At 38.2% G+C, this 144179-nt stretch overlaps 2 protein-coding genes across 3 annotated transcripts; both read right to left on the reverse strand.

Annotated features, from left to right (window-relative positions):
* Nucleotides 1–300: 300 nt before the first annotated feature.
* LOC118773458 (nuclease EXOG, mitochondrial-like) lies at nucleotides 301–7553 on the reverse strand. Of its 2 annotated transcripts, none has more exons than XM_036522396.1 (6): nucleotides 7355–7553; nucleotides 6533–6679; nucleotides 6244–6383; nucleotides 5864–5940; nucleotides 5336–5450; nucleotides 301–1163 (listed from the first exon to the last, which is right to left on the reverse strand). In XM_036522396.1, exons 1-6 carry the CDS (start codon nucleotides 7482–7484, stop codon nucleotides 708–710), a joined length of 1065 nt encoding a protein of 354 aa, XP_036378289.1. In that variant the 5' UTR covers nucleotides 7485–7553; the 3' UTR covers nucleotides 301–707. The 2 variants fall into 2 exon arrangements, with proteins under 2 accessions (XP_036378289.1, XP_036378288.1); XM_036522395.1 differs by having other exon boundaries at nucleotides 6533–6682.
* An 8757-nt stretch (nucleotides 7554–16310) lies between these two features.
* Nucleotides 16311–69416, reverse strand: LOC118772602 (activin receptor type-2B-like). The gene is made up of 11 exons (XM_036521089.1): nucleotides 68996–69416; nucleotides 25518–25731; nucleotides 22795–22901; nucleotides 21897–22033; nucleotides 21317–21460; nucleotides 20733–20876; nucleotides 20171–20319; nucleotides 18849–18963; nucleotides 18620–18758; nucleotides 17774–17904; nucleotides 16311–16871 (listed from the first exon to the last, which is right to left on the reverse strand). Exons 1-11 carry the CDS (start codon nucleotides 69045–69047, stop codon nucleotides 16677–16679), a joined length of 1527 nt encoding a protein of 508 aa, XP_036376982.1. The 5' UTR covers nucleotides 69048–69416; the 3' UTR covers nucleotides 16311–16676.
* Between the last annotated feature and the right edge of the window lie 74763 nt (nucleotides 69417–144179).

Raw genomic sequence — 144179 nt, forward strand, 5'->3', positions numbered from 1 at the left:
GTCCCAGTCAATACTCCGCACGAATGCAGAACCATAATGCGCACCACAACCTCGGGAAAAGTGCACGAGGCCTACAGGCTTTAATGGAAGTGACACACAGAGGGGCCCACGCCGTTTTGGAGACGGGGGTGTGCCGCGGCAGCGGTCTGTAATCATTCACACTAATTGCTTGCTGACGTGAAAGAAAAAAAAACACGTCGAGATACAAATCTATTATTCGTATCATGAATGGAATGACACAACACTCGAAATTGAGGGGGGGGGAATGCAAATTAAGAGTGACGACCAGAGTCAGTTCCTTCGTGTTCATAAAAAAACTTTAAATGGTGTAAAAATGCAGGGAAAACATACAGAATTGCATTACTGTTAAAACTGAATTAAAACCTGGAAATGGTAGACATATTTTCCAGCAATACACTTCTCCATGTGCCCCAAAGTCTGGTCCTAAATGGCAAGCAAAACTGTCCGGTTGGTTGCTAGACGCAAATATGCAATCACTTAACATTTCTCCTCCTTAACACCAATTAATACAGCTTCATACAGTGTCCTGATTCATTGAAAAAAAAAACTGTCTAACTAAGACCATTTATCTAGTAAAGCCCTCTTCTTGAACAGGCTAACACAACGCAACAACAAGATGGTACAATCTCTATATATTAAGAGATGAGTCTTCTTTATCAAGGTAAACAATGTGTTTACATTTGACATTAACGCCCTGTCTTGTCCACTTGACTCTCTTTGGCCGCAAGTTCGTTCTTCTTCTCCGCGTAGAGTTTGAGCAGGTAGCTATCTGGGGAAATGCTGGCCTCCTTCAGTTCCGCCATTGCCTTCTCCAGGCTAGCAGTAGTCCTGGCACTACCCACCTTGCGGCTCGTTATGTAAAGGGTGAACTCCTTAAAGTTCATTAGACTGCAGGAGTCCAGCTCGCAGAGGTTCCTGACACTCTGAACACGGTCCACTTTGGGGAAGAAGGTGAGCCCTGACATCCTCTCCAGGTCCGTCAAGCTGACCTGGAACTCGGTCAGGGGGTGATCGAAACTGATGGGCTGGTTTGGGACCACAAAGGCGCCTAAAGCCAGCGTTGGTGACTGGAAACCCCTCCTCTGGGCCAGGATGACTTTAAAGAGGTGGGTGGGGACAGCCACATCGTCTTTCCCTATAACCTGACCAGAGGAAAACACATACCATTAACAAAGGAGGAAGTACAATATACCTGTCAATCAAGTACAAACTACGACATTTTTCTCCTTTTGAGCTTCAATGGAATTGTACAATGATTTATTTCTGAATGTAAACTCACTTGCTGTTTATCACTTTAATGTCAACAAACGGTAAACAATCTGAATGCCCTTGTTCTTTGAAGGGCAATTAATTAAGCCTAATTAAAAATGGGGCTCATTACATCTGTTCTACATCCACTACTATTCTTTGCAAAAAAGAAGAAACTAAGAACATGTGTATACACAAGCGGCATTGTTAGTTTACCAACTGAAAAGACTGGCATTTTGACATCAACTGAAAATATATATTTCATGAATATTTATGGTGAGCATGCAGATGACTGTTCCATCTACAGGCAACAGGTTCACATACTCAACTAAAAATGTTTCTTATCTTATAATTCTTGGGGTACTCTCTTCCAAGCCTAGAAATTCCAGGTTAAATTGTTTTACTTATCATATTTTTGTATCCAGATTTACTACATATTTGCTACATCTCCTAGCTAACATGTAAATTGTGTAAATGAGTCTTTGCTTTAATATCAATAGCACTACACAATTATTAACCTTGCATAGACAACAAGTTGCATATTAGAACTCCTGTATTCTTGGGGTGCAAAAAAGAAATAAAAATGCCTGCCTTTAGGGTGTTTAGGGTTTTTTCTCCATGGACAAATAAACACAACTTTTACTGTAGAAGCTAAACTAAAACTGGATATTCTGAAATAGTGCACTCATTTTCCAGTGATATATCCCTCCGTGTATCCCAAATTCTGGTCCTAAGTTCTGAGTACAGTGCTCAGAGTTTTCTGAATACTGGAAATGCTTACTGACCAGGGCACAAGAGAGGAAATGGTACCTACACACACATACCCAAATGCTTTTGTCACTAATAACAACTTAAACGAGAGATTTACTTAGTGATAGTGGGCAAACACTGTCCAGATGGCCCTGCTTGGCACTATCTAATTACATTTCGAGCAGTTCATGGTTTTCTGTGTGAAGTGAGCTGGCACCTCACACACCGTGCTCTAACACAGCAAGACTAGACTCTGTGTGTGTGTGTGTGTGTGTGTGTGTGTGTGTGGGTTGGGGCAATTACGACACGCTCCATGTGGCTGTCGCTCACAAGCCTCGCCAGATGAGTTCACACACTAATTGTTCAGTGAACAGCTTTAAAAACAGCTCAGGCTATGGGCCAGAGCACCACAGCTCAAGAAATGCGCTCTCTGGTAATTGTGGGGGCCATGTGTAACAGGCCATGACAATCTCCTACTGGTTATGAATATCATAAATGCACGCACTCTGGCAAACATATTGTGTTGCAATGAATAAAAATGAAAATAAAAACACGAACGTTCCTATTAAATGTGATTCTTCCACTGAGGTGCATCTGCAGCTGGATTCTGTTCTGGTACCTTAAGAGGGTACACACCAGAAAAATACCTTGCTTTCATCAATCATCTATAGTAACTATAGTAAACTCTGCTTCATTTAATGATATATAAAAATTCCATATTACTCTACTAAGTTGTTTGCCTCTTTTCCATAAGTCTACAATGACTTAAAATATAATAAAATGGATGTCCTTTATAATCCAAATGTAGGGCTATTAAATCCCATTTCATAAAATACATATTAAATTGAACTGATTTTTTTTTAGTTTGAAGGTCCTCAGGCTCCAGAAAGGTTGGGAACCCCAGCTTGAAAGTATAACTACTGATAAAAATAACCACTACCAGTTAATTTACTAGAGAACACAATTCCAACAGCAAAAGCTCCCTGTTTTTTAGACACTTCAATCCTGTAAAAAAAAATGTGAACTTTTACAGTGGCTAAATCTTACCACCCACTTATTCCTAAAGGGTACGTTCACACTTGTATGCACTTCAGCCATCACATTTAAACCAAAAAGTGTCTCTCTCTGGCTCCTTGAGCAGTGCAGATTTAGGCCCACTGATCCCAGAACAGCATGTCTGGCCACGATTAAACAGCAAAACAGGCTGTCATCTGAAGTGATCTGCAGGCTGGAGATACTGTTCGGTAGTGCAGTGCTCATTTGTGAGTGGCTGGCTCTGCCAAGGCAGTGGCAACGGCGTCCACGGGGTTCCCCCTCAAACCAAATCCCTCAAAGGCGACGGGCCTGGCACATACCATTGCAGGGATTATCATGTAAAACCGGGGGTGGGGGTGGATCAGGAGGTGCAATACTCAGTGACTGCTAGGCCACATGTGCCCAAATAAAGGTACGCGGCCTGTACCGTGGCCTCACTGTGACAGGTAAACCCCCCAGGTAGCTGCCTATGTCAATCATTATAGGCACACCGGAGAAACAAAAGCTCTTCCTGGGAAAGGAGTTGCATAAACCGCTCCCAGCTTCAGGGCACAGATGCATTTACACTGTCTTGGTTGTGTTAAGAGATAAACAAATGTATCTGCTTACAAGAATACAATGGGAGTCAAGCCAAATCAAAACAAATTCTGTCGGCAGCACAGAATATCTCACTCTGACCCAAAGACAACTGTCTCGGGTGTTGGCAGGAAAAAGGTTAAATACGAGCAATGCTGCATGTCAATTACGCCCGTTTCTTTTGAATTTTGGCCAAGAATCTTCCTTTGCCTGCAACTCTACCGTGTCAGCTACACGCAGCAGACTAAAGGAAAAAGTTGTAATAATATAACTGATGGCTTTAAACACAAAAACTATGGCATAAAATATACTGCAACATACAAATGCAATGTATGAAAATACAAAAAGAACCATGCCACAAACATTTTATGTTGATCAATCTTTCAAAAAGTGAAAATCTGATTTAACACACAACTCTGTATGTACATATCTGCCGAATGAAAATACTGAACAGCCATGTCACAACTTGCAATGTCTATAATAACCAGCATTCCCATAATAACAATTACAGAGAAGACTACTGTGTACACTGTGTGTGTGCGCATTTTAAAGTAAGGGACAAGCAAATGCTGGATGGCTATTGGATACCGTGTGCTACCTCATTCAAAGGATGCTTGGGAATTTTAGGATGTCTTTCCACATATCCCAAGGTTGTTATCACACTATACTGTATTAATTAGTAATAGTTAGTTAATTACTAACATTTACTGAGACCTGACAGTGCCACATAAGCACTGTAAATAAATGTTCTTACAAGGAGGTGAAAAAGCTATACAGTTTCTGAAAATTAGCACTGATATTTTCCCAGAAAAAGGATTACGTTTTCTGATCAGCGTGCAGCTTACATGCTAAGATGTATGATCTGGGGCTGGTACTGTCCACAAGGATGTTTCAGGCCCAACACTGCCATCTAGTGTGCACTGGACAAAATAACCAGATACCTTCCCTGCCAGAAATAACTTTTATGGAGATTAGAGGCCCTTCTAACAGCCCTTGGAATTTTTGATTTCTCTTTGAATTTCTCAATTTGAAGTCTTGGACAACTGGAGGAAACTTCCAAGCACAAGAGGCTAAATTCATAAGACCTTCTTCAAAATATTTTCCAGCCCTAGGTGGTGTGATACTGACAAATCTCCATCACAACTTTGTCTAGCTGGACAGAAACAAAAACAGTACATGTATCAAGTCAAGCTACTCAAACAACTTAAGAATATGTCAGGAAAGTCACAGAAAGCAGAATGAATGTGCTTCTGTGTTTGTTTAATAAGTCTTGGAAAAGAGTTATGAATCCCCAGTGGTACACTAGTATAAAACGAAGATTTCCATGCTTTCTAAAAATATCGTGATTGGTTCTTCGGACACAGTAGTCAGTAAGCTTTCTGGCAACGAGATCCACACACCTCTGTCCTAAGTTAAAATGGGTGTAGTTGTTGAACCACAGTAACAGATCTGCAGAGCAATGCCCTCTGTTAGTTGATCTGTGGGATCATAAGGGTGACAAAGTGAAGTACACATATGTACCTCAGCTGGAAGCACTCCACTATTAGAAAAATAATTACTTTGTATGATACTGATGTTCATCACATGATTTTGCGTTACAGTTTCACATTGAACTGAAAGCTAACCTGGGGTGTCAGCATCTGCGAAATGCTTTTGGAATGGTTGTGTGAGGGTGCTATCATAATCACAATTTAACTCTGGATACCTTGTAGGAGACATTCTTCTTCCCATCAGCCCCCACTACAGGCAGTACCAGCGGTCCTGTAATGATCCACACATCTTCAAATCTTTTTGTCAGCTCTCTGCAGTACATTTCCAGCCTAAAAATACAAAATTGTGCTTTGAAATCAGAAACAAACTTTGGGCATTAATAATTCTCAGAATATGCATATCTTGAGATTCTTTTTTTTACTGTTAACGTATGTCAAATCATTTTAACAAGGCATATGGGTGGGTGGGTATATATGCACAAGTAATACATATACACAAACTCTTCTTTTCGCAGACGGTCTCCTCAACAGGGATTTACAAGGATAATATATCACATCATATCAAATTAAATACATTATATTAAGGGCTAAAATCTAAAATTTTAGGTAATTTACAAAAAAATGCTGCAATAAAATATAATTAGAATGCAATATGATTAACATTGTAGTTATGAACCTTCAAATAATTACACACTTCACTAGTAATGTCAACAAATGTAACTGTTGTTCATTAAGGGTTCTACCTGTTCCAGAAACCAGCATTGTTTTCATAATTCTGTGGCACAATGTTCGACAGGTAAAACGTCTCCGCCATTGCTTGCTGTTGAAAGAAATGCTGTTCAGTGAAGCTTAAATGACAAACCTTCAAACAACACGTACCAAACTCACAAATCAGTTACAAAAGAGAAAGATGTAAAAAACTATCCACGTTACCCTAAAATTTCCAAAACTGACTGACATGAACAAAGGGGACAACTCTGAGCATGAACCAGCACATGGATCAGCAAAGTTTGTCACTTCAAGAGACAAGCACAGACAAACCTCCAAAACTCCATATACACAGACAATGGTACACAGGTGTCGCAGCTGCAGATGTGGCCACGAGGACAGCATGGTGGGATACCTCAGAGAATTTGTTATCCCCCGCAGGGGCCATGTGGCCTCTGGACCAGCCGCTCCCAAGGTAATCCTCATTGTGCGCTGTGAAGAGCTGAGGGACACTAGGATCTGGCCTGAATTTGCAATGTTTTCTTTCCGCTTTACCTGAAATAGCAAGGTGAGGTCCCCATTTACACAAGACACTTGCACAGGCCGGCGACCCAAGATCCCGGCCACAATGGCTCTTTTGCGCTGTCTTGCCATACAGACTACATGATGTCATCATTGAGAATTTTAGCAGTCTTCTCACTTACCCAACAGTTTTTGACTGGAGATATGCTCTGCAACCCATCTTGGTGTTTTTTTGGCCTGGTCATATGACAGTGTATGGTTGGCGTAGCGTCTTATTTCAGCACCTGTCAAGGGGAAGCCATACCGTCCTATAGCTCCCCCAGATGGATCTTCTGGAACAAGAATATTTACATGCAATGGTGACAACGATTTACACAGCTGGATATTTACTGGATCATGCAGATGAGTACGTTAGCCAGCTCGCTAGCGAATCTTTAAGCTAGCTAAAAACGTAGCAACACTGCCCCATTCTTACAGGGCCAACACTTTACGTAGCTTGCTAGTGTGCTGATAAGGGACGTAACATTGGAACTGCTGTCAGCACAGCTGCCTGTTAGAGGTCAAAAGAGCTAGTATAACAGCTTATAAATAGCCAGCATAAGCTAACTAGCTAGCTATCTAGACTTACAAGCAAATATTTGGCCAAATACGCTTCAACAGTTCGCCAATACAGCTAGTGGCGAAACAGCATGCTAGGTAGCAGCGCCATCAATTTAACTCGTCTTACTAAAATGCCAACCACGTAAGCTATCACAGTAAGTAAATAACACATACAGCTAGCTTGCTAGCTCGGTAGCCAACAGGGATAAATCTAGCTAACGTAGCTAGACAGATCACAATACCATTATCACTAGCTAGTAACTTCGAAGCGATGTCATTGTTATGATTCTTTCTGTCTTGGTGTTACCTCTCCAACTAGCCAGTAGGCAAACTAGTTATTTCATTTATAAATAGTATACCCAGCTAACGAGAACAGTAGCTAACGTTAGCTACCGCATCGATACCTTTTTCATCAGTGTTATCCGGAATATCCTGCTTGTAAAGATTTATCACTGCGACACATGATGCAGTGCTTACAGCTGCCCCACAAACAAAACCACCAAGGAAGCGAAGTGTTTTAAGCTTTACCCTCATTTTATACAAAAAGTTTTCAGCAGCACAAGAATCTACTCAACACTGGTTTCGATTCATTGAATATACGCGTGCCGTGGGGCACATGGTTGAACTGTCAACAAAAGCACTGCACTGCAGAGGACATCTGTTATTCGATGCCCTGGAAACATTAACAGTGCCCTCTGGCGACTGGAATATGCAGTCGCGTACCATCAAGTTGTCCCCCCCCGGGAAGATAGCACTCGCGCTACCATTTTGCTCTTTTAATTGCCCTATTAATTTGTCATAATTTCGGCATCTTCAGTATGTGCACGTTGAAATCTACCTCAAACTCACATCTGGGTCACATGGGTCAAGTTTCACACATGGTGGCAGTTGTCCTTTTGTGGCACCTTACATCTTGTGCATATTTTAAGATTCTTAAGATTACATTACATTACATTACACCATCATTACCAAACGCTAAACAAATATTACCCATTTACACACTGATCACCCTCACTGATGTGCAACATTGCCACAATTCACCTGTCACAGTAAATTCCCCGATATGCATAGTATAATTGTAAGTAGGCCTACTAAAGAAGAAAGCTGAATTAGAAGAAAATAAGTAATATTTCCAGGCCAAGATGTGCAGCAGCATTCAGTAAACAATACAGACACAGGAGGCAGAAAAAATAAACGAAACGCAAAATGAAACAGGGCTTGTATTTTGAAGTAACTAAATCACAAGTAAAAATGAATCTACATGTTTCATATTTATATCAACATTAGTTAAAAACAGGTTTCTGCTATAACCAACACTCAAGTCAACACTTTAATACGTGAGTTATAATGCAATTTGATGGATCTAAAAGATTTTGAAATAGATCAAATAGCTGTTGCCCAAACTGTAGGTGCATCAGTCACAGACATGGCAAAATTATTTAATGTGTCAAAGGGAGCAGTGTCAAAAATCACGGCAGCATACATCAAACGAAGAAAACTGCATCAAAGCTCACTTACAGGCATAAACAGACATTTAAGAGTATAGCTCATAAAAACCACAAAACAATGGTCTCAAAAATTACCACAGAACTGATCTACACCTCTGTGACCGAGTCTCTACAAAAATTGTACATTTTGAGCCTCACAAAGCTGATATTTGTGGTAGGGCTGCCATTTCAAAACCACCTGTAATCAAGGCCAGTGCACAACAATGCATACTCTGGGTTAGTGAGCACAAAATATGGGCTGGAACCCATATTGGCTGTTCCCACCTGTATGAGATGGTGGTGGATCTATTATGGCATAGGTAGCCATGTTGTGGGAGACATTGGGTTTGATTATTACACTTCAGTGTAAAATTATGGCCAAGGGATACATACCCATTTTCGCTGAGCAGATGCACCCTATGTTACAAACACTGTTTCCTCAAGATGTTCTCATATTCCAAGATGATAATGCCCCCATACACACTGCTAAATAGTCAAAAGTGGTTTCATGGACACCAGAACTCAAACATGAACTCTAACAATTTTCTGGCACCCACCCACACACACATTCACAAGATCTGAACGTGACTGAACCTTTATGGAAAGTTCTGGAATGTAGAGTGTAGAGTAGATTTCCACATCCATCTCTCAGAGAACTGGAGGCTTTCCTTCTTGAAGAATGTTCCAAATATCACAAAGTTCAACACATATAACAACATTCCAAGAATGACTGAAGCTGAAGGCAAAGGGTGGCCCATCTCCTTATTAGTTAATAAATAGGACTCATATATGCGGTTTCAACATCTGCAAGACAACAAGATATGGTTGAAGGCTTATGATATAATCATAGTACTTACATTAACTCAAATTTACTTTCCACAACTCCCATAGAAAGCTACAAAAAGCAAATTACACTACTTATTCCAAAATACACAATATATAAAAACATCTCTCCATCTCCGCAAGGGAGTGCTGGAAAACAATAAAGAAAGAAATACAGACAGCCATTTGTATGGTTTATCAGTATTTTATTGTTTATTTTCATATACAAAAAGATAAACTTGAAATAATCATTTCTATTTTTTTTCCTCTAACAGTTAGGGTGTAATTGTTTCACAATGGGCAAATACTACATTCATACTGGTTTATTCTGGCACCAAGTGCAGAAAAGAAACAAACACACCCCAACAACTAGGCAAATCTAATTCAAACTCTTGATACTCAGTTCTAAAATTACCACAGTAAAAATGAACAATAATTCACTGCAAATTAATGAACTATGTTTCAATGATTGTTCAAAAATGTCCTCATTTCATTACGACAATACAATGGATGTTGGATTTCCAGGGCATTTCATAGATATAAAACCTTTTAACATACTCTTCAATCCAAAAATGTGTTTACAGCAACAAGCTCAACTCTTTATACATTTTCGTCTTTTACAGGATACTTTTTTTTAAGTATATTTATGTTAAAATCAGTAGTACAAGCCATCTCTGTTCTACATTTTAGCTACAATAGTGAAACATAACCTACACCATTTACATTTCACATATCCTGGTATAGAAACAGCACTTAAACATGACCTCTTGACAAAAAAAGAAAGAAAACCACTTTTACCCCTTGTCTTGTTCCCTCACTCTCAGTTACTTTACAATGGAATGAAAACTAAGTCTGTGCTTGCAGGCAGTTTTCTCTTTTTTCTCTCTTCAAATCAAAGCAAAATACAACTTTTTGGCAAAGAGCCGCCTGGAATTGAGACCATCTGCTGATGATAGATCTCCCTTCCGAAAAAAGCAATAAAATGGTACTGTGTGGAACAGTAGCGCATTTTTGTGTAGAGTAGCAGGTTAAGTACAGGCAGGAATCCAATAATCACATTCCTCAAAGGGATGAGGAAGTTTTGAAATTTCTGTAGCCATTGGCATGAGTCAACACTTGTCCCCTGGAAGAGAGGATTTTAATACTTCAGGAGCAAGGTGAGAGCCCCAGTAGCCATCTCACTACAATTTGACACTTATAACCTGAACACTGAACCTTTTGGGAAAACATGAGGTAACAAGTCACACTAAATTCAAGTTTAGCAAGATACTTTTAGTAAATGAATACCATTACCATCTGGAAGGTGACTATTGGCTCAAGAACAATAATTAAGGCAAAGCTAATGCTAATAACCACAGTAATGCAAAGAACAAAGATAATTTATATTAATGCAGTCAATAATAGCAAAGTGCTGAAAGGAATCTGGTTAAAACATTTTAACAGAAAACGGACACAGTAATAAAACAGGTTGATCTTTTCAAGGGAAGATTGCAATATCTGTTGCCAATCTTAACATGTGAACATTCTTCGTGAATTAGATTTTGTGTTTTATAAGTGTATTGTATATTAGTCTGTTTTTTGTTTTGTATCAACAAATTGAGATTATTCAATGACTCATCAATTCACTACAGTTCAGGCTGTAATGAAACTGCACTTACAGCTGATTTTTTAAATTGTTTGTAATGACCACTTTCCAGGCCTAAGTGATTCTTCCTGAAACACCATTATTCTGTCTCAATTTCATCCAATTTCCAAATTAGTGGATTGGGGGGGGGGGGGGGGGGTGCATGATCATAGAAAATTATCAAACATTACAGGAAACAATGACAGTAAAGGGCATGTTTCTAAGGTAAACTCCACCATGTAGGAAAATAAAGAATGGAACAGAAAGAAACACTCAAATATCTGTCACACAGTACCACTCCTTTGCTTTGAAAGAGAGGAGAGAGTCATGAAAAGAGAGAGGTTTTCATTGTCAAGGGGTGCATTTATACATGGTACACCAGCACAAAGAGGTTTTTTGTTTGTGTTTATAATGTACATCGTTTTGTAGTGTCAAGGAGTATCCAGCTAGCAACACTGTCTCATGAGGTCTGAGGTAATTAGTTCCTGAAATACCTGCCTGGATCTAAGACTGCATCCAGAATTACAGCTGGTCACTTTTTAATATTTTTTTTAAATTATATGTATTATATATATATATATATTTATATAAGCATTTTTGACAAGTACTATAACATAAACAAAAAACACTCAGCGCAGTTGGTTCAACAATACAGGAGGAAAATAAAGGCACAGCATCAGAACACCCATTAATGTCAATCAAAAGGACAGATTTTCTTTGACAATGTACTGATGTAATATGCACGCCGTTCTCTGGGGCATAATGTTTGTCATCATGAATGGACGACCTGGATTTTTCAATTTATGGAAAAAATACCCTAAAGCTAAATAAATTATACTATTAAATTATGGTATTATTTTAAAAAAGTAAATGATTCCAGAAATAAGAGTGATGGCGTTATGTTATCTGGCCTCTCCCTTCCCCTATACGCTCTACAGACCCATCTCATAACCGTTTTCCTAACATGGCACCTGAAATTAAAACAGAACCTCTTAAGATGCAAGGAAAAGAAAAAAATCACCCTGCTCATTTCTATGCAAACACATCTGCTCAATTTAACACACATAGTCTATTTTAGCAGATGTGCACAACTATTAGGCTACTCATAATACTGTTTAAAACTCAAATGAACAGTGCATGCAGCACTTTACCCATGACAAGCATACTATAATCTGTTTAAACCTCTGAACATAAAGAAAACTGAATTACTCTGCACTACAATAACTGTTTTGACTTGAAAAAAGTGAAATTTCAGTGAATAGTGAAAGGGTCAAATACAGATTTGACCTAACTGTATTTGTGAAGGGGGTACAGCCAATTCAGCTTTGCATTTCAAACTTTTCAAATTCAGCTCTTTGCAGCTGGTGTGGTTTGGTGGATTTACTGATTATTATTTTTTTTTACCTATGACAGCCTGCTCCAAAAAGATACAAAGTCATATCCAGTCATATCCATTTATTATGCCATTTATTTATTTAAATTATATTATATTATATTATATTATACTGGGTACCCCAGCTACATTTTAAAAATGTGAGGTTTTATAATTTGGCTGAGTAATAGATACAGGTTGTCTATGTTTTCATGTTGTGCTGGTTTTAGTTAAAGCCAGGAAGGAAATGGAATAAAGATGCAATCAAACCCTGACAGAGAGCATGGACAACAGAAAACCTCCTACCCTACATCCTAATATAAGAGAGAATAAAACAAAACTTTGGTAACCTGTTTTCAGGACATTCATTGGCCAGCTATAAATGAAAACCACTGGGCTGCTGCACGTCAGTGCAGTCCGCTGAAAAGCGCATCTAAATGGCCAATTCAGAATTGTGTCAATACTGACAGATCCGCATGACAGTTCTCAAAATGTGGAGAATGAACTTATGCCAGGAATTCTATCATTTACTTGCCTTGCAGACACCTTTATCCAGGGTAACTTCAAATGTCTCTTCACATGTTAATGGCAGATGGATAGTTACAGGAGAAATTAAAATTAAGCATCTCGCTCAAAGGCACAAAACAGCAGTGCTACACATGGGATTTGAACTTGCAATCTGCACGCTGGATTCTGTAACAATCATGCTGTACTGCCGCTTTAACCACTAACCTTACATCTGACACAACACAGTACATCTTGAGTGTTTTCAGTAAATTGATTTGGTAGGTTGCTCTAGGGCCACCAGTTACAGTACCTAAGTGTTAATGTTACACCTGAAAGACAGAACTATTGCTGTTGATATTGCTTGCTACATCATTTTCCACTGCCTTTTTGTAGACAATGTGTCTGTGTTGTAACATCAGATGTTAGTGGTTCCTAAAATGATTTTGCAGGAGACTAACAGATGGTAAAATACTCCTGAGTTGACCTGCTGGTCAGATCAGCATTACTTAACAGGATGGGCCAGTGTGTATATTCTTGACATGCATTCCAGTCCCTGGTAGCATTCCTCATGAATCTGTCATGGAATAATGAGTCAGTAAAGCTAATCAGACATCATTTGGAAAGTAGCTAGTACCAGAGTACCACTGCATTACAACTAGGTTGATTTTTTTCATCTTTCTAGTAACTGGCAAATTAAGTTCAGTGTAAGAAAGAGATTCTGACACCGACCAGTTTAAATGCTACTGACCTGCCAGAATAGCCTCATCTAACAAAACCATAGAGATAAGGGGAATTGTGATGACCTGGTCTCACTGTTCACCTACAACAGTATGGAACATATAATGCATGATTCATGATGACAAGAACAGATAGCCCAGAGTCAGCCATGCACCTACTTTGTCAAAGCTATCAGCAAACAACTCCTCATTTCAGTTCATATGGTTCCAATTATGCACAAGTCCAACACTGCAAAGAACAAAACAGAAATCTTCAGATACTATATGGCACCGTGAAAAAATAACTTAAAGCTCTCTGGAGGGAGTCGTGTCTTGTGAGAAAGAATTCAACTGCTGTGACGTCTTCTTTAGTCATTGTGTGGAGAGAACAGATGAAAGAATACAAATATCATGGACAGCAAACCTTTTTTTCCCCCTCAAACTACCAATCAAATCACTACATAACCACCACATGTGCAAGTGTAACTTTCTGCCTTGGCAGTTAAATTGTAAATGGCTCCAATTTCTTTTTTTGCATTTTCCCCCTTTTTTCACCCCTTACTTTTGGAATCACGAATTGTGCATTAGGCTTATTTCCTCTCACAAGAGCATGAAAGCACAGCAAATGCAGTACTCTAATACACACATTTGGCTACCATGATTATTTTTCACACAACAAATCACAGCGTATGCCAGGAGAGAAAATGCCAAACCAAGGACTGGTACATCTCCTTGATGACATCTGAGCAACTCATATGGGTCTGGCACACTGCAAGGTGCTGCAAGCAGAGTAACGAGGTAACCATGACCGACTGAAGCCAATTACTTTGAAGCCACCAATAAGATTTCCTGGTCATTGTTGGCAAATTGCAGTTCAGAACTGACCCCAAAATGCGAGGGTGTCTCTGTTTCCGCTCATCTTATTTCAACAGTTCCTTTCCTTATGAAAGCATTCTGGAAGAATGCAAGAAGACAACAGCAACATATTTCAACCATCAACAAAAGCCAAATGTCTCATAGTTGTGCAATGAACAGTGAGCAACAATTAAATTTTATAGCTGTGAAAAATAGATCAAAACATCTGCCCCATGCATTCATTTTAGTCACTGATGAAAAGGCTTTTACACTAATCAGAAAAAAAGGTTCACTGTCCCTTTAAGTAACAGACATGAAAAGAAAAGGAAACAGCCAGCACAAATAATGAATAATGCCCAGGTACCATATAGCCTACAGGCAGAATTCTACAACTGTATACAGTTATTTACATGATTTTTTTATACAACATAACATGGTAGCACTTCCTTAGAAATTCGGGACTCTTTCTTTTTTCCCCAATCCCTAGTCATAAAAACAAACTTACATCAAAATATATTTACTACAAGACAACACAACTAACAAAATATATTACAGAGCTGATACATGTAGAAAAATCTGAGGTATTTCTGGTTTGAGGTGGTCTGTGGTCATGAAATATCTTTTTTTTAAATTTTGTATTCTGTGTTTTTTTTCTTGATTTTATTTATTTTTTTGTTTGATTTTACCTCGGAAGCCTTGTATCTCTGCATGTATGTTTGCATCTGTATGCTTAATCTGCTGAAATTGCATGCTTTACACGCAAAAAAGAATATATATACAAATATATATTCACCTTTGAGCTGAAACAGCAGCATTACGAACATTCACGGTTAGTTTATGGCATACTGAAACGTTATTTTTCCTGTATCACTACTAAGACATAATCAGTCCTAAGCTTATCTATGTATCAAGAGGGTTACCGCTCAAGAATCTGAAGTCAAAAAGTTTCTGGTCTACTGGTCATCCAGCCTATTGTTGATGTGAATGCTTCATAGCAATACAAGAAAAACAGGTCAAAACCCGTGTTTGGTCCCTGCGAGAAGAGGTAAATATGAAGGGACCTGACCAAGGTGCATGAACTGTTCTCTCTGTTCACCAATGTGGCTGGATATATAGGCTTTTTCTGAGGACCGAGGCTGGTCTCTGCTTTAAGAATGTGTCTAGGTCCTTAGCTCCTGTAATCTGAAATGCACATCAATTAAATAAAAGGAAACAGAACAAAAACAAAATCTTAGACATCAATCAAACAGCTGTTTGAGCCCACTGAAACATACATACATCATGGTCTTAACCAAACACACACACATACATATATACAACAGTACACGTATGCACACAAACATATTCCTTCAGAATCATCTTCTACCTACCGTTGCTGTTGCCATCATTTAGTGACTGTAATCATTTGGGCACCTTCCATGTTAGACTCCTTTTTAACCTCAGCTCCACTGGGCTAAAGTGAATCAGAATGTCACTGGACTTACAAATGCCCCATTACTCACCCTGCCCCACCACAGGTGGGTGCTCCTGGCTCTCTCCTCACATAATCGGCCATTACTGACAACACCCTACCTCAAAAGCTCTGCCCCTTTAGACCAGTTACCTGAGAAGTAGTTCTGTACCAAACTGAAAGTACTGTCCAATTTCAAAATGCAAACCATTTCTCCTTTTTGAGTTGTCTTTTATATCATTTGCAGAAATGCTTAATCAACCCCTGACAATACCAATCCGACAACAAAACAAAACTCGAAGAAAGGAGTCCCATTGCCTTCCACTTTTCTGACGTGTTCCAGAGACACCCGTTAGTTCCGTAAAAGACACGTTTATCGTTATTTTGTTAAGCACTCACTTTAAACAAAAGGAAAAAAAAAGAACCAAGAAAATAATAATCCCTTGAGGAAGCTAAATTGTGTAACAGTCTTCATGTTCCCCCAGGGATTTGCAGCATTGTTATACTCTCCAAGATAGTAGGTGGTTGCTTGGTTTTGTCACAGGCAGTTCTGTCCAGAAGACAGAAAAACAGGAATAATAAAATCAAACAAATGACTGAAATGAACAAGTTGAGGTACCTGCACCTTTGTCAGCATTCATTAGTCGGCACCTGAATGCATTTTGAGATGTCCGTTTAGCTTTTTTCTTTTTTTTTTCCCTCTCCCAGAAAAAATACAGTAGAGAAGTGTGCTGGTAATCTTGATCCGATCAAAAAAATAATAATTAATAAAAAACGTCAGGTTAAAATAGCAGCTGCATTCATGTTGTTTTCTGAGATCCGCTGAGTCTGGAAAGACAAAGGTTGTTTTTTCTCTTGTTTGCGCAATTTCGTTTTCTGCTTTCGGGACAGACTCAGATACTGGACTCTTTGGGTGGCATGTCCACATTGGTGACCGAGGTCACCATGGAGACGAGGCAGTCCGAGGTAGTGCCGCTCGTTAGCCTGCGAATCTGGGAGATGCGCTCCTCCACGCAACCTGCAGACAGACGTGCCTCCGCGTCATGGTCCCAGCACTCCTCTATTGTCTCGCACATTTGCTCCAGGCCCTACGCAGCCACAAGAAAGGGCACGCTCATTATAACAGCCACTTACAAGAAAACAGACAAAAATGAAAATCTCACAAGCTTTACGATATGTATCCAGCACTTGCATGAACCCAACTGTCCTCTACCAGAGGATTCATTAGAACGAATGAGGACACAGAATGCCCAGTCAAAGTGCCACTTTTTCTGTGGGTAGCTCTCGAATCACTTAAAGCAGTGTTTCTCAATCCTGCTTCTGGAGGCCCACTGTCCTGCATATCCTCTATCTATCCTTGCTCCAAACACACCTGATTGAAATTAGTGATTAAATCAGGTGTGCTCAGCTAATCAAAAGCGCCACTGATGAGTTCAGTCAGGGAGGTAGAGCAGGGAAAGATGGTAAACGTGCGGAGCAGGGGGGCCCCAGGAGCAGGATTGAGAACCAGTGACTTAAAGAGATCAGGAATCACAAAGAAAAGCTACTTCTGAGTGCATTAGCTGGGCAGTTTGCACAAAGTGATTACTGGAGGAGAGCCATGGCTTGGAACTTAGTAGCTACTTATTTTCTAACAAAAGTTTCTTCTACTGATCTATACGTCTTATTACAATAAAATACATTCAATACAAAAGTAAACCTACTCTGAAATTTGACATTATAATGTCACCTAATAAAAGCTGAAAGTAAAATTAAGAAAAATAAACTAACAGTAAGCAGTATTAAAGAACCAATCTCCTGAACCAAAGGCAATTTGGAACAGATGTTTTATAGGGTGCCATAAAGCATTTATCTTTACAGACTTCAAGCTGTGTTAAACAAAACTGGAACTGCATGCATAAACAGATTATTTTTTCACCCTTTTGCAACAATCCCATACATACACCTTGCTCTATGTGCTACTGAGGTCTTAAGTAAGAGGCACACTCACAGGATGTTTTAACCAGCAATCCTTGAAAGCTGGTCGCATCTTTTTGTGGACAACAACTTCCTGTAAATCCTCCAGGGACGGATGCTGCCCAATCTCTTCTTCGAATGGCAACATGTATTCACTGACAGGACCTGTAACAGGCAGGACAGTTGACAGCTGAATCATTCCCTTACATGAATAAAAATGCCACAATGCCAGATGGTAGTAAAAAAGTTCTTGATTCCCTGCTAATCAGTGCGCTGTCTGAAGTTCTCCTACTGCCCTACTCAGTCACTATACTAAAGCAGACATCCCCATTTCCTAAGTTACTGTTACTTGTTCTACGTATTTCATCTGAAATTTTACCATATAATTATCACTTAACTAGAACTCCCGGTTACAATTCAAAATTCATTCATTCGGGAAAAGACTTTTAAATAACAATTTAAAAATTAACACGGAGAAAGTGTTTAGGCAGACATACAAAATCACACAAAATAGACTACAAATTCTAAGGATATCCAAATAAGCACTTGCATGAATTTTACTTTCTTACATAAAATACCTAGGCAATTTTCAAACAAGGAAAACATGAATAAGTCCTGTTTCTTGCTCCATTTCATGCAGACAAAAAATTTAGAAAACTGAGCACATTTTGTAATAACCTACTTTGTTTCACATGACAACAGAGAGTTTGAAAAGACTGAATATCAGGAACGGAATGTAAAACAGATTTCTATATACTGTGTAGACCGCACAAAAGGTGAAATGGTAAGACATTGGACACTGAGGTCAGAAACCCTGTCAAAACGCTACACAGAGGTGTGTAAGGATGGTGGTCCAAAAGTGGGATCAGCCGCAACTCACCATCAGCAGCTTTGCAGCGAGACACTAGCTCCCACAGCACCAAGCCCATGGCGTACATGTCTATCCTCAGGAAGGCGTCCCGCTGGAAGTTGATTGCCCCCTCCAAGACCTCAGGGGCCATGTATCTCCTCGTCCCCACCTGTCGGTCAAGAGGGGCAAGGGAGGTTATGCCCTCCCTACACGTGCAGTGAATGAATCAGATCCAGGCCACGCCGCAAAAAGGCCGTACCTGACCGTGCGTGTCCCCTGGTGGCTTCCCTGGTTCGAACTTCACAGCGAGCCCGAAGTCTCCGATGACAGCTGTCAGGTCACCCTTGAGCATCACGTTCTTACTCTTGAAGTCCCTGATGCACCAAGGACAGGAAAATGAATATGGAAAAGCAGCTGAAGTGTCATTAAGGCCACCAAAGGGCCTGACATCAACAAGGCCATTACTTGGTATCAGGTTAACACTGTAAAGTTCGTCTGCTCGTTTGTTTGTTGGTCTTTCTCCATCGTCATATCAACCTCCAGCATGGAAATGAGGAGGACAGTTGGTTTCGTCTGAATCGGAAATATCTATGATAGGTGTCCCCACCAGATGGCAGCAGCCCTCCATAAACAATGTTGTGTAAACAGTTGTGTAACTATCCACCAGCACATTCTTTGCACATTATTTCTAGAGGGAATTATTTAACGACAATATAATGCTTTGGTATCTAAAAAGCCATTGGACTTTTTAAACTAAATCTGTCAAAAATGAGGAGAGTAACGTACTTGAAACCTATAACCACTAACAGAACACATCTGTGCAAATCTTTGTACCTGTGTCATTCAGTCAATGGACTCATGTTTGTTGCTGGCGGGCTGTCTGTCAGAAAGGGTTTAGTTTTTTTATTTATCAATTGGCTGGCATTACAGTTCTCTGCCAGGCTTTCCATGAAAGGCCCCCAGACAATTAAACCAAGAGTATCTCTCTGTGGAAGGTACAATGAGGGCTGAGAATTGCTTAAATTTTAGAATTGCCTAAAATTGCTTCAGTATATAACTTGATTATGGTGTCATATGTAATACTTTATGATCAAATTAATATCAATCATTTATTTTTTTTTCATTTTCAACAGTTTGCTTCCTCTAACCTCAAGTGCTATACCTCATTTGAATCAAAGACCCTTCTTTAGTGATAAATAAATCCATACCACCAGTTTATTTTAAAAACAAATAAAACAAAAAACTACAGGAACAAAGAAAGAATATATGAAACTAATTACTCCAAAGGAATCTTTTTGGTTGAGTCCAAAACATTGGGTATTGCATTTTGACCACTCTGGTATGACTCAGCTCGTTATTTGGAACAAAATCGCTCCAGGGTCAAAGCAGACAATCTACCCCATTAGGCTACTGAAACGGTTCACCCGAGTTGCACTGATTCATGCTATGTGCAAGGTATGTTGACAACACAACTATTTTCAGTTCGTACACTTTCTCATACATACACCTCCTCCCTGCTGATCCTTGGAGTACTAAAAAGAATCCCTAACCTGCCTGTGGATTCCTGGGCCTGAGAGTTACCTGTGTGCGATGGCTGGCTTAGGTCCCTCTCCCTTGTAACGGGGCACGTCCTCATGCAGGTAGGCCAGCCCACAGGCCATCGTCTCTGCAATGTGACACAACTCGTTCCAGCTGATTGCGTTGCCCTTCAGGTAATCCGTCAAGGAGCCCTGGACACAGAAAAAGGAGGCATAGAGCTTTTAGTGTTCCGCTATTCCATGGCCAAAAGGGGGAAAGAACAGCTAGCAAAACAGATTACAAATGAGTGAATCAGAAAGAGGGACAAAAAATGCACTAATTTTCTGTAAAGAGCTGTATCAGCGCTCCAGCTAAGAACAAAAAACAGCCTCAGACATGCTTTTTTGCAGGCATATGCTCTGACAATGTATCGTAAATAAAACAATAAAATGGCAAAGAAAGGTCTTCTTTTTGAGATCAAGCACTGATCAAATTTACTAGACCTACTATGAAATCTACCAGAACACGTGCACAGCAATGTGTGAGACAACAGGCCCGGAACACTGAGCCTTGTCCAGGAACATGGCACTGGATTGTGAGTGAGGCTGGCGATACACTCCCTCACCTTCTCGTGGAACTCAGTAATGAGCCACAGTTCCATCTCCAGACTGGTTCCTCGCTTCTCGGCCGCGATGTATCGCAGCAGGTTTTCATGTTTCATCCCTGGCGTGGTGAAGACATCCCGCTCGTTCTGCCACGACTGCTTGTCCTGCTTGCAGAAAACACACACCCGCCTTTAGAACCCTCAACTCTCATATACCAAAAGGTAATGCAGTGACTTCAAAGCTATGAAATATGTTTTGCCTTTTATGCTCCAATATGATGTCTTGTTTTTTTGTGGATTCAAAGAGATGGCTGTTGCTCCAAGCTGACTATTCAAACATCAAAAGGAATCACGCCATTGTAATTTCACTTTTTCAGTTTGAAGTGAAGCACCATATTATATCGTACTTAAGGCATAAAGATCTTGGAAAAAGTCAGAAATACTGTCTCCGTACTGTAGAAGGTGGAGGCAGCTTGTCTGGTTCTACAAGGAGCTCTTCCTATGTACATTCACTGTCATCGAACAAAAAAGACTATTTATAAGAAGTTGTGAAAATTCTTGGAGCCCATCTATAAATCTTTAGGGACAAAAAGAGAAACACTGACCTGAATGGGGAAAATCTTCACAGCAACATATTCATTCAACAGTTGGGCCTTCCAAACACAGCCAAAGCGCCCCCTAGCTTTGATTTCCAGTAACTGCAGAGGTTTAAGGCCAACCAGAGGGGAAGGTGGGGATGGGCCAGGGTCCTAAAGCAGTGGGGGCAGACATTAAGAAAGATGTAAAACCAAGTGTTTTAAAGCCAAAGTTTTAAGACACTAATATATAACATACAAAAATTGACTCACTGTCGATAATCACATTCGTCAATAATATCAATGTCACAAGTCACATTATATGCAGTGTTCCGCTTCATAAGCTTGACTGATTGGAACTAGCACATTTAATAACACCAGGCTTGTGACTGTAGTGATAAGAGATTTCAGGGAAGCAACCAAGGGAACTGCAATAATGTTGAAGCAACACTGGGGGGAAGCTTTAGTGGGAAAAAATACACAGTGTGCCCCAGAGGGCAGCTGTGGAACTGACAACAAAATGGCAGCCAATGGCAGAAGGAATAAGAAGAGTGCTGAAGAGATGAGGCAGAGTAGGAGGAGAGAGAAAGAGAGAGAGAGAAGCACTGACTTCATTGATGTCCACGTGGCCATATGGAGGTTTGCGATGTCGGTACATCCAGAATGCCAGCAGCAAGGCCATGGAGAGCACGGTGATGGGGAGCAGTGTGTAGACTAGGATGTTGAGCAGGGGGGTCCTGACCACAGCTGTGAAGAACAGTAATGTTACAGACCATAACAGGGACAGAGTAGGGGAGCGAGTTCCATAAAGCTAAGAAATGAATGTCCTTTTCATTCTGTCTTTTCTCTGGCACAAAAAAACAAAAAATGCTAATATAGTTCCTGTTTGCAACACATACTACTATGTCTTCGCAAAAAGAAAATGTGAATAATAATAAAAAAAAAAGCTTTAAGGAATTCCATTCACATACCAGAAACACTGACTGACTCAGTAAACAGGGAGTTATCTGATACTGATACAAGCATGCCAGTATTTAAACTCCAGACAGTTAAATAATACTGCTTGCTGATAGGTGTTTTGACAAAAAAAGGAGAAATACTTGTAAACATACTGACAAAAAGAATTCAAGGAATTCTTAATCCCCGGAAGCCCACTTATAACAAAAAATCTTGCCATTTCATACACAGGTGATCAATATCAAGGCTCCAGAGACGCCAGCTCAGACTGTCAATAAGATTGCTCTGGTCTGTGGAGAAGGAGGTTATCTTTTTTTGTCATACATAAATCTGGAGGAAATGTACATAGTATGTTGATATAACTTCAATGAATGTGACCACAAGACATTTTTTCCCATTCTAACCATGTACAGAGTTATTATGTAATTCAGAGACAATGAAACACTTTTCTGTGTTCTAATGACCTCTGATTGCTCCACACAGGCAGTCTTACTGTGGTTCATGTGTAAAAGCAGCATCGTAAGGACCACCGTAAAGCAGCTAAGTCTCACCTGGTCTGGTGACATCAGGCAGGTGGGTGAACCTCTCATTGCAGAAGTTGCCCTCACAGCAGCAGAAAAAGACCAGGGGGTTCTCTTCAGTAGCCACGCACTCTTGTCTGTTTCCATGAAAAGAACATTAGGTAAAATTGGGCTGTCTGACATACTCTAACCTCTTAGCCATGAGTAATATGGCCACGCAAGTGTAAAATTCAGCCTTCAGGTTTATGCTGCTGCTGCAGCTAGTTAGCTATCTATTTTCAATCATGTAGAGCTGTTTCTGTTCCACCACTCAGAAAACAAGTACCGGTATTTAAGTCTCACCTTTTCAGGGAGAGGCCAACATATACCACAAATGAAAGTTTTGTTTTGAGACATGTTCAATATTAATGAAAGGCTGTGTCTCAATCTGTGAGTGAGGGCAGTTAACAAGCGAGTCTCTACTTCATGTGAAGTAGTGGATACTTGAGGAGGAAGTGGACGAGTGTTATTTGGAAGCATATTTGAAATACACTTCACTGCCATTATTTCAGCGCCATGGCTCATGACGAAACAAGAGTGAATCCAAAACAAAAAATTAAAAAAATTACGTGACTACACTAAAGCAGCTAACAATATTGAACAACATTACTAATCTGAAAGCGAGCTTTACCTCTACACCTCTACAAGTGTTACCCTCTCCCACAGTGATCTACCCCATTATTTGCAAGCATGGCTTTAAAACTGAGATACAGTATGGTGGTAAAATTAAACCAATCTGCAGGACACACAAAACAGAATCCTGAACTGATTAATCTTTGAGTTTTGGCAGTTTGCAGACTAGCAATATAACAATATTATACAAATGTTATCAACCCCAGTGGGCTATCTTCACTGTAGGGAAATCACTCTGGATAAGAGTGTCTGGCAAGTGAATAAATGTAAAAACAAAGTTGTTGTTCAAGGTTTTCTGCTCACTTGTAACTAATAAGCACTGGAGTCATTCAGACCACATTCATACATACAGTAGAATTAAAGACTTTTTAGCAATGTTAAAAAGGTTTTCGCTGTTCCTGCAGCTGAATATAAGTCTCATTAAATTCATAAAAAAGCAGTCTGTGCAAACGCACAACCTGGGATGCCGAGCCAAAGGGATGCTGGGAAGCCATACCAAACATGAGAGGTAGGGGCCTGTGCGCTCGCTCCAAGAGAGCAACTGAGGGCGAGTTAAAGTTCATTCTGAGGACTGTGATACCCTCAACCACATGACTTGGTGCCACTTTGAGGGGAAGCGCTTCGGGCAAGTCAGCAGAAGCACAGATTATGATGCAGGCTTTGAGTGAAACAGTGAAAAACATCTTCCAATGTTGATATCTTAAATGAACAGACACTGTTTATCATCAAACCTGACTGACAGACCAGCAAGATGATGAAAATTCACTTGACAAGTGTGAATCTCCTGATTGACTCATATTATGTAGTGAAGGAAATCTTTACACGACATTTCAAAATGTTGAAGAAAAAAGGCTTGAAGGGCTACACAATCGCATGTCCAAGTCCTTGTAAGTTTTTTTTTTTTTTTTTTTTTAACTTGAAAAGGAATGTCATTCATATTCAGCATTTGACTAAAATACAGGACATTGGCTGCAGTGGCCAATGCCAGTCACATGCCCCCAGACAGCATGTAGGGTCAAATGTATTTTGTGAATCTTAGCAAAATGCCACAGAAAAGTGTAAAAATAATGTGAAATATTTCATATTTGCAGTTAATCATGGGAAAAGGAACACTTGTGCCTTAAGGACTGTTACAAGTACATCTCTCTTGCAAATTAATTACAATGGGTGAATTAAAATAACAAAATGAAATGAAATATAACGAAACCATTATTTGCAAAAGTCAAAAAGAAAAAAACCTGCAGCTAAAATGCTACTCACAATGGATTAGATTACCTAGGCTTCCTGGAGGTTTTCAATGAAACCAGTTATTTTTACTGACCTACTTTCATTTTAGTACGTTTCATACGGGGCTTCTTGGTAAATTTCCACTCATATTCACAGAATGCTTTGACCAGTGAGCATTACTGTGATTCATAACAATATCCAACATTTCACAGCAATAATTCTGGGTGTTTTAACCACATTACCCTATCCACATATGTAGCTTTTATTTCTTAAATGTACAGTAAATTCTCTCTGCATTGAAACAGACAGTGTACATACCGGTAATGTTTAATTACCTCCATTTAATGTAAGATGTAATCATTAAAATAGCAGTGAAGAATGAAACAACTGCACTGTTGGACACCGTTTCTATTCTGCAGAATTCTAACAAGCAATGTTGAGAATTTTTGGTTGACAATAACTCATTGCAACTGTCTACTTTAGTTGATGAGGTACACACCAACTTTTTTGTCCCTTCAGAATACATAACACATTGTAGGCAGTGTCCCTTGAGAATACCTTGCCAGTTTTCAGCATTAATTTGATATTTTATGTGGCTGCCATTTCTGAAATTATTTTGTCACTGGCTTTTTCTTTGCACCCAGATGACAGGTAAGAAGTTAGTAAAATAGGCAGTGGTGTCTGTCCACTTGCTATGAATTCTGAGGGAACTAATCCATGTTGTCTATGTAATGAGAACTGTAATGCAGTGTAATCATCAACACTCATAACGAAATGAGGGGTGCCAGTAAAACCTGAACATAACTGGTTCAGTAGTTTATTACGTCAGTGAAAGAGCTTTGTGCACGACTGACCTGTCATAGCAGTTGAAGTCGTCCAGCCAGCAGCCCTTCCTCACCAGCTTGATGATGCCTGTGGTGGAGTTCTTGAGCCAGGAGGCATAGCAGTGTAGCCGCTTGTCCTTCTCAGCTTCACAGCGCTCCACCCCGCTCTGATTGGTCTTCTCACTCTCCCAGTTGACATTGTAGTATAAGCACTCTCTGGTCTCCACCTCTCCATGGCTTGGTCCTGAAAAAGTGTGGGGAGAAGTTAATAAATCTAGTCTCATACTAATACTAAAGTAAGAAATCAAAGGATATGAACATTGAGGAAGATTTCAAAGCAAACCTTCTTAACATGAAACCGTTGAGTTTCTTTGCAAGCAGTGCCATGAATGCATGAATACTGAGCTTACAACTTAGTGAAGTGAAGATGAATCACAACCTTTTCAGGCTTCTTACAAATCAAATCATAATACCTAGCATGTTGGATTGATCATAACTGAATGTAAGAGGCCAAAGATGTACAAGAATAGGTCCCTGCATTTGAGAAGTAATCAGAAAGCATAGAAAGTGTCTTCAACAGACTTCATTCTTGGTTGTACCACATATATAAAAGGAAAATCTGAAAAAAAGGCAAGCTTTCAAACCAAACAGAAGCAAGCTTAACTGTCCAAGAGGAGTCACAGCTCATTGGCTATCAACAGATCCAATATAAATGAGTCATTTTTTTCCTGTTATTGTGTCACATTGTCTTGGGTCCTGGCACAATGTCTTCATTGAATGTATGTGCTCAGAACCATCAGTCCATTTTTCATTCTTGTGCAAAGGAAGAATCCTTGTCCTTGTATATCTCACTGATATGGGTGAAACTACAACCTAATATTACAGAATGGAGATGATATTTTTGTGTGCATTATATTTTTATAGTATATATTTTTATGGTGTTCCTTGGGACTAGGAGGATCGCAGCACATGCATTTGATGAGGACAGTGTGCCACGAAAATGCAGGTAGATGCCTTGAAATGCCATTGGATATACTTTGAGCATATAATACCTAACAAATCAAACCAACTGCAGTGTAACTCATAATGGCCATTTGGATGCAGTGTGAGGGTTACACTACTCTCACTTTCTAACTGAAATGTTGTAAGTCTTTAATGACTGGGTAGCCTTGATTGAAAAATGATGGTGTTTTTGACTCAAGTCTCCCAACAAACTTCAAGAATCAGGCAGCATTCTCTTCAAAAGCATCCACAAGCAAATATCAAGCAGCTTTTAAATTTACGCTTCAAACATTATGAACGAAAGTCAGGTTTGATATTGTGAAATAGTGAAAATCTGTTATTTTAATTTCCAAGGGAGCTGATCACCTTGAAGTCAATGCTTCAGCCTGCTGCTGAAGAGCCATATTGTGTCGTTTTCACATTTTTTGTAAATCACTACATAAAATAATGGTTTTCAACTTGCGCCATTCTTTCTTCCGTGATTATCCACAGCATAACTATAGGGTCACTCCACGTCTAGGCTAGTTTCCTCTGAATTATTATAATCACTGTCTATAAAGTTGGGAAAAGGTCTAATGATGGACATGCAATAGTAGAGACAAAACAATATATAATTGGAGAACCATTAATACAACAAAACAATCAAAAGAACAGTAGAAAAGAGTCTTTCTGTTTCATGGAACAGGAAGTGTGAATCTATGTTTACTATACAACACAAATTTGGCAAGACTGGATGCAGCAGATGTTCTCACAAATCTGTGCATTATAGTTGCTAGGCAACATGAAATGTAGGGAGCATTGCCGTCAGCCAGTCCCACAGACAAAGCCCTTTTCACTCAGTCATTCACTCACTCACACAAACACAATAAACATGCACACACACATGCACAGAAGGCACAAATGTATACAATACAACAACTACTGTAAAAATGCTGTCCACTGTAAAAATAGGGGAAGGATTACCAATTCCCTGTGCATGCTGGCAAACAGTACATGGATACTGAAAAAGCCTGCAGCTTCAGTAAAGAACCCTGATCAACAAAACCAGAATTTACGAGGTTCCATAGTGGATATTAAGGGTAATGGAGACTATAGATGCCTTGAACATGAGATGCAGGCTATGTCATTAAGAGATTACATTGTACACTATACTTGCAAAAATCATGCTGCAACCAGTGTTCCACTTAAAACTAAGCAGGAAAGATACCTGCACAATTACTGCTAACTGTACTTAACTACTAATACTATACACCATGCAGCTTCTGTTAATACACATTATGGAATGGTACAAAATGCATAATTTAAAAGTTTATGTAATAAAACAATCCATCTCATTAAAATGACCTCTTCAGAGAACACTCTCTATAATCCTAACCCACCCCTGCCCATTTACGCAATTACAAAATGCTGTACCTACATGTGTGATTCCTAAGAATCCATGCAATTTCTGTGTAGTAAGGCTTCCCAAAACAATCTGGGCATTCAAGGTTTTGCCCACACCCAACCATCCAAATATTTTAGCAATCATTCCAGCACTTCTCCTGCCACATTTCCACATTCATGTAATGTGACACCTTCTGTCTTTGTCATGTACAAGCATGCAGAGTCTGAGCCATACTCCAGACCGCCTCTCTCCTTCTTACTGTATGTGGCAGCAAGAGTTGCTGTGCATGTATCAGCCGCTACTGAACCATTCAGCAGCTATAATACACAGGCCCCTCGCACCGACATTGAGTTTTAGTCAATTTTATTGCAAATGCAGTAGCTATGCAAGTCAACTCTTGTCGCATCCTGGACACGTTTTATTCTTTTTTACTGTTACTAATGTGTACATTGCTCCTGCATCTCGCCTGCATTTCTGCCACTATGGTGAACAGGAACGCACATGTGACACGCAGATGTGTGACACATGATCCTGTCACAGCTCATCGGTGCCACTTCACACACTGTCACTAAGTTCCACGTGCCACCACCTCTTCTGGCTTTCATGAATGACTAAAAGCGTAAAGTTTCCCTCTTGAGAAAAATATTTTTGGACTGCTATTTATATAGTTCTAAATAACTAACTAGTTAGTTAGAATTTTGTAAAAAGGATAGGTTTTAAAGTTGCACCAGTAACCGAGCGCTCTTTAGAAACAGGCCTACTTTCAAAGTATTCTTACCTACCTTGGCTATTTCCTGTTTAGCATTCATCATTCATAAAACAGGCATTATTCAATTGTGGTGAACAGCAATTGTGGTGAATCAGCAAGATACAAAAGTCTGAGGCTTGATTCAATATTTGTAACAAACCGCTATATGACAAAACGTGCCCTTCAGGCCAGTTCTAATGTGAGCATACAGGGCATTTACTGCCTTAAAAAATAATAAAGTGACCCAGCCATTTAACAGTGACCCCCATTTTAAAAAGAACAGCGTGCAGAATCAAGTCTGACCTCAGCATGCACCTTGTTGATCACCAACCACGGAAAATTATTTGATTGGTCATTGAAAAGCATTATATAGAACACTCAAATAGCATCAGTAAGAAAACACTATGCAATATTTTAAAAATAAAATTGGCAGCAGGTGGTACAGCCTGTGAATTTAATGAGACTCAGTCTATTCTAAAGCAGTATAAAAGAGGAAAATAAATTGTACTCACGTAGAGCACATCACAATGTGAATACAAAATCTCCTTTTTTCCAAGTGGAATGCCCCACTTGCAATTTATATGATAAATGTATGACTGTCAATTTAAACAGTAGCACTTCAGTGAATTTTCATACATGAACTTCATACATGACCAAAGTCTAAATATCCGTTATGTTCAGAACTGCTTCAAAGTGACTATAAAGAAGCAAATAATAAAATCCAGGAACATAGGTGTAACAGACAAATTGTTTCACTCACCAGTCAGTGTCACTAAGAAATTATGTAGCCTAATACAATTTAGCACAGCAAAATAAACCTGTTAAACACTGCAAGAGAGAGCACAGTGACATCAAATACCATCAAATGAATACCATCAAATGATCTCTAAAGAGCAATCCCCTTTCCACCACCACACAGTGGAATTGGGCACCAAAGCATTGTCCTGTAATGGCCTAGTGCCAAATGGTTTTATGCTGAAAACAGAAGAGAATCTTTTTGCCACTGCATTCACTATGTCATGTCAACCGTCAAGCCAAGTGTGTGACCTAAAACATGTATTGTGGATTAAGTACTAATTTGAAGGGGAAAACAGTTTTTTTTTTTAAACCTCTAAGGCACCTGCTCATATGAAGAAAGATAAATAATTATAATACCCCTACAAAAATAATATATTGAAAATATATTTTAGACAATATATTTTTATGTCAAATGATATCGAAAATATGTTAACTATATTGTGGTATACTAAACATATCTCTCAGCATACTACAACATATTTTATTTTCATATAGGAATGATGAAAACGTGCAAGGTCTGGAACAAATTAAGCTTTTCCGTTCACATTCTTTGTATTATTCTTTCTGGCAGCCTCTAATTCACTTTGATACACACATAAAAAGAACAGTAGTTGTACCACATGGGTTATCTTCTTTTGAAATGCCTCGTCAACATTTGAAATCACCTGGAAGCCATGTTTCATTTCACTGTGTGACACTGCTCTGTGCCAACAGAATCTGTGAAGATGTTTCAGTGTCCTTTCCTTGAACTGTCACTGGGACTAAAATGCATACTTGTTTGACACTTGTCAACACACCATGGAACAAATGTCAGATTATATAAACCGGTATTTAGGTATGTTTCCAGGCTTTAGCTACCTGATTGAAGCATCAGCACTCCTAATATTGTGGTATGAACAAGATATCAAAGTAATATACCTTCTGTTCACTAAAAATGACCATCTGTTGGTCCTTTGTTTTCTTTTAATGTAAAAACTGACTGGGATTTATAATGTCCTACAATACTGGCCTTCAGGAAGTAAACTGCAAGTGCTTGTTCATATCACTATGGACAGCTCCCCTGGTTTGATATGAACATTATGATTTGAGCAACTGTATTTCCACAAGAACATCAATATGCCCAGGGTGTTACAGGTGACCTCATCTGAACCATGCTGTAGAAGAGTTTGGGGACGAATGCTATTCAGATGTGATTTATTGTCACATTCAATAATAACAGATGTGTCATGGGTTTCCATGTGGCTAACCAAGTTATGTCAATATCTGATTCAGGTTACATTTATTTATTCAAACCTCCAAATCCCTCCTACTGGAAAGCCAGTAGGAAGTAAGAGAATAAGATAGGCCTGTATGCATTTTTATTCTTAAATGTTGTCTTGAAATTTAAACCAAGGATAATTAACTTGGTAGGACTGGTAATTACACCTTGTGGAGGCTGTCATTTCCTCTGTTTTCTTCAAGGCAAATTTAGCTCAACCAGAAAACATTTAATTAACAATTAAAGTAAAGATTATATCCCTAACTTCTATTAAGATCCTGCACATGTTAATTATATGCCCTTGGGCTCATCATGAGCATCCTGAGTAATCTTTACTCTGGAATGAGAGAGAGATTAACTTGTGTATACAAGCTGTCATCATGTCACTTCAAAGATTTTTGGTTTGGCTTGGCTTAATCAATCCACATCAAAAGCCCTTAGCTTACCACAGTAGGAGTGATTACTTGCTGGCAGCCTAAAGTGAACAGACAACATATGCTCATCACAAGCATTGTTATATTAAATAGGTGGAGCATTGACGTTCCCTAGTTGTTACACTGCATTATGTTTAATATGATCCTAAATCACAGGATGGTATGAAATGATACAACATATCAAACAAGTTCCAGGAATCATGCAATCTTCCTTGACTGAGTCTGATTTGAGTTTTTCACTGGACCTGACATAGAACCAAACTGGACTGAACGAATAAGACAAATCAAAGCTCTTCAACAGTATAAATAATTGTGCTTGCCCATAATTCAGGCGTAAATGGCAGATTTGTCAAATCCCCTGGTGTGTTCTTTTTAATCAGTGAATGTCTGATATCAGTGACTTACAATTTATTCACTGCCAATGGATGTTTCATTGTATCTTTAAAAAGCCCATACCATGGGCTGATACAATGGGCTAAGTGCTTAACTGGACACAATGAAGAATTATCAATCAATGAGGTTGCATCAAACTCTGCACAAAATTTGAAATTAATCCCTGTTTAACTTTAATCTAGCATTAATAAAATTAATATTGACTTGCACTCATATAATGCCTGCATCTAAAGATGCTTAACCATGAGAGGGGAGCTGACTCACCTCAGACAACAATATCATGTAGCCTAAAGGAGACTTAATGGCCACTGGACATTAAAGGACCACAGTGAGGTGTACCATCACACCCAAAAGATAAAGCTCATACAGCAGCACCCCTGGAACAGCACTGGGACTTTTAAACTTGGTCCTGAGGGAATATTGCCCTCTACAGGCCACCTTCACAACTGTTAACAGCATCCTGGTTTATCTGAAAGATGCCCTTGAAGGGAAAACCAAGCTCAGTTCATGTAACTTCCACCATCAGACAGAACAGAAGAAGGCTACATGGCTGTACGGATGCTGGCACAATTTATTGTTACGCCAAACCTTGATTATTATTATTTGTAGTTTAAAACACAAATAATTATAGTCTTTCTGAACCAGTGTTTTCAAAACCAATCTCTTTACACCATTATTTTCAGAATAGTACTAATATTATAATTTTAATTCAAAACTGTCTCTTGAGAGGGTTTAACAAGGGTGATGAAATTATTTTGAATATGCTTGAGGTAGTTAACCTTTTCTCCCTCAATTTGTCAGCCACGACATGCCAATCACATCCTCAACTAACGAAACACCACCTTGATGTGTGCCTGCGGCAGTCTGCAGTGACAAGAAGAGATGTGCTGTTAACAATATATAACAAAAGGCAACATATGACATGCATTACTTGTGACAGTATGATAGGGGCAAGCAGCATAGTGATGACCCTTGCAAATCATTTCATGGGGACGTGGGTAGAAAGCGAATGCTCTTATTTTGACATTAAAATATATAATAACAATTTCATGTTTCATCCCCTCTCCTAATGTGTTACTTCTACATAATATTACCTACCTGAGTTGAAAAAAAATAGAATCCTTAGAATTCAAACAGGGTGCTAAAGATGCTGTCACATTTTCAACATGAGATCCCCAATTTGTGGAGAACTGAGACCAATACACACAATCAGACCACCAGAACCCCAGCCATAATTAAGGGCCTTTCAAACTACAGAGGAAATACCTTGGTCTTTGGTCTGTCCTGGTATTGAGTAATGGTTTATTGCACCAGGTCTTGCATCATTCTCAAAATTCTGTATTGCTGACAACCTCTACAATTATGTAAATAAAGAAAGGATCTGAAAGTTTCGCATGAATTTGATAGATATTTTACAAAGGCAACATGACTTACACCAGTTAGTCCTATCTTATAGAAACTCTTCAGCACAGCAACGCACATTTCAGTGCCTAAACTTACATGCACGTGGATTATTGGATGGTCATTACATCTTTTGTCCTCCATAAATACACTATACGGACAAAAGTATTTGGACGCCTGACCATTACATTGTAATGACATTGTATTCAAATACATATACTTTAATATGGAGTTGGTCCCCCCTTTGCAGCTATAGCAGCTTCCACTCTTCTTGGAAGGCTTTCCACAAGATTTTGGAGTGTTTCTGTGGCAATTTGTGCCCATTCATTCTGTAGAGCATTTATGAGGTCAGGCACTGATGTTGGATGAGAAGGCCTGGCTCGCAATCTCCGTTCCAGTTCATCCCAAAGGTGCTCGATGGGGTTGAGGTCAGGGCTCTGTGCGGGCCAGTCAAGTTCTTCCACACCCAACTCATCAAACCATGTCTTTACAGTCCTTGCTTTGTGCACTGGGGCACAGTCATGTTGGAATAGAAAAGGGCCTTCCCCAAACTGTTGCCACAAAGTTGGAAGCATAGCATTGTCCAAACTGTCTTGGTATGCTGAAGCATTAAGATTGCCCTTCACTGGAGATAAGAGGCCTAGCCCAAACCCTGAAAAACAGGTGTGGCCAAATACTTTTGTCCATATAGTGTAGGTGGAGACCATTTTTGCTTTTTATGGTGCTTCTAACTATATGAAAGAATATTGATAATTAATTACATCAGTACTGACACAGGTGTCACTAACGCACACATGCATGGCTGGAATGCCTATTGACCAATCAGTAAGCAAGACCGGAACTACTCTCATTGAGTTAGGTATTGGTCTTTAGTCTGTCAGTAACAGCAGTGTGCCACTACTAGATAATTCAGTGCACTGCTAAATGGTCATTTTTCTGCCAGTCATGCATTCTCTTCAATTGCTTACTAAAGCACATTTCTGAATATCAATAACAACAAAGCTATTAGTACATTTAATTAAAATAATCTTCACTCAAATGCATAATTCTGCAGAGTCTATTGTTGCTACAGCTTTCCTCATGTCAACCAAAACACTTCGTATTTGCTGAACATTAAAAAAAATCATGAGAGTAATGGTAATGCAGACACAATTCCTACAGGGATAATCCTGCTATGTGTCATCCCTGATACATATCCTTATCAATAGAAGATTACACGTAGTAAATACGTACGTGCAAACGATGCAAGTTCACCCTAAATACTGTTAACACGAAATGCAATGTAAACAGTAGCAGCTTCAGACAATATACTAACAGTCTCCTGGATTCCCTTATAAACCATATGAGAAGTGTTACAACATTAAGCATCTTACCACAGACAGGATATCAAAATTAATGCAATTATTATACTATTTAGTAGAGTTATGCATACCTCTGAAAGACATTCTATTCATATATGTTCATCAAATCAGAATATTCAATAAACAAATAAGGACAATGGGTGAGGACTTACTGCCAATCAAGTGCACAGTGGCACAGTGGATGGTGACAAATAAATATGTATGCAAATTTTCTCACATCAATGAAATCTGCACCTTAGGGGACGAGTGACACAATCATACAGCTCCTTTAGTTTTACAGTCATATTCAATTTTATGTACATAACGTCTGTTAAACCATACTATCTGAACTCTTAAATTCTAACCTTTTGATTTAACAAACCTGTTTGATTACACTTCGAACAACCTCATCCAACCCCACTATCATACACCTTCTGATGTCTGACTGAACTACAGAACTCACCTTTGGAAACAAAAGTTCCACGGCCAAATGAAACTGATTATTTCAAAATAGAATCAAGCATTTCCTAACAGAATAAAGTATTGTGAATGCCCTGGCAGGTTACAGCAAGACAATCAGCAGAATATAACTTTAAAGGGAAGTAAGTAATAAAATAATGGGAAGTTTCATATTGATTGAAATTCACTACCCTTATCAAGAGTAGTCACTTCCACAAAATTATATTTACCTTTCAGGTTTTCGTACCAGTAATCAATGCCATTTTGCCGATGTTTGTGTTCCACATTATTAGTTGTTAGGGAAAAAACTATCTCTTTATTTGTTCATTTTGTATTTATTACCAAAGGTCAGTCCCTGCAAAAGTATTAAACAACAATTCCATATTTCCACCAGCACCTGCCAATTACATGAAATAGGAATCTCTCTCACACTTATGCATTAAATTCTAGGCTATTAACCAAAATTAAATTTTTTTTAAAAAAATTTTAAAATGATCAATTCTACAAATTAATACATATACGCAGAAAAGACCAAGTAAACTCAAATAAAGCTCAAATTCCAATACTTTTTCCCTTTACAAGGCCTGTTAATGATACAAGACATCGGTACCCTTAATCACAAAACAGTGAGAAAAACGTATTAACAATCCCTTGGTAAAAATGTAAGAATTCTTATTGAAATGCAGCATTGCTCAATATAATTACAGATGACCCTGTTACTTGTAAAGTAAAATATCCCAAAATTACTGTTTATGTTGGCACAAATAATGATCAAATGTAAAATACATTCAGGATTGTACAGCATCATCTACACAAAAGTAATTGCAAGAGTAAGCTGTAACTGCACAGAATATACTGTAAAAGTACTGCATAGCATTGCAATAATGTTACAGTTTACTGTAAACAATAACTTCTACCTCTGCTTTTCAGGACATACCATATCCAATTCCACATGTGTGATTTCACTGATACATTGAGCCATGACAATTAATTCTGGCATGTGTAGTGCATGAAGCCAGAGATGTTCATTCAGGTATTCTTAATCTAGTAGCCATAAAACCAGTGCATTTCAAATTTGAACAAATACATATTTTAAAAAGAAAATGTTCAACTATTTGCAGCAAATACTCTACATACAGTAATGACAGGAAAGTAATTCTGTAAGGAATATCTCCACAGGACATACAAATCTCAATGCGAGTCACGGTGAAACAGAACACTGACTGCAGTTACATTCTGAACTAACCTTCTATATATCTTATATGCCTTTGTGAACAGCTTACACCCTTTATGAAATACTGTGTTCAGCTACTGTACAATAGGAGAAAATGACTGAAGTCCAGGTTACATCAAGGGAAAATTCAAAAGCAAGCGACTTTTCTTCAACTGAGCATGTGAAAAATATGTAACTGCATGTTAAAGACGGTCACCTATTATTATAAGCGATCACTTAGTAAGACAAGCCATATTATGAATTAATGTGAATATGAATTAAGATGAATTCAATTGTGAATGTATGAAACAAATTACAATCTATGCACTCATCCTCTGTGTCTTTCAGGACTCAGAACCTCATGCATCATAAGCCATGATTGATGATGGTCCAACAGCATCTCAAAATAAATTAATAAAACACATCATATCCTACAGTTTAGAACTGCTGTCAAAGAGAGGTGGGTTTCAAATTAGAGCAAAAAAAGAAAGAAATTAAATTCTTATTTTTAGAAAATTATGACTTTAACAGTTCCCTAATAGTCTAGATTTCATACACAGGCTGATTAAATGAACAAAAAGTCTTTATCTTAGAGAGTGCTGATATGCAAATTGGGCACTTCACATTAATATGGGCAGATTCATTATTCTTCTCATTTCCTTTTACCCATATTTTCAGGAAATTAACTGATTTGCTTTTCTGAGATGTATATCTACAAATTGCTGCAAAAATGAAAAGATAGACATCATTGCGTGAAGAGCACCAAGAGCATCATGAACACTACTATGTTCTAACAGCGTAGCTCTAATATGCACTATGAAATATGGAAATTATACTTGTGACTGCAACCCCACGCCTGGTGCTATGTGTTCAAAATTACACACTTTATGTTTTCACAGCATATCAATTAAATGTGCCAAGAAGAGGTTGAACCACAAGCAAGTCACTTACTTTTGACCTTAAAAAGACATGTGAATGTTACCATTTTGCTGTGTCATGAGGACATTTCTGCATTAAAGTCATGACTGCCTAGGCCATGTTCCCAGGCCAGAGGCCACTGGCCACAAACTCATTCTGTCAGCTTTTCTAAGTATTGACAAGCGCACAGTCTGGGTTTGGATAGGGACAAAATAAATTATGCATTGGTGGGAAAGGTCAAGGTGAATGAAAAATGCAAATAATTGCACTTCAGAGATTATAAAGTACACCAACTCCCCATGAGTCAAATTTCATATATGATACATAGCTCACTAAAAGTGCACTAGGGTTGACATGTTCAGTTGATAGGAGCGGAAAACTGAAGCCTAATTTGATATGTGTGTGTGTGTGTGTGTGTCTGTGTCTGTGTGTGTGTTGCTGAAGAAGTGGGGTGGGTTCCTCATGCAAAGCCCACAATTTGCCACCTAGCCTTTGAAGGCCTCTGTCTCTGCTTCCTGTCTGTCTATGAAATTAATCTGAAATGTAGCTGAACATAGGGGACAGCTCTGTTATTTTTTACATAATGGACTTCCAGGTAATGTCTTTCCATTATCGTTATTCCTAAAAGAGCAACCTAAAAAAAAGATTTCATCCTCACTTCCCTAATGAGGATTTGATTTTTTTTTTTGTTTTCTGTTTATCAGTACTGAAAACCACATACACATCTCAGTGACATTTAATGCTGCAGAAAATCATTATATGTGAAATTAATGCAAGGAAAGCTGAAACTGGGAGAGGCTGCGTTTTTCAGTGATGAATTGCTGATACATTCCACTTAATGTCATTCCTGGGCCATTACAGGTGTATCAAAAATGTGTGCAATGTCAAACTCTCACTGTTTAAAGTATGGAAGTGTTATTATGAAAAATGTGTACCTATTTAATTACTAACGAGGAAGCTGACATGAGATTATATACACCATGGAAAATGTAGCAGAGAAATTTATTAATTTATTTAAATTATTAAATTATTTATTAATATTTCACTGTAGTACGTCAGCGTTTAGCATTAAAAAAATTAATGAAAATCTTGGAGCATAACACGGCAAAATAAAGCAGGGGAACAATGGCATGAACAGTACCTGTTTACAGCACATAAACATACACTGGCACTGAAAGGATGCGCTGAGGCCCTTTATACATTTACCTCATCAGCCTCTTTTCAGGGGTGAATCAAAGTTGATGGCCCTTCTCCTTCAGTTAATGAGTGGAGCTGAGGAGAGAGCCTCACCCTCGGGGAAGAGTAAATCATACGCTCCATAAACACAAGAGTGTACGCACTGGGCTCCTTGTCTGCCTTTTTGGCCTGCGACCCAGGACATGCTCTTTGTGTGTTGAGCCCTAGCCAGCTGGTTGACGCCAAGTCCTCCTGGCATGCACTCTCCCACGCTGCCCTGTCAAAGTGCCTGTGAACTCCAGTGTTGTTCTTGGCAGATGCTACACCTGGGCCACTGACATCCTCCCTTCAGCCCCTACAAAGAGGGTTTTTTTTTTTTTCTTCCTGTAGATATGATCCTGATGCTGTACGGGATGTGTGCCTCTGTGTGACTAGCCTTCTTCGCATTTCTAGTGATTTGCCCAAGAATCTCGTCCCAATCAGTCTGTGATAGATGTCTGGGAATTTAATTTTTTTAATTAGCAAACTATCTTGACACAGAACCCCAAAATGTCCCTTTCTGCTTCTTCTCCATCTACATCGTACAACCAGTGACTGATACAAAAATGAAGATCTTGAGGGATTTGTGTGAGTTGGTTCTACTAGTACTATGCACTAACATGCATTTCAATCAGATGATGGGTCCTTTGCACATCTTCTCTTATATCACCAACTACAAACTGAGATGTTTGCAAGATACGGATAAAAACTGGACAAATAATGTAACCCGCAAGTCCAGTGATGTTAGCTATATAAGTGAATCTGTGCTGTAGGTTCTCAAGAGAACAAGACTGACAATAGGCAGAGAAAAAAAAAAGTTGCATAAGGTGATTTCACAACAGTTAAGAAAAGTACAAAAGCGTTATCCACTTATCAAAGTCATCAATCAAGACACTGTTCTAACATATTATTACATTTCTAGGCAGCTAGCTAACTAGCTATATATAGTTTAATGCTAGCTAGCCTTGCTTTACTGCAGTGTGTCTCTGTCTTTATATAGAACACCACTTTGACCAGCCAAACAATTCTGTGTACACATTTCATTTAGTATATACTGTAATTGACTGCATTTAATCCAATTTTTGCTTTTGCACTGCTAACTAGCATTACTAACATGTAAGCTACCAATTAATACTACTAGAGAGAGAGACCTTCCAGAAAAATGAAATGCAGGTTGTAGAAACAGCAATGTAGCTTCCTAAACTGGAATAAGTCAGTCTACAAGCCAACTGAATTAAGTTTCTACAGATATCTCTCTGCTAGATAACAGCTAGCTAGATAATGTTAATATGGTTATCCTACTTGTGAAGAATGGATAGGAGCAGGTAATGAAAAGTCTTAAGAACTACCCCCTTGCTGGAAGGAGAAGATATCATATACTGCAATATTTATGGAAGACAGTGTTGCAATATTAAAATTTTGACATCATCCAGGCTTAGTGGCAATTGACAGATTGTCACTAAGTGACAGTGAGTAGTGAGCAAGTATATACATTTTACATGAATGTTTGTGTGCATATCATTATTGTGTGCTATCGACAGTTAGGTGGTGAATTCATTCTAACTCAATCCTAACGACAGTGTATCAATATACATTGTTTTATAGTATGACTGCCAAGCACTGCAAAATCTTGCATTCTACCAACATTTCTCCCATTTAATCAAAATACTTCCATGCAGCCAATGTTTTCCTGAAGCTGTTCCCCTGAATTTAGTAACAACTAAATGAAGATCTGCTTCATTATATTAAATTGTAGGAGGCTCCATCCAGAAGACACAGTTTTTAACAGATATTTTACACAATATTTTAATTGATCTATTTGATAGGCATATTTTGTGTAATTGAGAATTGATTTTAATACTGGAACACTTGTTCCATTTAAGAGTACTCAGTCATTTGGGTATATGTGTCTAGCCTTTGAGACTTAAAGCTATTCTCTGAATACAAACCAATAAAACTTTCACTACAATATTTACTTATTTTAATTATACAGACATGTATGCTCCAAGCCACTTTGTTGAAATAATAAATTGCCAATGTAACAAATGACTCTCTTAGTTGTGTAATGTACTAGCTTTATTTGCTTTCAGTGATTCAGCGTTCCCACACGAATCCTCCAGGCACTGAAATAGGCCGCCTGTTCACGGGCTAAGCTTACAGAAGCCACTGCACTGATCTTAATTTTGAATGGATGGGAGTTGACAGAGGCAACTACATCAATGCGTCAAGATAATACAAATAATGGCTTTGCACAACATTGCTCTTAAATGATGCCCCTGAACAAGCAGAATGCCAATGTGGAATGTGAAAACATTGTGAAAACAACAGCAATGATAGGCTGGCAATGACAAATCACATCGAACTGCTCTGAATGTTCACTTCATTGAGCCACAAAAGACTACATTTGTGTGTCCCCCTCCTTCAAACACAAGTTGGTCCACAAGTCCTTCAAACACCACTGCCCGTTGCATTCATGAAAGTGCACATTTTTCCCCTTGAGCTACCAATCACCAATTAAAATTTCTCTCTCTGTCCATTAAAACAGAAAATAGGGAAATATTCAAACCACCGACTGGAATGTTCTAACATAAATAAAGTTGTCCGCTCCTCTACCTTGTGAATTTGTGGTAGACTAACTTTTAAGGGAGATTACTCCAGGGTCTCATTTGTTGTTGTCATTTCAAAAAGACACAGCAGAAAATTGCTTGTAAAGTTAAATGTAAGACTAGTACAGCATTCTTAAAGCAGTAGATTTATTATTTTTTTTATTAGCTATCGCCATCAAAACAAATTCTTGATCCAGTTAAAAACACGATATTCATATTATGCATGTTAATGGCTTTCTACTGCATTTCCCAATGCAATTCTCATTTAGTAATGTCAATACTGTATGCTTCTCTCTGTGTTTCTCTTTGCAGAATGGAAATGAAAGTGTCACAATGCCATCACTGTGCATTAAGCAGTAACATGATTTCATACACTTTGTCACATATATATCCTTTGGAAAATGGCTGCATGGCTTCAGTTCTAATGCAGCACAGTAATGTTTGACACAAAGGTTAATCAATAAGGCTGTCCCTGTGTTAATGCGAAGAATCAAGCCGATATATCGTTTGTGCTTTGAGAATAGTCACAGATATGAACGTGCCATATACACCCATGCTTCGCTTAACGTCCACGATACGTTCTGTGATTTGGACGTTGTGCAAACACCATACTATATACATTATATGGTATACTATGTACTGTACCATTATACGCCTGGTAGCACAATCGCTTCATTTCCATGAGACATGAGATACACGTGTTGCGTGCGGGAAGCGTTGCCTTCACTATGTCCGGTTACGTCCGCTTCGTCCGGTTCTGCGATCGGGATTTTTAAACTTTATTATAACCTTATGGGACTACGGACGTATATGCGAACGGACATTGTCCGAAAGGACGTTAAGCGGCGCATGACTGTGCAGTAGAATAAACGCAACACAGAAACAGGGCAAACACTTGCCACAGTAAACATGATGCAGAAAGGCATTATTCAGTATGTTGCCAGGGGCTGAGAAACATACAATAGCAACAAACAGACTGAAAGGATTACTTGCCTCTCACATTTACGTGCACTGTTACACTGCATGCATTCTTTCAATATAAATACAGGCTTCAGTGACAGAGTCCTCAAGTTTCATCAACCAGAGCTTCAGGCAGGAATTTCATCTATAGTTATGTCCAGACAAAATGTTACCACATCGCTGTATTAAATTACAATGTTTGTCCAGTGCAGTTACACAATGATTTTTTTACACCTGTAATAACTCAGAATTGCACAAACAGTACCTTACCAGTGAAAACGATTAACATTTTAATGTACAAAGGATTCCAAAAGGTTTACTTCCTGCTGTTGAATACAGACTGGGAGGTTGTGGCAATCTGTGAGCACATTTAGGTGAATTTAAGGACCATTTCATACATTTTTAATGGCTTGAGTGTTAAAATCACACCCGACTTACTTTCTATTCTCTATCTTTGCATTCGGAGAAGCATGGAGACAGAAAAAAGTGTGCAATTCTTGCTGGGTGGGACCGATGTTGTGACTTCATCTGGTCATGTTTGACAGTAAAAGTCTACCCTCAATGCCCTTCCACTTACATTACACTCTGGCATGAACAGTCCTATGGGTCTGTGATGCATATGAATATTATGCCAGAATGTCCATATAACAGTCCTTTTATTAAAAAAAAATAAATTTGTGAAGTCTGACAACACACACACAGACATGCAGAAGCACTTCTGGTAAAAATGGGCCTTTCCAGTACCACTTCCATATGTAGATTGCCCAAATGAGAAACAAGTAATTCATTTGTCACAGCTGCCCATTATGCATTTGGAGGTGCAAAGGCAAAGTTAATTACTTAGGTCTCCAAACATCTGTTCTTCGAAGGATTACAAAGGATGAGATGCAAATGTGTAATTAATGCAGAGAGGGATGGTCAAGCTGGATACATTGGATTGCATTGTCACTTAAGGAGGACAGAGACACCATTGTTGCATGGGACAGCATTACATTAACTGTCACAGAAGTAGCCTGACACAAAGCAGCAGGGCTGGGTTCTACATCACCGACTCACACTGAGACTTTTACCGTTCTTATAGAGTAAACTTAATTGCTGTTTTAACATTGAGCTTCAATAAATATTTTATAAGGCGCTTAGAGCACAAGGAAGTAAAAAGTACAAGAACCTTTAATCCATTGCTGTTTTTTACTTAGTGGACATACACTGATACTATACACTATATACTACATACAAAGGGTAGGACTATATATATATAGTACAACATTTTTCTATAGTATAACCACAGACTACACACACTCACACATACTTCCATATACTTCCACATACTTCTGTGACACATCTTTGATGATCACTGGTATACAGTCCATTTGAAATCAATGAATGTGAATACTTCATACATAAAGAGGATGCTATGCCAAACAGACACACACACACACACACACACACATACACACACACAAACACACACACATACACACATACACACACACATACACACACACGCACACACAAAATCTCAATCCATAATCTACAAACAAACTTTTTATAGTCAACTGCTGACACAGGCCTAATGCGTAATTCTTGTTACTATAAAAGGGGTGGCAACTGTCAAAATGTGTTTCCCAAGAATCGCAAAAACATCAACAGGTCTACAATATAAGACTGAATGTGCAGATCCAGCTGAATCGAGGAGACTGACTTTTACACAGAATGTAAACCACCGACACACTGCCAAGGCACCACCTCCACCACCACCTAACTCAATTTAATTCTAAGGCGTCATATCATTTGTATTTTTTCTCATATCCGACTCAAATTTTCTGTCATCCCTCAGACGTTACATGCCACTTATTTTCAGCCTATGAAACACAGTTGTTTTTTTTCATAAATTGAATTGGCTGGAACATGTGTCATCTTATGTGAAGAATGTGATGTCGCTTCCAGGAAAAAATTAATTGTCTTAGCTATCTGGTTACATATTTGGTACAGTTGGCATCTTGCTAGGTATATTTTTGACACCTAACATTTCTTAGTGAAGTAGGCTGGTCCTACATACATCACAGATATAATAATACAATACACCCAAACAAACACAGATTTCAAAATACTTTCACAACTGCAGTTGTATCATGGTTTTTGATACTGGGAAATGTGTATGTAACTTCTGAGTGTCTGAGATTGCCAAATAAAGAATCTGTGGGCAAAGCCAAAACAAAAATCAAATTTAATCAAATTTAGTCACATAATCAAAAATTTTTTACTTGATTTTTAACTATTCATTAAGTATTCATGTCAATCTTGTATTCATCTTTTATCTTTGCAATTTCAATTAAAAAAGCCTGAAAATGTACTGGGGCAGAACTCTACTATGACACAACAAGAGCTTAAACATGACACCAAGATCGGGACTGCATCTTGTCTGGTTAAACAAACAATTAGCATATCTTTGAACACCCTGGGTGAGACACAAAAATGGCAAGAAATGACTACTTCAATTGGCCATGTCCATGATCATTTATGACATGAATGAAAAAGTTGCCCAGGTTCAAATCTGTAAATCGCAGATGCATGTGGAGGAAGGAGCAGGGCAAGCCAGACACTGGCCCACTGCACAAAGAATGGGCTGCTAATATAACAGTTGGTAGAACAGCATACCAAAGAATAAAAAGAATCCAAGATGGTCTACTTTAAATATTAAAGAGCATTAAAATGACATCAAGAATGCCTTTGTATCTATCTAAGATATCAATGTGATATTTGCCTCCTCTCTCCACAGGCCTATTTGCAGGAAGATATGAAATTTGTTAAGTGAAAAACTGATTTCATGGGGTGACCCCTGCGTAGCTCCTCTGGCTAATTATTCCCGAGACTGAGAGACTGACTAGCGTTATGCAGCGCGGTGTCATGTCTGATGGAACAAAGATGAAGATTTATAGAAGTTAAATACAAGGTGCTCTATATTATCTGAATATGCTAAAAGCTTACAGTACACATTTAATTATTCATGCTTAAATAGAAATAATACATGCAACATCCACAGGAAACCATATAACAATGCAAGGACCTATGGGTGCTTACCAAAGGGTTCATTGGCCCGGATTCTAGGCTCTATTGAGGCATAATGAAAAGATTTAAGCACACACCAAGAGGCTTCAGGTAAATACTCTCTAAAGCAACGTATGCTCCAAAAAGCATGTCTTCACTTGCACATTAATAAGTGTCATGGAAAAAGCAGTACGGCAGTGCATGCCCTTGCTCTGACTTTGAAAGGAAACACAAAAGGCTGAAAATACACTACAAATTAAGGTGAAATGACTGCCATAGATTTTGTACTACTATAATGTTTGAGACTGTAATGAATACTGTATACTCACCATCTGTGGTCTTACTACTGCTACTGAATGAATCATTATTTGATACAATCATGAGGTCTTACTATAAAAGTGGTCCAGAGGATAGGTCACCATTACAATATGCAGCCTTGTATATAAGCACTAACAAAAATCACCATGGACTACAAAAGATAATGTGTTTGATTTATTCTTCAAGATTCTTTGGAAAAAATCCAAAGCATGGTCCCTTGAAACAGTAAGGTCTTACCGGTAGCATGATGTCTTGGCATCCTCAAAATATGACTAAAGTGAAGAAAATAAAATTGAATTGCACACAGAAGTTCTACCTGCTTTCCAAGACATGGAACTTCATTAATCAAATCAAAAAGGTATTTTACTCATACTTTCACATCTGTAATAGCCCGATTGTATTTAATTTCCCCTCTTTCTTTATTGATGCAAAAAATGTACCAATTTAGCAATATTCCTTAGCCAGATGTGTCTTACAGTGTTCTGAGTCTTGTTTATTCTGTTCTTGGTAGTCAAAGACTCCATGAATTTAACATGACATTAGGAATCATGACACATACAGAAGTATCATGCAAATAGAGACAACATTTTGGAAAAACCATAGTTTTCATTCCTTGTTACACAAAGTAAATACAGATCAAGCTATACTGTAGCACATTTTCAGTGAAGAAAAAAGTAAACGCGAGTAATACACAATATACATACAGTAGAAAACTAATGAGCTGGCATTGAAAATTAATCTGTACTTGTGTGTACAAACTTGTACACAAAAAGTGTACTATTTTGTGCCTTTTTTATCCTGACCTGAAAATCACAATCTCTGCATGTGACAAACAGCAGGGCAAAATAAGGGCATTCCTTGCATTAATTACAGTTTAATTTTATAATGTGTTAATACAAAGGAAATTGTGTTAAACATGGTACATTCATGGAATTAGTTTTCAGCAAAACTATTAATTGACTACCAGTAATGCACATTTTGAATTTCACACCTTTATTTTATGCAAATATTGAATTTGAATTGCAGTGTAATTTAAACTGACTTGGAATTATTAATAGAGAAATGATATTGCACTTAATGTTTATTTACATGTAACCGAACAAGAAAACATATCTTACAGCTTATTCTTGCACAGTGCTAATATGTATGCCAGCATTACTGTTACAAGCCATTTTCACTTCACATGTGACATAGGATTTAAAGTCAATATCAGAGATGCAGTTCCTGATGCAAAACACCTTACTGCACTAATCTGAAAATATGTGCAAATTTAAACAGATAAATGGAATTTTTGGAATGGAAATGGCATTTTTTCAACTGGGGGAGACTTGTACTCAGAATTTTACAGTAGTTAACTTTCGATAAAAAGGAATGAGATCCCAAACATTTCAAAAGAGTTAACCAAATCCATTCTAAACCATTACTTACATTGCTAAAGCGAATGTGCCCAGGTCATTACTATGAACTCCAGTATGCTGAAATCAAGAAAATAATTCAAATACCCATATCCACTCTTTCAATTTTAAATCTAGCAACCACTTTAATATTACCGTTCATACAAGCCTGTGTTACTGTTACATGCAATGTACAGATGAGATTTCACAACAAAGCCTGCTGGATGAATGGCTACCCTTCCACAGAACAGCCATAAAGAAATCCAATTCACGCTTTGCACTTTACACACATATTTTTCTCCCATTCAATTGGGCATCCGGGGTTCCTTTATATTTGCTAAAATAATGCATATTCAAAAGGTAGGAAAGAAATATATGAAGTGGGTTTTGTTCATAGAAATTCACAGCAAAACCCTGTCTTTTCAGAATTCAATATGCTTTATTTAAAAGTCTGAATCAAACTGACAATGCTGTATATCAGTGTTTCTCAAACCTCTCCTGGAGTACCACTTGTCCTGCATGTTTTAGATCTCTCCCTGCTCCAACACAGCTGATTCAAATCATCGACTCGTTATGAACTCCTGAAGCTGCTTAATAACAAACTGATCATTTGAATCAGCTGTGTTGGAGCAGGGAGAGATCTAAAACATGCAGGACAAGTGGTACTCCAGGAGAGGTTTGAAAAACGCTGCTGTATATCAATAGTTCTTGCTGTATATCAATTCTTTTTTTTTCTCAAACTGCACATACAAGCTGGACTCTCTTGGGTTTCCAAGTAAAAAGGTATTGGGATATTTAAACCGATTTTTACCTTCATGACATTCTAATTTAGACAGAAACCTCACTGTATTCTTCAGTTACAATAATTCCTGTCGATATTTTAAGGAACAAACTGTTGCTCAAACAACTCCTTTTTCATCTGCAGTTCAGTCCGCATGGAGGCTGTAAAAGCAGGTTTTTACTAGTACAGAGAGTACAAATAAAACTTTGGCACAAAAAGTACAGCTTTCACAGAAATGTTACCTTCATTTTAAAGAATATGAGATGCAGTGTACACAGTGTATGCATCTCAAAGACACCAACTGTACTTTACAGTCAGGTTACAGTATATTCTGATACCTTTTTGAATCAATGAAATTACTGTTCTGAATGGCAGAAAATAACTTTTGCGCATTAGAAAACTGTGGAACAGTTTTCAAATTGATATTTTCAGGTGAATGACATATTGAAGCATCAATACAAAACAGGACAGAGCATACACATTGGAACTATGAGACATAATGAGACAACATATCATTATTTTTAATTTCACAGAATCAGAAAATCCTGAGGCCCTCAGAACCACAAAATCAAATTACCACATTTCCTTTTTTTCCCAGAAACATGATGTCAGTGTTTTTTTGTTTTTTTTAATTGCTTTACTTACTCTGTCCTCAGCAGTGCTATGTCAAAAAGTACTTTATAAAATGCTTAGTAAACGATCATTCATGTTTCATCAGTTTGTTCTCCAGCTATGAAAATATTCATGATATACCATACCAATGGAATTTTGGTACATTATGTTTCACTCCACACTGACAAACATAAATACTGTAACTGAAGTTGTCCTTGTGGTAAGCTGAACTGAACTTCACTCTGTAACGTTAATATGTGATCGAATATATCTCAGAAGTCAGAATGTTTAGCTAGCTCCTTCATCGCCTAACTGGCGAACTCAGCAGCAACATTCAGATAATGTTGGGAAAGTTTACAGCAAGCTAGGTACTACTTTCATTTGTGGTTTTATGTAAGCAATATAACAAATAACAAGGACTTGCTTCTTTTTTCTGTAGCTAAACAGAAGTTTAGAGTTCAGCCAAGTAAGGATCCATTTATAAAAATGATATGGCACTCAAAGCTATAGTATATCATGAAAATTGACATAGCTGGGGTTTAACATTTGAGGAATGGAAAAGAAAACTTGTTCAACCACGTTGAACAAGTTTGTGTTTTCTTATCAGCATTAGGGAATATAGTTTCATTATAATTTTGACTTGTGAACTCCATTTTGTGAAACGTATCATACTGTGAGCTACATTTTATTTTACGTTAGACATTTTATGCACTTCAAACATATCCTGGTATCACAGAGAATACTGCAAAGAGATAACCTGCCTTAGTTTTCAAGAAAGTGCTGAAAACTCCCAACCAGTTTCACTCAGTACAAATACAAAAACATGTTTTCCCTATATCCCCAGTTTCACAAACACCCTACACTTCCCAGGTAGCTTGTAGTTTGTACACCATAAAAAGCTGGATAAATGTTGAATTCTGACCAGGCTCACCACACATGATGGGTGAGTTGTGTTGAAATGACAGGGGAGTAAATGATCTGCTTTCCACACTCACAGGTCAATGAACACTACATGCCAGTCCCTTTGAAAAGCAAAAGTGTGTTGTTATGGAGGATGAATCAGAGGGGTTACACATGATGAACTAAAACAGGTCAGCTAAAAGGATTTAGCCCGCTTTGCACAGGATTACAGATGAGAATGCTACAACCCTGATAGTACTGAAACTGAGTTATGATTACAGAGTGACAGAAATACCAGACTTAGAACATACTTTTTCAGATCAGACTGAGATCTACCAGTATCCAGCTCAGGTCTAGATGCATCAATTTATGGAAACTGACAGTAATAATATGTAAATTTCTTATCCCATCGTATTGTGCTGTTGACATCCTGTATTGAGTCACCATACTTAAACCTTGGAATGTTGTGGTGGTGGGTGCAGCAGTTCAAAAATATTGAGTATCTTATCGCAGTCTAATATGAAAAGAAACAACACTCTTTACATCCTGGACCATGGCTGACCACAGCAAACGCTCAACATTTAGCTTAGCTTCACAAAAAAAGATAATGACACAGCAAAATGCAACACCTGCAGTAAGGCTATTTCATGCAAGGGAGGAAGCACCTACAATATGACAAAGCATTTACTTCAACATGGCATGAAACTGAAGGAATGCACCGTGTTCGATGTGTTGCGGGCTCCCAGCCACAATAACGCCCCAGATCCAGCTAACGTTAACAGTAGCAACGTCTCACGCTCAGGTACAAAACACATACGAGCTGACATTCGCCTTTTATATTGAAGGTAAACGAATGATGTCTACAAATTATTCTAAGATATATTTTTCTTAGAGACAAGTTCAGAGAGCACCCCTCCACCTCCAGTTCATCCCCAGAGACCCCCCCTCTAGTACAGAAACTCCTTTCACTTTAGCCATGAAGGGGAAGATTAGCAAGGAGAAAGTGGATGAATGTCACCGAGTGGTGACAAGATTTGTGGTGAAGGGGTTACATCCCTTTGCTACGGTTAGTCTCCTCCGTTTAGGTAGGCAAAATGCAGTATTGATATCTGGTTTTTCACAACTTAATTCGCATTTACCGACAGCGCAAATGTGCATACGTTTCCGTGTATGATAAAACCTAGCTAGCCTGCAGTTGGGTATGATAAATAATAGCCAGCTAGCAAGCTTACCGTATATCCAGCCCGTCCATGTATGCTAAAAAGTAGCTCGCTAGGCTGTAGTGGGCTATGATTAAAAGTGGCTTGCTTGCCTACCGTATAGCTAGCCTTTACATGTATGAGAAAAAGTAGCTGGGTATGAAAGAAAGTAACTAGCTAGCCTTTTCGTGTATGATAAAAAAGTAGGTAGCTAGCTACCTAGCTAACCTGCAGCCAAGAAACTGCTTACATGTTGCTTGACAACACATGTAAATGTAATCTTGCAGGAACTATTTTTGTCGGCAGAGCCGAATAAACTACAAAAAAACATAATTTGTTGTCTCAAATTGTCGTTACTTGATAAACAACCTTTTTTGTAGAACTGTTGTATCAAAGCAATATCACACTCGAGGTCGTGCTGTTTTATCAGCATTTTACTGAATATCAGCACGGCTGTGATTTGGTCGTAGGTACAAGACCGCAGGCTGAGTGCCGAAGATAATCATAGTTTTGGTTTGTAATTGTTTTTGTTGATCATTCCCTATATGAAAGAGTAATATTTATTTTTTTATAAATGAAGGGAAAAAGAAACCTTCCTGTCACAGTTGACAGTTTACTGATTATAGCCTAAATGTGCCAAGAATAAAGGTAGGCTAATTTTTGTTCTTGAAATATTTGTTCTTTTTTTCTCTCCAAATAATATTGGAATCGGAATGGAGATTCGAAAAGAACCGGATTCGATAAACAGAATCAGAATCGATAATATTGAAACGATACCCAACCCTAGCCCTGAGTCAAGAACACTGGTTAAGGGACTCATTAACTTAATTGACAAAAGCACTCACACTGAGAGCAGGCTGAAACTCATAGCCAAGACATGCCTAGTTTTAGTTTGGTACTGAGGATGTCATCTATAACTGGAGGTCCACAGGAACAGAGCACAATTGGCCTCATCCCAAGAGGGTGGGGTGGGCTTACGTTGGTCTTGTTTCCTAGAGTCAACACTGCAACAGCACCTCCGGATGCCTTGCCAGTTGCTTGTCAGCATCAGTTCTCAAAAGTAAATTGTGTGACTTGTAGCGTGAAAGTTAGCTTCTGGTACTTCTGAGTGTGAAGATGTAGCACAGCTGAATGAAAAGTGTCTGGACCTAAAGCACTGTATATATCACTTTACATCTGAGGGTCTGGAGGGTTAGAATTTATACATTACCACAGGCTGCAACCTGACTTAAACATCCAGACTTGTATTGAAAAGGAAATTTAGTATGCATACATTATACCTGACACTTGCAGAATCAGCTTGAAAATGAAAATGTCAAAGCACTGGGAATAGCAATAGCTTTGTTTTACAGTATGGTATTTAAAAATTCCCACTGCAAAATGACTCTGATACATAAGCTACTGCATACTGTTTTAGCTGACTTGTCAAAAAGCTACTGTTAACTCACTTCCTGAGTCAATGTACTTTACTTCTAAGGAGCCTTTCCTCCTCATCATGACATAGCGAAGAAAAAAAAAACATCAAAAATATTGGCCTACAAGAGTGACAATGTCTGCACACTTCCATGGTAATTATGCATTTCTTAAAGTGGACTTTGTCTTCTACAGAATCACCAAGACGAATAAAAAAAAGTGTTCACCCCAGTTCATTCTGCTGGGTTTGTGGCTGGTGCATATGCCCTTTTGACCCTCTGTTAATTTGAACTTGCCATCTTTATTTACCATGCATGGCAGAGTACCAAGGCAACGCAACTGCTCCCTCCAAAGTTATCATACATGAGCACCTACTTAAATTCCATTTACACCAGATTAAAATGAAAACAAGATGGGGGTGTGCTCCATTGACTGCTGTAGCTGATCCACACCACAAATCCATACTCCTTTACTTAAAATAAGCTTTGCTGATCTTTGCCTTTGGGCATTCCTGAATTAATTGCATTTCCAACTATATTTAAATGCGGTAGCTACCTCTGACCATTCTAGAAGCTGTGTGCGCTACAAACTGTATGGCTACAGTGAAGGAGGGGTGGGGATCTGAGAATGGTTTGAATCAAGCAAATGTGATATTGTTATTACAAAAGCAAAGTGGTTAGTCAGACACATTTCAGTGAAGTGTTCTGTGTTTTTCCCTTCATCTTGGTGGCTTAAAAATTCACATCCCGGTTTGCAAGTAAAAAAAAAAAAAAAAAAAAAAATCAATGGAGAGATGTTACTAACGGGTCCTCATCCATGGGGACTGACCAGTGATTTTGAACATAAAACTTAAAGGGTTCAATCCGCTACAAAATTCACACATGTATCCACTTTCAGTGACTACGGTACCCTTTAAGAGGTTGCTGTAAGCCAGAACCAAATTCTTCAGACTCAGGGGTGAAACAGGACCATACCCTGGACAGGACACAAGACCAGTGCATGGCGCACACATATACAGACAGGGCAGGCAATAGATTCAGAACTGCACTGTTTTCCTTTATTGGTTCATCTTTCTGTAAGCCACCACCCAACAAAACAGCTCTTGAGCTAAAGCCAAAATTAGGCAAGGTACTCATGTCTTAGCCATGTGTTTTTTTTTTCTCCACAAAAACGAGTTTGGCAGACATTCAACTAACACATGCATGTGAAATAAATACGATATTATCAACCTAAAGTGTTAATTTAAATGTTTTTTTTTTTCAAGAAATTAATCTTTCAGAAATGTTTTACACTTCTTCTAGTTTCCTTATCATACCACACTTCCCATATAAACTAATAACATGTTACGTATCACTTCACTGCAGTGCTTTGCCTTTCCAAATATCCAGATGTCGGTTGGGTTCAATCTGGAATGAACTGAAAATGTGTGGAGATTTGTGAACAAATCCTCATTCGTTGCTATGCAGACCAAAAAGCAAAACCTTCTTTGATACAGAGCTGCCTTGTGGTCTCTACTGCCTTGTGGTGCTGTAGTTAACTCCTTGTTAAGAACACGTCTGCATTCCCATTCAAGTTGGTATAACACGTACCAAGAATAACAGAAAGCAAGACTGTATTACTTTTCAGGACACAGTCGCATGGTTGGCATCAGAAGCCATTTGTGGGGATTTTACGCAGAAAAGACTGAGTTTAGACAATGGCATAGATGATTATGGGGAAGATTCCTACACAGACAACCAAGGAACTACACCAAATCTGGACAGCAGCAGATGGCAAGCCCATGATGGAGCAGTTGGAAATAAGAGTGTTACAAACCATAAAGACAAGCCATGGTGCCATGGTGATACCAGCACTGAAATAGAGAACGCCTTAATGTTTAGGTAAGAAGAAATTATGGCACTGTAATGCATTCAACACTGCATCTGTTTTTGCAAATACTGAATTTGTCAATTAATTCATACTACATAGGACATACTGAATTAATCCTATTTTAGAATAAAATGACTTGATAAAATTTAAGGAGCTACATAAAATTTTACAAGTAAATATGCTCCAAAACCAGTGCTACTGGTCCAATCTGAGGAGTCTTTACAGCAATGTCAAAAATTGTGGATGCTTTTAGAGTCATCTCAGTTTTCAGGGTTCACATTTACCCAATAGTTCTTAGTTAACTGTGCCAAAAATAACGACAGACATTAATAAGCATAGTAGTAGATCCGCTATTTTTATTTTTAACAAACAAAGATCTGCCAATTAATTATCACTACTAATTAATCATCACAACTTTCAGAAGTACTGTAATTTTAAACTCTGGACCTCTCTTCATTTCCAGGTAGTTTAATAAACAAGAAAAACAGCCTTCATTCTTTCACAGATGTGGAGTTTACATCTCAAAAGGAGCGAGCTCAGCCAGCTGTCTTTGAGTCAAACAGAATACGTTCCTTTTCATGGAGTACAGAATGATAAAAATGCTGACATAATACTCCATTAGGTGGAAATCGGGAACAAAATGCAAAAACGTGCAGCGACTTGTCTCATTCACAGACCCATTTCTGAGCGAAAAGCCAGGTCCTCACACAGCTCTACAGTACCTCCGAAACACTCAGTCAATGTGCTCAGCCGACTCTTGGCAGACAGCCAACTGGATGCCAAAAAGGGCTTTTCCTTTGCTGCCTCTCTCCCTCATTCAGATGCTAACTCTTAAACTATTCTATTTATAGCTGCTGGCAAAAAAAAGCCCAACCACAAATCAGCCACATAACCATGGAGCAAAAAAAAAATTAAATAAGAATAGAGGAGGACAAAAAATAGCACACACACACACACACAGGATGACTCCCTTTCTGATATTACTGGGGTATGCCAAATAATCTCAAGGAAAAGGGAATCTGAGGTCAGCCAGCTCTGGGAGCTGAAGAAAATCTCGCTCACTGCGGCTGCATCCCTCCTCCCACATCAAAAATGGCAATGCAGCACGCAGTTAACACGTCCTATCCTCAGAGTGAGCAGATTCCAGGATTCAGAATCCGCGTGGGTGCACTCCTTTAAATGGGTCATTTGTGGTTTTGACTTTAATTCTTAACACTAAGCATTACCATTTTTTGCTGCATTAAACGTTTGAATTGTTTCAAGGTTTTGTTGTTTAAATTAATGCTGCTTTAATTAATGCTACTATTACAAACCATTGTGAAGTACTATGAGTATCTTGGTAAGATCCAAGATAATGCTGCTGTTATGTGAACACTATTCACAGATATGTTGCTCTTAGAGTATTATTTTTTGTGTATGTGTACATACTGGTATATACAGGTTCTGTGTGAGTGGTGAGTCCACTTGCTGGTTATTTGGGAGTGTATACCTAAACACATCTCACAGCTGGCCATGCTGCCCTGTTCAACAGTGATATAAACAACAGTCATTGCTTCTGAACCAGTGGCTTTTCCATGACAGGCTTGCAAAGGAATGACTGCAGGTGAGTGGTAAGTGTCTGCATCAGTTTAGGTAAGTGACAATGAACCAAATTGTTATTTCACCAATCTCCCACAATCCATTAATTTTTTGCTGTTTTGCTGCATTTAATATGAAATGTGCTCACCAGCTGTAGTAAATTGTTAAACAAATGTACATTGTCTTGGTAGTACATAACACATTGTTTCAATTTAAGTTTTATTCTTATTATTTGTACTTGCAAAGGTTGTAAAAAGTAGACACATTGCTTTGTGGAAGGTGAAGCTAGTAAGCTGAAGGAATGCAAGCCTGATCACTGCTGCAGAAGTAACCATCGCTCTTAAAACATGTACGTGTCTCTCTTTTAAAAACAAAACTTGGAAAGTGTGGTGCTCTACAATGAAAACCGCTATTCTCTAGCTCACGTAAATCTGTAGAAATCAGCTGCTTTTTTGAGAACACTCTGTATAAGAAATGAAAATTGAAAACTTATGATTAAATTTGTTTCCTGAACTTCTGGATAAAGCACCCTGTGGGCAGACTAAACTGAAGCCTGTGTTTCAGAATGTCCTTGAAAACAACCAAGGTTTCTTGCTTTGATTGGTGCAAATCAGAGGAAAACCATAGCTGTTCAAAAATAAGAGCCTGGTGGCTTATGACAGCTGGACCCTGAGATGTAAGAGGTAAGTAGAGAGGCCCCAGAGTCATGCTTAACAATCTCCACCTCCATTATGTCTGGAATGGAAGAAAAGAAAAGTCAAATAAGCATCTCGCATCTGCATATGAAAACAAAACCCAACCAAAAGATGGCTGTATGAATAGGACCCTGGTCTGCACAGGGGAGTTGGTGAGGCCACCGCCTGTAACAAAGGAACATTCAGCTGAAAAAAAACCAGCAGATGGAACTTCAGACACATTCTGCCCTCCAGTCTAAATGGTCATACCTTGTAACACTGCATTTAATCAGGGGATGGGGGAGATCAGGGGCTTTGTGCACAATGGGAAGACAGACTCACTGCTGTAGGAATGGCGAGAAATAATGAATTTGTGTCTGACTGCATATGGAAAATATCCACAGATCATTCTACTTTTTTATGACATGGACAAGGACTTAAGAGGACTGTCTATGGGAGTGCTTTCAGCAAGGATGCACAGCTCTGGTTAAGATGTACTTGCTCCCTACGCAAAACAGTGTGTCCCAGTCCAGGTTTTTGTTTTGTTTATTTATTTTTTCAATGAATGTCTCAACGTTCCCTTCATAATTATACTGATAAAGGAGGTATTGTTTACAGGTGGCTTAGATTTGTGGCCATTTTTGCAAACGAAATACTAGGATCTGGTGGATGTGCAGTTGGAAAGAAAGGCTGAATAATGGAAGTGGTAACAACAGCTGATTCACACTACATGTCGAAGAAAAAAAGAAATAACTGGTCACTGATGGCAGACATAAAGGACAAAGAGAAAAGTATCTGAAAACAGAAAGATTTTTGTTGGACTTTCTGAAATTCTGCCTTCTTTACTCCCTCACTTCATTTACCTCTTTCACCCAGATAAAGACCCCAAACAGACTGGGGAGTGCTCAAGGGTCTTCAAATGCTGCTGACTCCAGAATACCTACAGAGTTTATGCAGCTTTCCTGATGCTGCTGAACCTGCCAAATCAATGGTATATGGACAATACCATGCAACCTGGCAAGAAGTAAGTAAAGCCATTCAGACACCAGTGCCTTCCACAAGTTGAAAAAAAAAGCTTACTTTAACTTTTTTCACCTCAGCTCCAAGCCACCTAAATATCTGGGGATGAACAAAATGCTACAGGCTTGGGTCAGTTTGCTTTTGAAACATCGCTGGCTTGCTACAACTACAGTTTTGCTTGCCACAAACAAGTTATAGTCAACTGTTACAACCCACAACCATCTTAACAGTTAAGGGCTGAATTTTGACAGAATTTTGAATTTTGAACACATAAGAACAACCAGACTAAAATTAGTGCTTTAACAACATTACCACAAATGCTTGCAAATTTAATAAGCATATCTCCAATCTGAATAGAGTATTTCCAATCTGAATCACTTAATGCTCAGTGTATCCAGTCCGGTATCTGTCTGTGTATGAGGACTTTGGTGCTGCATACAATGCACAAAACGCTAATGCAGGTCATGATAAAGCCTGCAGAGTCTAACTGTTCATGAACCTCCTGCTGCAGCCTTCCCCAGACAATCTCCATTGCCAAAGATAAACAAAGACAACAGGGTGTCTCACACACTCAGCTGAGGGGGAACGTGCCACGTCTGCGCTCCACGACAATGTAGTCACACTTAAGAGAACATTAGCGTGCGGTAAACAAAAGTGGTCAAATATTCCAGCTGTCCAAACACCTTCCTTAAGCAGGTGTTGAAGTTTGCATTTGTTGCATTCGGTATTATCAGAATGCGCTAATGCAAAGTTAGCCAGCGTGGTCTGCAGTGTAGCCTTTCTCACCTGGACAGTTAGAAGGCAGGATGAAGGGCAGCATCAAGCAACTGCGAAAGAATTTTGAGAACTGGAAAAATCTTCATTTCAAGATGGATTCACTGACACACTTTTAAAAGTAATCAACAAAGAAATAAAATTAAAAGTAGGAAAAAAGAAATCCCCTCTCAGAACAGCTAAAAATGTAAGGTAGAAAATATGTCAAATTATGTAATAAGCCCTATAATGCTCTAACAGACACTGCCCGTGGCTGAATGAGAACCTGGGATGAGTTTATGCTGAAATGTAATTCATTTTCTGTCTTGTTATTAGAAACACTGGCAGAAGATCTCTCTTTAACACTTAATCTCACCTAGTATAGAGCTGCACCTCACCCTGCCTTGCCAGAACCTAGCAGTGCCCACTAAAGACTCGCTTCACTTCCCAATGCAGTAGTTGGGTTGTAATAGGTTACAAAAAATTTGAGTAAAAGCCAATATATACTACCACAGACAAATAATCAGGAGAAAACATGTGCTCATGGAAAATCTCAGGTTTTGTTTTGCAAACAATACATTAGCTAGCTATGCAGTTGGTTAATGTGAACAGTAGTAGTGTGCAATGTAAGGTTTTAATCTTCAAGTGGTGTAATCTACTGCAAATATGCAGCCACTTGTAATTCCTGTGCTAGAGGTAAAGTAAGCATCACATTCCTACATTGTGAGCGAAGAAACATTTGACAAAAACTAAACAAATTTTAAGCAAAATTTTGCCATGCAATCTCTGCTTTCATTCAAACTGCGATCAAAGACTCCTGAAACATTTCTTCATTCCCAGCAGCTGTAGCTGTCTGAGGCAATTCAGGTTTTTTCTGCATGACAATGACAGATCTGACAGCACTTGATAAGGACTGGTAAGTCCAATGCTGATAGTCAACCTATGACATAAAGACACGTGCACTGGCTGTTGGTCAAACTTCTCAAAGGTCATAAACCAAAACTTTGAGGTCTTTAAAAAATGAAGAAAAAAAATCAGAGAGCTCACACATGTGTAGGAGTATTTTTTAACACTCTCAATGTACTGGTGATCTTCTCCTACTACAACATAAAATGCTGTCTTTGTATTAGGAATTAGAATATTGAACAATTACAATTTTCCCTCACTTACTTAACTTTTTTTGGTTTTCTCTTGCACAGTCTACACAATATTTCCTGATAAAGAATCGGACTGTGAGCGGTTAGTTAAACATTAATAATAAGTCCAGAGTGACTCGTACCCAAGCGGTCACTCATCAGGGCAACACCATGCAGAGTTCTTTCTCTGATATCCTGACTCTCTCATTCAGAACTTGCTAGGCGTAATCCTACTGTCAATAACAACAAAACTCCACCATCTTTCCTTGCATACAAACAAGCTGACAAACCACCACTGTCAATCACAGAAAGTTCATTTTCACACAACATTACATGGACACTGACAAGAAAAAAAAGGATATCAAACACATTTTTATCAAAGACTGAAACTGTCAAAATGGTCCACACACAGGGATTGGTGTACGAGTGTGTGTGTGTATACATATAAAATATATTTTCCTAATTTTGTTTGTTATAAAAATAGTATTAATACAGGACTGAACAACAAAATCTGAAATATTAAATACTTGGTCTCTGTACTGATATGCTGTCAAATTCTGAAGCTTTGTAGTCTGATCAACTGTGAAGAGTTTAGAATGTACATACACAGTAATGATCACAATGTTAATGTTACACACACCATTACCTTCAGTCTATGGTTGTTTACTTGAGTGTCAAATCAATCCACAGATGAAACTGAATTCCTGAACAGCATTTTGGATAATCAATGGTGCACTACCAGGTAAACTATCTGCCATTTTACTAGTACATCATGATATGGTGGAAGACAGTAATCAATGGTTACTCCTGACAGCAGAAGGAAATGTGAGCGATTTCTCTTAATAAATCTCTTAAAATATTTAGAAATGAATAAAATGAAATAAGAGGGATACATTTTCTGTTCTTCATCACAAATTTGTGACACAGGATTCTATATTAATGCACCCAGTCTGATCTCTGATATAAAAAAATGAAAATGTTTATAAGAAAATAAAATGCCTTCATTTCTTTTTTCCCTCCATGTGAATCTATACAGCTGCAACAAATTTGGGTATGCATCATAGAATCAATCACAGATTGAAATTCATGTTTCACTACATCCCTGATTGCAAAATCAATTATGTGCATTGTATTTTGCATAGTAAATCATATGGCATCATTCAACATGGAATAAATGGGAAAACACCCAAAGGAAACTGCTGACCCTGCCGATTTCACTTTGCTCTATGAAATATCCGAGGAATCTCCTACGCCTCCTTCCCTGTTTGGCATGACAGCCTTCTTAATAATGGGTCACCGTTCCCTTCGGAAAGTTAGAGGGGAAGCTTGTGTAACTTTAATCAGTGGAAAGCACACACCAAGCAGGACAACTGGCATAATTTCACAGCTGCTCTTCATTTCTTGCTCCTGCGTGTTCTGCGTCAACCTCACAGTGTTGCATAGCCTTCCTAGAATTGGATTCAGTCAAGACAATGCTTACATTATTCAGGAGTCTCCTTCAAAACAAGCATTTAAAATACATTTGCTCCAAGTGTGAGCTCAGTGCATATCCACTCTGAAAGAAAATACTTCTCTTAATTCCATGTGATGCCAGGAAGGGACCGGAAAATCCTGATAATGAAATGCTGCACAGCCCTCATGTGCTTATGTGCTGGTTCTGGTACAGATTTCCGTCAGAGGAAAGCCTTTTGCTCAGTACTGTACGGGAAAGTACAGGCAGGCTGCAACTGTTAACTCTGCAAATAATCACAGAGGCTGTGTAAAATCTGATATGCAGCGCTGTTCAAGATTGCAGCACTTGAACAGTCACAAAGTTCACCTCGGTTATACAATTGCCTAGTGGCACTCTTAGAGCCACATTTAGCACTGAATGGCATCCCTGCCAGGAATCTGACCAAGAAAGTCAGGGCATCCAGTATTGAGGTATCATAAAGAGGCCTTTCACATATGGCATTCAAATTCCAGCCTACCACATTCTGCTACATCACTTAGGTGCAAACAAGGGCTTGCGAAATTCCTTTGCAATCCATTTGCTGTCCTCCTTGTATCTGACACAGTTTATGTGTTTCCTTGTACCGTTCATATTAATAATGTAATGTAAAAACAATTAGAAAACTAAATGCAAAGTACAATACCATAACATAGTATAACAACAAAGATTCTACCTTTTTTCTCGTTTCATATTTGAGCCGTAAAGCATCAGTATTGGGAAAACTCAATCCTTGAGAGTGAAGGGTCGAATTGGGAGTGAACCTTGATGGATAATCTCAAATGTAATGGCTCCAGCTGTGAGCAGTGTTGATTACCCTACTTACTACCCAGGTATTTGCAAGAGAATCCCTTTGCCAAATGCACCTTTTTTGGATAGGACTAGAATTGCACAAGTGTCACACTGAGAACAAATTCTAATGATTATATATGAAAGGCCTCCCACAAAATGGTCAAGTACATTACAAAGCCAAGTCTTGAATGAATTGCCTTTTTTGAAATATTAATGGTCATACGGAGTTATAAGGTTAAACAATGTTTATATTTCATAAATTTTTAGGAATTATACCCACCCAGTTAGCTTGGTAGGTAGCAAGCCAGCTAAAAAAATGAAAATTGATTAACCAAGTAGCTAACTAAAAAGGCAGTCTACCAGTTTCCCTTACCTTTTTCTTTACAAATTTTAAAAATACCTTTTTTTTTCAAGGAGAAGAAAGAAAACAAAGTGTAGCAAAAATAGAATCTAGCCTGAAGTTTCATTTGATGTCAAGTGCACATACACCACTTTAAGACACGCAGATTGCCATTTACACCACAGGCAATCCATCTTATCAACTTAAAACCTCCTCTAAGGTAGTACCAAAGTTAGCACAAAAAGGTAGCATGTGATCACAGCTTGGTTTTAGCGAAAAGGGGTTGTAAGTGGTTGGTCAAAGGGGCTGCTGGACAAATGCTTAAATTCAGAGCTATGAAGAAATTTATTTAGCCAGTTATATTTAATTTAGCAGCTGGTGTAATAAAATATACAATTCAAAAAAAAATCAGGTAAAAGATTGTGATTAAAATTAGTGTATATGAAATTGTGTTAAATTTACAGATTTAGAATCTGTGCAGAATGTCAACAGGGTAAGAGTTTAGGTACATGCAGTGTCTCCCTCTGTAGAACTCAAATTATTGATTCTAAATAAGAGTTTAGAGATTACATATAAGATTTTGAATGGTTGACATGCCAAACCCAAGGTGATTGCCATAACCATGGGTAACACTTTTACCTTTTATGTCATGTTCAGCTTTAGCATTACATCTGAATCATTTGTGGATTTTCTCTTAAGTACAGTACACAGTGTGACTTTATTAACTTCTTAAGTGATTCTACTTTAAGTGTATCTTTTGGTGGAATCAGGACCACACAAGTTGTGCAATCAGGGAATTGTAGTGCTTGTCTGTCAGTACGGTGGCTTCTTAGCTGGCTTTGTTTTCGCTGTCCATGTGCTCTTGTTTACTGTTTTCCCCTGTGTTCCAGCCCTGCCCTGTTCTCCACCCTGTCTCCGCCCACCTGTGCCTCATCACCCGCCTACCTGCACACCTGCATCACATTCCCTCATCAGACTCGCCCTATATATTCCCTGTTTGTTGAGTGCTCTTTGCTAGTTTGTCTCAGTTCATCTGTTGCGCTACAAGCTGCTTGCCCTGTTTTGTCTGCCTGTTCTTGTTGATTTTTGCCTGTTTCTCTGACCTCGTTGTTTGGATCTGTTTTTGGTTTTGCTCTCTGTGATTTCCCTGGTTTTTTGACTTTGCCTGTTCAGACCTTGTTTTCGGATTTCGATTTGGATTCATTAAACTCGCCTTGTTCATCGTGCCTTCCTGTCTGCGCCTGAGTCCCTGCCTGAGCTTGAGCTCCCTGACATTGTCACTGCCCCAGGATGTGGCTGCTATTTCCAAGCCATATGGTACTGCAAATAGTGGATCAAACTCTAGTTCCTGTCAGCATCTCACAGATTCGCTGTATTTATGGGCTTGTTCTTCTTAAATGCTGCATATAAACATACATTTGCATGTGAGAATTCAAAGAACAAACTGTTCTTCAAAAACTGATATATTTTTGTAGATATGGGTTAATACAGTTGTCTTTTTATAGGTTTTGGGCCTGCTAAGACATCCTTTAAGACACCATAGTCTATTTTGTTTTGATATACAAATTCAAAATCAAATATTGAATTATGAAAATTTAAAAATTAACATCTTTGATTCAGTTAAAATCTTAGTATTGTATTCTACAGACTGTACAGAATAAGCAACACTTTTAGAATAGGACCGCTTCCACAGATATTGCCAATATGATGGGGGGGTGAGGGGGTCCACTTAATATTTTCTTAAGTGGACTACAACATCACGGAGCACAGACATGGCATGTTTCTCCTCGTGTGTCGAAGACACCCTCTTGTGTTTGTTACCTTTGGCAATGGTGCTTATCCAGGTGAGGTTGAAACAGAGGAAATGAGGTTCATGAACAATTCTAGTTTAATTTACTAGATTATTTAATAAATAGTATATAGCACATTCTCCCTGTCAATGTTAAAAGGTCTGCATTTTCTCAAGACTTGGCTCCCACATACACTATATGGACAAAAGTATTTGGACGCCTGACTTATACAATGTAATGACATTGTATTCAAATAAATATACTTTAATATGGAGATGGTCCCCCTTTTGCAGCTATAACAGCTTCCACTCTTCTTGGAAGGCTTTCCACAAGATTTTGGAGTGTTTCTGTGGCAATTTGTGCCCATTCATTCTGTAGAGCATTTATGAGGTCACGCACTGATGTTGGACGAGAAGGCCTGGCTCGCAATCTCCGTTCCAGTTCATCCCAAAGGTGCTGGATGGGGTAGAGGTCAGGGCTCTGTGTTTGCCAGTCAAGTTCTTCCACACCAAACTCATCAAACCATGTCTTTATAGTCCTTGCTTTGTGCACTGGGGCACAGTCATGTTGGAATAGAAAAGGGCCTTCCCCAAACTGTTGCCACAAAGTTGGAAACATAGCATTGTCCAAAATGTCTTGGTATGCTGAAGCATTAAGATTGCCTTTCACTGGAGATAGCCCAAACCCTGAAAAACAGGTGTGGCCAAATACTTTTGTCCATATAGTGTATCATAAGAACATGGCCAGTATTGTAAATGGGAATGATTGGTCCAGCTGGATTGACTAAGCTCACCTTTATCTGCGATGCACTCTGCAATGTCTACTTATCAGCAATCTGATTGTTTCTTACATGAAGAATATTTCTATCATTTCTATCATCAGTAAAGAATTAGAAATAATTTACAGGAGACTGAAAATTAGTAAACATAACTACAAATGAGAGAATTGTGTATTGTATGTTACTCTGCAAATTAGTAGACATATTAGTAGTAATGGTCCAAGAAAAAAGAGCCTTTCAGAAAACCATTAGGCATGTCATTGAGTGGAGTTTATTTATTTTCAAGTGACAAGTTGTCATCATTCTGATAAGTAGCTTTTAAACCACTGCGGTTTATGTCCACAAATGTTGTAGTGGTGTATTTTAGAAAGATTTTTGATATTTACAATGACAAATGCTCACACAAATAAATAAATACACCAATGATAAATTTGTTTTCATCTGTGCGCTTACTGTAGTTGTCTAATGAAGGTGTTGGAACCATAGAAAGCTCATAGTGCAATGTTTTTTTTCCCCCCAGAAGGCATATTGTAGCTATTGAAAATGTGCAGAGGAGCTCATACTATTTAAAAACAATCATTACCTGAAAAATCTGCCCTTACATCATCTCATTGTCACACAACTCTTTCTCGCATAAAATTTTTCAGCACCTTGACTGTGCTGAACACATCATATCCGGAGCTGCCTGGGTGGAGGTCTTTTATGCTATAGATTTTTTCATTTTCATTGACAGTAGTCTCTTCGTGTTCATATGCTGGATTCTATATATTCTATGTCATTAGTGACATATACAGAAGACGTTACAGACATTAGATGTGAACAAATTCAGCTTCACTTGTTAGTAACATCAAAAAGTCACACAAAGATACCACCATGGAGTTTGATAGCAATGTTGAGTACAATGTCAAATTATCCCTTTGATTATTGAGCATATGCCAACCCCACTCCAAATATATTAAAAAAACTTGCTTCAATGTGCAATGTGCATTGTGCTACTGCCTTCTTTTCTAGATTCTGAATCATAAAAAGTCTTATTTGCTATGCAAATTAAAGCTAGTGCCATCTCAAAGTCCACACTCTGCTAAACTGGAACCCTTAGTACCCAGCTATGTTTATTCCTGCACAAAACACTCCTTATATTTGGCTTAAACTGTGCCAGTTTATCCACTAATGAGCTGGTGATAGCATAATTATAAAGCTGGAAGTGCAGAGCTACACACATTTTCATTTCAGCCCTAATTAAATAGTTGATTTTCCACGTTATCTTTCTTTCATTGATTCTGGTGACTACTCTCACTAAGGTGAAGGTGTTGGGCACAGCAGGAAATGTGAAGCTTTAAGCAAATTTGAATGTTCCTAGATCTTATATAAGTAACAAGCATCCTGAATTATTGTTATTGTGTCAGAATCAGCAGATGTGTTTGAACAAGTATCAGATGTCAGTATCAACCTAGAAAATCTCCAACCCTACCTGACACATGAGGATCTACGCTGATAATCCAGTGTATGATTTCAGCACAATGCAAAATGTACTGCTATGAATAATAATAAAAATTCCCAGCTTGCTTCAAAAGTAAATAATAATAGTAAGTAAATAATAATTTGTGGAGTCCCCTTAAAAGCTTTCTGACTCAAGCTACAGCTGAGGCTTATTCATATTTGTTTAAAAAGTTACATATCACTTTTCAAATGCCAAAACCATGTCACATTTGCATGGAAGCCATGGGACTCACCTGTTTTATTCTCAGCCCAACATTAAAGGGCTGAGACATTTCAAAATTCTGTGTTGAATCCACACTTTTGTCACATTCTTTGCCTACCATCTCTGAGCTATATCAGAAAAAAAATATACACTGTCCTTTTAAATTCCTGTTCTTGCTGGAGGCGGACCATCCCCCACCTCCCCATAGTTCCCCTCCCTCTCTCCTCTGTGAGTGAGTGTGTGTGTGTATGTGTGTGTGTGTGTGTGTGTGTGTGTGTGGGATGGGGGGGAGCATAGCTCTTAGTGAGAGCAAGATGCAAGGAAAAAATACATGTACAATTTACAGCAGGATATGGATTCTATACACTGTGTCCTTTCTCAGGGCCAGGCTGAACCGTAAGGTAAGGTATAACAGTAACAATGTTAACACACAACACCTCTCACCCCCTTCACTAAGCCATATAGACAAACCTTTACCACAAATGCACAAGTGTGCGTGTGGGCACAGACACACACACACACACACACACACACACACACACACACAAACCAGTTCAAATTCACTGTTGTTCCTGATCCAGTTGACCTATGAGGAGAGGTCTATTATAACAGCATGTCCAACCCCATCGCTCCCTCACTGACAACAGCTGCAGACTCACACCATACCATTTACGCAAGCATGGATTCGTAGGCAATGCTGATCGACAGAGAGGCAGCAGCCCCTGCCATACAGTCATAGGCAATTCAGGGACACACACACATTCTCTTGCTACACAGGACTCAATGACGGGACATCACTGATCAATTTTTTTTAATACATAAACGGCCTGTGCGGCATGATAAACATCTGCATCTGAGCGCTGACGGGAATTTAGACCCATTGTTTCTGAGCAGATCAGGATTAAGAGGCACATTCTTATCACTCCATTTTACTACCCACGCTCTTCGACTGATGAGGACAGAATGTACTCAGGTAGACCATCATACCATATATTCAGCAATTCAAAGAAGAACTTTTAAATCCCTTTGTCGCAGACACAATTGTGACCTCAATGTCCACAGTGCTGGCATGGGAAACTCATTTCTGACTTGGTTCACAGTAAAATGTGTGTCTCCTTCCTTGGACATAATGTGGACTATAGAAAAATATGTAGATACCTACAGTATGAGAAGCATTAGAACATCACCTTGAAAAAAAAAACATTAAATATAGTTATTTTTCCATAGCATCTAGCATCTAGACTTGACAAATGTACCTCCTCTAGTAGCATGCAGTTTTTATTTTCATAGGTAGATTCTGTAAGCAGTGTGGTTTGAATAAGTGTGTCTTTAAGGCTGTGATTAATTTTTTTTTTAATCTTATTCCTTCAGTCAATTTACAAGTGACTGTCATATACAGAGGACATAGTAATATGAAACTACATTAGCAGAACAGCTCATTCTTGAAAAAAACAGTCAGGTTAAATGTGTGCCAGTTTAACAGCAACATTCATTATGGATCACATAATCACCAGATGAGATGCCCGTTTTACTTTTTCTGAACAGAAACACTAATCTTTTTTTTATTCAATTGGCAAGTGAGTTATATATCAAACATGACAGCAATGTATGAACTAATGTATGTTTTTCCCAAATATTTCAACAACACTTTTTATTTCACAACCTGTGCTTTTAATTCTTTATTACAACATATCCTGAGGAGACAAAAGTACAACTGAGGTGTAAAAATTACTACCATTATTCTCCTTCTCAATGTTACCAATGTAACCACATAGAATGCATCAAACGTCACTTTTTAAAAACACTACTACAAATCCAACTAAACACAGTGCAATAACCCAAGACGTCACTGGTTTTGTCTATAACAGTTGGACACCAAAGGATAAGAGGGTTAGAAATTTGCCAAGCTGCCCCTCTAAACAATTATATTATTTACATTATTCTAAATTCTATAAAATATTTAGTTCCCCTAAATTCTCTTTCTCTCTCTATTTTTAAGAGAAACACTTAAACACATTCACAAAAATCTTTCCCGTGGTACCTTTGCATATTTAATTAAGAACCAGATCGAGAAAAACAAAGAACAGAATCTGAGAATTTCGCATGGTTTCCCTGTAAACATCAGATTTCAACCGTAAGCAACACATACACAGCATTCACCATATACACGCAGATTATATTAACTGAAGCCAGACAGACGACAAACTCCCATTTGCCTTACAGTTGTTTACAGCCGTCTTTTGGCCAAATAATACAACAATAATATACCTTTCTTCAGCATATGCATTCTGTATTTACAAAGCGCAGGGGGAAAAATACGTATAAGTAAGTACAGTAAGATATCATGGGTATATCAATGACAGTAGTCTAATCGTGCGGCTAGCTCTCTAGTTTTTTTCTGATAAGGTTTGACAATTCAGCACCTTCTACCTGGATCTGATAGAAAATAAATAAAAACGCTCAACTTGTTTCGTTTCGAAACGTTGAGAATACGCACAAAAGGGTCTATTTACACCCTCTGTCCCCAAAATACCCCTCCCCCAAAGTCGTCAAAAACAAGGAGGGAACTGCTCAACAAAGCGACCGTGCAGGACTAATTGTATGCCTTTCTTTCTTATTTATTTCCTGAAACTACAGTAATAATGATTACCAATTAATTGAGGAAACAGCCATAAAAATACACGGTTCAGCCTGGGAGAATCGAACTTTTTTTCCGCAAGGGCAACATAACATCCTAAGAAGCAGGAGGTCAAAAACATTACCTAGGTGCATATCGCAATCGTACAAATAATGGAAATGTTAAAATGCTGTTCTCCACCACGGCACAAACGTCTTTAAAATAATATGTTACGACAACTGTGTAAACTACATTATAATCAACTGTGATGATATCAACAGCAGCATCGTCCCCAACGGTATCACCATCACTGTTCCTGCGCTTCATTATGCTGGAACGAAACCTATCTGCTAAATTACTGAGTATTACTCCAGCGCACGTGGCGATCTAAAACGTGCGCAGTAATCCAAGAAATAAAAGACGTTTAAATCCCATTTGCAATATACTGTTTTTTGTTTATTTCTCCTTAGACCAATAGCCTATATGACCAAAGCGTTAAACAAATATTAATTGCCATTTAATCTGCAAGTTAAGGCTACTTGTCACCAACGTGTCTCGGTATAACCTTAAATACTTCCATGAAGCTTGCCTACTATAACGGTGGAAAAGCTGTCCACGTAAAATAAACGAATGTTCCATTCATAAAAAAAAAAAACAGTCCGTGGGTTCTACAAATGTGATTCGGCAATTCTAAAATATTCAGTATGACTGCAATTCTAACTTTACACCAATAAAGACGACAAAACCTGTGCCAATACTACAATAGTAAAAATAATGATTAGTGATATAACGACGCAGAATATAATAATAATAATAAGAAGAAGAATGATACAACTCATAGGTATGATGAGCACTGCAACATAACAGCGATGTCAAAAGTGGCACCAATGGCAGTACAACGGATACAGAGATAGATCAGCCATTAAATCATGTAATTACAATGAGTAATTATACTAGGCTATAGTTATAATTAGTACCAGTTTGACCCGATACAAATAAATTATCCAAAGAAATTTTTCAGTCAGGTATGACTGCTTCATCACAAGCGCCTCTCCTGTATTTATGAAATCAGTCTGCATTTTTTACAAGTCTGTTTAAAGCGGTTGTATTTCCATAAATATGTAATCAATGGGCTATGATCAAGCCGATGGATAAATACATACACAGGGTGCTTACCTGCACAAAAAGTTCCCCAAAGAAGTGCAAAACTCAGCCAGGAAGCAAACATATTCCTTTAATTATACAGAAACGCGCCAGATGTTCTCCTTTTGAATCGCTTTTCCTTTTCGTACATTTAAGACGATGAACGGCAACCACAACGAGCCAAGTGACCCACGGCCTCCGACGTCCACCGCACGGAGAGTTTGCGTTGCTTTTGTGTGTGTAGTCCCCCAATGCAACAAAATTGCACGGCGGAAAAAAAAAACTTTAAAATTTAGAAAAATCCATCGGGTGAAAACCAGTTCCAAATTTCTGAGTCGATAAAAGTAAAGCAACTCTTCCCTCTTACACAGACCGGTTTTCCCTCCCTGCCTGCCGTGCCCGCTAACCTTTCCCACTCTAAAACACTGACTGGCCAGAGACTGGTCTGAAATTGACATGCAAGAAACTGAACTGAGTCCAAAATGGCTTCTGAGAGGAGAGTAAGCACAGCCAGTAGGGAAACCCGGATGTTTAAATACAAAGAGAGGAATGCAATCAAAGAGGCAAGGGTAGGGGGAGTGCAGTAATGTTGGTATAGGGCTTGTGGTGGCGATATGCCCAGGCAGGTCAGGAAACGATGGAGTAATTAAAATAAATACATCGTTAGTGTAAGAATTTAAAGGTGATCATGGTTAATTTTCAGACGTTCAAAAACGTGCTATTTTAAGCATTTGTCAAAGAGATGGAAAATCCCTTGGGAAAACGTCTAAGCAGACAGAAAGGAAATTCTTTGAGGAAACGTAAGTAAGGTTGCAGAGAATAACGCACAATGTAGTGTTGTGACATACTCAGGTGAATAATATCAACAACCTACCACTTATAACAGCAGGATATGAATGCAGATGGACACAAAGATATTATTAGACATCACCATGCATGTTTTTACTGTTATCTCTAATAATATCTCAGCATCGCCGTTGCAGAAATTCAGGATCAGGACACGGCTTTGAAGAACCATTCTTATTTTTTCATCCCTTGAAAAAATCTTAGTCGTTTTCAAATTAATTTGCAGAATATATGTGGCAGGTATGAAATGGCTCACCTGTATAACTGTTACAGTACGTTTAGTAGTTTTGCCAACGTTAAGTCTGTGTTGAATGGTCAATATCAATATCAATATAATTGAGTTAACCATGCTACATAATTACATTTACCTTCATCATTAACTCATTCACTTTCATTATTTTTTCATTGGAAATGCAATGCTGTGAGCAACACCCAGAGCTTGGTTTTAACTGTTCAGCGCTCCTATTTTACATGTACAGGTGAACCCCGTTGCTTAATAATAATGTGACGTTTTGTGACATGCCAATCATTGGTGATTTCACTGTTAAACTGACTCTTTTAATAACATTAAGAATCACATTTATTATAACGACAAGAATAGCCAAGTAATGCCTGTTAGTGTATAGATTTTAAATAATTGATTTAGCCAATAAATACATACTTAGGTATATTATGACCAGCCATTAAAACACATTGGGACAGTGTTGCAAAAGGTTATCAGCAGCTAAACTAACAATAGGTAGCATGCTTGTTATAACTGCATAGGAAATATGTGCATGTCCACCCAACTCAAAGCAGTTAAAAGTGTATACTTTTTTTTCAGATTAATGTTAAAATTCACCCAATTTTCCCTCAAAATCTGAAGTAGGAATGAACTGTGAAAACTGAAACCAGTTAGCAATATGCTGATGCTAATGTCACTAGACCTGCTGGCTACGACTGATCTGGTAGGAGCATCACCAACTGCTTCCATCAGTGGTCCTAGAGTCAAGTCTCAAGAGTCAGTGTAGGAAAAGGTGCTCAGAGGGGCTTAATGAATACAGGTGTAATTCATATTTAACACCATGACTTTCAACTTCTGAAATTATGCTCCCCAAGAGAATTTTGTTGAATGTACATTTGCGTGCTTTGCCGTTTGTTTACACTGCCTTAAGTGTGGATTAAACCAGTCTAAATTTAAGCAGCTACAAAAATAAAGAACAGTGTTTTGAAAGCTACTTGGTACCTTTGCTGTTTGTGTCTTCAGTATTTATTTTTTAACAGCATAGCTAAATACTGTATGCATCCTTTTCAAGAGCTGTTTCCTGTTATATTCTTTCCTGTTATATTCTTTCTTTCTTTGTTTTGGCAGCGAGCACATAGTTGTACTTTATATGATGTTTATTTGATGCCAGATTGAGAAAATTTAACATAATGTAGACAAATGCAGTATAGTGGTTTACATGTTATGTATGTTCATGATAAATGATGTCATTGTGCAATTTCAGTTTAGGAGCACTGAGTGGCTTTTTTGTTGTTGTTTGTTTGTTTGTTTTGCTTGCAGACCTAATTTCTGCATTCACATATACCTGAAAATGGATGGTACCAAGTTGTAGACTCTGAATAAATGTAAAAATCTCATCTCCCTTCTGAAGGAAAGGTGGCTGATAGATTTTTTCGTAGTTTGACTACACCCATGTCTCCTTATTACAGAACCAAGCCAAGACACTCACAACTTTATGTATGGAAGCTGAGCAGATACTTCTGGTAACAGTTATGAAATTGAGATGAGCCTTGTCAATAGCTCTGCATAAAATGTTAAAAATCCAAAACGTCAGTATCAGATGTTTGTAGTTTATTGAAAAATACTTGCGTGCATGCATGTATGACACATGGTCACATTAGGGCAGCCAAATTCTTTGATCATACAGAGTTAATTATCGAGTGTACATTTATCAATGGAGATTGTATTTCTCAATGATGTATTTCCTCAGCCATATGTAGCTCCATATTTCAGAGCTCAGAGAGGATATTATGTCATGTTTAAAGAAAGCAAACATTCACAATGGTATTAACAATTGTGCAGGGTTATGACAAGGGGTGAATTAAAATGTGAAATTTGACAGTTTTCCAGAAACTCAGTTTTCACAGCCTATCTACTTACAAACTATGTTGTTGTTACATAGGACTGCCACTGTGGTGCACTATTCATTCCACCTTTTTCATGCACATAAGTGCTGCAGAGAGAAAAATGACTTAAGAGTTAAATAAGAGTGTGTATATATTGGAGGTAAATGAGGTACACCCTCATTCTGAGCAAAATTGCCTCATTTTGAGCAAGCTCCACCCCAAATACCCCTCTCTCACATGGGAACTGTGTTAGAATCTGCATAGTAGTAACAGAGATGCACACCTCTTCAAGCAAGCACTCAAGCAGACTTTGGTTGGAATCAGCCCCTGTGTGACTATCTGAAGCATTGGATTAAGCCAGTGTATTGCCATGTAGTACTGTAATAGCAGTACAGTATGGCAATAAAACATACAAACATGGGTGATTCATCATCATTATTCAACTTTAAAATTCTTGAATAGGCATTGTTGAAATAATGCTCTTTGCTCTCCTCTGTGGCATCCTCATTTCTGATTTTTACTCTTTCCTTTAGTTGAAGTCAGTCATGTCTGCTTTTCCAATGTCTTCCAGGTGAGTTCTGTATTCTCCTGGTTTTTAAAAGTGTTGGAATTGAAACAATATCTACTTTCAAATGACACTACTCATTGTCTGATACAAGGTAATGGACAATTTACAAATACAAATAATAACCTTATTGCCAAATCACATAATGACTTTCAGTGGCGCCTTTAGAAATGAACAACTTTCAACTGGTACCACCTTAACCTCTCTGCTATACCTTAAAACAAAACTGGAAAGGGATAACATTTAGTTATGTTTCCTTTAGAATATCAAAGTGATCATCACTTTGCTGCTCTATTATGAAATAAACTTTTGATGCTGTCTAAATCAGAAAAAGAAACCAATGTCCATTAACAGTATAAATGCAGGCTTTTCATTCAAGCCCCATTCCACTCGAGGTACCAGACTCTCTGGACTTGTTTGGGTACAAGAAGATGATTCTGAAGAGAGGAAGGTCAGTCAATTAAAAAATATAATACATAAACAAACGAGTAAATACTACTGCTACCAGATGTATTTAATATTTAATTTTCCCTCCAACTACCAATGTACTTCTTTTGTTAGCGTGGCTCAGTGCTTCTTTCAGCCATATATAACACAAAGGTTATATATGGCTGAAATTGCAGCAGAAGAAAATTAACTAAATTATATAAAAATCTAATAGAATATAACAACAGAATCACACATGATTAACATTATCTATTATTAGAACAATTTATGTAACGTGCAATTTGACGACTATATTTGGCAGCTCCGAAGCCCTCCCTTTCTTCCACAAATTGCTTTCACAATGAAACCTAATCAAACATTAGGAAAGAGTTAAAGACTGTGTAGTCAATACAACTGAAAACAGTACTGGCAATCTTAGTCACTGAGAGAGTTGGTGTGTCTTTTTTCTTCCCTTCCCATCCCTTCTCAACTGGCAGAATTTATATCGGTAGGGAACAATATGATCTTATTTTCTCACACTCACTCTCCAACTAAATGAGACAAACAAGATTAAAGCGTTCATTCAAAGGACTTATTCACAGAAAATTCAAAGTACTGTCATGCCGCTTGCATTCTATTACTGTTGGTGCAAGGGCTCAACTGGAGTAGCGTCCATGAAGATAAGGAAACTAGAATATGTAGTCAGTCCATGCACAACCCATGCATCCAGTCTTCATCATGTTACATTCTTGTGATGTGAATCAACACACCACTGTGCAGTATTTCAGAACTTCTTTGGTCATTTGGTTTTATTAACTCTCAGGAATGTCCCTTATTTTATAATATTGTGCCATCCTTGATTGTGCTTTTGTCACCATTATCATATGACAAAAGCAAAAACACATTAATAACTGATACTGTTATTTATAGTCTTGTTTTAAATAAATGAAAATATTTTGTAATCAAATTATGAAACATGGTTAAAAAAAAACTAGAAAGATAATTAGAATGGTTAGCAAATTATGGAATTTCTTTCACTTTTTCACTCAACAGCCATATTCTTTCAATCACAGAATGGTGAATGGCTATATCATGAGGGAGAAACAGCACCCAACAAGGGGAAATAATTCCAGGGCAGTCCATGATCTGCAGGTGCAGAGTAGGCTTCTCTTCCCCATGGAAATCGTTGTTTCTAATAACTACTAAACTACCAAAACTAATAAAATACATGCATTTAAATTTTCAAAAATAAATGTACACCATATGGACAAAAGTATTTGGCCACACCTGTTTTTCAGGGTTTGGGCTAGGCCCCTTATCTCCAGTGAAGGGCAATCTTAATGTTTCAGCATACCAAGACATTTTGGACAATGCTATGTTTCCAACTTTGTGGCAATAGTTTGGGGAAGGCCCTTTTCTATTCCAACATGACTGTGCCCCAGTACTCAAAGCAAGGACTATAAAGACATGGTTTGATGAGTTTGGTGTGGAAGAACTTGACTGGCCCACACAGAGCCCTGACCTTAACCCCATCCAGCACCTTTGGGATGAACTGGAGCGGAGATTGCGAACCAGGCCTTCTCGTCCAACATCAGTGCCTGACCTCATAAATGCTCTACAGAATGAATGGGCACAAATTGCCACAGAAACACTCCAAAATCTTGTGGAAAGCCTTCCAAGAAGAGTGGAAGCTGTTATAGCTGCAAAAGGGGGACCAACTCCATATTAAAGTATATTTATTTGAATACAATGTCATTACAATGTAATGGTCAGGCGTCCAAATACTTTTGTCCATATAGTGTATATATTGCAGATGAAGTAATATACATGACAGAAAAGAATGAACAAAAGTGGTTCCAGTGGGTTTTGCCCTTCTCAAGCCTGTGAGAAAAATCATTGCGGTCATACCATCTCTGCTAGCTGCAGGAGGAAGGAAGATTATGTTGTGGAGCAATTGGTGTGAAGGAGCTATTAATGTCATCTACCTATTGTGGCAGATACATTATATCGATCATCTCTCATTTTGTCTGCTGTCTTCCACAAGCACAAGGGTAAACATCCACTCAGGTAGATTTGAGGGTCAAATAAATCTTGGCAGAACCTCTAAAACTTGACATCTTTGTGGGCCTAGATAGTGTCATCCAAGCTCCACGAAACTTCAGTATATCTTAAAGCACAATATATATTGTGTTATATTTAAAATGATCATTAAATGTGATTTCATGTGCATTTTAGGTTAACACCTGTTCTCAGTATTAATAAAAAAAGAAATGAATAATATGTTTCAGATTTTATTATCTTAAAGGACACCTCCGCATGTTTGAAGCATACAATGTAGATTTTCACTAAGAATAAGAGGAATATAAAGCTCATTCTAGTAAATGATAATTCCACACTATATAAGCATATATCAACCACTTATGAAGCCAGATATTTAGAGAAGCAATTCTTTCTATGCACTTTGTTCAAGGACACAAATGGACAACTTGGGAATCAAACATGGAAAGTTATAATTATTTAAGCTTAAGCCTAGCTGCTTAATCACTACACCACAGTGTTGATACAGTAGTTGGAACACTCTTATAATCCAAATTACATACATATTATTGATCACTTCACCGTATTTTATTCTAAGATTTGTTTTCTAATATTTGGGCTGCAAAGATTTAAGTCACAATAAATGGTAGCAGGATTGTCTGTTTTCTGAGATATATCGCGTTAGCACTAACAGCAAGGCCTATAGCTACTGCTGTAATTTACTGGACTCTTCACCCTCTTGGTTATCTGTTGTCTTTTTGTCTACTCTATAGTATTTCGTTGCATCTCCTCAACTCACCTAGACTCATTGTTACATCAGTCATAATAAGGGCCAATTGTGTTGTTTCGTGAGGAAGCTGAAATGTATAAATTAACCATATCAGAGGTAACTACTCAAGAATTTTCCTACTCGTTATGTACATCTGCACATCAAACCACAAGAAAGAAAGGTGCTCACAATAATAAACTGAGTAATTTTGCAATTGCTTTTGTCAGTATATAAACCACTTAAAGACATACGGTCTGGATGGTCTTTGAATTAGTGTCCCACTACTAGGTCTGTTGTGGGGCTTGAACCAAAAAGATCCTATTACCTCACCAACCTATGGTCCCAAGCTAAGGAATTTACACATTCCTCTGAACCATCATCAGAATACCACAAAAGTCTTAAAAGCAGTCTTATTGCAGATTTATAATCCTAAATTTCTGCTCAAGAAAGAGAGGCTCAAGAAAGTAAAGCAACATTTTTCAGGGTAGGTTACGAAATAGTCACCATTTCTCAGTTTATTTAGAAATCAGCGTGGTTGGATCTCCACAACTGTATGCAAGAAATATAAAGAACTATTGACTAAATCCATTTATTCCTGTATTGTAGGCAGGGGTGGAGCTGATGGCTCATTGCAGAGGTGGCGAGGACCTGTAGTGGGCCCTTATACAGCCTATTATAGGCTGTATGGAGATGTAAGACAGATCGAAATGGAAACTTACAGAGACGGAAGGGCGGAACGGAGAGAAATGTGGATTACAATGAGGTGTACTATTTCAGCACACCTCATTGCATGAGACCATTTTTAAATACCACAGCTCCGTCAGCAGTGACGGCAATGGGAAATAAAACGAGACAGCTGGCGATCGCCTAGTTCCTACTTTGGAACTCGAACAGAGGGCATAATTTTACACTTACACAAGGATAATGGACAGCATATAAAGTTTTCTGTAACTCTGTTGTGTCTCTGCTCATTCAAAATAAATATCGCGACAAGAAACTTAGCTAGGGGTTGGTCGAAACCATTACGCCCTCAGTATGACTTTTTTTGGCCACAATCAAGACACAAAAACAGACTTTATTCAAAATATTCAACAAAACAACAAAAATGCATGTTCAGTCAGCCAGATTGGGAACCGGAAGAACCGTGAGCCTGGGGCAGCCGCACCCCCCCACACACACACTCGCTCCACTACAGATTGTAGGTAAAAGGTAGGCAGACTTTCAAGGAAAAAGAATTTTCTTCCCTTGCTGGACATTTTTCATAGTGATGGGACTGCAACATACAGATACAATAAAATGACATTCACAAACTGATACAACCCCTGTCCTTCTTCAATGGAGAAATGGCTGTTTTTTTTTTTTTCTTTTTGCCTGGTCCAAAAATCTATTGAGCTGGTCTGTCAAGAGGACTTGGAAAAGTAAAGATGACTACCTATATACTGTGCCTTGCCAAAGTAGTCAGACACTTGATCAATTCTCACATTTTACTGAATTACATATGATGCACTGAAATTTCGTTGTGTGATATTTTATTTGAAAGCACTAAAACTCAATATTATTTTAAGGTGACATTGGTTTTTTATTATTTTCAATAAAAAACATAAATATGCTGTTTGTATAAATAAGTTTTAAGTAAGCTGTTTGATTAAGTTCTCTGGAAGCTCCAAGTTTACATAGATGAAAAAATTGCCCTAACGAGGATGCAATTGCCTTGCTATTGCCCCCTACTAATTAGGGGCTAATTAGTTGGATCAATAATCAGGAAGTGGAAGCTGTATCACACCACCTAGACACTGCCTAGAAAAGGCCATCCCTCAAAACCCAGCATCCAAGCAAGAAGGAGACATGTGAAAGAAGTCATAGAGAGGCCAGCAATGACACAGAAGGAGCTACAGAGGTCAGTGGCTGAGAGTGGACTAAAGGTGCACCAGTCAACAGTACGAAGAGCTCTGCATAAAAACGCCCACAGAGAAGCCATTACTCAAAAATAGCCAATCTTAAACCATGTCTGGAGTTTGCCAGAAAGCATGAGAGACCCAGCTAACGTGGGATGAGACCAGGAGAGTTTTTTTTGGCAAAAATTCAAAGCACTATGTGTAGTGCAAACCGAGTACTGTCCATACCTCAAGAAGCATCATCCCTACAGTGAAGTATGGTGGTGGCAGCATCATGCTGTGGGGATGCTATTCATCAGCAGGGACTGGGTGTCTTGTTAAAATTGAAGGCTGGAGCAAAATACAGGGAAATACTGCAAGAGAAGCTGCTTGAGTCCTTTAAAAAACTGAAGCCTCGGAGAGTTCACCTTTCAGCAGGACAATGATTCCAAGCACAAGGCCAAAGACACATTGGTGCGGCTCAGGGACAAAAAGGTGAATGTCTTACAGTGGCCCAGTCAAAGTTCTCATCTCAGTCCCATTGAGAATCTGTGGTAGTATTTGAAAATTGCCATCCGCAAGTGTCATCCAACCAACCTGAGCAAATCTGCCAAATAGAATGGGAAAATATCAGTCCCAAGCTGTGCAAAGCTGGTAGACACTTACCCCAAAAGACTTAAAGCTGCTATTTCAGCAAAAGGTGGCCCTAACAAATATTTATGTGTGCAGGCTGAATATCTGCGCAAACCAGTTTTTATTATTTATTTATTTATTTTATTATTTTATTTAATCAGTTTTTTTATTTTCCTCAAAAATATTTTATAACATAAAACCAAGGTTGTCTTAAAGTAATTAATTTTGAGTTTAAGTGTTTTTAAAATAGAAAATATCACATAGAACGAAATTTCAGTATACTATTTGTAATTCAGTGAAATGTGAGAATTGGTCAAGCGTCTGAATACTTTTGCATGGCACTGTATTGTGTTAATAAAGATTAGTGATTACAGTGAAGATCCATTTTGTGGTGAATGTATCCTCTTTTCCTCTTGATGCAGGTCTTGAAACTTGTAAACATGAATGCATTGAACATTTTTCTGTACAATATAAATCTGGACCATTACTTCCATTACTAACACAGTTCCTATTGTCTCCTAGTTCTAACATTTTAGAGAAATTATAGAAAAGAAAGCTGACAGGAGTTAGTTAAGAACGGGGTTCAACAACTGATTATTAGTACCAGTCCCATGGAATTTCAGCTTTGGGAATTTCAGTTTTATGTCTGTATCTCAAAGCCAGGTACCCTACTTATATTTTGTTTTTGCAATTCTTGTGAAATTCTTGTATAAAATCTATTAATTCTGTCAGTATTGCAAGCTTTATACATCATTATATGATATTTCTCAGTTCTGTGTGTGTTAATGTTTGACAAGAGGAATAGTACTGTGAGTCCTACTAAATGCAGGCTAGCTAAAGGGCATGAGATAAAGGAGCTGTACAACTGAGAAAACGGCATTTGAATAATAAAAATTATGAACAATTATATTAGTGTAATAAACTGCCCTAGAAGAAGGTGTTGGCAGGCATACTTTGTAACTTAAATATAGTGAACCTTAAACATTTTGGTATATTTACATTTAAATATATGTTTCCGTTTATAAATATTTTGAAATATATTTAACATATTTATTTATACTTTAACATCAACACAAAATATAGAGAGGGAAGAGTATGGTAAAATCATTGCAATGCTTAGTGAATAACCCAAAACAAACAGACTCTAAAGAAAAACATTTAACATCAAGCAGAAGCGAAATTAATCCACCAACAGAAAAATTCCGGGCATCGTCTTCTACCTTCAACCTGTGGTGTCATCACATAAATCTTTCCAAACCCCATGGAAAATCTGCTTGTATAGTATAGTATAGCTACAGTATGTATCTATATAGAATTACAATATGGAGGAGGGAACTGGATTTCAGTTCATGAGACTTTACTAAGCTTGCTCTTTTCCCTCTAAAACTATAGCCTTCACAATCTAACATTGAAAACCAAGGGGCATTACCTTCCAATGTTGTAGGGACTAGCATTTTGCAGCTAAGATACTTCACATTCAGAATGGAAACTGGCTATCGGGACAGACTGTCACTTATCTGACAAGCAAAGAGCCGAAGTACAGGAGGAGTTGGAACAGAGCTCATCGTCATGCTCATTTCTTTCATTTTTATTTAACTGGTTATTATGAGCAGAATGAATTTGAACTCCTATATTTTCGTCTCTTAAAAATTTACTCTGCTGTAATAATTTACCATGTAAGGCTGTTGTTGCAAGTGTGCAAAGTTGTGAAAATAGTGGATCACAACCATACTCCTGAAATCACTTAAAAAGCTGTACTCATTCTAAGGAAATGAGTTACACTCACGTGTTACACTGGCTAGGTGGTTTGATGCTTCTGCTGCCTGATGTCATGACAAGTATCAGAAGATTAAATTATTTGTTAAATAAATGCCATAACAAAAATTCTATGCGTGTTTGAAATCAAGGCATTGCAATTCTATGTGCAAATGGGCATTGTCTGTTTCATATGATCACACTTTTTGGTGTACACCACAAGGTTTGACTTGTGTTATCGATGCACTTGAAATTTCATGGATTGCTGTGTGCATGCAGATAATTACATTCTGCTGCTTAATTGGGATTTAGAATGCCAGACAGCCTGCTTTGCAACAAACACCTAACTATACTTTTCATTACCTGAACATAACTCATGAGTGATACATGTGTGTCCTCTAAAAACCTTCCCATTCTTTAGTAATATTGATCTTTCTGGAAAGCACATTGGTCCTCAATGGTCTGATATATTGTGGCAAATCCATTGAAAGATAAATGCCAGTGATTGCAGAGTGTTGTGCTAAAGGTCACTGTCTTATATGTTTACTGTGGCTGCATGAGACACATTGAAAAGCCCCACACTAATTAAAAAACTGTCGGATTCAATGAGCCTTGGCAACAGTGCCATTTTATTACATTCCAGAGCGTCAGAATAGCCCCCCATAAGAACAACATTTTGTGGTTAATTGTGATTCTATTTCACATCTCCAACCTGTGAGCATGGGCAAAGTGAGGAGGGTAACAGAACATTGTCAGTCTTGCAACGATTCTCATTCAGATTTTCAGGTGCATTTGAAAAACATTTAAAAAAATCTAATTCACTAATGTTGGAACTTCTTGCTATAAGTCATGTATTACACGTCAGTACGTATCAGTGATTGGGTGTTCATTGCATCGTACCCTATAGAATATATCCGTGAAATTGCATAAATAATGTGCAGAGTCTTTTTTTTCATTTATGTCATAGAGATCTTTTTTTTCATTTATGTCATATATTTTAATTTTTCTCTACAACCATTTCTTAGATTTTTCAGGCATACATGCAGACAAAATCATACAAGAAGTGGGCAACTATTCCAGAAGAGCAATATTTTCTTACAGATACTTGGACACTGAGTGCTTTATAAATACCCAATTTTAAACACAAGTCTTTAAAAAAGTACTTTAGAAAGAAAAAATAAAACCATAATGTACATATCTCTCACAGAAAGAAATCAAAGCTGAATGTCTGTATTACTCAAGCTGAAATTCCATATCCTAATTTTTTGGTGCAGAATAATACAATTTAAATACTGCACCTCTTGCAGTATTAACCCTAAAGATTTTGATCTGTAGAAATATTGCTATGGATACAATAAATATTAATACAAAGCATTGCTGTCAGTCAATAATACTTGAGTATTAATTCCAACCACAGTTACATATTAATACAAAAACAAAATACAGGTATATAGCACATTGAGTCAATGTTTTGAAATCAGTTTGATTAACTGACTACTCATTACTGAACACGATATTCTGAATTGACTTTGACTATTGTTACAAAACCTCATTAGTCAGAGGAGTGATGGTACACAAGTCATGAGAAGATTTAACATGTTGAACGCCAGGCCTGCTGAAAATCAAGAAAAGAAGAATGAGGAAAGGCAGCAGCATGTCCTGACAGTCAAAAGAGAAATCCTGGTCTGCCATTAGTATTCAGCAGCTGGATTAAGCCGATAGCTGTCTAAGGTGTTCACAGTCAGCAGTTTCTAATCTGGCAAAGTGGTAACTGCCAAACACACTGCATTGATGATAGGCCACAATCTGTAAATCCATGAGTCACAAGCTGCCAGGTCTGAGGCTGCACCATGTTCTTTCTTTTTGATAATTTTCACACTATGTTTCTATTGATGCACAGTACATCATCATCAAAATGATTAACAAACTTTAATTAACTATAGAAAATTTTACACTAAGAGGAGACGGGAGCATGCTGAGTTTGTTTGATTGGTTGATTGATAGTTTTATTGATTGATCAAACGGTCTGATTGTCTGTGTTAAAGTGTGGGATATGTACTCCCATGTAGAACTGAATTCATTTTTTCTTATACATAGGTCATAGTGAGTATGCTGTGAGGTTCATGTTAGGAGTCTCATTGCCACTCATTCAAAATGCCATTAATTGATAAGAAGACTAATGTGACCCTGCATTGATTTTTTTTCAGAATCATTAATATTTTCATCTCAGATAATTTTAACATTTTAACATTAATGATTAAGTATTCAAAGGCACCATCATGAAAGAGGGTTCCTGTCGAGAGGGAACCTCACCTCACATTTCTTCTGCTGAAAAAAGATTTATTGACCATACATGTTGCACCAAGCATTCTGTTTTCTTACCAAAAGCATTGTAAATATCAAGTAATGCTTTACTGATATATACCAGACTGCTGTGAGAAAAGCACGGCGGAGGAAAAATTCAATTTACTGTAATTTCAGAATGAAACCCTCAAAGCCATCCAATCCAAAACTACTCACTTATCTACTGTGTGGCAGAAGTCAAGACAGTGGGATCTCTGGATCAACAGGGGCATGTTACGTGTGATCTGGTGGGGACTGCATAAATATGCAATGCAAATTCTGATGTCGGTAACATAATCTGCAGTCGACAGGAGAACTGCACATGACAACGTATAATTAAATAAACAATTGGAACACAGGACTTTGGTGTCTGGTGCGAATTCCCATGAGACAGAACAAACGGAAATTTCAGGACAGAAGAAAGGCATTCGTATTTCCCGATTGGCTGAAGTCATCCAACTGCGGCAAAGCTACGGAAAGCCAAAAAACTGTCTCCCCACGAACGTGATATTCAGTGTAGTCAGTCTTAATGGTTGCCATGGGAACACGGGAAAAGGTTATGATTTTATAACATTTCCTTTAGAATCACATTGATGTTTCCAAAACCTGCTGTTGAACCTCGTGTCAAGATCTCATGAAGCACTGCTCTTTTGTTTCTTTCATGCAACTCCTCTGTTCTATTTGTACAAAAGATGTGACCTCTGTCAATGCAATGGACTATAGCCTTTTCTAAAGGGAAGAGAGTAGTCAGGCTGCTGTAGTATCAATCAGTCTTCATTCATACCATTAATTAATGTCTGGACCAAGTGTTCAGTGTGACAGTGGTGTATTCACGGCAGCACATAACATGACACACTAATACATAACCAGAAGACCTGGACGTAAAATGCTCTATAAAACAAAAAAAAAATGTTACACAAAGAGCCACAAGATGAAAGACTTGTCAATTGTATATCTGATGTGAAATGTCCTATTGCAGGTAAAGACACCTGTCGTGTGTGTGAAGCACAAACAGGTAGTTACGCTGACAGCATGCCACGTTTGTAGAACACTCCAGCTCTCACAGCATGGAGAGAACATGCGCAGGTGAGTGGATAGCCTGTCAGCCTCGGCGCATTGATTTCTGCATGCCTGAAGCCACATCATGACTCAACATGAAGGACAGAAAAGTTAATGAATCGAGCAATAGGATTGCCTGACTGATAATGGCAGAGAGGAGCTGAGGCAACAAATATGGTTATCAATTATTATTACAAACAGTTTGCAGTTTATCTGCTAAAACAGTGTGACATCACACACACACACACACACACACACGTCCAAACAAACAGTGGGAGGGGATACAGTAGCATTGCATTATACATGCCCCATTAAATATGTAATCGCCTTGAGCCTGCTCCATTACAGGAGTTCACAGTTTTTCACATTTTGATGTGCACCTGTGGATTTTCACTCATTGGGTATAATTGCCCCCACCTGTTGCTGTTGGCTAGGGCATGTATCAGAGCATTTTCAAAGCAAACAATTCTTGGGTGGCCATCTCACATTTATTGCTGTGCTTGTTTTATGTGCCTACACAGAGGGTGTTGTACACAGTAGCATCCATGGAATTATAGGAGAAAAACAGAATCCATTTAGGATGGATTGGCAGAGTAAGTGATGTAACCAAGGCAAATGTTGCTGGTTGCAGCTCAGTTTAAATGGAATTCCTTAACCGGAAGCTGCATGAAGTTTACACTGAAGCTGCATGTATGTTGCAGTTTGTTGTGGAAGACTCTAATTATTGCTCCCTGCATGAGCTGAATTACAAATAGGACACTTGTTTTGGGGTGACATTCCACTGGTGTCAAAGTCTGCCTAAAAGAAAACTTTCTGTTTTGGTAACCTGCTACATAAAGATCTATAGTTCAAACCACATAAGATATCTACAATAGTTAATACTATGTACTATTTCCTTACAAAACATAATTACACTAAATTATGATGAACTGTCAATCATCATTCTTTTTATGAATTACATTAAACATGCAATCTAGGATGAAACGGATATACAAACCTGCCATTGCACCAGATCATGCATTTATCAAATAACTATATGATTTTTTCTTCTTTTTATCTATTTTAATCAGTCTCATATGAAAAACAAGAGCTCTGTTTCTGACAAAAAACTTTCCAGTACTTTTTTCCTGCAGATTTAAAAAATAATCACAATGTCAACTCAATAATGTAAATAATCAAATAGTATAGGCTGTTTAATTTTGTGAAATATGAAGGAGGCATGGAAATCAAGTATGCATGAAAGAAATGAGGTCAGTCTTTTCTGTTGTCTTTAATTCCTTATTTTCACTGGGTAAAAAGAGACATCCTCATCATCAACAAGCTTTCATCAATGAACAAATGAACAGCAAGATAAAATATCTACAAAGATCTATCTTCAGTTGATTTGCTCTAGAGTCTAGTGGTTCACTAGTGTCTAGAGTTTACTCATTTACACCAATATGTTCACAAGCCAGTTGCGACCCATTTTTCAGGAGAGAAGTTCCTTTATTTACATCTGATTCAACATACCCCCATACATCATGTAACATCTATTTCAGCTCAACAGAGATGACCTTCATGTGCCTATGAATGATGAGTACCATTTTAAAAACTGCATGCGGGAGAGTGAAAGACAGCTGGTGGACCTCTTAATAATACCATAAATTCACAACACACCCACTAGTCTCCGATAGTTATTGAAGGTCCTCTGTTGTAAACTGCACAATTCAGTGTACACTGTGTGCTTTTGTTCGATAGCACCAGAGACAGATTTCATGCAACCTAGAATGTAAGAGGCTGGATGCATTATTCAAAGGCACAGAAAGACTAACATGTACACTCTTCTCTAAAAGCCCATAATTCACATGACATTTCATTAAGCTGTGTTTGTGCACTCTGTTCTCCACATGAAACATGTATGCTAACCCCCAGATGGTAACCAAGTTATGCCCTGTCTCCTCCGATATACCAAGATAAATAGACTCACTGCAGTCTGGGTAAACGACTTCTGAGCTGCTGAGCATTAACTGTTGGGGTCAATGAGATATAGGTGTGCTAGACATGGCAGCGCTTTGCTGGAACAGTTGCTAAGCTGATCTGGACAATAAAATCAAACTCTGTTCTAGCCCAAGTGTGTTTCAGGGAGAACTAGTCTTTTCCTGAATCTGATTTGAGATGCTATCCTGATGATATTTTAAGCCCCACAAAAAACGTCCCAGTCCTAGTTTAGAAAGTCTTAAAGTCCAGAGTGTCCTACAGCCTTCCCCTTTTTTCTTTTTCTTAGAAAGTTTTTACAATTTTGAAATTTGGGATGTTGGGCAAACACCAACCAGTACCAAAACTTGCAAAATCAGCTGTATCAAATGTGCATACCAAATCCAAGATTTCTGCAAAGTTTAATATACAGGTTATTCACCCTCGGGTACTACTGAGTTTTTTATCCACATTGCAGCCATATCCAAATCTGTCTTGTAGTCTATCCATCCATTTTCAACCATTCAAGTCCCTCTCAACATAATAAAAATACAAGGATCAATAGGTGGATACTGTACATGTCTAAGAACCTGATTATTTAGAACTAGATTTTGCTTAGCTATTTGAGACCTCTGCTGTGAGGTGTTTTTGAACACCTCATGCTCATAGGAAGGCTACAGCTGCCAGCTTATGGAAGCTTTCAAGCTAAATTTATTAACCAAACAAATAAAATGTGCAGAAGAGTGTCAGCCCTTGTGATAACAATTCTTTTGTCAATAACTATACATAACATTATGGTAGTGCACCTTGCTGAATCACATTCCCATAAAACTGTAAAAATATTTATGAGATCTATGAAGCATTGGGCAATATAAAATATCAGTATTGCACATATTTTTCTAACCACCCCATAAAGTAGTTGTAAAAAGGCAATTTTGCCTCCGACATACAAATACATTCTCGACAGGCCATATGTATGTATGAGATGGTGCATTATGGTTTTTATTTCACTGAATAGCCCCAAAACTGGAACCTGATGTCACCTTAAACATGCATTCATCATGATATAATATGGAACTCCATATTTTAAAATGAAAAGTTTTAGTGAATTTAAATACTGCCCACTGATTTGTTTCAAAAGCGTATAATAACAGACCAAGGTTTGAAATTTTATTTTAAGTGTTGATAAATATATTAGAAGTTTACCCTTTAATTCAAGACAGTCCAGAAATTGTTTATAAAATTCTGAAGCATTGATTTTCACCACAATAGATGTCTACATTTCAGCATCTTTCCTCTTACTTCCTATTACCTCACTTTGCCGCATTCATTTTCATGTATTCTAGTTAATTCTGTAAAGGCAGAAAGAGCTTCTTTGTCTGTTCTGCCACTTTTTATTCCTCACAGAGATGTCTAGCCTTATGATAGTTATTTAATTGCAGAAAACCTGAATCTCCACTTTGCTTGAAAAACCAGAGAGTTGGCAAGAAGTTGGCAATAAAAGGCACCTCTCACACAGGAAAATCCATCCTCCTGACACCTGACACCTCCCCAGTAGATATTTCCATTGCAAAAACGGATCCACTTAAGTAATTTTTGAGGTGGCAGGGAGGGAAGAGCAATGCAACCGTCTCCTTTTTGTTTCCAGCTAGCAGGTAATTTTTATTTATAGCTAATTGTGTTGTCCTGGTAACAGCTCAAACTGATGGGTTGAATGATTGACATTTACTTGATTTCCACCTGTTGCATAAGCCTTATGCACTTTGGATGAGACACAGATGCTCAGGAAAAGATGTTGGTTGAGAGGATGAGATGTACGTATGTATGCAGTTTGACCTTAATGCTGGGAAGGAAAATGAATGCACCATTCTAGGCCCTAATGATGTTGTGCAGCCGAGTCACCAGATACTCAAGGATTTGTCTAGCCTTCCTGGGTCCTTAGGAACTCCTTACACCTGTGCCTGTATGTTTTGTTTCAGTTCTGTTTTCTTCAGTAGCTTTCTGCTTTGGTTTCTTTATTATCTTTTTAAGTTCATCGCTTTTCTAATGTCTAACACACAGCAGGGTGCTCCCATTAATTTCAATGAACCAACACCCAACAAATGAAATACTTTTGTAACAAATAAAAATGTATAACCTTGCACGTGTGAAAATAATAAATAGTCCTTTTATCTGGAAAACATTTAATTTTATATTAATGCACATGCATGTTTTATGATTGTTAAACAAGCCATGATACAAGTGATGTAATGGATTCTCTCAGCATTAGCATTGCTAGCTATGGACATAGCATTGATGAAAAACATCAACCAATAACGTTTACATTTATTCATTTGGCAGACTCTTTTATCCAAAGCAACTTACAAGTGAGGCAGCGTACAATACAAGAGAAAGCCATACACGGAGTCACTGTATTAGAAGTTCTGCATGACCAAGTTCCAATAGTTGTCCAGACAAGGTATAAGCTAGCTTGTAAAAACAGAAGTGCATTAAACCATAATTTTTAAAAAGGAAAACAGAGTTTAGGTGGATTCAGGCGATCAGGTGAGTGTGGAAGAGCTGTGTCTTCAGATGTTTCTTAAAAATAGTGAGGGATTCGGCAGAACAGATGACGTATGGAAGGTCATTCCACCATTCGGGGACAATGGCATAGAAAGTTGTGGATAGTGATTTTGTGTCACAGTGTGATGGGACCACCAAACGCCGTTCAGTAACAGAACATAGTCGTTGGGAAGGAAAATACAGTTGTAGCAGAATAAGGAGCTTTTGAGCCTTTACTAAAAAAAATATTCTCACAATACAGAAAATTATGACTCAGTTGTTCAGGTAGTGCCTAAAATGTTCTCTGTCAAGGCGATCTAGGTAAAATTTGTAACAGGATAGATTCAGAGGCAGATCATTAGTTACTGATTAATGATGGCTTAAAAGAACAACTTAACTTGTTATACAGGTGGGTATAAAATCATACATGTAAATATTATGGTTTGAAACATTTGCATTTTTGAGGGGTAAACACCAGGTCACAAAAAACAGGTCAAAAAATTAATGTCATGTTGATTATTAACTTCCAGCCATTTTCCCAGACCTTAAACCTCACTATGGAATCATCATAGATCAGTGGTTCTCAACTGGTGTGCCGTGAGGCAAAGGGAAGTGTGCCGTGGAATTTTGAGGAACCCGATGCATTTTATATTGTGCTATCAACCCTTTTGCACGTAATATATTTTTATGCTATGTAGCACGCATGTTATGTTACATGGTTCATTATGTTTTCCTTGGTGTTATTAAGCTTCTCATAGCTTTCAGTTAGCATTTGCTATATTTTTTAACGTTAAATCACTGTTTGCTCAAAGCTAACATTAGCTAGAATTTTTTCCAATCTAGTGTTCTAATCGCACCAGTTTAAGCATACGCGCTAAACGGCAAATCACACCGGTGTGACTGTATGTGCGAAAGGGTTAATGGAGTAAGGTTTTGTTGCATTTTAGTATGTTGCTGTTCATGATGCCACGCTATGTCGGCCAAGTTCTTGCTCTGATACCCTTCAATGCATTTTTAATAAGTTATACGATTGCCTGTCTGATTTAACGATCTGTTTGATAATTATTTGGCAGTCTGCTGTAGTGCAATATGGGTCAAATCTCGCTAATGACATTATAGTCTATCGTGTGTGTGACATTCTTCATAATCGATAACCAACTTTAAGTTGGTGTGCCTTGACGTTCTGGTTTGACCTTTGATGTGCCTTAGCCCCAAAAAGGTTGAAAACATCTGTCATAGATGACTCCTTCACCTAGTACATCACACCCCACACCTACTCCTGCCAGTCATACCAATGAACATCGAACATTCAATGAATACAATCAAACACTTGTCAAATGGATAATCTGCTGATGAGTTGGCCCACTGTAATATACCATCTAATTTGTCTTGGAAATTCACCAGGTGAATAGACAAATTACATTCTGTTTAATAGTAATACTTGCTGTAAATTATGAAGGCAGGTATTTCCCCATTTGTATTCATAACACAATGATCGTTAAATCTTGGTCAAAGAGAGTCATTTGTCTTATTTGCTCACTTAACTGTAATGATTATACCTGTAGCTATGCTATAGTGGGAAAGGTTTGTAACTGCCAGAAATAAAGGACTTAATGTCAAAGATTATTTTAATGAAGGCAGCGATAGAGCAGCTGATCTGAAGACAAATGGCGAGATAAAAAATAGGAAAACAGTTAGCTATACACCTTTATTAAGAATCAGATTTTATAGTTCCACTCCATACTACAGAACATATCAGTATAAATCCTTTTTTATTCTGTATCACTCTTATTCCTTACTCTTCAGAGGGAGCATTCACTGATGTAATCCAATATTACTCAAAATAAGAACATGATATAACTTGTTATATTGCTGATGTCCCCATCATAGGGGTAGCAACATAAAATCAGTTCACACACATTTACAGTACACAAACGTCTAGAAATAGTATGACTAGAGATCTCTACAGCAATGTATGTATTTTTATCAACACATTTCACCAAAGAACTGCATAGTAGGGATGTTGATGTTTCCAACACAAACTTGCATTTCTGTTTGAGATTGCATTTACACAGGCAATTCACTAATCTAACAGCATCTGTTAAAGGAGGATCCAGTCCCTGCCTCCAGTGATTTCTTCTCAAATTCCCTGGAGTGTCGACACTCTGTGGTGCCAGATAAATTAGCCCAATGACAGCTGACTGATGCCTGCTAGTGCATTAGAACAAAGTCGCCTCAATGTGCTCAGAAAATAGTTACTTTGTTGACTGCTTGTCTTGCAGCATTCTAAAGAGAATGAAATGTAACTATATCTTGATGAGATCAAAAAGTTATTAAAACGGCAGACAAGGCAGCAGCGATTTATAAACTGAATTTTAAAACCATACCTGCATTTTCCCCATGTAGTCCTCATGATTCTGGTTCTACACTTTTTAAGTGCATTTGTTTCAGGTTGTCTTAAATGAATCATTATTGAATGAAGCTTGCTGTTTTGTGTACAAGTCCTCTAATTTTATACATATTAAGGGTGTGTTCCTTTCAAATGACATCAATCTAATCCACAAATTACACTGCACGTCAATATTTATGCTCCCTTCTTCAACTGCAATTTGAAGTAATTTGCTTATTTCCAGAAAGAGCTGGCTGCTATATCTTCAATTTTTTTACCATTCCCTCGTGATAGCAGACAAGATGCAGTGACTCCAATGATTTTCCCAGAATGCATTGCTGACAGCTCCAGCATGAGGTCTGCAGGCGTGAAAATCCTTCTTCAGGGACTGGCCTCTTGATGGAAGAAGGCCACAGATAAATCCTGATTGTATGGCATGCACTGAATGTGCTCTGCCTGTGCCATCTCCCTTCAGGGCAGTCCAACTGATTTTTCGCAAAGCTTGGCCCATCTGATGTGTGCACACGGTGACATCCTCTGATGTGAAAGCACAGGGGCAATGCACCGCTCCGCTTGTAATGGATGCTCTAGATCCCCCAAACACGTGTCCTGTGATACACTGAACCAGCAGACTCCACAGATAACCCACAACACATGGCCTTTGGTATATACTATTAACAAAACCATTGTTATTTCCTGTACTGTAGAGGACATTTTTTAAAAAACACACCTAGTTATTACTCAAAAAAGAGGGACCAGACATCCTTTGAATGAATCAGTTAACTGCCTAGGTCAAGAACAATTCAGGTAGATTCCCATCAACAGTTATAGCAGGTTCCCAGGAAGTTGAAAGCTACTGCACGTTGCAGTTCTTGTTCTTGCACTGCTGTGTAATTTCATATAATAGAGTGAAGATTGTTCTGCTGTGTTGAAAAAAAAAGCACAGCCAGGCATAAGATGATAAACAACAATGAAAATATAATTGATGAAGCAGCTTAATTGTGTTGATGAACACGTTCTATAATAACAATTTTAATTGATGATAATCTTTTAGAACCACATATGAGCTTTACCGTTCAGTGTGGTCTCTTTTAAATGCAAAGCATCTGGCATGAGAACATGAGCTGTGGTAGTGACCGTCTTCAGACAATCTCCCTCCCACTTTGATAACGTAATTAAAGTTACCTCCTCCATATAGGATTGTTCTTCTTATCACTTGAGAAAGCAATTTAATCTGAGCACTGCGGTCGATGGTAACTAAGCTAATTTCTGCCACAAATGTGTGATTTCCAGTATTGGGGAGAGGTAAGGAAAAGGGCTTGGGGAGGGGGGTGCAAATGAACCACTTCCAACACAGTATTTGATGGTCTGATTTAAATCAGAGGGAACAAATAAAAACCTCCAGAAGAAAGTTATGTTTTTTTTTATTCTATGACCACCATATTCAAGTGAAAGAAATGACTGTGTAAGGAATATTAGCTGTGAAAAAGGGAGATAATAAAAATGTGGAACTATGATTTCAACTCTCTGTCTGTCTGTCTGTCTGTCTGTCTCTCTCTCTCTCTCTCTCTCTCTCTCTCTTTCTGTCACAGTGCATTTCATGAAGAAAGAAAAAAAAAACTGGGACAGGTATAACACATTTGTGTCTGTAACCTCTATGTCATTGAACATTGAACATTCAATGACAGCATTTTCTTTGATGTTGACTTGTTGAAAGCTTTCCTCTAATTCGACTAAGTCAGTTTAGGTGTTTTGCTGTCACCCAGGGTAGAACATATCGGTTACCTATGGGAATTATTCATCCCTGCTTTCAGTGCTACTTTTAATGATTCCCAGCTTCCAGGAGCACAAGTTAATCTGCAATATTGTCTTAGCAATTTTACATGTATTTTAATAGGCTCTCCTCTTGGGTAAGCGTGTTAAGGCATTCATCAAACAATAGCCAAAGTGATATCATTTAGATGAGTAATTTTCTTAAATCATTTAAAACACATTTTAATTATGTCTGTTTAGAAGACAAAGAAATGAATTATATGATATATTACAAAAATTCCACTGCATAATGTAATCAAAGTAATCAAAAAAAATTCTTGCCAGCTGTCAATTCTAATATCACTTTTAATTAATCAATCAATCAATCAATCAATTAATTAATTTGTTTGTTTGTTTAATTGAATTAAATGAAATCAGATTCTGATGCTCATTTCAGTTCTTAAATTATTTGCCAGTTTAGATTATATTAAAACAATAATGTAGTTTTCCAGCAATAGTCTCATCCCTGTAAATGACAATTAAAACAATTATTGCATTTTATGACATGGAGAGTAAAATATGCTTCATTAAATGCCCCAAAGCCTTCAAAAACTGTTTTCTTGGTCACTGCATATGAATGTATCAATGCATGCATCTTTACACTTTAAAAGTTTAGCAGTAAAAGGAAAATGTATATTACAAAGCATTACTACAACTGTAATGCCTAATAACCTGTCAAAAAGTAATTACACAATTCAAGCACCTATTATTACGTCTGTAATAGTTGCAAGTGATAAATTCTTATCAGTAGCATGATGAAATTGACAGATTGTGTACAAAAAATCATTTGGGGGTCAATCATGGTGACTATATTGTCATCTTCAGGCAGGGGTGATAAAATTAACTTGAAACGACAGCCTGTCTGAAGCTATTCATGATAAAACAAATCTGCCATTAAATACTGAACCCCTAATGTATTTCAAATCTGTTTGTATCCTAACTTCCTGATTTAATGGCACTTAACAAAGTGCACACTTCTCTGTCAGTCCCCATGTCAAAGCTGAAGAGGGTTGGCTTTGTGATACACTCCTCTGATCGAGACCAGCCTTTCATGCTGCAAGGACGAACCAGGAGGGGAGGGGGAACGTGCACTCTGAGACGCCATGAAAAAGTATCCTTGTGGAGAACCAGTTAATAAATCAAGGCCCGAGCCAGGCAGCATGGAATTGGCCAAGAAGCCAGAGGGAGGCTGGCAGCTGGGGTCAGGGATGATGAGGAGGGGAAGCGCCCGTATCTCAGCCATCAATTCCAGCACAAGTTCCCTCCTCTGTGTATGTGTGAGATGCCATCACAAGTCATTTCGGTAATTCAATTGTGGTTCATTTATCAAAGCGCACATAAAGGGTGTAATTACTGAGTCAGGGATGGATTCCCTCGCTTGTTAAATATTATGACTTTTCCGCAACTTGTTATATGGCATTCAGGGGGTTTAACCAGCTGGATTTAATGCACTGCAATTAACTGAATGACCAGTTCCACGGTTATTTTTAGGTCCAATTACAATTGTAGATTTTGTATTAAATTTGTTGGGAGATGTAAACTTATGAGAGAATTTCAGAAATCATTTCAGATGATTTTATCAGAGTTTATGTTGTATGATAAAAAGCAGTGATTGTCCAATTATTAACAGTGAGTGTTAATACTCCTAAAAATGTTATAAAAGTTCCAGGCTTCTGTATATATATACAACATAGCTTTAGGTTAGATCAGCATTTAAGTGTTTGAGTGGCAAATTCTCTCTTCTAATCATGCATAAAAATAATTAGTTAGAATGTAGAAATATAAACTATAGGCTTCAAAAAAATAAAAACTTAACATGTTTGATTTTTTTTTTTTTTTTGCGTTTTTGTATCATTCTGTGCTGGGATTGTCCAATACAAATGATCCTTGAATGGTGCTGTGCATGCACTTGCTGGTCTGGGAGAATTGTTGACCAGCTTTTGATGAATACACTTCTGCCCTCTTGTGCTGGAAGTTGCTCTGGATAAGAGCATCTGCTAAATGAACGTAAATGTTTCGTAAAACATAAACTAAAAAGATTGTTAGAGATTGTTGCTACTAACAGATACAACTGGTACACAAAAGGATCGTGCCACTTTCACATTAAACAATGCTTGTATTGGATCTATTAATCTGAAATATGGGACTAAAAACTGTCGCCTGCATTGTCATTTCCACGTTGACTCCTAAATTACCCATTAAAACTCAACTCTCACTTGCAGACTCCCTTCCAGCCATCCCAATTAAGCCCATGTTATGTAGCAGATCAAAACACACTCTGTTCTAGGTGAACAAACATGACACAATGGAAATTTGGTAAAAAGTAGACACCTAAATGGGCCCATGTCATCTCATCTTGCTCCTGCCTGTACCTGCAATATTTTGCAAAGAATGATCTTGTGCTCGCCCGAGGCAATAGATTCACATCATGCTAATCTAAATGTCAAAGGCTTAGTTTATCATTGATATTGACGCAATGCTTATTGATACGTGAACATATCAAAACAGAGTACCTATTCAGAATCACAACACCCCGATATAAGTTGCCACACTGGTACTCAGCTTTGCAGTTTTGATTTGATGCATACCATTCAAATTTCAGGTTGGTGCTGAATAACCAGCACAGGGCTACATGTGACACAACTGAACACAAAAATATTCTAACAGATACTAGCAAAAACAGCACTGTAGTAGGCAAAGAGAATAGTGCAGACTCAAAGGCAGGTACCATTCATGTTTTGTGGGGCAAGGGGACCTGTTTGGAGGTGCAGATGGTTTGGATTGTATCTCATTAGTATTCCAGCCAACCAGTGTGCAGGTTGGTGGCATATTGCCCATACCAATATAATGCTGAGAACCAGAATAGCCCAAAATTCTGAATTTGGCAAACATTTACTTTGAACCACATAAGTGTGTTTACACATGCAATTTACAAACCTGTTAACAAAATGATTTTTATGTCTTTTTGATAGATGTGATTTATTAACTTCAGATAAAAAAAGGTTTACCAGCTTCAAATCATTAACATTAATCAAGACTGAAGATAATACAGTCAATGGAAGAAATTGCCTGAGAGCATTTAATGCTAAGCTCCATTAGGGTTTGAATGTTGATATTTCACATACCATTCAAGCTACGTATCAAACAATGCAGACACTGCACAGTTCAATTGTGTATTGCTGTTGGCCTCACTGTAGAGGGGTGGTGTGATATAAAGCTCCATGCTAATAGCGCTCACTGTATTAATACAACATCGTAAGCAGGAATTACTGTGGAGTCCCTTTACCTCAGGCCATGTGTCATAACTGTGTGGTCAATGATGCCATAGCTGTTTGGGCACTGAGGTATCATGTCATATCCTAAATCTTTATTTTAGAAAATCTTTGACAGGTCTGCAAGTACAAGACACAATGTTTTTTTTTTTTCTTATTCAAATGAGACTCGACAAGAACCTGTATGTGTCTAACCACTGTTTTGGGAATTGGGTCATTGGTTGAAAAAGCTGAGGTGGTGTTCTCTTGTATGTGTGTTCTCTTACATTTACAGTCAGATTCAACTCTCCCACAATGCTTTTAATGTCATGTTTTAGTGTCAATGTTTTACTTAATGCACTTTGCTGGAAATTCTTCACTTTTTGTATAATCATAGCATTCATTTTTGGCATAAACTCATAAAGCCCCTCAAGTTAGATATCAGTGGCTTAATTTGTGAAAATGTCTTATTCAATAATGGTTTGTCATTAATCACTATAATTACAATTATCAATTTTTTTTTCCAGTCCACATCACAGGATCATGAAATTGAAAAGAGATCAATGAAAATGCTTACAGAAAATGGAATTAAAAAGAGTGAGGTAGCACCTTTCAAGCTTGTGGTAGCAATTTTATGTCCATACAGGCATTGTCTTTTGTGAAGGTTGACAACATTACTATTCTCTTACTATGCACATGAAGGGGAAACACATTTTCAAAACAATTAAAATTGATAAAATGGATCCTACACAGGTAGCATTCAGCCAGACTCACTGTGCTGAATCATTATTTCAACTTTCAAGTAAGATAATTCTTATGTGTTTCTCTTTGTATGATAAGGCTTCATATTTAGCAGACCACTAGTTTGAATCTCCTTTGAGACCTTTCATGTGTTTGTGTGTGTGTGTGTGTGTTTTAATTCTTTTGCATTACGTCCAGTTTTGCTATTAGACATCCCAAAAATCAGATTAGCAAAGAGTGCCATTTGTGAGAGAGAGCCTTGATTTAACCTAGTGAAGGGCCTCTCTAATCTAATACAGAGTGGTGAAACTGGGCAAGGACAGATGTTCAAATGCTGTTGCCCTGGTAACAGGAGGAGCAAGCATGCCAGCATGGGTCAAAGGTTAAAAGAACGGAATCTCAAGAAAAAAGGCCCTCCAGCAGACGGGTGAAAGCTCCAGAGGCCCAAACAGTGCAATGAAACACATGGAATATGCAGTTATGGGATATCCACACAGCCCTCCTTTGTGTAGTGTTGTGTTTTTCAGCACAAATGATCAAGAAAGAGGTTGATCGATTTTTTTTTTTTGGGCAAATGTCAAATACATGCCACCAAATATTGTTCGCTTCCCAATACCTGCTCAAATCCTCTTTCTTCCTATGCTGTGATGAGAAAAATGCCACTTGATCTTGAATGCCACTTCTTTAGTGCACCTTTTTCTAGTAGCAATAAGGCCCTTGTCTTTCATTGCATGTAGCATGGTAATGTAGCTCGCTAAAATATACAGCATGTTGTAAATCCTCCACCCTCTAAAAAAATAAACCAGACGTGAACTGAAAGTGTGACCATTATAATTATTACTTCTTACATATTACTTCTTATACTGGAAACATTAGAAGTGGTGTATGTTGGAGAAGGTTTGATTATGAGACATCTGGACAGGTTCAAAGCAGGAGGAATGACATTGCACATGAAGCATACATTAGGTCATTGCTTAAAAGCAAATTAATCAATTTCTACTAAATTGCTTCCTTTCAAAATACTTACATGAAGAAATGCTGAAAATCAATTATTTGTTTCAGTCAAGCTGGAGACTTTTTCAAAAAGTGACACAATAAAACTGCCAAAAAAATGGGACAGCCCAACCCGGACAAAAAACCTTTTTCACAACAGCCTTGAATGCATAGATTTTCTTACCCCAGTGACTATGTAACATAATGTCTTAGTGTCTTCCCACTATCAAAGACCAAGGATTTCTCCCACTGCTAAGAGAAGTCTGGATAATACAGGCAGGGTGAACAGAGCACATGGAACCACACCGTACAAAGCTAGATGTGATTCAACAAAAATTGAACACATTCTGCAGCAACATCATTGTGTTCTGTGATGCTGTGCTGTGCATGTATATATTCCTTTTAAATTTTTTGGTACCTTTTTTGCCAGACATCATAGTTCCTTGTTCTCCTCCCTTCAGAGCAAAGTTGTCCTAGTTTGCTGAATGCTTGCTAAATCCTAGAAGCTATTCTATTTCAGGATTCTGATATTGCCATCTGCCTCATTCAAAGGTTCTACACAAGACATCATCTTGAAGATTATTACTTTTTGCAGTGGTGGAACAATATTGTTATGACTTAATGAACCAATGAGTCCAGCTCAAGAGGATCTCAAATCTCTAGGAAATGTGATGCCCTGGATTCAATGCACAGTTTCCAAACTTACCGGAAAAACATCAAACATCTTCCAGGCATCAGTCTAAATATAGGGTTTATACTAGACTGAATTGGAAATACAGTCAACTCTAGTATTATTGGTACCCTTCGTGAAAATGAGCTAAAATTAATATATAAAAAGAACCACACATGTAATGAGTGATATTTTGGGCTTAAACAAATGGATAAGCCTCATACTTTTATTTTCAAACAGATTTTTGGAACAAAATAAAGTTTTCCTTTAGTAACATAAATGTTCATGAAAATGCAGATTCCAAAAATATTGGCACCCCAATTTTCAGTATTTGGTGGAGCCTCCCCTGGTGAGAATGACAGCACTCAGCCTCTTTCTGTAGTGTTTAACAAGGTTGGAGAACACTTGTGGATTGATCTTGGACCACTCTTCCATGCAGAACATTTACAACTCATTGAGTTTCTTGGGTTTTCTCTTGTGAACTGCCCTCTTCAATTGAGACCACAGATTTTCAGTTAGGTTAAAGTCTGGAGACTGAGAGGGCCATTGCAAAACCTTGATTTTGTGTTGCTGCAACCATTTCTTTGTTGATTTTGATGTCTACGTTGGGTCATTGTCTTGTTGGAAGACCCAGCCATGGCCCAGTTTCAGCCTTCTGGCAGAGGCAACCAGATTTTGGGCTAAAATGTCCTGGTATTGAATGGAATTCATTATGCCACTGACCTTAACAAGAGCCACCGGACCACTGGCAGCAAAACATCCCCAAAGCATCAAAGAGCCACCACCATATTTCAACGTGGGTATGAGGTGCAGTCCCCTTTTTTCACCAAACATGACGATGGTGTGCGTGGCCAAAGAGCTCAATTTTTGTCTCATCTGACCACAACGATTCCAGTTGTAACTCAAATGTTGCTTGGCAAAGTTCAGCTGCTGGGATTTGTGTCTTGTTCTCAGGAAAGGCTTCTTTCGTGGAACTCGTCCAAAAAGCTTCTGGTCATGGAGGTGGCATCTCACTGTTGATTTTGAAACGGTGAAACCCCAAGATTCAACTAAACTTGAAGTTGTGAAACTGTGATCTTTGGGTTCCTCTTTGCCTCTCATCATCCTCCACACTGTGTGTGGGGGAAATATGGACGCGGATGCGTCCCCTAACTGGCAAATTTTCAACAATTCCATGCTTTTCAAATTTCTTTACTATGGCCTTGATTGTGCTTACTGGTAATTTCAACTGAATACCTATTTTTTGTAGCCATTCGCCAATCTATGCAGCTCAACAGCTTTTTTTCCCATTTGAGTTGAGAGCTCTTTGGTTTTACCCATGTTGATGGATGACAAAAGGATTTTACCTGTGTGTTACATCATATTTATACCCAGTGAAAAAGGAAATGGTCATAGACAACAATAAAGTTCCTAGACACTAAAAGCAAGAGACATTTTTTCCCAAAGATGCAAATTCCTTTGGTTTTATTAATAGTATTCTTCAAGGGTGCCAATAATTTTGCCACATATGTTTTTGACAGAATAAACTATTCCGAAGATAAAACAATGCTTTTGCAGGAATGATTTTTAGTAAATGAATAGTTAGCAATTTTTCCAAACATTTGAGAAAAATTAGAATCATTATATGTATTATCTATATAACGTTAATGTTTTTGCTCACTTTCTTGAGGGGTGCCAATATTTCTGGAGTTGACTGTATATGGTTTTGCTAACCAAAAATACCTCAGAACATTGTGAATCCTTTCAAACATGACATACACTGATCAAATATTATTATTACATAATATTTTGCTCATAACACAACAAACTACATTTACATTTTTACATTTACATTTTACATTTATTCATTTGGCAGATGCTTTTATCCAAAGTGACTTACAAGTGAGGCAGAGTACAACCAGACAGGGTGCAAGCTAGCTGGCAGAGGCAAAATGAAGTTGGGGATTATTAATTAAGGTACAAGTCTTTTTTGCATCCTTTGAAGAAAATCAAAAAGCAAAAAGGGCCACACATTACCTAAAATAAGCCTGATTTATAGTCCCTTCAGCAAATGTATGAATAAGATATAGAGTAAAGAGCTCTGTTACATCAAGCTGACTATTCATCAATGGCCATATTTTCAAGCCATATTGTCATTTTAATAAGGTAGTTGAAAGTGAACTGGCGAATCTACATTAAGAATCCTGAACACTCCCTGGGTGTCCCTGTGATAACTGCAGATGGGAGAGACAGGCAGGGTACCAATGACAAGTAAATTGGGTGAGGGAGGTGCCATTTGAATCACTACACTGGGAAATGAATTGGAGCTCAGCACGTCACTGTAGTTCAGCATTCACTTCAATTATTTCACTTCATTTAATACAATTTGTGGAAAAATGACCAACTTTTGGATTGATGATGAGGAAGAAGAGTTGGTGGACCTGACTGAGGCAAACCTTGTGTTATACAAGACAACACAAAAAAAGTTATTGAAAAAGAACTGAGGTCCAATGCTTGTAAAACCATGAAAGGTTTTGCAAACATGCAAACGTTTTGAAAACTCTAATTTTAAAAATCAACCCTTTTGCTTGAGAGTATTCATTTTGTTCTAGCATAGAATGGCAGTTTGTTGAATTTCCACTAGCCAGCTTGATGTAGAGCCCTGACAGACATAAACCACAATATACTGTAGAGCCTAAATGTAAAAAGAAAAAAGTGCTAATTTTAAGTGACAGTGGAGAGGATATAAATTGTGTCCTTTATCATTAACCTTTCATTGACCATTTTGTGGCCATGTTTAGTTTGGCCAAGGTTGCCATCGCTTGTGACTGCCTAATGACCAGTATAGCCTTTCGTTCTTTCTGTCACCATTGAGAAGACAAACCTCTCTAAAGGACCATCAGTTCACTGAAATAAAACAGTATAATTAATTGCCAGCCAGAAATAAACCACATGCATCATTTAAGCAGCTTTGTTAAAATGACAAAGTGAATCCATGGGTATCATCTCAATAATTTATGGATCACAATTCTGCAACTAGTTTTAACACATCCTAGATAATGAAAGCATTGAGGTGGAACTTTTCAAGGTGCAGCCGTGCACTGCATACTGTTTCCGGGAGTCCGCTGTCTTCCACAGACATGTACAAGCACTTCAAAGCTTCAAGGGGGATTTATTTTCTAAACGTAAAGTGCAAGGATAATCCTCAATTTGAGATTGAAAAAACGAAGGACTTACATACCTTGGTCCCTCAGGTTATCAGTCCTTTACAAAAATGGATTCAACTACAGCTATAGAATTATAGATGTAACAATAAATTAAACATGTTAAAACATACCTCCGACATCAGAATTAAATTATGGTAGATATTGTCCATACTAGTAAAACTTGTGATGCAGTCTTGATTATGAGAATACACCTTAATTGAAAATAACGTTTACAAGATCACATGAGGAGAGATATGACTCTTACAGGGGTCATGAAGAATGGTGCTTTGATTACGCTTATGAGTAATGGCACTTGCTACTCAAGCTTTCTTTGCTGAAATGCAGATGTGAATGGTCATTCTGTAAGAATGAGGGTCAAAGTCTCCATTCATGACTTCATGAGTTCAACAGGCTGTACTGTTTTGGAGGAACAGTGGCATGATCGCGCGAATAAATCAAGCTGGGAGAGAACTGAAAGGTTCCCCGTGTTGCCAGTTTGACAGGAGTAACACTTGCATTCATCGTTCCAGTTGCCATTGCAGACGCTGGGATACCCCAAGGAGTTTAGCATTAATCTTCTGCCTGAAATCAATAGTGAAATTACGTCTGCACCGATATTCCTTGTGACAGCTGACCATAGAGGGCCTTGATTACTGTGCAGTCGCAAGTGGGAGACCGCTTATCCCCTTGTGTTCCTGATTGCCTAAAGCAGCTTGCCATGCTGTGAGATTGGTTTGCTATCCAATACAGGATGATGACACTGTATTTCTAAAAATAAGGCTTTGTTATTGGTAGAAAAATGTAGGTTTTTTTTTAAATAAAATAGAGTGGCATAAATTCAGGATACCCACATAACTGTAAAAACAAGGTAATCTATGTTGCTGGGTTCTGATATCTAATCTGATAGTCCTTTCATGCAATCGGCAAAGAATTCACAAAAATATAGCCTACTTGTGATGAGTACCTTTTGCTGTATTTTGATAAAGCAGCATGCTATGTGAAAAATGGTTTTTCTATGACCTTTTGATGAACTAAACTACACACTCCAGAGCATATAAAATGTACATCCTAAACGACTGCTTTTACAGTTCTGCATATTATTGAAATGGTTAATGACTCTCCCTTCAGGGGAATAAATAAGTGCATATAGTACATTCTTTTATAAATCCTCAACATACCCCTTAGATTATTAATTTATTATGTTTGTGTAATTCTTCTGAAATGACAGCTGGGCTAGTACTAAATACCTTGAATGTCTTGATCAAGCCAATCATGATGAACATATACGCATATACAATATTATTCATCTGCAAAAAACTACTTTTTAAATCTTAATCTGCATTTGAGACACTGGCTCACTGACTAATTCTTAAAACTTTACTGGCATGGTCAATTTACCACTTTTTACTCTAAGATGATGACAAACTGCTGAATTCCATCTCAAACTCATCCTTGATAGGGGCTATTTTGTCTCTTGTGCTTTGTTAATCATCCCATGAATGGTTCATTCATGTATGGCAGCTATTCCAATTCTACTGTCAATTTGAACAGACATGTGGCAAATGTACCATGGTGGTTAAAAATAGCCCCCAATGTTCTTGTACGCTTCAAAAATGGAAAGTCCTTTTTTTCATTTATTTTAGTCTTTTAGTTGAGAAAAAATATCCCTACATTTAAAGTGCTTTTAGACTGTGGGAAGGGGTTTTAACTAGATCTTCCAACATAGTATAACAAGTGTGACAATGCCACATTGTGGTTTCATGAGCTTCCTATCTTTTGTGGCTTTTCATTTTAATAAAATCTAAAGCCCCTACGATTACTCAGTGAGGAAAAGGCATTGGTGCTGTTCATGTAAAACTTTAAGAGTAACTGTTCCACAAACTGTTTGGTATTCCATAGCAAAGCCTGCACTGATGAAAATGATGTAAACTGATTTTTAATATCTTGTTTAAGAAAAGTACTGCATGGATTTTTGCAACCATGGTTGCAGTTTGTTGCTTGTCAGGGTCAAAGTTGGTGTATAAAATTGAGGAAAAATTTTGTGGAATTTCACTAGATCGAAGGTTCGTGCTTAAACTATAATACACATACATACTGTATCTGCAGGAACATAATTTCCTGCCCATCATGGGCACCACTCAGAAAATATTGTGTACCTTAAAATTCTTCAGCAGCTGTAGGTTGATTCTGTAAATGATCTGTAGATACTAAATCCAGAGCAAGTATTTGACTGGAGATTTAGCAGTCAGTCCAGTCTAAATAATGCCATTAATCTCTGATGTGAAATCAGCCAACTCAACATGAACCTGACCGTAAATTATTGTACCATGTAAGCAACATTGACTTGAAGTGTGAATTGTGAAATTTGAGTGGTCTTTACTATGCCCTATATATAATACAATGTTAAGGATGTCAGCATATCAAGCCAAGGTGCCCCTTCCTGTGAAATTTAGGCACATGTAGGTATATGGGATGAAGGGAAACTCATCATATCAATGGCAATTACTATTGATCTTTCTCAAAGGAACATTGCTGGGTTGTTAGGAATTGACGCCACTCTATCAATCCTTCATATGAAAGCAGACAAAACAAACTGAAATTACTCATGGATAAGTAGAATTGAATAATACAATTACCATCTCCTTTTGCAATTAAAATAAAAACTAATGCATAAGATTGATGTTATCATTCAGTATATCATTTTTCCCTTTTCTTGGTTTGTTAAAATAATTTTTACGCAAATTTGTCTGTTCAGTATCCTACTGTATATATTTATGTCAAAGTCTAAGCAAAAAGTAATTTCAGAATATTCAATTATTAATGGACAATGTAGCTTTCATGAGAAGCTCTGTATCATTCTGATGATTTCTCTAATCATTTTTTCAATAGATGGCTGTCAAGGCATGGCGTATAGTGCAATGAGGAAAATATCCTTGCAGTGTGTTATTGTCAATATGGATTCTTCTGTTTAGTCAGAGCTGAGATTTCCTTTGTGAATTGGGATAAAAACCTCGGCTACATATGCTTGTTAAAAGCTTCCATACAAAGTGCCAGCTATTTCAGCTACAAAATAAAGAAAATAATGTGCCAATCAATGAATGGTTGCTATGATAAAAGCAATTATCTCTGTGGTATGACATTATGAGGAAACTCATAATTTTCATTTCAAGACAGTTTTTGCTCCTGACTTTTACTGACCAGATGACACTCCCCTGCAGTCTAAGGACAGGTTGGGACATTGTACTGATAGGTATAATGCATCTTACTCATTATGTATGTTTAATTGAGTTCTAACCTAAATTTTAAAAAAAAATCCACCTGTCTAGAGGGCAGCGCTACATAGTGGCTACTTATGAGATTAATCCTTGCTTTCTATGTTGTAGTGAGCCTTTGGTGACTATAATATGAAAAAACAGCTGTCATGTATATTTTACAGTATATTTTTTAGATGTGCAACTGAGTTACTTCCACACAAAACAGGCATAATTTAAAATGTACTGAGGTATTCATGTTCAGGAAAGTTATTTGGATCTGTCTATTTTAACATGCATAGTTTGATCTTAATATGTTTAGGTGTTTATATTTTGTTCTTTATCGTAATCTCCCGACTCACAGACACATACAATATGCTGTGGCATTTGTGGCGTGTGACGTGGATGCTCTGTAAGATATTTTAGCTACTTCATCACCTATCCAGAGGTATTTTATCTTAGCTATATAAACCTGTGACCTGAGCAAAACCTGCTTTTGATTCCATGTGACATTGTTCATGTATCTGGTACATTAATGAGCGTGGTCACTACAGAACATTTCTTTAAGCTGCATTCTGTGATACAATCCACATTCCCAGCAATGGCTCGGAACTTGCAGACTGCACCTCACTGGATTGTTAGCATATACATCTGTTCTATAGGAGATATACCTTGTGGGATGCATAAACAAGAAACTTCACAGCCTTAACGTACACAGTACACAGTATTTGCTGCCAGCATGGTTGTGCCTAGCGTGTATCGTGGCAAGCTCAGTTCACTGAGGACGCAACCAAGGCATCACCACTGGCTGGAATTTATGCATTCCAAACATGAGCTCTTCCATGGTAAGATAACGGTCTTATGCCTTCAAGCTACTATGGCTGCTTTTGCACCCCACCCCTCCCCACACTCACCCATATCTCTTGGAAGTGACTGATACTTGTTCTATCAGGGCATACACATGCTGTTTTAGAAATGATAAATTCCATGGTATATTTTCTCATCAGCAAATTGTTTGCCATCAGCATACAGACTTCCTATATTCAAGAAGGTGACAAATAGTTGTGCTCATGAGAAGCAATGGTCTTTCCTCTCAAAAAGCTTTCCAGCTCTAGTCATAGTGTAGTAAATCATAATCTCATACGTGAATATCATCTGGCATATGAGTGGTGTGAGCATATTGCCTCAAATTCATTTGTATGCAGTACTTTAAGGATTATTTTAAGGATGTTGCCTTTTGTGTAATTACCAGTCAATATAAATCCATTAATACAGCAGGACTCAATAACAACGTGATCCAAAGGACTCCATGTGAGATTTTCAACATCTGTTCATCTCCCACTATATTGCCCACTACATATCAAATGAACAGACCATAGGAGGCAGAGGGGTCAACTCCAGTGCAACTCCAGAGACTGCACTAATTGTGGGACTGCATATTACACTGTCTACATTGTGCTGACAGCAATCATCATTTCAATTAATAATCTCCCTGGTGTGTACAAAGATAAACCACACCTTAGATCTTTATAAAAGTAATCCAATCATGGTTTCATCTTTTATTTATTGTGAGTAATGTTATTTTTTTGCTGAAGGCACAGGCTAGCCAAATTTCTCATGGAACTGAGTGTGTTTTTTCGGCTCGAAAAGGGCAAAAACATTTGTATGGAGTTACGGGTTGCCTGGGACTATGAGTTGAAGTGAGGTTAAATCAATAAGTAGTCATCCCCCATTAATTCCTTCCAATAATCAACTGCATTTCACTTCCAGGGCTGGGTGGCTTTAATGCACCTTTAATGAAATTAAAGTTAAGTAAATATGGGCAGTCATAGCTTGGGTATTATATATTATTCATCCTTATTCATTCTCTTCATTTTAATTCATCCACCAACATATTATGGACAGCACACCTGTATTTTTGCATTTCATATATTCTATTTGCATTTCCTTTAAAGTCGGTTATGGTTTGCTGGATATGTATACCAAGTTGAAATATTCAATCTGAGGTTTTTTCCTAGTTCTCCCTGGTTGCAAGCACGGTCATATTATTTCTATACCTCTTCCACAAAGACAACACCCTGACAGGTTAGTCCCACAAAACTACCAAACTGAAGTTCCATGTTTAATACAATAGAGGATGGATTTTTTCCTTGTATGTGAGGGAATCATGTAAAAAGCGTGTTGTGTACTGTGTTCCAAGTACTGATGGATTTCTAGACATTGCCAAGCAATGGGATGATCAGATGTAAATTGAATGAAGATGGGAGATCATACAGCAAGGAAGAAGTTGCATGACATGATATAAGGTGCTCTGTAATGTCTGTAATAGACAGTCAAACCCAGCCCTGTCAACAATGGTCATGGCCAAAAGAACAGCCCTAGATCCTTTGAAAGGTCAACATAAAGTGTTCACCTCTGGTCCTTCTGGGAAAATGCTTTTCAAGAAAGTATGCTGTGGCATATCTTTCCATAGAACTAAATAAACAGCCGTACAATACTTTACCCTCAACCTAAATGCTCTTGTGAGACACATTCAGGGTCGGTGCAACAAAAGCTGGAAGTACATAAACAGAAAATCCAGTTGCAAATGAATCTACAGTACAGACTGATGGTTTGATGGCTTGCAGGTGACTGTTGTTACAGTTTTCAAGGAGAAAACGCCCTTTCTGAAGCACGCCAATTTTATTTTGTTCTTAAAATGCTGGCCCTGGGTGGGTTTCTTCAGCATGTGTCCAGCCATATCAGCCTGAAAGCGTGTATGCCAGCTGTCACAGCACAGCACAGACGAGCCCACAAGGCCAAGCAGTTAATAACTTATTGATAGGAAAGAAGGCTGCCAAAGCATTACCTGTAGGAGAAATGGTCACTGTTATTTTATACATTCTTTGTTCCTTTTATTTAATGCAACTATTTTGACTCCAAAACCCACTGTGTGTGTGTTGCATTTTGTACTCACTAGAATTGGAGTAAAAAACACTCACAGCCCTGGAAGTATCATCTCAGATACAGTGGAATTATCATTTCAATTCCATTTAGTGCCAAATCCTGGATTTGAGGTCAAAAGCTTTTTCAGCCTGTAAGTAGTTATTGGTCACTCATCATTATAAAAATTTCACATTTGTCCTGTATTTACTTTATTTAACAGTGGTCATAGAAATTGTGCTTTCTGCAAATACAGCCATTACTGCATATCAGTTAGACACCTCACATGATACATTCCTGGCTGCATTTTTGAATTCAAAACAAATATAGTTAGTGAACATGCACAGTTAGTGAACATAAAGCAGAGGATAGAAAAATTAAGAGCGTGGGCAAACATACATATTTCTACATTACAGGAAAAATATCTTCATGCAATAAAGCTACAAAGCACTGAAGTATGAAAAGTGCTTTAACAGCCAAACTAAATTTCACATGAAACCATTCTGCTTAATCTTTGTTTTCATTAGATAGACTATAGTGACAAACAGGTATATTGAACATAATGTTTAATTCCAGGCCGATATATGTGGTGTCTAGCACTACTCAATGCATACCAGGTTGTCAGGTAATGTGTCCATGATTCTGGGACACATCCATTCCATACTCTGACCGCATTTTGTTTATTGATCATGAAACTCTGCTTTCATAACTCTACCTTGGTCAGCGTTTAAATTTTTGTGCAAATTTTTAACTAATTTTCTCACATAGTTTAATTGTATGTATTACAGTCACATAAAATAATGTTGACCCGGATGAGTCTTTTTCAAACCAAAAACCATTACGAGTGGAATATTATTGAAAATAATTAGAACAAAAGTAGAAGAAAAAACCACATGCGGGTGGATATACTACTTAGATTATTCTGCAATCAGAGTTGAGTGGAGCAAATCCCTGACTGAAATGGTGCTCTCCAAAGTAACGATACATTAAAACTGAATTTATTTAGAGCAATTTGTCTTGATTCATAACCTTTTGGCACAGCAGATTGGTGTGTTAAATATCCAGGTATGGTTGCTGGCAAAGGTCTGTTCAATGTAATTTTCCCTAGACAGCAATTTTTGGTTTTAACGAAGTTGGTACAGCAAATCCTGGCTGTTCGTCCACAGAGCTATGTAGAACGTTTTTGGAATGCATACTGTTATGCTACAAATGCTGTGTCTAGCATGCATTTACTACAGAATTTATATTAAGAAAGCTACAAATTAGGCTTTATGTACGTGTCAGGAGAACTGGTGGACGCATTTTTCTTGCTTGCGTGTTTTTATTGGTGTGTATGTTTCTAAGCCATGATGCTCTCCCTCTCGTTCTCTCGCATGCATGAGCGACGCTAATTGACCAGGAGTGAATGATGGGCATTGTCAAGACGATGGGAGAGTAGGCATTACAGTTCAACCAATCAGACAGCAACTCGACTGAGTCACGTCTTTTAAAATGGATGCTGGAAAGTGTTTGGTAAAGTCTGCTGTAATCTGTTGATTTTAAACTGCTTTTAATGCGCTTCGCCGCTGTGCAACACATATCGAAATAGCGGGCCTGAGTTTTTATCTAACTGGCTGCATTGTTTCCCCCAACTCATGTTCTTCCCTGCTGTGCGGGTTGGTACTATATTTTAACACCTTGTGTTTTTAAGGATTATCAGTTGTAAATTCCAGAATTGCTATGCATTGGCGTGGCGATTGTTGACACTGCTTCACTGTATTGGGTGAGAGCACATAATTTGCTTTGGTGCATGTGTATTTTACTATATAACTGTGCTGCAGTATTATGGGTAAATCTAATAACCTGTTATGTTTTCAAATTTCAGGATACTGGGGTATGCGGCGCCCATTTTATATTTGACCCACAAAGGAGTTTTGTGTCCCTACCGTATAAATGCATAGCAGCTGGTCCTCCAGGCTGGGGGTTTTGTTATAGATACTGATGGGGAAAAGCAAATCTGGAACTCAGGGGTCCCTCCCCTAACAGACAGTGGCGTAGTCTGGTTACATTGAGAAACCAGTCTGTCCTTCTCTGCCAGTTCTCTACATGCATGCAGTTTCATTCTCCTTGCTGCATGGGAGCATATTAACTTTGTGAATTTCTTCTCATTCCTGGACTTTATGAGAGATGTCCAGAGGTACTAATTATGTCTGAAGGCATTATTTTTTTATTTAACAATGAGGGGTATTACTTTGCCAAGTCAGTTTATTTGGTTTTGGTTAGTCTGTACAGCTCAGGATAATGACCGAGGCATTTTACACAATAACCTGGTGCTCTGTTAATGGGCTGTGGGTACCAAACACAGGATATTTATGCCAGGTGCATGCATGTATGTTCTCTGCATATGTGGTGCTAAAAATTTATGAGAGGGAATGTCAACATAGTATAAACTGTATTCAGCCAATATATCTGTCCATGAGCATGTTTGGGCGCAGTAGGGGTAATATCTTGTGATCAGAGGGATACAGATTAAAATCCAAAGTGGAATATGGCTTTTGTACTTTATCCAAATCTGTTGAAAAAATGTAAGTAGAAGTAAGATACAGGTAAGAAAATTGTCTTGGATTAGAAATTTTATATATACTGTAACAATTCACAATATGCAGTATGGCTGTGGAAGCCTATGCTAAAGGTACGGGTTTTAGATATATTTAAGGGAGTCAAACATGTCTGAGCAACTGTTCTAATGGAAATGGAGAGAAGAAAAGTCTAGCTGAAAATGGGCTGCATTAACTGACAAAAAAGCATCATAACTAGATTCCACGGATCAATATTTGCAGTAGCCCAGGTAGTTGTTGGTCCAATTCCCTGCCAGTGAGTAAATGCTAAATGGATCTTGATGAAATTGCCAGCTCCACAAAAATCTGGAAATCTAGGAAGTTAATGTGCAGTTCACTGTGAAAATCCAGAATCTTGTTGAAATGGTAATATTATGCACGAGCCATGTGTTGGGACTACAATCTGAATTTCCCATGAGTCAGCAGAATAATACCACCCATACAAAGGCTTAGGAATCTGACCTTCCTTTGCTTTGGTTTGGTGTGAATGCAAATGATACTGCAGTTGTTCCAAGGACTTCATAACTTTACAGGTCCACTTCACAATCTCAGTCAGTTATCTCTCTAAATAGGATCACAGTGTATGTCATCATTGAGAGAGAACTTCTGTCATTTACTTTGTTACATTAGAACTATGTCTTCCCAGCATCTTTATGTAAGGAATCTGCTTGCCTCAGTATGTATATACCCACAACAGAGACAAAGATAACCTTTATGAAAAACAGAAAATGACCTTCACAACTCTCTCTCTCTCTCTCTCTCTCTATATATATATATATATATATATATATATATATATATATATATATATATATATATATATATATATATATATAGATTTATTTAGAGGTAACATTCAACTGGTGAGTAAGTCATTTATTTTTTCCCTGCTGGCAAAAAGATAATGGCTTCCCATATTCTGTGCCCTAATCCTGTTAAGGCTGTGGAATATACCTTCGGCTAGGTAAATAAATTGATTGGATACAGACAGTGGAACTCCATAAAATTGTCATCTTACACAATATGAAATGAGGTACTTCAGCTCTGTGTGTTGGGATCAATTAATACAGCAAATGAGGGTTTGAATATGCAATTGTTACACAGAGATGAACTACCCAAAATCCTAAAATCATTTCAATCTTTTCAGAGAAAAGATTTCCTCACAAAGATTGGCCTGATTTACTTAGGAATGCCCAGGGAAGCTCTCCTCAGTATGTTCAGCATTCAATGGTGACCCCCTGCACTTTCAGATTTAGGCTGTCAAAGCCTCTTTTAATCCATGATGGATACAGTGCGGTTGTCAGAGAACTGAATATATTGTGAAAAGGAGAATCAGCAGAAACACACACTCTCAGGCTCTTCTTAACTTTGTGTAATGCAAAGCAATATGACTTGTACTTCAGAGAATTAAGGGCTGTAATTTTCATTAACTCTTGGTCTGAAATTGATAAATTGTTTGAATGAAATAAGTATCTCAGTGATAGGTTAAATTTAGGTCTCTTTTGGTATGAGGTAAAGTCAGAGAGTCCAGTTAAACATGGCAAGCTCTTGGCCATTGGATGATCTGAATGCAGCCTACATTCAGCCCTGCATCAATCGCAGCACAATTGCAACCTCTTCTCATATTCTTCCTTCTACCTTACCCTGCATTGACAGACATACAATAAGTTCTCTAATCAGTCTTTTGTGACATTGTTCTCCTCCTGCTAACCACTCTGCCAAACACAAATAAAAAAGAATACCTTGATATCCAATAAATGCCACATTGTTGATGGCTGAAAATGAATTAAATAAAAGATGTTTTAGCAGAATCCAGAAAATTGGTTTTCACGATGATGTGTGGTAATCACCACACACGGGTAATTAATGTGTAATATTTATCATTGGGCTATGAAAAAGAGCAAAAGATACCACTGCGCATATCCCCTCCCGGTCTCTTTGAGCAATTTCCCAGAATCCTTACATAACACGCTGATTATGTAACGGGTTCAAGATGTGTATGTTAGGACATCAGTTCCGCCAGCAGTGATACGAGAAGCAAATAACACAGCACGTGATCCTCTCCCCAGACTACGAAAACATATAAATAACACAGCACGTGATCCTCTCCCCAGGATATGAATTCACTTAAATAAAGGTCTGTCTTTGTAGTTGGGCTCCGTTGCAAACACTTGTAACGTCAGTGTTGGAGCTGATGCCTTTGAGTTCATCTTTTCAGTGGTGTTTAGAAAAGAGAAAGCTGAAGTAATCATGAAACATTGTGCTACTTTAATGCAGAACAGAGGTGAAACACAATTGGCGTGAGAAAGCACACTGGTGTTGTTTAGCTTCAGGACATGCACTCACTAAATGGCTTTCACTGATTAAAAGCAAAAACAATTCCAAGGACACACAATGCACATTTAATTCTGTTTTAAAATGATATTAAGGCAATGGGGTTTATCCATTTCATTGATTCAACATCAGCAGAGACTGTTAGCAGTACAAATTGAACACAAAATAAGATGACAGAATCAAAACCTTTGTAAAGGCTGAGAAAATGCTTCATGAACTTGGCTTGATTTACATTACAATATATTCTTAATTGGAAGACACCCATATCCCTGGTCACATACCGTATAATGCTTACACACAACATAACTCATTTATACAACTGGATTGTATATTGCACAAATGCATGTGCAATAAGTGTATACTGCTCAAAAATACAGTTGTAGAGCCCTTGGGATCCAAATAGCAGCAGTTTAAGCACTGTTTAACACAGCTGCCCTTGTCTAGTTTAAACAGGGTGCATGTAAAAATAAAAAAAATAAGATTGTTTGATCATCATCAGGATTTAGCCGGTAATGATTTAAGGGATTTCTTTTCTTCTGATCAACAGTGCTCCAGTGTTAGAAGGTCAGATGAAGATGTCAAATGTCATGTGATAACATTTCAGTTAAAACATACGCTGATGTGAAAAAGTATTTGTCCCCTTCCTGATTTCCTCTTTTACTGCATGTTTCTCTCACTGAATGGTTTCATATCATCAAACAAAATTTAATATTAGATAAGGGAAACCTGAGAAAACACAAAACATAGTTTTTAAATCATTATTCATTTAATAGAAAAAGTCACCAATTACCCATATTGCTCCTGTGAAAAAGTAATTGCCCCTTAGTTTTGAAACAAAGAAATCAACAAAATTTTAGACAATTAGATTCAGGTGACTGAACATGGCCAGGCTTGATTGCAACCAACCCTGTTTAGTTTAAATGGTATATATATATATATATATATATATTGAACCTTATCATCAGAGAGAAGTGGTCACCACAATGCCATGGTCAAAAGCAAATTCCAGAACAGCTGAGAAAAAAAAAAACTTTGTCGAGATATATCAGTCTGGAAAGGGCTACAAAGGCATTTCTAAGGTTCTTGAACTCCACTGAACCTCAGTGCGAGTGATTATCTCCAAATGGAGAAGATGTGGAGTAGCGGTGAATATTCCCAGGAGTAGCCAACCTGCCAAAATTTCTCCAAGGGCACAGCGGCACCTCATCTAGGAAGTCTCTAAAGATCCCAGAAAAACTTCCAAAGAACTGCAGGCCTCTCTAGCATCAGCTAAGGTCAGTGTTCATTACACAACAATAAGAAAGAGATGGAAGAGTAGCAAGGTGGAAACCACTGCGCATCAAGAAAAACATCAAAGCTCATCTCACATTTGCTAAAAAGCACCTGGATGATCACCAGAAATTTTGGGATAATGTTCTATGGACAGATGAGTCAAAAGTGGAACTTTTTGGAGGGTGCAGGTCTTCCTATGTCTGGCATAAAGCGAATACAGCATTGGTCAACTTGCTGTCATTGAAGGAAACATGAATTGTGCTACGTACCAGACAATTCTTAAGGGGAATGTCTTACCATCTATGTGTGAGCTGAAGCTAAAGAGTAACTGGGTGATGCAGCAGGACAATGATCTAAAACACAGAAGCAAGTCCACATCAGAATGGCTAAAAAGAAGCAAAATTAAAGTTTTGGGAGTTAAAGCAATGTTCTGCAAAGAAGGGTGGGCCAAGATTCCTCCACAGAGATGTGCAAGGCTTGTATCAAATTGTAGGAAGTGTTTAATTACAGTTATTGACACTAAGGGTGAGCCAACCAGATATTAGGTTTGAGGGAGCATTTACTTTTTCACAGGGGTGATATGGGTGTATGTTAATTATTTTCACTGAAGGAACAAAATGAACATTAAAATACTGCATTTTGAGTTTACTCGAATTCCCTTTGTGCAATATTACATTTTGTTTGAAAATCTGAAACCATTCAGTGCTCCAAATAGGCAATAATAGAGAATGTCAAGAAGAAGGAAAATACTTTTTCATGCTACTATATATGATCTAAAAACTCATGCAGATTTATCTTCACCAGCACCTGCAATTCAGCTAATCTTAGTGTGGACAACTTAAATCTGTCAGGTTTGCTGGCTGTAAGATTTAGTATGGGAAAATGTCACTTATCAGGTTTTGTAGGCCTTCAGTTTAGTTCAGGTTCAGTACATGATCCTAGTCAGCAGTAGTGAGTGATTGGATTGTAATTATGCTTTTTTTCTTTTGGAATGACATTCAGCTGACTGCGTAGGATTTTTGATTTCCCCATTTGCTAAAAAAGTAATGTAAGATGTTTTGTGATGAGACACTTCTCCTCCATTTTTCTTTGCAGGAAGGCAGAGATGATAGAGTACCTCTGGGAAATCAACTCATTCATATCAATCCCCTTTGCTGAGGAAAATACTGGCCATGAAATATACAATACAGTTCAACTGAATACTGTGAATGGATAATATATCTCCAGGAATTTGGCCTCTACAGATGTATTGTAATATGTAGGTATTGTCCTGCTTTTTTCCACATAAACAAGAGAAACAATTCATTACAAAGAACTGAATCACAAACCCCACAAAAATATTAATGTAGACACAAGCAACTGCACAAAGGGCCAACTTGTTTTTTTTTTCTTTTTTTGACATGGCTGAACAGTCAAAAGCAACATTAAACAAAAGCAGGAAAAGATAATTGATAGATACCAGCATAGCCCATGCAGGGCCATGCAGACTTCCTGGAGAGTAGATGATACATGGATTAGCAATGGTCAATCTGATGGTAAAGCACACGTTTGTCTTTGGGACTGAAAGAGCAGAGGCTCAAGTGCCCCTAGCCCTGCTCTCCACGGGCATGCCTGACCCCATCCTGTTTTGAGGACAGGTTGCGCATTTGGTTTTCAATTCCTGGAGCAATTTATTGAAGCATGGATTGAGAGGCCGAATTGAATGAGAAGTGTATTTGATTGTATATAATCTGAAAAAAGAGTCTGTTCATTCGCATATTTTTTTCAGAATTCGGTTGTCATGCCTGAAACATGAAATAATGTTGCGTATAGCAAATGCAGGAATCTGGAATTACAAATCCAGTACAAAAGATAATTTGAACATTATACATTAAACCAAGGTTTGAAGAATGCACAATTTGTGATCAAGTGTTGATCATGAGTAATTTTCTATCCAATTGTTGAGCACTGTTGACCACATTTAAGGCTAATGTTGCTAGAACTGTGGACAAAAATTTAGTATTTTTCCATCCAAATTCAATGTAGTGCTGAAATAAAGTTCCATAATTCAATGATGTTTGATGATGTCACATTCTAATGATATGTTTCCCCATTTATACTGCCAGATACCTTCTAATATTTGTTCTTGCAAATTTGGGTGGTTCACTGCCTTGGGCATGCCAAATTATAGTTGAAAAAAATGATAGTTTTAAAATGAGACCATCTTGCAGTATAACAGCCTCTAGCTGTAGATGGATTTGTGTATCCATTGAGATCATGTCAATACAAGGTATTTAAATTCACATTTCCTTGGACATGCTATTACAGCTAACTTGTAGCCTGTGAGCCTGTTAGAAATCATGATGGTCTTCATCTGTTTGTGCATAGTCCCAATACATAGTAGTGCATAGTGACTTAAAGATGCTTGACAGGTAATGGGGACATGCTTTAAATAGACACAGAGGAACTAATGGACAGTAAACTGCTCAACATGCAGAGCTATGGACTGTACTTTATGTGCAATGCATTCAAAACAGATTGCAACAAAACCTACTGGGGTGTTGAACAAATGCAGAGCCCACTCTTCTGGCTTTTCAAGGACTCCTCAGCCAGACACAATGACTTTCAAAACTCATAGGCTCCACTATCTTTCAAGTCTATACTGCCAGGATTTTTTATCTGAAAATACAGCTACCAATTGATATCTGGCCACTTTTCCAAATGTACATTTCGAGCATTACAACCAGTACAGTCATGAATCTTAAGAACAGATCATTCAGCTTTGTTGAAGAAATATAATCCCAGTCCAGCCAGAGTCATTTTCCTCAAAACATATCTTTCCCACAAATTGACAATGCTTGCCTACGTTACCTTACCTTTTCTATTTTGTCAATTGTTTGTCACTGAGGATGTCATGCAAAGAAAGAGCAATGCTCTTCTTAGACATACTGTACCTCCCCATTCAAACTATTAAAAGTCCTCAATTGTGGACGTGGATTTTATGATTGATAGATTGCTTAATGAGTTAAATTACAGAAAAGAAAGTCTAAGAAAAAGAAGACATTACAAAGTCTCCTGATAATGCCCACTTGGAAATGTACTGGGGTACCAAAATTTACTGTGTGGAATACAGAACACTTGAAAAACTGGAGAAACACTTGGGAAATGTCAGGGCTCTGCCACATGATAAAGAAGAGAAAGAAAACAGGTCTGACAAAATCCTCAAGCAGTTCAAGGACTTCATATTCTCTTCAGGGCCAGAGAAGAGTTCTGTCTTTATAGTGAGACCTAGTCCAGGCTGGGTCAGCACTTACATGGGCATCTGGCAATGAAGAAGAGTTAACCGAAGCCACCGTCTGAGATGTCTTGTAGATGTTCTTCTTGCTCTCTCATGGCCTCAGAGTTCTGGCGTAAAGAGAGAAATAATAGTAGAAAATATGTAAGAGAATTTTTTTTTGTCCATATGAAACATGTTAGAGGTGACAAAAGTGCATTATATATCAGGTAAAGACAACATGCATACTTAATGGAATAAAGTGCAAGCAAAGAAATGTAAGCAGGGCAGACAACTTCCTGCACAGAACTCATTGTCAAAAAACAAAGGTTAAAGAAGGTACAAAGATATTGATTTCCAGTTTTCTAATTGAAAAAATGCTTTGCCCATTTACATTTATTGTTATGGGATAAATAAATAGATAAATACTGTTTGACTTAAAATCACAACACTTGTGGAATATTAAGTGGGGAGTTGATATATATAACCTTTCAAAAGTTTGGAAGTTTAATTTTTGAAAAAAGTGAATGTTGAGAATGCTGATGGTAATATAAGTATGCTGATGTTAATATAAATATTTTACTGAGCATGCAGTTTAAAATCTTCCATTTTCAGGTTTGTGTGGTAATTATAAAAAGAATGATAAGCATTATATAGGCCCATATGTCATTTGGTTGGTTTTCTGCACAGACCAACAATGAAATAAAAGGGTCTACTTTTTATATATGTTTTTTCTTTTTATGGAAGCCAAGACACATAAATTCAACAAGAGACCATGGCTACCCAACATATATATTACATAGACATACATGCAAAACACATTTCAGAGGGAATGAAAGCAATATAAAATTGTACAGTGAAAGAAAAATGAATCAGAAATATTACAAGGTTATAATTACATTTGACCTGTTCTTACTACATTAGGGACAACATCTGTCTATTCAATTAAGATATGCCACAACACAATAAATCAAAGTTGTGAGAAAATCTCTCGCAGCCATACACAATGTCTGTCATTTGTTTGTGCACTATGCAGGCTCTGACTGCACCACGCATTGTCTGTGCACAGAGTGATGTCTCTCTCCTTGAATGATGTCCCAGTTGCTTCCCACATGTCACTGGGCTCTCATTAAAATGTGAATAGGCCTTGCCTTACCCAGTATGCCGACCCACTTTTACTCTGTCCGTAAACTTCAGTAGCGAAGGAACTGGCGAACGTGGCACATGCGGGCTTCTCTTCTGTCATGTCACCTTAACAAAGAACAGCTATCTCCCACCAAGGACAAGGAGCACGGACTGCATTTATGATGCAACCATCTTCTTCTGTGAGCATGGCGACCATCCGGTTGAAAAACAAGAAACCCCATTCCTGTTGTATGTTGCCATGAGCATCCATAATGTTTGATTGGACTGAATTATCTGCAGGAATTTGCTAAAACAAAACTAAAAGAACTGCTACAATACAGTCCCTATATTCAGTAAATTTCAAATACTAGTCTGCAATGAATACAGGCGCCAGGTTTTCAATGCAATACAACTCAATGCAGTGGAATTTTTTTTTTTTTTTACTATTTGCTCCGTTCATTTTCCAAATACTGGTGTGGTGAGTATGCTGCACACTATGTAGTCACATTTACCTGCATCTCATGATTGGCAGGGTTCCAGGGCAGCAATAACAGGGCTGGGAGGGTGCAAGAGGTTAGAATAACTGCAAGCACCAATAATCAGTTATATAAATGATCAGAATGTTATCATTTTTGTTTTTAATAATTATGTATTTTTAAAGTGTTGAAGTATTAAAAGCAATAGCATGAATGGTATACTTGTGGCCATGCTGATCAATCAGCATGCAGGTGTCTAGGAATCTCTCTTTTTTGTCACATCTGAAATGATTGTCAACATGATGCCCCTTTATATTTGGAAAGTGTCTGGCGCCAGTGACATGATCCATCAGTATTGTACTTCTTCACACACAGAGCAGAACTTTAAAAAAACAAAAAAAAAAACAACACTGGCTTTGTTTCCTTCATTTTTGGGTGTTAGTGTGCGGTCAGCAAGCAAATGGCCTGAAAGAGAAATTAAAGGCTGATCACATAAGATTTACACAATTCTTAGGAGAGTATTTGCATGTTGGTAATGGCAGTTGAGAACAGAAACCACATCATGTAAGCAAATTATGATTTTAGCTCTAATGGAATTTTTAATTGGCCTTGCAAGTTTTCAAGGAGTTTGAAGAGATTCTTGGTGAAAGTGGTTCAAATGTTTTAGATCATGCAGTATTTCAGTTCCTACGTACAATAATAATTAGTCTTTGAAGTGTTTTAAGAACCATGAGTGAAAATCAAGCAGTCACCGATTCCTCTTAGCGCTGGACTTCATAAGCAATTAGGGACTGCCAACGACAAAAATGGAAATAATAATGAAATAATAGATAGATAGATAGATAGATTTCTTTATTGTCATTGCACAGAGTACAACGAAATTGCATAGCAATCCTGACAGTGCATTCACACATGACAAACAGCAATTAAAAATAGAAAAGAGTTCAAGCTTAACTAATTTAAAAAAATGCTAGATATATAAATAAAATATAAAATGTATATATTTGCTGTAAGCTATAAAACAATAAGATATGATAACTTTTATTATTAGCAGCTGAGATATTGCACTGGATATTGCACATTTACAGAATTGCAGTACAAGTAGTGCAATTAGGAATATATACATACAAACGTGCAGTTGAAATGTAAACAATCAGTGTCAGTGTTTGGCAGTGTTCAGTTCTCGTATGGCTCTGGGGTAGAAGCTGTTCTTAAGTCTGTCCATGATGTGATGGACCTGAAGCGTCTGCCAGCATCAAAGAGATGATGTCCAGGGTGGAGTGGGTCTTTTAGTATGTTGGCTGCTCTACGGGAGGTAGCGAAAGCTGAATAGGTCCTCCAAAGAGGGCAGTGAGCAGCCGATGATCTTCTGGGTGGTATTGATGACCCTCTGAAGGGCTCTCCTGTCCGCTGCTGAGCAGCTGGCATACCATGCAGAGTACGTCAGCATACTCTCAATGGAGCAGCGGTAGCAGGACACCAGCAGTTTCTCCTGCAGGTTGTTTTTCCTGAGGATCCTCAGGAAGTAGTCACTGCTGTGCCTTCTTGACTACTGCGGTGGTGTTTGCAGGTGGGCAGGTGGCAGGTGGGCTGGAAAAGTCCTAAGTCAGTGAGTTTAGTGAGCAGTCTGCCCGGGATGATGGTGTTAAAGGCAGAGCTGAAGTCTATGAAAAGCATCCTCACATAGCTCCCCTGGTGTTCAAGGTGGGTCAGTGCAGTGTCAAGAGCAGTAGCGATGGCATCTTCTGTGGACCTACTGATGTGGGTCGAAGGTGGGTGGGAGGCTGGCTTTGATATGCTGCAAAACCAGCCTCTTGAAGCACTTCATGACCGATGTAAGTGCGACCAGATGGTAGTCGTTGAGGCCGCTGATGACAGTCTTTTTCGGCAGTGGAATGATTGTGGCAAACTTCAGGGAAGGTGGGATGATGGATTTAGACAGGGACAGGTTGAAGATCTTTGTGAAGACCTCGGAGAGCTGGTCTGCACATTCCTTCAGCACCCTTCCTGTCATACCATCAGGGCTGGTAGCCTTCCTCAGGTTCACCGCTCTGAGCCTCACATCATGCTCCTGCACAGTGAAGATGTGGCTGGTGGAGGCTGGTGGAGGTGTCGTGTCTGTCTCCGCTGCTTTCACCTCATAGCGAGCAAAGAAACAATTAAGTTCCTCTGCCAGCGACGCATCACCGTCGACAGTCGTGCGGTTGCCGGTCTTATACTTGGTGATGTGCTGGATGCCACGCCACACCCGCCATGGGTCGTTGTTGGTGTAGTGGTCCTCAATCTTCCTCTTGTAGGCTGCTTTAGCCTCCCTAATGCCACTCTTCAGGTTGGCTCTAGCAGCGCTGTTATGTCGCTGGACCTAAAGGCGGTGTTACGGTCCTTGAGGAGAGTTTTGACCTCCTTTGGGTTGGGGTATACTCCTCCAAGTCCTGAACCTCAAAAATGTGCCAATTAGTCCTTTCAAAGCAATCGTGCAGCTGCGAGGAAGCTCCTTCAGGCTATGTCTTAACAGTTTTTGTGGTGGGTTGAGCTTTTCTCCTGAGGGGGTTGTATGCTGGGGTTAAGAGTATGGATAGGTGACCTGACTGGCTTAAGTATGGAAGTGGTGTTGACCTAAAACCGTTTTTAATGTTTGAATAAACCTTGTCTAGTGTATTTTTCCCCCCGGTAGCACATTTGATGTGTTGTTCAAATTGCGGCAGAACTGCCTTTAAATCTGCATGGTTAAAATCACCAGCTATGATATGGGCTGCTTCGGGATAGGTGCTTTGTTGTGAATTTATAGAACTGAGCAGGTAGCCTAAGGCTATGCTAGCGTTAGCATCCCAGTGGAATGTAAACAGCTGTGACTATAACAATGGTAAGCTCACATGGAAGGTAAACAGGCCCACATTTGGCTGTTGGGTACTCCAAATCGGAAGAACAGTGTCTGTCTATGATTTTGGTATTAGTGCGCCAGTTGTTATGTATATAATTGCACAACCCCCTCCCATGTTCTTACCGGAGTCAACAGTCCTCTATGAGTTTATTCGCGGAGATCTGTAGGTTCAATTTGTTGGTGATGGATCTGGCGTTGCAATATAATGCAGTATGCCAATAAATAATTTTATGCAAGATCTCACAACCACAGCAAAAAGCAGATAGACTGCTGTGGATTGAAGAAGTCATGAGTGCCAAACCAAAAATATATACAGAGAGGAGCAACATGAAAATGGCATTTCTTAATTTTTTAAAATGTCATGAGGTATCTGAAATGAGTTTTGAATTTTGTGAATTCCTATGCTGCATTGCTCTTGTGGCACTAATTCCTAAAAAGCAAGCCAATGACATGGGCATTACATTAACAGATTAAAGATGTAATATGGGACTTTTACGTATTTACGTAGCTTTTACGTATTCTGAGGACAAGCAGAATACAGGAAATAGAGCAAACACAGGCAGTCTCACAGGTGATATGAAAGAAAAAAGACCACAGAAGCAGGGACTTACATTATCACTTGAATATCAGCAAATAGCTAGCGAGTAATACAGGGAAGGGTTGGAATTAGATTTGATTAAACCAATACCAGCAAAACCCCTTGGTCATCTTTGGTAAAAAGTTACAACTTAGGACACTTTGTTTTCAAGAAGCACGGTAGAGAATTTCCTTTGTTCCATTATACTCCATGTTTCATGTTATTATCATGTTATGCTGTCATGGCTGTTTAAAATTGTCAAAGAAGTCATACCTCACAAATATGTGGATGCATAATCCATATCCTCTTGATTAAACACTTGAAAGAATTTCCTGGAGAAGTTTGTTGTACGTGCCAAGTGTTAATCACACCAGGTCAAAATAACAGGGAAAAATGAGTAAATAACCAATGAATTAGTGTCTGGCCATCAAACCAACAGGAGGCAATAGTTGGTCTGTGTAAATGTAGTTGTTGCAGTCTCCGTGTGAGTTTTGCCATGTACATATATTTTTCAAATCTTCCCAAAGAACATGGGATTCTAATTTCAATGGGAAACCCCAATACCAGATACAGGCTCAGACCTCTGCTGATACTTCAGTTTTCGGTCTTCAGGGATAGAAGTGAAAAAGTGATTAAACTCAAATTTTTAAACATTTACGAACTACAATTACAAATGTAGTTTTCAGCTGCAACACTGATTGTTAACTTGCTCTTACAGTTTAAATTGCAAACCCCTTCTGTTCAGACTGTTGCTTTCTATAGGGATAACATTTTATGAATGATCTGGAATGACAGGTCCCAACCCTCATCCCTTGGTAAAAAAAAAAAAAAAAAAAAAAAACCTTTGTAGGAATTCTGGCTGCACCACAATTTGTGAAAACTGCCATTTCTGTCAAGAAGGACATAAGTATGCTCATGGTGAGGTAACAGATCATTCAGTTCACCCTAATGCTCTGCTACAAGTACTACAAAGGTTGGGACAGCATGTAGCTTCTGCAAAAATAAGTAAAGCTGCAAGGAATCTTAGGGGCATGCTGCCAGAGGTATTTTTATTCTGTGACTGGGATAAAGCTCTTGCCAAACAGACGTTTTGTATTCTGCATTTAGTTTATTTATGCATGGGATATGTTACAACCTTCAGGCTGCCTTGCACTGTTCCTCACTTGCAGGTTACTCCATAAAATATAGGACAGGTAGGTAAAAACAAAGGTAACTTTTTATAATTCGTCAAGTGTCACCACAGGTGAAAAATGAAAGGCTGGCACAAGACCCTTATCCCCCCTCCTGGCCCCTCTTCCACTGCACTTTACAGCCTTCCTGCTCTGAGATGCCCCTGCTGTGGTAAGTGTGACAATAGGTGCACAACAAACTATACCTTCCCTTGTGCTCACCCAGTACAGGTTAAGGTGTATGCATACAGCTTAGCTGAATGGCACTGTCACAATGACAATGATACAATTTTCTTTTGGTCTCCTCTGAGGCCCACACCCGACAGCAGCAGAAAGCACCTTTTCTTTTGCCAGGAGTGACACAACCTCCCAAGAAAATATATATGTTGGTGGTCCAGCCCACATCACTCCCTTGGGGCAGACATGCCATTGAGATAAAAGTTCAAGAGTCTGCTGCTGGCCCTTACCATCTTTTCCTCCAGGGTTATAGCTGCCAACTTTACTGCCTCAGGACACTGGTAATTCCTGCCAACAGGTGCGAGGAAGAGATTTTAGTCCACAGCACACTCTGTTCCCCAGCATAACAAACTATCACTACCAGGCAATACTTGTTTCCCTTTCCAAATATGGACACCTTCCTTAAAAACACACCAACACTCTCCCCGCTGGTCTGGCTCCATCTCCTAGCTTCTGGGCTTCCAGTCATTCATCTATCACTCTTTGCCATGTCTGAGCTTCTCTGGTCCTGCACCTCCTGGCAGCACTTGATTTTTTTTTACCCGTGGCAGTAAACACAAAACATAAACAGAGACACAAACACAGGCATGGACTAAACTGAAAATAACACAGGACTGTTTCCCCCTTGAGTACCATCAGCTGCAAAGCCTGACCATTCTCCTTTACCTTTCCCAAACCACTGGCTTTATCCTGCCTGCCCCACTAATTAGCATTATGGAAAAGGTGCTCCTCGTCTACTTCACACGCCTAACCACCACCAACCCCCCCCCCAAATCCAGGTAAGCAGACTCAGCTGGTGAAAATACACTCTGTTGATACTCCGCGGCATGTAAAATGGGGAATAAACACCAACTATAGGAATGTGTGCTGTGTGTGAAAAGTAGTTGATAAGTTTGTCAAATCTTATCAATTCATCTCAGTTTTCATACACCAACAACTTAAAGAGAAGTTGTCAGTATAGCCTGTTTGACAAATAGGATGAAAGGCGTGCTTATGAAACCTGTTTCCACATTCCCCAACCATATGTCTGCCCAATGATTTCCTTAGCATTTGATTTTGGAGTTTAAAATCGCATGCTCCCACCCACATTTGTCAGCTTTGCTCAACAGCTCAATGTCACTTGCGATATAACCATGAAAAGTGCACCTTAATTCTTAAGCATGGCATTAATAACCCATGGATTGTGTGAAATTATTTTGTTTATGTAGACCCACAGGCAAATTCTGCAGATATTTTCCAGAATATGGAACATTTTAATTCCAGTCTTAGATATTAACCAATCCTACAAAGACTTCTTATCATCAAGCAGCAATGCAAATGACTGTATCTAATTGCATTGGATGTAAATAAATCAATAGCCAACATATTTCACATGTACACTGAATCCACAACAAAGGGAATCCTATGTTTTGCATAATAACCCTTATAGTTTGCTCATTTTTGTATTTTTGATGTATATTTTATCAAAGGTATCTTAAAAACAGGCAACAGACTAATTGCAGGGTCCTTCAGTAATAACATTTTTTCACAATATGTCTCTTAAAAAATGCAACAGAAGTGCATCTGTGAGTTTTAGCAATGGTTTTCTGCCAATTTCTTTCAATGCAGAGGCCTCATATGGACTGACTTGCACAAAGCAGCCCTCGGGGATTGTTTGATGGTGAATACGAGATGGAAAATAGATCATAGTTTAATACTAATGGGATGAGATGAAGCACAATTCACATAAGTTTCAGGTCGGCTGAGCTAAAGTCAGATTCATGACAAAGCCGACTCATAAAAAGGCACTATCTGAGATACATGCCTGCAATGAAGAAAATTTACATTGACTCAATCTGAAGTAGGATGGAAATCAAAACACTTATTACATGGTAAGGGCTCTTTATATGAAGAGAGGTGTCTCGCGCACATCAATCAGTGCCAAAGGTGGGCTTTCTGACAGAAAGAACTCCATTAATGGGTACAAACAATGAAGGATGAGTGCCAAGTGTGTCCTGATTCTTATTCATATTCCCATCATTTATCATATTGATGGAGGTGGACTGTATTACCTGGGAAAACAGTCCGCCAAATCCACCGATTCCACATGAGGAGAGAGTAGTTCTCTTGGTTTATATGTCACTGTTATATTATATGTACCAATTCAGTGTATTCCATACTTTGGAACAATACCATTTAGACTATTTTAGTTCCCAGTACCAGTGTGTGTGTTTTCACAGCTGCCTAAATAGCATGAATAGCATAAACCCTGCCAAATGAAAAAAAAAAAGTATGTAAAAGCAAAAAAGAACAATGGTGGATAATACATTATGTAAGCTGACAGAATGTCAAGTAATGAGTGGAGTACCTACCACAAAAAAACAAATAAAAAATGGAAAACATATACACATACGTCAGGCGTTGGGTAATGAAAGAATCAGAGTCATACTGAATTTATCTTGATTTATTCAATGCATTTCTATCCTCATCACAGATATTATTTATGCTCAACATGTGATGAATGTTTTACGTGTGTTATTTTGTTCATTTATAAATTGTTAAGTGTATTCATTTACTTATTTGTATTTACTCTATTTATATTATTTCTTACTACATATATTTACCTATTTGGAATGGGTTTCATTCACACAGGGGTTCCCTAGCTAGATACTAATCACATTCAGTTTAATTAACTAAGTAATCCACACCCTTTCCACCTCAACTGATAGTGTGAGATCATTATAGCACAAAAAGCTGTCACACATCATTAAGGAGGATGCTACACATTGGTAGTGGTAGGGGTGAGTCACCTCATATCTCCTCCCCCTTCCCCAAAACACTACAGCATGCTTTGAGATAATTGAGATACAAGATGCTACACAAAAGTAATCTTTTGTTTCTTTATTAGTAGTAGTAACATCTGTAGAAAAGAGTGATAACAGAACATAATCTACATTACAAAGATGAGATATAAGACACTTCACAGCAGTTAGAGTTATTTTAATCATGATTGCCATTGGACAGAGTTGATGCACTTGGTAGATGTATTCCAAAATAAGGTTTTAGTACAGCCCTAGTCATAATTTACAACTTACTGCAGAGTTTCCCTATCTGTGACTAGGTAAAGACGACAATCATACAAAAGTTAGGCTGTGTTTATGCAAATATCCCATTCTAGTGGTAGTGTTATACTGAAAGCAGGGTTTCTTCATCACATATTCCAAATGTGTGTGCAACATCTGGCATTATTTCATTTGTGTACTGAAACATCTGAACTGGGAACATTCCTGAATCAGGAGACAGTCAGGCACAAATGGCCCATCATGAGGTGCACATACTTTCAGACACACCTATCCATCTTGCTTACATTAATCATACCATCTCATGTGTCTCTCCAGTGTCTTCAGAAGTTTGAAACCTTATCTAGCCAGTATTTTTCACAGTGAATAGGAATGCACAATGTACATGGAAACAACCCTATTCAAACCACAAAACTGTGAAAACATCAATTGTAATAATACAAGATGTTACTGTCCTAAGGTCTCTATTCACATTTTCAAAAATATGCTTTGTCTTGGACTTTGAATTACGCATTTAGGCAGGCATTGTTTTTCAATTTGTTACATAAAACTATGATTTTGCCAATGGCTAAAATTTGAACACAGTTAAAAAATGGAAAGTGCAACACCCTGGATCACAACAAGGGACATTGGCATGTTCCTCTGACTGTGGTGGCTGTATTTTCGATTCCATTTGGGATTTACCAATGTGCAGTGTTGGCTTTCAGATTCCAGAACTGTCTGATACATTCCAGTACTGCGTGTATGAGGTGATTCATGATATAACAATATGTATGTCTTTACATACACTGAAGACATAGACATTTTTAGTCACTGGAGGAGTATCCAATCAATATATACAATATCCTTCAAAGGACCACTTGTGATTTTCAGTCAGCTGCAAGATGTGCACCATAGCCTACACAGAGGTGCATAACTTGAGGATTGGGGTCATCAAGCCATAGGTAAACAAGAACCCATGTCAAAGGTACCAGTTTCTTCTTTTATTGCTAAAAATATACCATGGACTGACCGATATAGCAAAGGTAATGCACAAAACCTAAAGTACTTGATGAATTGTCCAGCTGTGTAAATGAATAACATATAAAATGAAATCTGTATCACCCTGGGAAAAGATGCCTGCAGAGCAAGTAATATTACCTCACTTTATAAAATGAAGTAGCCAGATGATTCCTCATTGGAGAAGTTGCTAGTGAAGCTGTGCGCATAAGCTCTGTTTGGATTCAGGTAGTATATTTCTGAAGTTGGCATTTAGCCAGAATTCACTACTTGGCACACAAATCATCTTTTCAGTGTTAGTTTTCCTTCATCTATTTGTCTACAGCAGTGCTTTCCTATGTTGTGCACAAACTTGTTTTACCTTCTTAGCAACGCCTGCTTTTTTCATTCAAAAGTGATCACATGCACCGAGACTATTAGATGCTATATACACCTCAAAGGTACATTAATTTGACATTAAATTTAGTTTTTGGTTTTGCTCTGCAGATTTATGGGTGGAGAAGACACTGGCCTCTTTCTTGATTAATTCGGAATAATGATTTTGGTAGACACACAAATTAAGCAAACATGTCATTTTATGCATTACATAATCTGCAGTGTTTTCAGTTTGCAATTGACAATCAAGATCCAAGGAGAGAAATGAATGAGAGGCGCCTTCAGCTAAATAAACTATGTTTCCTGATTGGTTGTGACAGGCAAAGCAGCAACAAACTACCTCTTTCAGAAAACAATGTTTGATCCTTGAGCTCCAACATTATCAAGCTGCGACTGCGACTAGTTTCAATGAAGTGTCCAAGGCTAAGACAATGTAAGTGACACCAATCAGCTTCACATTTTCAAGTGCTGCAGCACATATTCAGTTTTAGAAGTTTCTGTATAATCTGTTTTACGCTCATCTGTTTTCAATCCTCACATTTTTTACTAGATATCTCAATCTGAGTGTTCACATTGTTTTATCTCTGATTGCACTGGGAATGTAATTGATAATCAAATGTAATTTATAACGTCTGGATGGAGGTGATGATTTTTTTAAATATAGAATAATTTTTGAGCGCAGTTTTTTAGGTTTTCATTTATGTCTTTGTAAATTAAAGTGATGGCGTTTTAAGCTCAGCAAATACTCATCTAATTTTACTTCCATTGACAGTTTTGTAAACTGGGGTTGCTGACCATGCAGATAAAGCACTGCAAAGATGCAGTGATATGCCACTGCATTTATGTTTTTATTGAATCATATTTTGAATCATGGGAATTATGGACTGAACATTTCTTCTGTATCCTAACCATTTTGAAGAAACAAATGAATGTTTCAGCTGTAAAATACAACTACATGGCACACACTCAATGATTACAAAAGATAGTTACTAAAAAATTTTACTGAAGTGTTAAGATTTTTTATTTTGTCATGGACAGGCATCTAACATCCAAGCATTCACTACAGACATAAAGAAAGTTTTCAGTTTCTACATCATATAATTTCATCAATATAGTAAACCTCGGCATCAATGGAATCTTGATCAAGGTGATGTCAGTGTTTCAGAATGTGGAATATCTGGTTTTCAATGGTATAGATGCACTGCAACTTATCATTTGGATTTTTTCTGCACTTCAGCTGCTTTTTGTTAGTGGAAGCAGAAATCAGAAATTGTTCAAAATCACTCACAAAAGTTAGCCAGGTAACTCATCAGTCCCAATCGTGAAATATCCCAATGGTCTAGAGAGCTTTCATTGAGAACATCATTATGTACTAACAAGACTATTCTGGTCAAAAAATATTTGGAACCCAATTACTAAGAGAACAAGAGAGACAAGAGAGGAACAGGCCTCTTCACATATATTTCAAAATTCAAAAGGAATAAGTCCTTGGCCTATTGCTGACAGCAGCAGTGATCATCAATCAACAAAAGAAAAACTGCTATTGAACTCATGATTCTCCCCTTAATAAAGCTATCAGTAATTAAAATAGTTCTTAACTGGCAGAGCATTCGTTGTACATTTGTGTATACCTTTTCACTTAACGTCTCACTGAATGATATAAATCATCAATGTTTTACAAAAGGTAGATGTGCCAGGCTCTGTATCGGTGTTATAATGTAGTTAATCCAAGATGACCAGTTTTCCAGTATATAAAAGTCATTATTCACTCTCCAGTCCAATATCAGTGATAGCCTAAAGATATGAAAACGTTGTCCTTTCCCCACTTCCTCTGAAATATGCACTGCATCATGGGATTTCCTCAGCTCCTGTTCATCCCTGCCTGTAGCAGTTTGGTTCCCTTTGGAAGTCTTTCTTCCAAGTGCTGAATACATAATACAGTCAAAGGTTGTGAAATCAGATGGGAATGTATTCCAGTGCCTTGAGCCTGCAGGCTGTTGGACCATTTATTGAAGGATGCTCATGCTACTGATATAAGTATCTGTAGAAAGATAAACATCTTTATTTTACCTTCAGGGTTGGGTAATGATGTAATTGAAACAAATGGAGGATCTTTGTTTGTACAAAACCACACAGCAAAATGTTAGATTATTTAAAAATTTATGTAATTACAACAATGCATAATATATTGTTTTGCATTTCACCAAAAAGAGTTAATTCTGTGCAAAACACAGATACATGCATGTGTAGAATTATGTGTTTTATGTTTACCATAGGTAAACAGTGGCACCTAGGTGTTTCTGAAACTGTGTCTGTTGCAAGTCACAAAGAATCATTTATTATTATTTTTTAAATGTAGTGAACAATTGGAATAATTAAAATATTACATTTCAGTTTTATCTGTGGGGTGTTTAAATTTTGTAAGTGGATGCACCGAAAGAAATATGAATACTTTTTCCATCCCATTTGCTCAGTTAACAGATTCACAGCTACACAATATTATTTTTAATAGCAGCCTGATAGACAAGAGCAGAAAATGGAGCACGAGATCAGACAAACTGCGGGACAATAAGCTATGAGAAACATTAAGGTCACCATGAACACTCACATTCTAATCCCAGCATGCTGGCAAAAACTAAAATGAGCTAAAGCCCAACATGCAGAAAGTCAGTTTATCTTTCTATCAATAAATCACAAAGCTGTATTTTATTCACATTTCTGTAAAGGATACAGGTTCACTGCACGTGTCAAGAGAAATAAATAAAAGCCAAAAAAAAATGCAATACAAAACAGATGAAAATTTCAACTCAGACTGGACTGTGATAACAAAAGAGCTGTCAGTAATTAAAGTGTAATAAGTAATTAAAGTGTAATTAAAGTCTAATATGATAGGTACAGACACTAGGGCCCTAGAGCACTTTGGTTGCCCACCTTTGCCATAGCACCCCTACTCAGCTCTTCCCTAATCACAGGCAGCAGCTGCTACTCTGTGAGCAACTTGTTCACTCTGAGCATCTTCTTCATTACCTTCTGCGAAGCATTACTGCAGCTATGACATCTGGACATAATTCTGGGTTGCTAGACTGTGCACTTCTTGAGTACTTCACTGGGCTGAAGAGGACATGGATCATTCCATTGAACAGTCTGAAATTTGTAATGTAACATGCAAAAGTTGCTTCAACAAATATGGTTGCTTTACAGTTATAAATATGGTTGTTTCCGGAGAATTTAATGTTCCTGTTCTCAGATTTATCATCTATCAACTGAAATAATCAAACATGACAGATTATTATTATTTTAATAAGTTTTACTAGAATGTTACATTATTTAATAAAATTTTGCTGTCATTCCCCATTTCCTGTCAACTGGTTTCTCAGGTAAGCATATTCTCTAAAGACATCTTTCTTGTCAAATGCCTACAACGAACAAAAAAGTACAGATTTTTTAATAATGGTGTTCAAAATACTTTCATTTAATCTAAACATGGAACATTTTATTTTAGTGCCTCATTTCTCACTCTCATTTCCAGATCAGTGGTTTTTTTGTGGTTTTGTCTACTTAGTAATGGTAGAATTCTTGCTTAGTGCATGCAGTGGGTTTGTGGTTTCTGTCACAAAGCTTTTTGGTTTATCTGAATTTTTTTTGAAATATGACCTTTAACATCTCAGTAAGTGGTACTTAAGGTTTTCATTTTTCTATGACTCTTAAAGATGCCACTGTGTCTCGCTGAATCACAGAGTCAAAAGTGTATTTGTATTGTTCTCTTTGCAGAAATGGTTACAGAAGCCACTGAATACTATGCACAGACACGGCAGACTCGCACATATTGAAGGAAAAAAAGATTTCTCATCCAAGGCTGTTTTCCTAACAATACAGACAGAAATAGTTGCACTTAATACTTATCACCCTCCTACACAAGCGCATCAACTCACCTGGATCAACGGGCAGCACAGATATATAAAACGATAGCAATGCCAGACAAGCTCTTATTAGATGCACAGCACTAGACTCCGGATACCATAAACCACAGATCTCCACCTCACTTGCTTCTGTTTCAGCCTTATGCTAGGTGATGCACATTTTGTTATGCCATGCAGCATGGAAGTTGCTCCAGTTGCTCCTTGGTCTGCCCTGGCTTCTTTGATTGCTCAGCTGTGCACAGACCGAATGCGTTTTTGGGCCAAGATCGCCTCCAGTGTAGATTTTGAAGAAAAAAGACAAAATCTTGTGAGTGACAAAATACGTTTAGGAGAGCATCCTTCACCTGAGAGAACTCAAACATCACATGTAGATTTCTTTAGCCAAGATATCATCAGAGTGTGAATGCGTCATAAAAACCATCACTTCGGTGCTCTGGAGAGGGTGGAGACAGGGGGAAGATAAAGGTCTTCCACATCCTTCCAAGTCTAATGGAGCCTGGTAGCCTGAGAGCATGGCTGCAGTACAGTGGCTAATACAGAAGGTGATGTCATGCTGTGGAGCCAAAACAATAGGCCAGTTAGTATCTTATATCTTAGGCCCAGGGTTTCAATACACCATGCTGGTGGCTAGGGCTGTCCTCAACACAGAGGCACCAACAGGATCTTCACAAGGTCAACTCCAATCAATTAAAAGCATTTCATGGTTTTAGATGACAGGACATGAGGACATTATCTTTGTATAGTACCTTTTTCTTGGAACATGCCCAGAAAGTTGCAAAAGTGTTCTCTTGTTTTCTTGTTTTTCTAATTTCATCACAAATCAGGTATAACAGTCATAATGGATTGCATTAAATGCATGTCATGCATGTCTTTTTTAATGCATGCATGTCATAATGCATTAAAAAAGAAATCAGTTGTGTCTGACTGTTCAGTTCACACTATTTACTGCGTTGTGTAGTGGAGATACTGTGGCCTCGAATCAGAACACTAGTCTAATTTGACACACACAGCTCTGGGGGCAAAGTTAGACTGAAATCTATAGATACAGGCAAAGGAGATAAGAACATATTGATTGTGTATAATGCAATAGATACCTGGGAGTCAGCTAAAAGGCAGTTATTCAATCTAGTTTTTCTGCTGACGTCATTCAACCACAGACCCCATTTCCTTGTCATTTGTTAGGCATGTGAAAAAATTAATGCTAAGCACTTAAAGAACATGTAAGAAGATAGACAAGTACAGCCGTACATTCCAGCAAAATTTAATAGACGGTCCCTCTCCATTTTCAGTAGTAACAAGACATAAATTGCAGCTTTCTGTATCGATCTATATAAATTTATTGCTTGTATTCTATGTACTAGGGAACATAAGGGATCAAAAAGCAAGGGCTTTAGGGAAACTTCCATCAGGGGGGCTTCCAGGTCATCTGAATTTCTGTGTTCTCTTGCCAGCCAATAAGCACACCTGCAACCCTGTGAAATGTCACTCACACTCTCTTTGTTTCAGGGAAAGGTTTTTCTTGGCTTCCAGTCCCACCTCAATTGAGGAAAATGTGCTGGAATTTCATGCTTCCTGCAATGCTAGCTCCATGCAGACAGGCATCACCCTTAAATTCTTGCAGGACCAATGCCAGTAACATGTTACTTGACATTGCAACATCAATCCCAATAAAACATTCTTTATTTTGAAGTCTACCCGAATTTAAATATGTTTACATTATTTATACCTGCTGCAATGTATATAATGCCATATCTGTGAACAGAATTATAACATCAGACATACTCTTTGCGGACAGCAATGTGGTGTAGCAGTAAAGAGCAGGGATTGTAACCAAAAGGTTGCTGGTTCAGACCCCTGCTGGAGCACTGCTCTTGTATCCTTGGGCAAGGTCCTTAACCCATAATTGCCTCAGTAAAATAACCAGCTGTATAAAATGGATAAAATTGTATCCTGTGGTCACACAACTATTTATTTACTGGTGGTTATTCAGTTCATGTGTAGCATGCTTAAGTAATTATGCAGTTAATTACAAAGTATCATTATTGTTCTTTTCATCCAATCAGTTAAACTATTATTCTTAATATTTGTGGCACCAACTGAACACCCTATGTTGCCGTTAATGAAGGATATATTCAGGGGAATGGACCATTTCCTGTCATTTCATTGCCTTTATACCTCATGAGAAAAGGCCTGGACGTTCTCATGGTCATGTGGGTGAAGACTATTTGCCTCCCTGTTTACTGCCTGGCTGTAGGTGCTCAGGGCTACAGCATCATAAATCTTCTTTCTCTCACAATCATCCGATTTGCCACCAAAATAAATAGAGAGAAAAGCCGAGGTCCTTACCCGTCATAAATCCTCAGATCCTCCTGTTGAAAAGTAATGTTCTGTTCTACCGAAGGAGTGTCGGGATTTCATTAAGCAAGGAGCCCCAGACCAATACAAAGCTCGTCTTTTACTTGGTGGCTTGGGACTATTTATTTTCAGAGAATAAGGACTTGAAGGCCATTGCTAAAGTGTGCTCCATATCTCTAGAGCTGATACAACATACCACTCAGTTCACACCAAAGAATGTTTCTAAGGATTTATGTGCCTGGACAGGGAGTTTTATGTGAAGACCACAGCCATGTAAAAAAGTCCCTCCCCTCTGGATTATATGCAACACTTCCATACTAGAAATAAAATCTATTTTTGACAGATACAATCCCTGTGAAAATGTCTCTCTGATGATCACCATAAAAACAGTTTGGTAATAGTTAGCTTTGAACCAAGGCACAATGTAGTGGTCCAACACGTTAAATAAAGTACAGTACATCCAATAACAATACATCTAGATTTACAACAACTGCACAGCCTTCAATGTCTGAATGATCAAAGCCTTAGATAAGCATTTGTTTCCAAGGTAATGATGACTGCAGAATGCTAAGGAGTTTCTTTACCTCTCCATTGGGGAAATAGGAAGTAGACACACTTGCTGGCAAGAAAATTAGCTTGCTTGCGAGTTGCGCCTGCTACTTGCTCAGATGAGTTGAAGACACCACAATTCAACCTCAAAGCTACCAACACAAAGCAACTGACACTGTATTCTTATTCTAATGAAATAATTACGTAAGAGTCAATACGGTAAGATATGCAGAAAAATTAAACTGTGCCAATGGCAACGACTTTTTATTTATTCAGACTTGATGTCAAGGCTGAGAGATGGGGAGATAATCAGCAGAACTGTATGTCATTGAAATATGTTTACACACTGCAGACAGTGATACACAGCTCAGAGTACTGTAAAAAATTACAGCATTCTGCCCCAGAATGTGTATTCCACCAGACATGATCTAATTTGAATAGCTGCGGCATCCCAAAGGGCTTGAAATCATAGAGACCACGACAGGATGGTCCATACCTCTGCTGACACCTTAACAATTTGGTCAAGCAAGGTGGCAAACAATTATAGAATGGGACCAGGAGTGGACAATGAAGAACTATCTCAGACAAAGGGGTATCCAGGCTTATTCAAACAACGGTATCCTGGCTTACTCAAAACCGACGCTGTGACTTTATCTGCTGTGACGTTATCACACAGGCGACAGGTTCGGTTCACTCGCATCAAGAGCATAACCTAAAAAAACATGTCATTCCGATTTCATTATCATACAGATGACAGGTCTGGTTCATTTACATTAAGAACAACCTAAATTATATATATGAGAATTAGTCTATATATTAGTTCTATATATGAGAACTACTCAGAGATATGTAGTCCAATCACAGTGTCCATGTATTGATTGGCAGTAGTTCTATCTAATTAAAATGTTATTATGAAATGATCTGGTGCCTATAAATTATTCTCGAATTAGTCATATGATAGTCATAGTAAGGAAATTGTCCAAAGTCATACTAAGAGATTTATTATTATTATTATTTTGTCATTTTATCAATGACAATAATAACTGACATAAACTAAGTCGAAGTTTTTACTTCTCTTACTTTGTGAGCCAGGACAAGGGTAAGGTAAGGTTTTTTGTTCTGTTTTGTTTCTTGGAGCGCTCCTATATTCTTAAAATGGATTCCAGTTTTTTATTGTTTATGTTCAGTGTTATATCCCTACATTCTGGTGATCCAACAATGCTAAGAATTTTTTGACTGCATACCACTTGCACTTGACCATTTGGCACTAGGTTAGAGAGTTGTGTTGGTTTCCTTACAATCATGCCCTATAGCTTTTTTATGTTTCATAGATTAAATAAGGTACAAGGTATATGACTTAAGAGATTTTTAATTTGGCAACTTTAATACATTTTTATATTTTACCCTAAATGAAATAAAACTTTAACATGTAGCTGTACTTTATTTTCTTGTAATATATTCATGCATTATATATATATGGTAGTATCTATTTGTGGATGCCTCCCACATTTTTTCCCTAATTCTTAATTAATTCTCGAAATCCCTAAAATGTGATTCATCCATTGCCACACCCACTCAAATGTATGAGCTGAGAGAGGCACAGGAGGGAGAACAGCAGGAGCCTACTGTACTTTTTTTTTTAAAACATCTACACTTTTTGTCTTGTTTGAGCTCACAATCCCAAATTATAAAAATAAACTATATAAGCAGTAGAAACACAAAACACAAGATACAGTTGTCTGGCACTGATATGTAGGTGTGTAAGAATCTCGAATTTTAAGGGTTTTTATTTAATATAAAGGGTTTGTGTATTTTTGTTTGTTTTTACACAGCACAACATTTGGAACACGAACTACAAGATATGATGTTCTTAACTCAAGAGTAAAGTTCTGCACTTTAAGAATGAATTCCTTTTTTCGTCCCCGGTTTTGCCATATCAAGTTGGAATCTTGGTCATGGAAGCATGGTAGTTGATTAATATTTAGTATTTATAGAACAGGCTTGAAGGGAAAACACAAACAAGGCCTCGGGCCTATAGACCACCATATTAAACAATGACTTTAACAGTGCTTTATATAACATGGCTGTGATTTCAAGGTCAGCTGTAATATGTTTATTGTTTCAAGTGAGAAGTGGCACAAAAATAGTGCAGATTTATATGGTGTATCTGAGGGAGGATCCTAAGGACACGTAATAACACGTGCATCAATCTTTGTGTGGGAATGTATAGACTCCAGTGCTTTGATGTCTGGCATTAATGAGTTCAAAAGAGGTTTTCCTGAGGAGTGACTCCAAAGGTCTAATTCCAAGATAGATGGTGATTTTATCTATACATTTTCTTAGGAGATGCTCAAAAATGAAATATTCTTCTGTTCTCATATTCTTGAGTGATTGAAATGAAAGCTGTAAGATTTCAAAACATCCTTTGCATTAATATGACGTGTGTGAGAGAGAGAGAGAGAGAGAGAGAGAGAGAGAGAGAGAGAGAGAGAGAGAGAGAGGCTTAGCACAGAGAATATCCAGCTGAAATGTGTTTTTGGTTACGGTACTGGGAAGTATTTTACATCCACCTTTTTATTATCAAATGTTCCTGTTGTCTTGACTATACCACAGTTCCACTCAGCAGCACAAGCTTGGCTACAGTTCTGCCACCGGCGTTTATTGAAATCGGCAGGCAGTTCGTATGACCAGAGACAGGCAGGGTTCGAGAAACAGAAGCAGTCCGGGGGCGAATCCAGGGTCGGGAATCAGGGCAAATGGTCAGGAACCAGGCAGGCGAGTAGTCAGGCGATCGAGTCCAGCCGGCAGGCAGAATCGTGGTCAGGAAGCAGGCAGGATTGGCAAGGCAGCAATCACTCAGAAAAACTACAGTGGGTACGAGACAGGTATAAACAATGAAACAAACTAGCAACAAGACAGAGACACGCAGGATAGATATAGGGCTGGGGTGACGAGGAGATGGGATGCAGGTGGGCAGGCAGGCAGGTGAAGGCGATGAGGAAATCAGGCGGGCAGGGACCAGGCGGGGAGCGGGGCGGGGCTAGAACACAAGGAAAACAAAAGCACATGGACAGGGAAAAATAAAAACACCACAGCTAAGGGGGCGGAGGTCTGACAATTAAACAAATCTTCATGGTAATCAGAAATATATAAAATGTTATGACAAAAAAGTAATAACATCAGTGTTACTTTGTTATATAAACAACAAAAAGATCAACCTGTTATTAGGGAAGGAAATGTCATTTATGATCAAATAGTGCCATGACAAAAATGGAAGTAAGAAATGGGGCAAGTGGATAACAACCAGCTGTAGGCAACAGAAAAGACCTCTGTATTAGTATGTGGTGAATCTGAACAGGAAGATTCACCATTGCAATTTCTTTCCTCCTTACCCCTACATTTAGAACAAATTTCCACTTCTCTGTCCATTGTAGTGTGTTGCTTTTCTCAGTTTTAACATATTTATTATTTGTTATACACTATGACAGAAGAAAGACTATTGAGGAGTCAAAGAATACATTAAAGAAATCAGATAATTTAGTAAAATCATTTTACCAGCCATTTAGAAAGGAACACTGTTCTTAACCTCACCCCAAGCTTTTATCTGACCTCTACTGGCATTATTTGTAAATAGAACCCTTAGGTTGAAATTCAATATACACATAATGCTGTAATGAATTTCAGAATGACCTTAACCTAAGGATTGATTACCATCAAAGCATTAACCTACAAATTGGAAGGATTAAATTCCATCCCTAAACTATTCCGTGCCACCGATGGCCAAGTGACCCAAACCAAAGTACATTTTTATGGGCTCTGTAGAACTATCATCATTTAACTAACTGCCAACAGTAATGTACAACAGTCATGAAAGGTATTTATTGGAAGTTATTTGTTGTAAATATCTGCAGATTATTTACAGATGTTTTGCTTGTTGCTAACATTTTAAGTTACATAAATTAATTTACAAAATTTTTGTTATGATTGTTTGTGGACCACATTTTACTGCATATATACCTTAACAATGCAATACAGTTGTCTGACATTTTCAGGGCCAGCCCATAATTTAGGTTTTAATGACAAAAGCATTGCTCCAGAATATTCACTGCGTCATGACTCTTTATAGATATATAGTGTAAATAGTAATGTATGTTGGTTTTTATCATGGTGCTCTACCAATAGTGTGAAATCACTACAAAGCTAAATACACTATATACCAACTATATACTAACCCAAATACACTGAAAATTTTTAACAGAACCATCTCAAATACACCTATATTTTGATATTACAGAGATTAGTAAACTTTCTTTTTATGAGGTATGGAAAAATGGTATGAGGTATGAGAGATGGAAAAAATGAGAAAGAGAAAGTAAGTACAACATAATGTTGTATAATTGCTTATCCCTCAGAGGTTTAAAATACAGTTCCCACACTGAATCAACTTCATTATAACTGTTTTTCAGTCCTGCTTTAAATTTTTCAAATGATGAGCTACTAAGATTATGTCTTTAGGATACCAAAGTATATTCACAGTTGTTCTGGTCATTGGACCATGAAGGAGAAAATTTCATTTCTTTTTTCTTTCTCTCTGTGAAAAATGTTCCAATAACAGGCAGGTATCCAAATAAGCACAGTACTAGCAAGGCTGGACTGTCTTGTGATGGAGACTGTGGTCATGACTGGGATGCTTAGGGTGCCCATCTTGGGCTTTGTATTGTCTGAATATGGTTTTGGTTTTGGTTTTAAAGGCTGAAGGGCAGTTCATTACACAGCCATTGCCATTCCAGTTTTATTTACTGAACTGTTCCTTTGACACCATGTACAGTGCCTTGAAAAAATATTGAGCAACTCAACCCTTTTTTCCCCCCATACAAACGATTTCCACAACCTGCGATTTTGATGAATTAGACTGATATTTTTAATTTGGTATTTCGACTGGGCCATTCAAGGCCATCAGTTTTCTTCATATTAAGCCAATCCAATGTTGCTCTTGCAGTGTGCTTTGAGTTGTTTTCCTGCTGAAACACAACTTCCCTAGTTTACACTTTCTGGAGGGGAGTAGGTTTTTATCCAGAATCTCCATGGCTGATGTGCAACGTTAGCTTTACGCCACACATACCGCTTAGTGTTTGAGCCAAAAAGTTCCACTTAAGTCTCACCAGACCACAAGACCTTCTGTCAAATGTTTGTCTTCTAAGTGATGTTTTGCACTTGGTCTTTATAGGCAAGCATGTGTTTTTTTCCCCCCAGCAAAGGGCTTCTTCCTTGCCACTCTTCCATACAGGCCATTTCTGTGGAATATCTTGGAGATCGTTGACCCATGGACATCATTTTCAGTTGCAGTCAGTGACTTCTGTAGCTTGGTTAGTGTGACAATTAGCATCATAGTAGCCTCTCTGAGAAGTGCCATTCTTGTTCGGCGACTAGGTTTAGGGGGGTGGCCTGCCCTAGGCAGTGTCGCTGTAGTTCCAGATTTCTTCCACTTCTGTACAATGGACCACAATGAGCAGTGCCTTTGAAATGTTCTTGTATCCTTCCCCAGATTTGTGCTTCGCCACAATTTTATCATTCACTTGTTTTAAACGGTCTTTTCTATTCATTTTGGTTAGTTCAATGGAAAGTCCAACCATGTTGACCTTATAGAGAGGGAAGGTATTTATGCTCATGAAGTAATTCAAAACAGGTGATCCACTAATTTCCTACACAGGTGGAGACCATCAACAAACTGGATGAGTTTATATGACAATAACCTTGTCTTTCAATACAATAACCTTGCTCAGGTGCAAGACATTAGCAAGGTTAGCCTTAGCCTTAGTAATTTTTTTTTCTAAAGGTTTTGGATGGGTTTTGGATGTTTCACAGGTTTTGGATGTTTCTATTGATTTGTCAAGATGTACAATACTGTGTACACCAGCTGTAAAAAAATACTTTAATATTTTTTTGGAATTTTTGGAATCTGAGACAATAAATTGTGAAAACACTATTGGGTGCTGAATACCTTTTCATGGCACTGTACTTTATTTTTTAACTGATTTTTTTAAAATGTCTACTATCTTTCAAAATGTTATCATCAAATCTCATTTTACAACAAAGGAATTTACTATAACCATTAGGTGATGCATCTACTAGCATCTGATGACATTATTACATGAACAGGAGGGTTTGTGCATCATATTCAAATATGATGAGTTACCATATGGTAGAGCTGTATTGGAATCCCTGGTGCATAAACAAAAACTAATTACAAAAGGGGCCATAAGTAGTTACATTTTCATTTTAATGCACCAGAGATGGATTAATTCAGTGTATGAAAATTTTTATTTCTAGACAAGAGTGCCAAAAATAAGTTTTTGTCTTGTGTTTGTTTTCAAAGCAGGGAAACCCTGGTTCATATAATCATGACCAACAGAGCATTTTAGCTGGAGTATGTAGGTTAGTGATTTGTTGATTTGAAATGTACTACTTTATCTGTGTTTGATTTTCCATTTCCCATATTTCCACTGATTTGTACATTGGCTAACCACTAAATACCTCATAAATTCTCCCTGCTAAACAGAGAACAGTTTATTCTTTTACAATTAAATGTAGAAGGGAAATTGATCCCATAGAAATAATGTTATGGTGCATGATGCTGTCAGGCAGTGTATGCAGAGTTCAACCATTTTTACCTCTTACCTAAGTGGCATAAGTGCTTGCCACATTATAATTAGTTTAAACCATCACACTCTTATGAACACATCATTTTCATTGGGACGATACATTTGATTTTGTAATACATGTTCACAGGGTTCAAACAAGTGTAATACAGCACTCTGATAAAAAAAAAAAAATATATGCAAAAATTGATTGCGTAAGGGCCTGTTATTTAGTCTACTAGAGTGGAAAGGCACATGGTGTCAGGGATTTGAGAGAAGGATCCAGACGCAGACCAGACCAGTGAAAATTTTGTTTAATGACAGTTTGGAGCCAAACATCGAGGTCACAAAACAGTCCAAGGTATAAAGCCGAGAGGGTCGGAGCACACGCAATCAATTCAAAAATCATGAGGCAAAATCAGAATCCTGGTACAGGCAGAGTTCATGAACAGGGGGAATCAGATAGACAGACAGGAACAAAGGCTCGCACAAAATAGGAAAAAACACAGAGACAGTATGACAAAGAACTGGGAAAACAGGGAGATTTAAAAAAAAACAGGAAACAGGTGAGTGGAATGAGCTTCAGGTGGTGGGTGTGGCAGAACGGCAGACCAGCAGGACAGGAGGTGGGATGGTGGAACACATGGCGTCCGTAAATAAAAGCACATGCAAGACAACAAAAACAAAAACAAAGACACACCCACAAAGACAGACAGGGGAAAAGACATAGAACAGGAGGACCTCAGACGAAGGTCCTGACACATGGACCCACAGAGGTTTTGAAGAGACTGTAAATCAAAGATGCTGTTTTTTTGCCTCTATGAACATTTAGGGACATTCCCTTAATTTTTTAGGAGATAGAGTGTTTAAAGCGTTGGACAGATTTTGGCACCATAAAGTATCAAGCATGAAGAGGGCCTCAAAATGACGTGTCCCAAGGGACCACTTCCTCACCACCACAGAGCAATTTATCCCAGCTAACCACATAGTCAGAAAAGATAAGTAGGCTTGATAATACAATAAACTTCAATTCATAAGATTTTACACACCAATCATTTGGGCTCATGTTCTTTATTTGTCACCTCTTTGCAAAGCCGTACAGAATCTCTAGATCCCCCTGGCCCTAGAGTGGTCTCTAGATGTATGCGTGCATCTCCACCACACAAACATATGCTATCCATCACTCCTGTGTACCCACTTCTAATTAAAGTATTATACAGTCCACACTTAGCTTTCCACTTCACATGGAACTGTAGAATCCAGGACACTTCCCCCACCATTAACCTTACCCAAGACCCTACTCCTAGCCTACATAGAGATCCTACTCTTTGCTACTTTCTATCTAAGAAGAAGAAGCTATTCCCTGCACTTATGCATGTCAGACAAGATAAAGAAGAGGACAAAGAAGTATCAGCCCATGTAAAACTCCCAGGTCGAGGTCGCCATCTACATTTACATTTACATTTATTCATTTAGCTGATGCTTTTATCCAAAGCGACGTACAAAAGTGCATACAGTGGGCAGACAGGCACAAGGGCAAGACGTGTACAGGTCATACAATGCAGATAATGCTAACGCTGAGTGCAAGGTCTTTGTACCGAGCCAGAACTAATCTGATCTAGGATTACATATATCGAATACAATCACAGCTATCACAATGGGACAGTAACAGGGGCAGTAAAGTACTGCTATACTACCTAGTCAAAAACGTAAAAAAACGTAAAAAGGTAAAAAAAATACAAGGTAAGAGATAAAACTACAATTACAAGTCAGGAATCTAAGATTTACAAGGTCAAAGTTATGAGGTCAAAAATGGCAAGGGTGCAGTCCAGGTAGAGTCTTATGAGGTGTGTCTTCAGTCCACGTCTGAAGGGTTGGAGTGAGGTTGTTGTTCTCAGGATGGTGGGGAGTTCATTCCACCACTGGGGGTCGAACGTCATTGTGAGGAGCGTGGGCCTTTCGTTCTGTTTGTGGGAGGAGCGAGGCGTCCGGATGTAGTGGAGCAAAGTTAGGGTAGGATGAGGTCCTGGAGGTAGGTCGGGGCAGTCTTTCTTGCAGCAGAAAAGGTGAGAGACAAGGTTTTGAAGCGGATCCTGGCTGCGATTGGGAGCCAGTGGAGGGATCTCAGTAGGGGGGTGACGCTGGAAAACTTGGGGAGATTGTAGATCAGCCTAGCAGTTGCGTTTTGGATGAGCTGCAACGGCTGAATGGTGCAGGCTGGGAGGCCTGCAATGAGGGCATTGCAGTAGTCCAAGCAGGACAGCACGGTGGCCTGGACAAGCAGCTGGGTGGAGTAGGTGGTCAAAAAAGGGCGGCTCCTCCTGATGTTGAAGAAGAGGAATCGACAGGAGTGTGTTGTTTGGGAGATGCAGTCGGTGAAGTCCAGCCTGTTGTCGAGGGTGACTCCCAGGCTCTTCACAGAAGTGGAGGAAGTTACTGTGGTGCCGCCGACAGTAACTGAGAGCTCTTGAAGAGGAGAGGGCTTGGCCGGGATGAACAGCAGATCAGTCTTTTCCAGGTTAAGCTTGAGGTGGTTGGAGGCCATCCATCTGGAGATGTCAGCCAGGCATGCAGAGATCAGCCAATCTAAAAATAAAAAAAGAGAGTCCAATCATTCTGTGTCTGCATTGTCTCATTAGCTTCCTCACAGGTTTGCTGTGCTGCCTTGTCCTGCAGAATTGACACACCAGTTTCTGTCAATGGCTAATTTATTCAGCTTTGTAATACAGAGCTCCACCCACTCATCTCACAGAAGTATGGTCACTTCAGAAGTAAATGCTTCCCTCAGTGGTACAGGGACACTGCCCTGCGTATGCACTCTGCTTACCCATCAGTCTGGCTCCTCCACTTTGTCATCCTGGTCGAGATCACTTCTCCTCTATCAGCTGGCCTTCCTGGTTACATCTTACCTCATGGTCAAACTTGCCTCAAGTTCAAGGTGCCACCACCATCACAAAACACCGAACACAACAAAGGGCACCACTCCCCTTCCAATCATCAACAGCTTGGTTGGCAAGACAGCTGCCTCCCTGTCCAGCCTCAAACTCTTTCCCCAGACCGAGCTTCAAAACGTTCTTGCCCTGGCTCCCACGCCCAGCCAAACGAGGCACAGATGCACCATGTTAACATTGAGTCCACCTGTGGCTCCGCCCCCTTCCTCACTCACCCAGGTACGCCCCCAGCTTCTGACACAATTAGTTTCAGTTTTCTAATCTACTGAATCAGAACTAAGATGCTTTTTTTGTGCTGAATGTGGTGTAAATGATTAGGGTTAATT

Source organism: Megalops cyprinoides, chromosome 2 (assembly GCF_013368585.1).
Source record: "Megalops cyprinoides isolate fMegCyp1 chromosome 2, fMegCyp1.pri, whole genome shotgun sequence".
NCBI classification, from domain to species: Eukaryota; Metazoa; Chordata; class Actinopteri; order Elopiformes; family Megalopidae; genus Megalops; species Megalops cyprinoides.

Bases quoted from the DNA above. Each gene is read 5' to 3' on its own strand.
- LOC118773458 (XM_036522395.1), bottom strand. From the start codon at position 7,484: ATGAGGGTAAAGCTTAAAACACTTCGCTTCCTTGGTGGTTTTGTTTGT. The intron at 5,451-5,863 runs GTAGAACCCTTA...TTGTATTTTTAG, and splicing joins AATGCTGGTTTCTGGAACAG to GCTGGAAATGTACTGCAGAG. The intron at 1,164-5,335 runs GTATCCAGAGTT...TCCTCTGGTCAG, and splicing joins AGAAGAATGTCTCCTACAAG to GTTATAGGGAAAGACGATGT.
- LOC118772602 (XM_036521089.1), bottom strand. From the start codon at position 69,047: ATGTTTGCTTCCTGGCTGAGTTTTGCACTTCTTTGGGGAACTTTTTGT. The intron at 22,902-25,517 runs GTCAGTCGTGCA...TCATGGAAACAG, and splicing joins GACTTCAACTGCTATGACAG to ACAAGAGTGCGTGGCTACTG. The intron at 20,877-21,316 runs GTCAGTGTTTCT...TTCTGCAAGCAG, and splicing joins TGAAGATTTTCCCCATTCAG to GACAAGCAGTCGTGGCAGAA.